Source organism: Acinonyx jubatus, chromosome B1 (assembly GCF_027475565.1).
Source record: "Acinonyx jubatus isolate Ajub_Pintada_27869175 chromosome B1, VMU_Ajub_asm_v1.0, whole genome shotgun sequence".
Lineage (NCBI taxonomy): Eukaryota > Metazoa > Chordata > Mammalia > Carnivora > Felidae > Acinonyx > Acinonyx jubatus.
In genome coordinates this window covers 196,376,598-196,517,799 of record NC_069382.1, presented here as the reverse complement: position 1 = coordinate 196,517,799, position 141,202 = coordinate 196,376,598, and the positions used below count along the sequence as shown (strand labels likewise).

General features: G+C 52.0%; 3 protein-coding genes across 11 annotated transcripts in view; 2 read left to right on the top strand and 1 right to left on the bottom strand.

Moving 5' to 3' along the window:
- Positions 1 to 14,340, top strand: part of CB1H4orf50 (chromosome B1 C4orf50 homolog) — a 109,954-nt gene extending 95,614 nt beyond the window's left edge. Inside the window, exon 14 of the mRNA XM_053216182.1 lies at positions 11,157 to 14,340. The gene's annotated coding sequence lies outside the window, so the exon portion shown is untranslated. The remainder of the gene's footprint in view (positions 1 to 11,156) is intronic.
- A 9,434-nt stretch (positions 14,341 to 23,774) lies between these two features.
- Positions 23,775 to 100,799, top strand: CRMP1 (collapsin response mediator protein 1). 2 transcript variants are annotated; one of them, XM_053217598.1, is made up of 14 exons: positions 23,775 to 24,171; positions 48,807 to 48,895; positions 54,465 to 54,649; positions 58,564 to 58,728; positions 73,079 to 73,140; positions 75,088 to 75,168; positions 80,267 to 80,335; positions 81,471 to 81,591; positions 84,099 to 84,255; positions 85,525 to 85,666; positions 86,340 to 86,510; positions 94,745 to 94,924; positions 96,964 to 97,129; positions 99,737 to 100,799. In XM_053217598.1, the coding sequence occupies exons 1-14, from the start codon at positions 23,791 to 23,793 to the stop codon at positions 99,826 to 99,828; spliced, it is 2,061 nt and encodes a 686-aa protein (XP_053073573.1). In that variant the 5' UTR covers positions 23,775 to 23,790; the 3' UTR covers positions 99,829 to 100,799. The 2 variants fall into 2 exon arrangements, with proteins under 2 accessions (XP_053073573.1, XP_026933683.1); XM_027077882.2 differs by lacking the exon at positions 23,775 to 24,171 and adding an exon at positions 28,267 to 28,505.
- A 5,324-nt stretch (positions 100,800 to 106,123) lies between these two features.
- The window catches only part of EVC (EvC ciliary complex subunit 1), a 73,466-nt gene continuing 38,387 nt past the window's right edge, over positions 106,124 to 141,202 (bottom strand). For 6 of the 8 annotated variants that reach the window (XM_053217591.1, XM_053217593.1, XM_053217594.1 and 3 more), the window contains 11 exons: positions 140,837 to 140,935; positions 132,312 to 132,524; positions 123,927 to 124,036; positions 120,281 to 120,491; positions 119,131 to 119,337; positions 116,327 to 116,471; positions 114,412 to 114,523; positions 109,583 to 109,709; positions 107,972 to 108,065; positions 107,199 to 107,310; positions 106,124 to 106,662 (listed from right to left, as the gene is read on the bottom strand). In XM_053217591.1, the coding sequence (XP_053073566.1) occupies positions 106,578 to 106,662; positions 107,199 to 107,310; positions 107,972 to 108,065; positions 109,583 to 109,709; positions 114,412 to 114,523; positions 116,327 to 116,471; positions 119,131 to 119,337; positions 120,281 to 120,491; positions 123,927 to 124,036; positions 132,312 to 132,524; positions 140,837 to 140,935 (1,515 nt within the window). In that variant the 3' untranslated portion in view covers positions 106,124 to 106,577. Of the gene's footprint in view, positions 106,663 to 107,198; positions 107,311 to 107,971; positions 108,066 to 109,582; positions 109,710 to 114,411; positions 114,524 to 116,326; positions 116,472 to 119,130; positions 119,338 to 120,280; positions 120,492 to 123,926; positions 124,037 to 132,311; positions 132,525 to 140,836; positions 140,936 to 141,202 lie in introns of those variants that run through there. The other 2 variants (XM_053217592.1, XR_008296428.1) reach the window with 2 other exon arrangements.

Genomic DNA, 141,202 nt, shown 5'->3' with positions numbered 1-141,202 from the left:
GTAGCGATAGAACCCCTCACCTTAACTTATCAGCCTCGAGGCTGGTCTGTCATTTCACTGATGACCATCAACCGCCCGGCTGTCCTCCATCGCTCAGCTCCACTGGCTTCCGCTTCTTTGTGTTTATTCCTGGTGATTATCGCCTTGAGGTCACAAGGGGGCTGCTGTGGCTTCAGACTTCACATCTGTGTCCCAAGAGGAAAAGGAGAGGAAAACCTTTCCCAGATGGCTCCAGCCAGCTTTGCTCTCTATCACATTGGCCAGATTCACCTATAAACGTGTCCCGTGACCATTTCTACTTGAAAGCCAGTTTTCACCTTCCCAACCTCTCGGGTGGGAGGTGACAAGGGAGAAAGGGATTGGGAATAGCTGTCGACTGGTCAGCAATGGTGTCTTTCCATAGCCTGAGCCCAGATAAGGGTCTGAAGAACATGCTGTGTCTGGGAAAGGTAGGATGGGCATGAGTGGACCTTGGGCTATGTGGGCTGCGTGGGGGAAAATCATGTCCACGGTCAAGGCCTGATGTGGTGGTGGGACCCATGGAAGGCTCTTCAGCCTGCTGGAGGAATGTCAGGACTATGTTTACATCCTAGAAAGACCACTCTGGCTATTATTTGGAGACAGGTTTGGGCTGGGATTTGACTGGAAGGTGGTGACAGGTGTTTGCAGTGCTCATCCTGTGAATTCGAGGTAATTTATGCAGGCGTAGAATTTAGAATAGGGGCGCCCGGGTGGCTCAGTTGGTTAAGCGTCCGACTTCGGCTCAGGTCATGATCTCACGGTCCATGAGTTTGAGCCCCATGTCGAGCTCCGTGCTGATGGCTCAGAGCCTGGAGCCTGCTTCAGATTCTGTGTCTCCCGTCTCTCGGCCCCTCCCCTGCTCACACTCTGTCTCTCTCTCTGTGTCTGTCAATAATAAATAAACATTTAAAAAAATTTTTAAAAAGAATTTAGAATAACTCAGCACCTTTCTGAGCTGCTCACTGGACCAAGGAAAGAAAGCGACCAGACAAACAAGTAAGACTAGATTAATACTCACAAGAAATATAGGAGAATCCATCCTCGTGGGAAAATACACGATGATGTGGCACTCATCTCCCACGTTCGATCTGATGGAAGGTGGCTTTTCTCCGCATTTTTGTGTGCATGGAAAATCCCAGGCCATACTGAGTTACTGACTCAGCCATGTAAAGCAAGCTCAAGGTTACATCCAAGGGAGAGAGAGTACATTTAACACTAGAGAAAAGGACGTTAGACTCTCTAAGTATTTCTAACAAGTGAGAAATGAGGAGTACCATTGTATGTGTTCTTTCCTGTAGATCTGCTAGCTTTGTAAGAGAGGCCATCATATGCTTGCATACCTACTGAAAAATTCAAATTACCAAAAGTAATTGCAGTTAAGAAGAAAACATTAAAGGGGCACCTGCATGGTTCAGTCAGTTAAGCGTATGACTCATGATTTCAGCTCAGGTAATGATCTCACAGTTTGTGAGTTCAAGCCCTGCATCAGGCTCTCTGCTGTCAGCACGGAGCCCCCTTTGGATCCTCTGTTTGCCTCTCTCTCTCTCTCTGCCCCTTCCTCTCTCTCAAAAATAAAAGCATTTTTAAAAATAATAAAATAATAATAATAATAGGAGAAACCATTAAAAACCATAGAAACCAAATCACCATTAACATTTGGGCACATGTCCCTTTTTATCCCAATGAGTATGTTTCCCCACAATATTCATAGTAGGAATCAATGTACAATTTTATCACCTCATCTTGTAGACTTTTCCCCCTGCTAACACAGTCTTCATAAACTTCACTGTCCATGGTTTATATGCCACAAAACTCTCTCGACCCCTGTTATTGAACATTTGACTGGCTTTCTTCTTTTTTTTTTTTTTCTGTAATAAATAACATGGTGATCACCATCGTGTATAAATTTTAGTCTTCACAGAAGACTATTTCCTCGGGATGATTCTCAGAAATGGAATGACTGTCTCAAAGGGAACAAGCATTTTTAAAGCCATTGATACTTATCAGCGATTCAGAAATCCACACTGGTGACAAAAGTTAAAGACAGACAATGTGTGAGAAAGCTCTGCTTTCTGGACTCTCTCCCTTGGCAGCCTGTGGGTTGGGTCATTATGTCTGTGGACGATTTATTGCCTTATTTCTAAATAGGATCGATACACCCAGGAGCCCTGGCATAATGAGATTCAGAGGGGCCTCCACTCATGAACGCATCCGTCAATTAGACCAGAACATTAAGAACAGTGAAAGTGAAAATGGCTTCTATGAATCTTGATATTGAAACACAGATTAGGGCATTTGGGGAGGGAAGTGTTTTATCTTTATCCGTATTTTCTGTATGCCATACAATGAGGAAGCTCATGGAAATTGAACAGCGGCTCACCTGTTCCTTAGTATGTGCTCTTTCCACATTACCCACTAAGCTCGCTGACCCCACTGCCCTTACTCAAATGCATTTCAAGAATAACCATTGGGGGCACCTGGTTGGCTCAGTCAGTTAAGCATCCTACTCTTGATTTCCGCTCAGTTTCACAATCTCGTGGTTTGTGGGATCAAGCCCCGCGTCAGCTCTGCTCAGACAGCCTGGAGTCTGCTTGGGATTCTCTCTCTCTCTCTCTCTCTCTCTCTCTTTATGCCCCTCCTCCTCTCTCTAAAAATAAATAAAGATTTTATTTTTTTTAATGTTTATTTTTTTTTTGAGAGAGAGAGAGAGCACGCGCGAGTTGGGGAGGGACAGAGAGAGAGAGAGAGGGAGACACAGAATCTGAAAATGAATAAATATTTTAAAGCAGAAAAAAAATAACCATGGCATGTGTGGGACACTGCAGGTGTTTCACCGGGCGCTGGGGACATGGCCACCCTCAAGGAACGGTAGTCTGGCGTCTCCATGATTTGCCAAGGCCCGGGTGCCGGCTCTCCCATTTGTTGAGGCCTCTGACTGCTGCCCTCTTCCCAGCAGCACTGTGAGGTGGGTGTTATCACCGCCCCCTATCCCCGTTGCCGGCGAGGAAACAGAGAGACTCAGTAGCATGCCCCGAGCCGCACAGGTAGGGAACTATGAGGCCGTGCCTTTCGCAGTCATTCCTCTTTATAAAAAGACAGAGGCATGACTCTGAAAGCAGTTTGAAGAAGCTGCTTAAAATGCTTTTTGCGCTGAGCCTGGCCTAGTCTACTTGTAAAGTTGTATCCACGGCAGTTAGAAACACGTTCTGCTCATTCTACTTCTCTCCCATTACTTTCACAACATTGGAATCCCTCTCTCACTCATTCATGCGTGCATCCAGTCTTCCCAAGCACACGCACACGCACACACACACACACGCACACACTGGTGTGATGGAGTGGCTCCTTCTGGCACACGAGAGCTGATCACGAGCACCTCTTACCAACTCTTCAGTGATGCCCCACTTGCAGCTTGAGACCAGCCACAGCTGAAGTATTTACACCCCAGCAATTGGCAGATGCTAAAAGAATCAGGGCTTCCCCCCACCCCCCCGAGTCCTGGTTTTTATTACCATTTACCAGCTCAGCACTGTGGTCGCCCTTCTCTGCGCCTGCCAGGGCCTGAGAGCAGCAAGTTGCCTCCCCTCTTCTGGGGTGTAGCAGACACCCTGGGGCAGGCCCCTCTGGCGGGTGAAGCCGGCAGAGCTGGGCCATCCTTCACTCCCAGGAAACGCGAGACAGCACAGGCTCCGCATGTCTGAAGAGAGGCCAGTCTCTGTGAGCAGACCCCGTGCTGGCTTGAAATGTGCATGGAACACTCCTTCAGTGGCTTCATTCACTTCTAGCAAGTGTCATTTTAACTCCATTCATGGGTGAGTTTCTGTAATATCGTGATTTACAATAAGGAGTATCTCCCTCCACCATTCTGGCATGTAGCTCCTCAAACTCTTGGAATTTCCTAAGTGTTGTGAGCGATAAAGATGTATTGGGTATGTTATGTTATGCTGGCGACTTTCGGGAAGCCCCTGGGTCACCTGAGGGCGGATGCTTGCTGTCAGGGGAAACCACCCGGTGATTAAAAGTTGGAACGTTCAGTCCCTCCCCAGAGCTTCTGGCCAGGGGAGAGGGTTGGAGATTCAGCTGAACTGCCAGCGGCCAATGATTTAACCCATCGTGCCTATGAAATCGAGCCTCCGTAAACCCCCGGAGGATGGGGGTCAGAGAGCTTCCAGGTTGGCGAACCAGAATGCATCCACCTACTGGGAAGGTCACACAGCCCCAACTCCATGGGGACAGCAGCTCCGGTGTTCAGGATGCTTCTGGACCTCAGTCTATGCCTCACCTCTTCATCTCCAGCTTTTACAATACTCTTTATGACAAACAGGTGAACTTATGTAAACATTCCTCTGAGTTCCGTGAGCCCCTCTAGGAAGTTAATGGAACCTGAGGAAGGGATCATAAGAACCTCCAATTTATAAGCAGCCAGCCAGAAACACAGGTGACAGCTGGAGGGACTTGGGGTTGGCATCCTAAGGGGGGACAGTCTTGTGGGACTGAGCCCTTACCCTGTGGGGTCTGACACTGTCTCCGGGAGATGGTGCCACAGTCAAGTTAAATTGTAGGACACCTGGCTAGTGTCCTCTGAGACGCGGAGAGTTGCTTGGTGGTGTTGGGAAAACACAGAATGGAGTTTCCCACCAGTCAGAGCTGCCCAGTGGAGCAGGTTTCCCTGGCATAGGTGGTGAGCTGCCCATAAGAGGACGCATCCAAGAAGAGTTTGAGCAAAATCCATCCCAGATGCTTGAGGAGGGGGACGGTTCTGGATTTGAGAAGGGCCAGAAAACCCCACATGTTCAGAAGGCATAGAGGGAGGGGTGCCCAGGTGTGGCTCAGTGTGCTAAGCATTCGACTTTGGCTCAGGTCGTGATCTCGTGGTCCGTGAGTTTGAGCCCCGCGTCAGGCTCTGTGCTGACAGCTCAGAGCCTGGAACCTGCTTTGGATTGTCTCTCTCTCTCTCTCTCTCTCTGCCCCTCCCCTACTTGTGCTCTGTCTCTGTCTCTCTCAAAAATGAATAAATGGTAAAAAATTTTTTTTTTAAAAAGGAGGCATAGAGTGAGAAGAAACCCATCAGCTCTGGTGAAACATCTGTTACGGGAATGGGGACATGGTCCCACTTTGGAGTTCATGAAGGAGTGGCCCTCCCAAAAATGTGAGCCGCTTGAAAGCAGGGAGCTCATCCCCATTTCGCCCGAACACCAAAACAGCTTTTTGCCCAGCGCGGGAAGAAGCTGGCAGGGGTGAAGCGGAGAGGGCATTGGTTGGAGGACTGGGGAGCGATTCCAAGCTCAGCCATTATCAAGCTGGGTGATTACCGTGGGGCCACTTTGTCTCTGGGGATCGGTTTTCTCAACTAATTATGTGAGGACTTATTTTAGATAGCTTCTTCGGAATAACTAATATTCTAATTAAAACACCGTGATTCACACCGAACCTGTTTATAGCATAATGTGGATCACAAACAGACATCATTTAAAACATAAAAATTAGCGGCCAGATGGAGCCAACGGAATAGATTCTTAAATTTTGAAGGCTTTTGTTTCACACACACACACACACACACACACACACACGATGAATTTTGCATTTGATTCCCTTTACCTGCAAGAAAATGCCGATTATTCCCTGAGGAAATATGTTGGAACTGGGTTGCATTCAATGAGAATCACATTAAGTTGATTTAGGCTTAATCTGTCCTTTGTCTGCACCCCACCCCCCCACCCCCCCCCCCCCCCCCGTTTCAAAAGCTGTTTCTCCTCTGCTTGGGGCCCTTTCCATGCGTGTTTTTCTGTGGGCCTTGGAGTCTGATGGGGTCTCCTTTAAAATCCCAGCTGCACCACTTACTGGCTGTGGGACCTAGGGGAAATTTCTTGCTAAGCCTCAATGAGTGTCCTCCTCTGTGAACAAGGAAAATGAAAACACACATCATGGGGGTCGTGAGGATTCAGTGTGGCAATACCTGTCAAGGGCTCAGGACACTGGCTGATACATGAGAGGTGTGGTCCAGGGCTGCTGTCCCTGTAATTCTTGGATTATCAGGTTTTGTCTCTGCTGATCTTCCCACCTGGAGCACTAGGTCCCCCTCGGGGCAGGAGCTCCCACATAACCCTCCTTGCCCCCCATTTACCCAAGTTCTCCTCCCCAGGGTCTCGATCGCCCCGTGGAGGCTACTGGTCCTTCGGTCCTGTCACGCGAGTTCCTGACGGCACAAACCTTGCGTTTGTGCAAATCCTGAGTGCTCAGTCCAGTGTTCAGCATGCAGGGAGCTGGGCATCTGCTTTACCGAGTGAGCTAGACTGCACGTTCAGACGAGGGACACATGAAAAGGGAAACCATTTCTGGCTCAGGAACCGCTCCTGATAAAGTGCTGATGGAAAGAAAGTCCTAACCCCAAACACTAAGAAGAGAATGAAAGTGGAGGGAACCCCACTGAATGTGCCCCTCAGTGCCAGGAGCACGTGCCACCAAGCACTCACTCACTCATTCCAACCTTAGACACCTAGCGCTGCTGTGTGACCGCAGTGAGCATGCTCAGTGTGCAAGGAGTTCATGTGGCCACTGCAGGAAGTGGAAGGGCTTGAATCTCAAGTGAAGAGATAAGAGACGTGGGCGGGGCTAGATGTTGCAGGTCCCCAGAAGTCTGTCTGCGGAACTTGGCTTTATCCTAAGGGCAGAGAAAGCCAGGGAGTGGAAGGGAGGGAGTGATACACTCAGCTTTCTAGTCATTCTGGCTGTTGTGTGGAGCGTGGATAAGGGCGGGGCTCCACCTGGAAGCAGGGAGCCTGGTTAGGATGCTGTCCTGGTGGTCCAGGTAATATATGGTGGTGGGCTGGCTGGAACTATGACAGTGCAGAGGACACAGAGGAATCAGAGAGAGAGAGGAATCTGAGCAGAGAACACTAGTTCTTTACTTTCTGGGCATTTTTAATCTATGAAGTAGGTCAGGTCGGCACTGCTTTGATTAATACATCAGAGTGAGAGAAAGGGCGGTGATGAAACGGTCCCCAAGTATGACCTTCTCATCTCCTGTATACATCCCCACTGAAGGCTGCCTGACCTTGGGGGTTAGGTGAATGGTGTCAAGGAGAGTCACATCTGTGTGGGCCCCTCCTGTCAGAGCACCTTCTCTCATAGAGGAGATCTTATCTTCACAAAGGTCTGAAACTAAGTAGGGCATGGACTAGTGTCCCCATTTTTGCCCTCATTTTCTGATACCCAAGGGCTTCCCCCCTCCCCATCATGTGGTTATCTCCCTGCCTGGGATCTCTGCTGTTATCTGCTCATGCATTTGCTTCCCCAGTTGGACCAGGAAGGGAGGCTGGAGCTTAGATCTCTCCAACTCTCTGAGGCTTGTGAACACCTGCCATGGCTATATAGAAACATCAAGTTACATGGTGGGAAGGGACCTTACAGTCCACTGGCTAAATTTTCCTCCAAATGCAGGAGTCCTCTTCAATATTCTCAATTTCCTCTTATATGTCTGGTATATAGTAGGTACTTGATAATGAGTAAATGAGTGAATGAATGAATAAATGAACGAGTGAGTTACTGAATGAATTAATGAATGAGTGAATGAGTGAATGAAAGAATGCATACATGAATGAGTTAGTGAGTGCATGAATGAGTGAGCGGATGAGCTAATGAATTAATGAGTGAATGAGTCAGTGAGTGAGTTAAGGAGTGAATGAGGGAGTAAATGAGAGAGTGAATTGAGTGAGTGAGTGAATGAGTTAATAAGTGAGTCAGTTGAGTGAATGGATGAAAGAGTGAATGAGTGAGAGAATGAATGAGGGAGTGAATGAGTGAGTGAGTGAGTGAATGATTTAATGAATGAAAGAGTGAGGGAGGGAAGGAGGGAGTGATGATTAGTTCTCATTGTTAAGAAGTTCTTTGCTCTTGGCTGACACTTGCCTCCTGCTAACCACCACTTCCTGAGCTAAGTCCACTCACTGACTCTACAGGGATTCACAGGATCACACTCTCCTCCTCCCCTGGTGTCTTCTCACATATTGGACTCACAGTGACCTGTTCTCTCGTCTTCAAACATGCCAACCGGGTCCTGCCAAGTTTGTTCCCATCTTGATCTTTTTGCCTGCCTGCCCCTTCTGCCTAGGGCTCTTGACTCAAATTTCTTTTCATGGCTGGATGCTCCTTGTTATTTCAGTCTCAACTCAAATATCACCTCCTCATAAAAGCAATTTGTAACCTGTAAGTCTAGAGTAACCTCCTCCGCCCCTTCCCCTCTCTGTGCTGAATCCTGGGTGATTTCTGCAGATCTGTCTTCCAGTTCACAAGGTCTTTCTTCATCAGTGTCTAGTCTACTGTTTAACCTGCCCATTGAGGTCTTCTATCAGTTACTCTATTTTATATCTATAGAATGTAGTTGTGAATGTTGTAATCATTCTTATTTTAAAGTCCTTTTTAGAGTCCCTGTTACATGAAATCCCCCAGAGCGATTTCTCCTATTTATTGTATCTGCTGGCTATCTCTCATGAGTTGTGTATCTTTGTATTGTAATAATTTTTTACGTGTAACTTTATCAGGAAGTATCATCTATGAGTGACCCACATGGTGTTGGAGGTGTGGAGGTGACCTTATGGTGTTTATTAATGGTAGAGGAGTTGTTATGTTAATTTCTTGATGAATGCAAGATCAGTGCAAGGATTTGGGCACCAACCTCATGCATGACGTAGGCAAGAGATGATTATTTCTTTTTTAAAACTTATTTATTTATTTGGTGGGGTGGGGCAGAGAGAGCAGGAGATAGAGAATTCCAAGCAGGTTCCACACTGACAGAGTGGGGCTCGATCTCATGAACAGTGAGATCATGACCTGAGCCGAAATCAAGAGTTGGACGCTTAACTGATTGAGCCACCCAGGTGCCCCAACAGGTGATGATTTCTTATGTTTGGTGTCACTCTCCTTATTCCAATAAAGAGGACTTTGCTCTGAAAGATTCATACACAAGCATCATGCAATGCATCAGTGCCCAAATGCCTGGTACCTGATGCATGAACATAATGCATGAAAATCACCCAGCTTGATGCATAAGCATGAAATTCACTGAAAATAGATTTCTGAGATTGCCTCCTCAATACTGACTCCCTAAGTCTGGGGTTGAGCCCAGGAATCTGAATTCCTGTAAAGTTCTCTAGGGGATTCTGATGCATAGTGAAGTTTGGGTACCAATGATCCTATAAGCTTTGAAGACTGGAATTGAAATTATTTTTGTCTTATTTACTTCAAGTGAAAAGAATTAAAGCACCTTATAAGATATATGAAAATACATTTTGAAAAGCAGACTTAGAAAACATCTACACAGGGTACCTGGGTGGCTCAGTCAGTTAAGCACCCGACTTTGGCTCAGGTCATGATCTCACGGTTTGTGAGTTTGAGCCCCATGTCAGGCTCTGTGCTGACAGCTCACAGCCTGGAGCCTGCTTTGGATTCTGTGTCTCCCTCTCTTTCTGCCCCTCCTCTGCTCACACTTTGTCTGTCTCTCTCTCTCTCTCTCTCTCAAAAATAAACATAATAAAATAAAATAAAAAAGCAAAGAAAACACCTACACAAACAGATAACAGATAACCTAAGTAAGTGTGATCTGACTTTATTTACTCCAATACTAGGGCACACAGGAGATGCTATGGTTGGCATCCTCACCAACATCCATATCATGGGTGTGGTTGTGGACCATGCATGACCCACCATTATCCATTTCTGGAGACCCTGGGCATTACTGCAAAGCCCACCCCAGTGAAGTCAGTTATGGGCAATTGTGGCATTCCAAATGGAGCTGCTCTCTGATATGGCTTTGCTGTTTCTGGGATCCCCTTCTGCAAACTGTCAGGCTGCCCAAATGCATTTACTGACTGTCATCCCCCTTTGTTTCCTGGACCACCCTCTCTGGGCAATGAAGACTCCTCTTCGCAAGCCGATGTGCCTTGCTGAGCTGTGTTCTTTTGGACCTCTAGGCTTCTGCCCCAGCTGTTTCCTCTGCCCAGAAAACTTAAGACTCCATTCAATTATCTCTGTCTCCAGGTAGGCTCTCTCCTCTGCTTCCTTCATTTCCTTCCTTCCTTTTATCTGTTATTAATTGACCCCTTACCATATCTCAGCCCCGCACTGGAGCTCCCCAACTTCCCTGCATCCCAGCATCTGCTCCACTGCAGACCCTCCCAGCCTCACATCTCGCCGTGCTGCCCCTCTCCTCTCTGCTCTCTCCACACCAGCTTCTTGTGCTCCCTCTCTCTCTCCATAGGACTTTTGCATAGGCTTCACCCTTCTCTGCCTGATGAGTCCCCCCCGCCACTCTCCTATTCTCCCCACAGTGATTGTCATCTCTTGGTTCCCTATGGCTGTCTCATTCTGCCTTTTTCACTTCTGCCCGTTTGTGATTCCTAGATTACCCTCTGTCTCCTCAACCACACTGGAGCCTCACAAGGGCAAGCCCTGTAACCTCAGCGCCTAGCACTAAGCCTGCCATATAGCAGGTACCCAGTCTTGAGCAGATGAAATGAAGACATCCTTGAGAACCTCAATCTGTCTCTTCCTTTGGACCAGTTCTTAACCTTCTATTGGCCATTGGCCCCTTTGAGAGTCTCATGAAAGCTAGAAACCCTCTCTGCACAAATACACATGAGCATTTATTCCATATTATTTCAAAATTGAAAACCACTCCAAATAAAGAGGCCGCTGTCTATTAATTCCAAGCTAAGATTCTTTTCCTGAGAGAGCAGCTGGTGAATTGTGTCCAGATATCATGATTGAAGGCCACCACATTAAAAATTTTTTTTCAGTTTTTTATTTATTTTTGAGAGACAGAGAGAGACAGAACACGAGCCGGGGAGGGGCAAAGAAAGAGAGAGACACAGAATCCGAAGCAGGGTCCAGGCTCCAAGCTGTCAGCACAGAACCCGATGCGGGGCTGGAACCCATGAACCATGAGATCATGAGCTGAGCCAAAGTCGGACGCTCAACCAGCTGAGCCACCCAGGCGCCCCCAAGCCCACCACATTTAGAGATAAAAATGGGCCTCCCAGCATCTTCAAAGGCTGGTGCTTTCAGATGGCATCATGGGGGTGCCATGCTGGCTGGTATGTCCCCTTTAAAAGCTCATCTCCCTACTTTTGTTGTTGCAGGAAAGAAGACAGCACAGAGGCACGCACATCCCACTGAGGAATATTTATATCCCTCCCGACTGACTAACAGAGCAGCAGTGGCCCCAGGATTTGTGGTTCCTTCCAGGGACCTGAGTTACAAGCCAGAGGACTGTCTTCCTATTCTAAGTCATTCATGGGAATGTCTCTCTTCTGTATAATACCAACCAGGGGACCAAAGGATGGCTGTTGACTATCAGAAGCTGTACGTATTGGCACGGGGTGGTGGGAAGAAGCTTGGGTCTGGAGTCCCAACGTCTTGGCTGGCTTTGCCCCTCCTAAGCTGTGTCACCTTGCCCAAATTACTTCGCACATCCACTTCTTTACCTGTCTGAGGGTCTAAACACCTACTTGACAGTTTTGTTCTGACAGCCAAATGAGCTCATGGCTACAAGAGTGTTCTGCACCCCGTACGATGCTTCCCACACGTCAGGGATCGTGGCTGTTTGTAAATGTGATTCTCTCACTCATGTGACTGACCACACCCTGCCACAGCTACTCATTACACTCACAGTTCTCTGTAGCTGCCACCCAAGGTGGGCGATGCGGTACCATGGCAGGATTATCGTTTTTGCAGTCTCAGTGGTCATCTTGATATTATAGAGCTCCTGCGGAAGCCTGAGCTAAGGTGAAGGTTCTAACCTGTGCGAAAAATTGTACACGTGAGCACTTCCCTGGGAAGAGGGGCCATGGGTTTCATTAGATTCTCAAATGAAACTGGAACCCTCAAAAGCCAAGCACCCGTAGCCTAGGGGGAAAGGACTCCACTGAGGAACCCAGAGACCCAGCTCTGCCTCTAACTGGCTGGTGACTTTGAGGCCTCAGTTCCTGATCTACAAAATGGGTGCAGCCACATGCCCTCCAGTAACCTTCGCAGCGGATGAGTCTGTGGCCTCTCCCTGCATGTGTCCTCCCCCAGAGAGGACACTTTTCCCGCTGCAGCAAACACTTGCTGGGTCCCTACTGTGCGGTGAGCTCTGGCCGGCTGGAAGCTCCTGTACCCAGTCTTCTTGCTTCCTGAGTAAGTAGAGAGTTCTTCTAGTCTAACCATATGTCACTTCATGCAACTGTGTCCACAGATTGTCCCCCAGATAACCACAGCACTTCAAAATTCTTAAAGCACTCAAAGCTCATTAAAGAGCATTATGGCCCAGCCACTGTGCAGACTGAGGGGTTTGCTGCCTCTGAAAATACCTCCCTGTAAATTACAGGTCTGTGACACCCTCTTCCTTGGGCAGCCGAAGGCTTAACAGGGACACTGAAGCCTAAGCATCCCCCAGGAAGGCAGAATGAAAAGCATGTTGCAATGTGGTACTACCTCCATGAGCTGAATTCTTTCCCACCCTGCTGCTACTGGCAGAGATTGACAGTAAGGAGACAGGCTGGTGGTCAGGATCGGCCCCAAAGTCCTTGGCCTCAGCAGAGCCTGGGCTGGCTCAGCGAGGGGTAAGTGACAGGCAGGCCCCACGACCCACGGGGCAGATCTCAGAGAGCTCTTAGTCTGTAGCGGGCACACGAACAGCCCTTGGGTCAGATCTGGCTCACAAACACATCCCATTTGGCTTAGGTTTGTTCAAAAAACAGCAGTAGAGTGCGTAAACATAAAATGTACCATCTTAACCCTTTTTAAATGCCCAGTTTAGGACATTCACATGTTGGGCAACCATCACCACCATCCATTTCCAGAACATTTCCATCTTCCCGAACTGAAACTCTGTCCCCATTAAACGCTAGCCCCCTCTTCTCCCCTGCCTCAGCCCCTGGAAACACCCATTGTGCTTTCCATCTTGACAGGTATGATTGCTCTGAAAACTTCATGTAAGTGGAGTCCTACCAGAGTTGTCCTTTGGGGACTATTTCACTAGCCATAATGGCCTCTAGGCTCATCCACATTGTTGCAGGTGTTAGAACTTCCTTCCTTTTTGAGGCTAAATGATATTCCAGTGGATGGACAGGTCACATCCTGTGTACCGTCTACCTGTCGACCGACACTTGAGTTGTTTCCGTCCTCTGCCACTTGTGAATAATGTGCTGTGAACACAGAAGTACAAATACCTGCCTTATATTTGTTACTGTTGGGGTAACCAATAGTAACCCCATTGAAAAACCAGAAGATTTCTCATAGAAATACGAATTTCTGGCTTCTCTCGGAAGACAGTGGAACTGGCAATTCAAGGTTTCTATGTTCATGGCCATGCTCAGATGAATGAGGCCAGCACACTCCTTTCCCAACGACAGGCACACTCAGCCTTGGGAGGGCTTCAGGCAACCACACCCTCCCAGGGTCTCTTCTGCTGACCACCTACCTTGCCCGGTCTGCCCAACCCTCTGATCAGATGGCTGAAGATACAGTGACCCCGAGAGGCACAGGGACCTGGGCCCGTGGTGTCACAGGTGGGATGGTGAGTGACTGCTGTCACCTGGGAAAGGCCTGGACTAGGTTCTGGTTCCAGCTCTGCTGCTTGCCTGCTTCAGTGACCTTCACCTTTCTGAGCCTAAGTTTCCTCCTTTGGAAGAAAAGATACCTTCTCCAGCAGATTCATGGAATTATTGTCAAGATAGAAGAAGAAGCTGTGTGGTGACTGGAACATGGCATTACTAACAGCACAGTCCAAGTCTGGCAGCCTAGAATTTGAGGGTCCATTTCCCCCTCTGCAAAATTGGAAAAGGGACCATGCCTCTTCACGGGAGTGTCCTGAGAACTGAGACAGGGAAGGTAAAGCATCCAGCAGAGCGCCTGGCACACAGCAGGTGCATCCCACATGTTACTTGGTAACAAGAGAGGGCTCTGTTGGAGGGCTCCAGATCCCCCTTGGCAGAGATCACAATCCAGGAAGACACCTGACGTCCTGATGTTGTGGGCACAGCCTGGCTGCAGATTCCATCAGCCTGATTTCAAAGCCCACCCTCCACCTTTTATCTGCCAGGGCCTGTCAGCAGCCTCCCTGAGCTGTAGACTGTCCCCTGTTGGAGGGCACACAATCACTGTCTTTGCCAGCACCAGGGGAGACGAGAAACATCAGGTGCCTGGTGCATACTAGATGCTCAACAACAAACGTAGTTCCCCTCCTCCCTTTCCCAAGCAGAAGTTGGCCTCTGAGTTTAAAAAGATGGCGTGTTTTCCAAATGAGTATTAAAGAAGAAGGGGAAGGAGAAGGGGAAGGGGAAGGGGAAGGGGAAGGGGAAGGAGAGGGAAAATATGGTTTTCAGCCCCCACTGGAGTGCCTCAGGGCTCTCATGTTCTTGGGGTTAAGGTTTGTTGCTCAATGGGATTCATTCATTCATTCAACAAGCACGCATTTATTGAGCACCACTAAATGCCAGGCACCAATGATGGGCCTACCTGGGGTAACAGGAGAAAACAAAACATACCAATCCCCTGCTCTTTGGGGTCAAATTATATCAGCCAATGGGTCAGTTGGTGGATACATGCTCATTAAGTGCCTCTTCTGAGCTGACTTTATGCGGGACCTTGGCATCACCTTCAAGGCTCATCTTTGTTGCTGGATGTGGGCTGCCTCCAAGCTGTACCCTGTGGATCCTGTGGCTCCTGTGGCAACCCCAGATGTCACCCTTGTCCTGGGTCCCTGATCACCCACCCCTGGTCTTTCTGTCCATTTGTGTTGCTTCATTGACTTGGTCCATTCCAGATTCCCCGAGGGAAGTCTCTGAGCCTCTTTGGGACCTGTGAGGCACCCCTGGGGGGAGCAGTCCATCCCAGGCCTGGTGTGGACCCTGGCAGAGCCCTGCCTCTCTACCTTTGGGCTTTGAGTGAGATGGAAATGTGACCAGAAAAAGCACTTTGCAGACCTCAGTGTTGTGCATATGCTTTCTTCATTTCATTAATTCAATACGTGTCTGCTGTGCACCTACTGTGTGCTGTCACGAACAAGGTGGTCTGTGTCATGACGATTGGAAAAGGTCCCTAAGCTAAGGAAGAGAAGCTTGCTTGTCAGATGGTTGTACTATGCATTCATAAATTATGATTAGCAACAGCCAGCGAGTTGGCATGGCAACGTTTCCCCACAAACTGCCAGGCAGTGTTCTTAAAATAGGTTCCCCGGAGGTGTGGCAGCGGTGGAAGCACACAGAGGCAGTGTGGTCTGATGGCTCTGTGGACCAAGGTAGACTCCACTGCCACCTGTGTGTTCAGAAAGGCCATGCCACCCCCTTCCTGAGCAGACCAGAGGCACGGTAATTAAGATAGACCCGGAAGCATCCATTGTTGGAACTGGCGACTTAATTTGTTATAAATACCCCTGCCTTTCCCCATTTAACAGGGGAGGTAAGGAAAGCAGAGCCCCGAGGGGTTAAGTGACCAACCCAGGGTCACACAGTCATCTGATTGCAGATGTGACTGAATCTGGTTCTGACGTCTTTATAGAGACTTCTCCAACTGTGCTTTTCTGCTTTGGAATTCTAGATCTGGGCCTGATGCAGTTCATTTTCTAATGGGTTACAGTCTGCATGGCATCACTTAGCAACATGCATTGGGTCAAGGAATCTTTCCTTTAGTATAGAATCTATGCCCGGTTTCTCCCTGCGGAAGCCCTGAATCCCAAGATGTCATGGAAACTCACCTGCTTCTTGGCCAGGCTGAGATGATTGTGGTTTAAGTTCATCTCTCCACAGCCTTCCCTACCCTAGTTTCCCAGTGTGGAAATCAGGTAGCAGAGCCTATCCAAAGTTTATGATCTGCTTTGCAATGAGATGACTGTGTGAGTTAGTGACCCCTCATTACAGAGGACGGGGAAGCCAAACCCTTTAAAAGATGAGTTCCCTTTCTTCTATTTGTGTTACTTAGCAATTTATTGCATACATTTTATCAACTTGAGAAGGTGTTTTGTCTCTGTTTTGTTTTTTTCTTTTTTTACCTTCAGGCTGGCGAGCTGCTTTTAAGAGATTCACAACTCTTGTTTAATCCAGGGTGAAATTCCAGGACCGGAATGTGAAACTTTGCTGAGCACTATCTACTTCTGAGAATAGGGTGCTAGACACGTGTGACGTATTTTAGAGACTCAACCTTTCTTTCTCTATGTAGATAGGGCCTTGCCGTGGAAAGGGCTCTGGGCTGGGAGCAGGGAGGTCTGCCAACTGAGCTTTGCCAAACCCCCTCTCTAGGCCATCGGTAGGCCATAAAGATTGCCCTAGGTAGTGATAATTCCTTACTGTGATTTCGTGTTGGACTCACCTGCAGAGCTTTTTAAAAACCCAACGCACATGCCCCTTTCCAGGCCTTGAAACCAGCCTATCTTGGGTGGGCCCCAAGCAGGGATCTTTAAAAAGGCCCCCAGTGATTCCAACGGGCAGCCAGGGGGAAAAGCATCAAATTGTCCCTTTCAGTTCTGCCATCTCCTGTGTTAATTAAATTCCAAGATGCCACTGGGGATTTCTTCTGTGTTAGACTCATTTATTTTTGCTCCTTGCTAGGAAAGAAATGTGTACTCAGAGTTGATAGGAGGAACCTTCTCATCTTTGGAATGTTTTTGACCATGAGTCAGCTTTGCAACTTCACCTTTAGAGGCCCTTTTAAGCAGCTAATGATCCTTAGGAAAACGAAATGCATGACACCGTAGCATTCATTTCTACAGTGGCAGAACCTGACGCTGAACTCCTTTTGGTGGCTGATCACAGCACGCTTACATGGGAGTTCGGATAACAACTGGGTGATGCAGTAGACATCAAGAATGAACTGCTTGTGTACGGCCGAATGCATCCTAAAATCTTCCGGAAATAGATACTCCAAATCCACCGCTATCTATAGCTTTATCAGTTTTGCAACCAAATAGAAGCTGATTTCTGTTCAGCATTTGTGCCAGTGGCCAACTGTGTCCTATCTGGCCTTGAAATAAATTCTTTGGGAATTCTTGATGCCTTAAGGAGGTGGACAAGGAAGACCCCTGGGACTTGTTCATGTATTTAGTCCTCTTCCCTGTTTTAGAAGAATTTCTAAAAAAAGATAGTGTGTGCCTTGGACCAAAACTTGTTTTTAAGAAGCTGGTAGGCTTAGGATGGAAGGATTGGCTTTCTTTATCCCATTGGATCTTCCCTAAATCCTACTCTGGTTTGAGAAAGCACAGCTCTCATCCCAATCTGACTTTTGCATCCATGGCACAAATGTATTACATGGAGTCATGGGAAGACTAATGGGAGAACTGGTACAAATCAAAGGAAGATTTGCTCCAACACCATTTTTTTTTTGTCTTTGAAAAGTATCATCAGGCTATGTCCACAGTGGGTTGATGCTGCATTTATATGATGGTGGAATAAGGGGAGGGGAAGACAAATGAATGAGATTGTTAAAAATGGCGGAAAGCTTGATATCAACTCTGTATCAATATATTCTTTTCTAAGGTAAAGTAATGTAATACCATGTTAATGGATATGACGTCAAAAGTGATGGGGGAATAAATATCTATGCAGTCACAGTATAACTATTAACTGAGACTTTTTCAATGAGGGTGAAGACAAGGTCTGACTCGAATGGAGATCATAGAAGGAGTTATGGGCCAGATACACTGGGTTTGGACTGTCCTCTGCCACCAACTGGTTGTGCAAGTTTGGATGGTGTGCTTACCTCTCTCAATCTCAACGTCCTCCATGGAAACGTCAGGGAAGGTGTGAGCCTTGATGAGATAGCACACGTTTTCTAAAGCACCTGCATATGTTGGCGCTCTGCAGATGTTGGGAACCTTTCCTCACCCCTTGGAAAATGCTCTGATGCATTTCAGTGCCATGGCTGGGCGTGTGTCACGAAGCTGAGTTGTGTGACTCCGTTGGTCTTCCAACTCAGATTGTTCAGGTTTGCACAATCCACTTTTGATGAGGAGGCAAGGAAGGGACCTGGGTGTCATTGGCAAAGATGATGAACACGGCTTGAGAATTCATCTTGGCAGAATGTCCCTGTTCTCTTCAGTCTTCCAGGGTGACTCCTGGGAGGATATCGTGTGAAAGCTGTGAAGCACAGACAATAGTTTGGAAATTGCAGACTTTCCCACTGGGTCCCAAATGTACAGTGATTCTACACCTTGCTACTGCTTGAGCATTAAAGGAATTTTATATTATATATGGCCATTCATAAACACAAGGGTCAGAATTTTGGCAGAGTTCTGGCCCTCCCCTCAGTTAGAAGTGTGGATTCGCATGGGAGTGGTCTGGCAAAAGGAGCAGAACCCCTTTCCTTCTGGATGCTTTTCAGCAGGAACCTCCCTTGGGTCCAGGAGAAGTGGCTGTCCCCCAGCTCCTGCCTTCAGCAAATGAACAGAGCGCTCAGTCCCTGGAGACACTCATTGGATTCCCGATCAGTTGTGAATCAGGCTCAAAACTCCCTTCTGGGTTTTCAAGATTTGTAATGATTGCTCAATCTTGTGTAAACCAGGCTGGCATTTTCTCTTGTTACCAAGATGTATTTTTCTATGTTAGTTAAATGTATAATTTGTGTAATTTTGTACATTAAAATGTATGCTTTTTCACAATTAAAGGTTTTTTTTTCCCTTTTGAATGTCTAACTTACTGATGGTTTGTTACAAAGAGTTGTAGACCTTGACACAATACAAAAAGGCAATGAATCCAAGAGTCCTGATTTTTGGTGGGGAATGGTGTCCTTCTCAGAAGTCACATCCACTTTGCACAAATAATGAAGTGACTTCCTTTATGGCCCTTTATATGGCTGTATTAGTTTGCTGTTGCTGTAACAAGTTACCACGAACGTAGGGGCTCCAAACAATACATGTATCTTACAGCTCTGGAGATTAGAAGTCTGCATTGGGTCTCACAGGGCTAAAATCAAGATCTCTGCAGGGCTGCGTTCCTTTGGGAAGCTCTGGGGAGAATTTGCTTCCTTGCCGTTTCCAGCTCCTAGAAGCTGCCTTCGGTCTTTGGCTTATGCTCTCTTCCTCCATCTTGAAAGGCAACAGCATATCTCTCTCTGACTCTGACACCTGCTTCTGTCATCAGGTCTTCTTCTCTGACTCTGATCATCCTTGCCTTCCTCTCTTGCTTATAAGGATGCTCGGATTACCTTAGGCCAAACTGGATAATCCAGGATAATCTCCCTTTCCCAAGATCCCAAACGTAACCACATCTGCAAGTTCCCTTTTGCCATGCAAGATAACATCTACACAGACTCTAGGGATTAGGAGATGGGGATCTTTGGGAGGGGGATATTATTCTGCCTACCATAATCCGTTATGAACTGATTTGGAGGTAGTGGGGGAAAAAAGCAGACATATTAGAATCAAACAGGCCTGAACTTGAACTGTATCTCTGCCACTCGGTGGCCACACAACTTTAGGCAGCTTGCTTAACTTCTCTGAACCTACACAAAGTGACTGAAATAATCCATTACTGGCCTCACAAATTCATACCTAACAATAAACTACATTTCCCTTTCCCTCATTTTTTTTTGGAAATCATTCTTTTTACAACTGATACTTAAAAATTTTTTTTTGATGTTTACTTATTTTTTAGAGACAGAGAGAGAGAGAGAGAGAGAGAGAGTGGGGAGGGGCAGAGAGAGAGGGAGACCCAGAATCCGAAGCAGGTTCCAGGCTCCGAGCTGTCAGCACAGAGCCTGACTCGGGGCTCAAACTCACGGACCGCGAGATCATGACCTGAGCCGAAGTCGGACGCTTAACCAACTGAGGCACCCAGGCGCCCCTACAACTGACACTTTTAAAAAATATCTTTTTGTGTGTTTGTTTGCCCAAGAGGGGCCCTGATGGAGAATATGCATTGGGACTGAGTGGCCTCTCCTGTTCTCTCCCTATGGCCATGTGATGACGTGACCCTTCCTGTTCTCTGCCATCACCCCGGAAGCCCTCATGGGCTGACAGGATGAGCTCCTTGCTTATCCTTCCCCCCAATGCCACAGTTTCATTCACTTGTGATCACTCCTTTCCTGGAGGACTGAGAGCAGTCAGAGAACAGGATGGGGAAGGTCACGACCATCCTCTGGCCCGAATGCAGTGTGCTCAGGTTTCCTGGGTTTTTTTCTGCCGGCCTCCGTCAGATACCATTCTCTTGGCTTCCCTGCAGACTGGTGGGTGCATTTCCTAACTTACACCCCCAGCTTGGTTTCTGGCCTCCCTTTCTTTGCTACGCTTGGGTTACTACCCTTGAATGAGGGGACATTGTAGGAAGCACTCAGACAAAGCTGAGCCAAACCCCGGCGTGATCACCTCCTGGCAGTTAACTGGAGTTGCGAGGGTAAGGTGTGTACCCCTCAGTGCTCCAGCCTGAAAATCGAGATGGTATTGTCTGCCACATAGGTCTGGGGAGAGAGCCGGTGCCGTGTAAAGCAGAGTGTAGTGTGTAGAGATGAACGGTGAGTGCACGGACCCTTATGTGTACATGGTAGGCACTCCATAAAAGTCAAACCCCCCACCTTGTCTGTAGGAGCACAGAGTCCTGAGGAGTAACATAAAGTAACATACAGTGGGTGCCCAAATGCATGTTGGATGCAGGATGAATGATTTTTTGCCCCAGGTTGTATGGAGGACAAGATTCTAACCCCCAAATCTGGACTATCCCAGGCCTGTTCTTTTGTTGTTGTTCCTTAATGTTTATTGTGTGTGAGCAGGAGAGGAGCAGAGAGAGAGAGAGAGTGAGAGGGAAAGGGAATGAGAGAGAATCCCAAGCAGGCTACACGCTGTTGGTGCTGAGCCCATCTTGGGGCTTGATCTCACAAACTGTGAGATCACGACCTGAGCTGAAATCAAGAGTCGGGTGTTTAACCAGCTGAGCCACCCAGGTGCCCCTGCCTCCCCGCCAAGGCTTATTCCTTTATCTCCCCTGTCCTAAAGGGACTTCTCCAGCCACACTTCTTGGGGAGGGTAAAGAGTACTCATTAAGATGCAGATTTTGGGACCAGACTACTGTGTTTAAGTCCTAAGCAGCATCATTTACCAGCTGTGACCCCAGCCAAGTCACTTATCTCTCTGAGCCTTAGTTTTCTTATCTGTAAAATGAGGCTACTTACATCAAAGATTGCTGTGAAGCTTAAAACAATGACTATATGTAAAGTGCCCACAATGGTTCTTGGCATGTGGTAAACTCTCTGTAAAGGGGAGCTATTGTTTTCCTTTCTTGCTTCTGTAAAAGGTGACTTCCCCTCCTTCTTCCTTGTCCCACTGCCTCCTAGTCTTGACAGCTGCCTCGCCCTTTCCTACGGCAGGAAGTGTTTTCTTGGAAAGCAGTGGGATCTCTGGCATGAGGGGTATTTAAGCAAGGAGAGACTGCCTTCTCAAAATGTTGAGAGCAGGCAAAATCATGGAAGATTGACCTCAAAAGTTCAGTCTAACTCATATTCTTGGATCCTCTGGTATTTCTATGGGTTTAGTGGCTATGAATATTTGTGAAGCTTTAGGAGAAGCTTCTAGGTGGGCTTCAATATGAGATTTCCTTGCCTGGGATATATTGGGAATAGTGTTTCCCAGGACAGTTGGAAGTTTTTACTGAAAACACTAGCAGTGAAGCCTAGAGTCCCCCAGACCTCAAGAGGATTATTTGTGACAGAAATCTGTCCAGGGTACTCAGGGACAAAGGAGTGAGGAAGGCAGCATGGAGGATGGGGTGGATAGAAGAGAGAGTGGGGGGGGGGTTGATATTCTCTGTTCTTATGCTTTTTATGGCCAGTACTCCCTGCACTGAAGTCATATCTGCTTCCTGAAGGCAAGGGCTTTATAAATACTCATTGTTATGTCCCCCGCATGGAAAAGGGACTTGCTACATGGCCACTGAGCTCCAGACCTGGCTGAGTAGCAGTACGATCCGAGGCACTAGACATCTGCTTCACTACTCCTCTCCTGTTTCCTCATCTTCCAAGTGGGCAATTTGTTACAGGGTTACAAGACAGCAAATGTGGGGAGGTGTCAGCTACTATGAAGCCAGTAGCCCTGGAGTGATCAGTCCATGGGTTCTGGGAGTCACAAGAATGAGAATGTGAGTCCGACTGTCTGGGACTCCAGAACTGGCCAGACCTGGTGCTGAAGGGACAGCTCCCAGAACAGGGAGGACCTGGGGTGTGGGGCCAAGCACTCTTGCTCCCTGCTACGGTCCCCACCCAGCCCCAGATGCCGCCTGTCGGGACTCGCCTGCAGAGGGTCGGCAGCTGGTGCTCCCATCCGTCCAGAAAGAGCAGCTGGGATCGCCAGGTCCCCCGAGACTCTCAGGCCCTTCTGCCTGATAATAATCATGGGAAAATGAGGGACAGTGTCTAGGGGAGGCACATGGAGCCTGGCCTCGAAGAAGGATTGAGGGGAGACACAGATGAATGACCCCCAAGACCCTATGCCTCCCACGTGGCCCAAGTCAGAGGAAGCCTGGGACCCTCTCTTGCAAGCTCCTGGCACATTAAGGATAGGCTGTACAAGGGGTCGTGGGAGGTGACCCTAGAGTGGGGAATATGTATCTGTCTGGGTGACAGGAGAATGTGTGTATGTACGTGTTCATCTATCTCTCTGTGTGTCTTTCTCCGGAGGGTTCCTATGTAAGCTTCCAACTTTCCTTATTTCTGGTGTGGATTTCTGTGTGGGCGTCCTGACCCGGTTTATGAGTGCATTTGTGTGGAGTCACCTTGTGAGTTTGCCTTGGGTATGAGTGTGTGACAATGTCTGTGCGGAGTGGGTGTTGTAGGAGTGAGCAACGTGTATGTGTGTGTCATTCGTTCCCGTGCAGGAACGTGGTTCTCTTGTCTGCCTGAGCGAATGGGGCCGTCGCATGGCCCTCTCGTCTTGCCGTATCATCTTTCCCAGCACTTAGCACCTCCTGGTACATTATGTGTGTTTGCTTCCTCCCTCCTTAGAACGTCCGCTCCCAGAGGGCAGGACTTGGTGTGTTTTGTCCACTGTCCCCAGCACCAAACACGTGCTAGGCACCAGCCGGCACTCACTAGAATAGCGAGGAGCGAATGAATGCTGGGTCCAACGTGTGAGTGCTTCTCAGGTTGCGCAGTTAATTTCGGCGTACTGCTGCTGGGTTGGCGGTGTTGGGTGACTAGGAGAATTTACGGCGAGGATGTGTGTAATTGGCTCGGAATATGTACAAGCTTGTACGTGTGTGCAAAAGTGTGTCTGGGGAGCTGAGTGGAATGGACTGTGGTGTGTGCGCTAGCGGATCTGTGCATCTCTCACGTGTTGTATGGCGTAATTGTCTGGTGTGCTAGTGCGAACCTGTGTGTGCCTGAAGAGCGTGTGTGTGCCCGCACGCGAGTGTGTGTGTGTGTGTGTGTGCATACTCGAGGCTCCCACCCCTCGCTCTCCTCGCGCCCTGCGCTCGGCCTGGGGGCGGGGAGTGGGGGTGTGGCGAGGGCACTGCGGTTCGGCGGCCCGCCCTCGGCGCTGCGGCTCCGGCGCGTCACTGTCCCTCCCCGCCCCCGCCGCGGGCCCCGCCCCCCGGTCCTTTGTAGCCGGCCGCCGCGCTCGCCTGCAGCCGCCCGGAGGCCCCGCCCCGGCCCCGCCCCGGCCCCGCCCCGCCGCGCGCCCCGCCCCGCCCCTCCCCGGGCCGCAGTCGCGCCTGGGCCGCCGCGGGCCCGCAGCGAGCGCGGAGCGCGGCGCACGGCGGTGGCCAGGGCCGCGGGCGGGCGGGAGCGCGGGCGGGCGGCCGGCCTTGGACCGGCATGGCGGACCGGCGGCGCGCGTGGAACACGGAGGACGACCTGCCCGTGTACCTGGCGCGGCCGGGCAGCGCGGCGCAGACCCCGCGCCAGAAGTACGGCGGCATGTTCGCCGCGGTGGAGGGCGCCTACGAGAACAAGACCATCGACTTCGACGCGTACAGCGTGGGCCGCCGCGGCTCGGCGCGCACGCCTCGCAGCGCCGGCCGGCCCGACGCCGTCGGCCTGCCGGGGCCCGGCGGCAGCGAGGACACGGCCAGCGACGTGAGCGAGCTCTCGGGCTCGGCAGTCAGCTCGCCGGGCGAGCGCGAAGAGCGACCACCCGCGCTGCGTATCCGATGCCCCGCGCCCCGCGACCTGCCGCTCGGCCGGGACAATGGCCAGGTACCCTCGGGGCGCGCGCGGACCGGACCGGGGGGGGGGGGGGGACGGGGCCCTCGGGGCAGTTGGGCGTGGAGCCGCCCGAGGGCAGCGCTGGAGCCGCTGCACCCAGGCTTGAGAGGGCTCCCGAAGGCCCCTCCCCCACTCCATCACCCCGGAGGGTCGGAGAGGTTGTGCGATTTGGTTGGGGTTGGCCAGCATAGCCCGTGAGACTCCAGAGGGTCCTTCGAGATCCAGTCCCCCGCTCCTCTTCTGCAGAAAGGAAGAGCAAGGTTCTGAGAAGGAGAAAGTAAGTTGGCCCAAGGTGCCATATGGACCCTTAAAATCCGAGGAGACCTCTAGGGTGAAGTTAACCCAGGGATCCCCGTTCTCTGCTTAGTGAAAAGGAGGGGAGCTCCTTTCCGCATTCGTCCATTCATTTTTTCACGCACTCATCAGTCATTATAGAGCACCTACTGTGTACCAGGCTCTGGGAGAGGTTCTGTGAAACGCCTGTGGTCACACAGGTTAAAGCTGAAAGAAACCTTTCCTGTGTGCTCCCTCTGTGCTTTCTAGGGCAAAGGTTTGGTTAAAGATTTAGCGGGATCGGGCAGATAGAACTAGAAACTGCTATCTCCAAGCACCGACATCTTCAGGGGACGCTCCCGAGTCCCACAGCACGACGCCAGTGTGCTCTCTTCACAGAGCAAGTTGGAGGCAGAGCGGAGGTTTGAACCCCAGTCTCTAGCTTCCTAGACTTGGAGGTTTTTACCCTCGGAAGTGGAGGCGCATTAGGACGAGGGAATGCCAGGCCGTGGGCCCTATAGCTCTTCTCCCTTAAGCTAGAGGTCGCCAGGGAACTGGAGGAAGATGGATGGATAGACAGCACACCTTTGGGATGTATGTGTGAGGGTCGGGGCCAGATGCCGGAGAACGGAAGTTGGAGCACCCGAGGGCCAGCGAGCTGTCAGCTTAGTGGGGAACTCGGAGTCTGAGCACTGCTCAGGCCCCAGACCCCTGGTGCTGGAGTCCTGGTTCAGCACGCTGGCCCCACCCCAGGCCAGGGTGGGCGATAGATTCATTGTGAGAATTACATCAGTTAATGCTGGTAGTCAGTGAGCATTCAATAAATGTTCGTTTTTGAATTTTACTATCATTTTTTATTAACCCTTCTCCCCTTAAATACTATGAAAGGAATAAAGCGAGAGGGAGGAAGCAGAGCTCCATCCAGACAAATCTGGGAGGGCTTCCTGGAGGAGTGGGGGCTGGGGCCAGCCCGGGGCTGCTGGGACGAAATACTGGGTCTCCTGCTGCTCCCATTCCCGATCGCCTTCCACCTGGTGTTCCCGCAGCTCGGGAACTCTCCGTGGTCCTGAATCCGGCGCCCTGAAAGGGGGAGGTCTACAATGATGGTGTGTGAGGTGAGGGGGTGGGGGGCAAGGGAGGGAGACATCAAGAGAGTCATCTTCTTTTCCCTGCCCCTTCTTATTCTTCCCTCACCACCTCCTAACCTGGTGGTTGACCTCACCTGGGATCCGGGCTTCTGAGACCTTGCCGGAGGTCTCAGGGCTGCGGGTCCAGAAGCTGGGGTCAGTACCGGGAAACACTGCTTTCCAAGCCAAGGAAGGCACTTCGCCCTTTGAACCTCAGCTTCTCCACCTGTGAAATGGGGATGGCCTTTTTCTCCCAGCCACCCATAAGGCGTGGTGGAATATCAGGACGGCGAGAGAGCTTTGTGCATGTCCTGAGCAGTCTGGAAGTGCGTCCCTGAAAGCTACGGTCAATGTCACCAGCGCCAACGTCGCCCCCAGGCTCTGCCTGGGCCGGCTCCGCAGCCGCGCCTAGGCACTTGGGGATGCTATGCTGGTCGCTTCACCTCTTCCACTCCTCCCTCTCCTCCTCTGGCCCTCTCTTCCCTTTCTCGGTGGCTTCTCGGGGACTGGACAAAAGGCGGCGCCTCCAGCGCGCCTAGGGCTCCAGAGCCCTCGAGGTTCGGGGCTGCGGAGCCAAGGGGCTCACGGTCTCCCTAGAGGATGCGTTTTACTTTCTGTGGACCAGGCGGCCACAGGGCTTGGGCTCCGGGGCGGGCTTCGCGGCTCCAGTGCTTTGCAGAGGGTATGGGGCCGGGAGTCCTCCTCCCCCCCCCCCGGACCCCTCCCCCGGCCCAGAAAACCCTCTCCTGGGGAGGGAGGAGGGGTTTCTGCAGCGCCGGCGCAGCGTTTGCGGAGGCCCAAGGCCCAACGACTGCGGCGCTTTGTACCAGAGAAGTCTGCTTGGGAGCAGAGATCTGTTTGGCCAATCGCGAACCAGTGCCCCTCCCCCGATACGCACGTGGTCTTGTCCCCAGCCCTGGAGCTTCCCTGCCCTGAGTGGCCCCTGGGGACGTCCCAGTACGTGGAACCTAGGACTTAACAACACTGAGGAAGAGAATGCAAGCGTCATGGGAATGGAGACCTGCAAATTCTGGTCACCAGCAAGGATTTAATCCACCGCTCGAGCCCAGAGGCCAGGCTGAATGGACGAATGTAGGAGAGTGAGCTCTAGAGAAGGTGTGCGGGAACCTGGCCTCCAGATAGTGTTCTGCTGTAGCTAAAATACTTTAAATAAATGAGATATCATTTTATTTCTGTAAGCCCTAACTTCCCACCTGTATAATGGGAAAATTATGGCCTAGCGTCCCTGGAATACTAAGATGCTTCTCTTTTGTGAACTTACAACCCCACCTCCATTTCAAGGCCAAGGCATCTCTGGCCTCCTGTCCTGGTCTGGGTGACTGGCCTCTAGGTGGCATGTGAAGGTAAGGGCCTCAGGCCTCAACCTGCTTAGTGGGGGCTTTACCACCCCTAGCACACCCTCCCTCTGGGTGGCAACTTGAAAGTAAAGAAGATGGGTTTTCTAAAAGATACTGCGGCTTAGAATGTTGCAGGCAGAAAGTGAATGGCAGAGAAGGTTGGCATTTTATTCTGTCTGGAGATTTGGGGCACCTGTCTAGGGTTGTGGGGGCTTGCTGGGACTCCTGCTTCCTTCGTCTTCTCTCTTTTCTCCTTTCCTGTTTATTAAGCTATGCACTGGCTTCCTGCCCACCTGTCCCCAGAGGAACATCTGGGTCAGGGGTGCTGGGGTTCTGGTACACTATACCCTGGGAGGCAGGACATCCTATTCCCCTCCTGTCTCCTAGCCTCTCCTGGGGTCTGTGGGGACCTTAGTGCCAGTGGTCTGGCCCTCCAGGCAACCACTGGTAGGCAAGACCATGGGGGTGACCTGGTGGCCCCAGGGCCAGGCTGCTGTGTGAGGAGAAGCTGCTGCAGAGGGTGCAGCCGGTCAGCCATTAATTGGGTTAGGGCCTTGTCTCATTCTGCTGCACTCCATCGGCCTGGCAGTGGGGCTCCTGGTCAGCCCTCAGGGAGGCTGATTCAATGATGTGAGTGGGGAGGGTGGCAGGAAAGGCTTTACGGAGAAGCCGTTGCCGAGGAGTCTGGGAGATGGGTAACCTTTGTCTGGGGTTAGATATTGAGGAAGAGGGTACAGCCTGAATAAAACGGCTTGCAGGCCTTGGAGATGGAAAAGTGCTTAATTTAACTCCTCTATTCAGGGAGTGTGCACGGCGCATGGACAAACGGAGGCTGCGGCACGAGAGGCAGGAGGGGGGCAGTCGTTGGGCCGGGTCCAGAGGGCCCTGAACGCCCCCAGCAGCTCGGGCGGGTCCTCCGCGCCCGCCCCGCACTCCCTCCCCCGCGCAGCTGTTCCCGGAGGCCCGCAGATGCGGTGCCGCACACCTGTGGCTCCGTCTGCACCGCCGAAGGCCTTCTCTGTCATTTAAAAGCACCCTGAAAACCAGACCTTTGCAATCGCGAGAGCGAGGCCGGGGCGCAGCCGAGGGCGTGTGCGCGGGGCGGGGGGCGGCGGGGCTGGGCGGCTGGCGGAGGGGGGGGGGATGGAGGGCGGAGTGGGGGGGGGGATCGGAAGGGAAGAGCTTCCTGGTTCGAGCCGAGAGGGGCGAATCGGGCTCGGCTCCGCGCCGCCGGGAGGAGCTGTCTGTCTGTAGCCCCCTCCTCCCGCCCTCGCCTCTCCCTCCTCCTCCCGCCCTCCTCACCGAGCCGGGCGGTGCTGGCAGCCGGAGCGGCGGCGGCGGCGGCGGCGGCGGCGGGCGGGCCGAGCAGCCGGGGCAGCGGGCGCGTGGGCAGCCGCGGGCGCCGAGCCTCCGTCCCTCTCTTCTGCCCTCCCGGGCCTTTGTCACCGCGCCCGCGGGGAGCGGGACCGGCTGAGCGAAAAGACAGCCCCACAGGTCCGCCGGCCGGGCCGAGGGCGCCAGCGGGGCCATGTCTTACCAGGGCAGGAAGAGCATCCCGCACATCACGGTAAGCCGGGCCCCCGCCCCCGCCCCGCCGTTCTTTGTGGGCTGGGGGTGGCCGCCACCAGGGTCGGGATCCGCGGGGGGACTGCAGGGGCGGCCCGCGAGGCTTCCTGCGTGGCGGCGGGTGGGGCGGGGCTGATCTCAGCCTTGCAGCCCCCTCCCCCCAGCCTCTGGGGACAATGGTGGTGGTGGGGGGAGCCCCGCAAGGCTAGGCGGGGCCGGAGTCTCCGGTGCCTCTCCCCGCGGGCTTGCCGGCCCCCCCCCCCCGCCCGCCACGGGAAGTGCCAGAGGGTGGCGTGGACCGGGTGGATGCGGCGCTGAACAAAAGAGGGAGGGGCGCGGGGGGCCGAACCCCTCCCTCCGGCCCTGGAGCGGGCTTAGGGCGGGGAGGGCCGATGGCCTGCGCCCGGCCTCTGCACGGTCCAGCTCTTGCGCCTCGCCGCCGAGTTCCTTCCATGCCGGAGGCAAGAAAAATGCCTCCCCCCCTTCCCCTGCCCGTACTGATGGAGTGGAAGTCTGGACCCAGAAACAGCGCCATGATGGAGGAGCCCCTCCCATTCCTCACCGCGGCTAAAAATAACCCTCTCGGGGCTGCGCTGGCAGCTGTGGCCCCATAAGGGTTAACACTGGGGGGTAGGAGAGCAGTGGGCCCGAGCCTACCGCCGCCGTCCCTGGGTGTGGCCGGAAACAAAGGATCCCTGCTTTGTCTTGGGTGGGGAGTTGAGGGCTGAGGACGCAGCGGTGGGGAGACCTGGCCTCCACCCCATTCCCTCCTTGGCACCAGAGGGGAGCCAAACCAGCCCGGAAGGATGCGCCCCACAGGCGCTGTGGAAGCCAGTGGGCCTTCGGTGGTGGGTGCAGGAGTAGCCAGGGGCTGGGAGGTGGGATTCCAGGTGTGATAGAAGCCTCTGGCGTGACACCTGAGGTTTGAGGACAGGAAACCCAGCCTACTCCTACTCCTTTACACAGAATCCTGCCTCTGGGAGCCCTAGGGCACCTACAGGAGGGCAGCCTTGGGTAGGGGGAGGGAGCGGACACTTCCCATTCACCTGCCCAGTCTATTGCGGACATTATTTTACGGAGTCTTCTCGATAAATCGTTTGAGGGCGGCATTGTCTACCTAAACCTCCCAGAGGCTGGAGCACTGGCTGGGGCACGGGTGAGAGGAAGGCTGGGTGAGAGCCCCCCATGCCTCCTGTCCAACTGTGGTCTGAGTCTTCCTCTAGAAAACCCCTCCTGGGCTCAGCTTCAGGTCTTGCCAGCAGGCCTTTGGTGAGTTTGTGTCCAGAGGTATGACCCCTGAGGGTAGAGACCGTCTCTAACCCATCCATGATCCCTGCCTTCTGAGATATGAAGGTGTAAGTGGCCAGTCCTTTAACACTCTAGTTGCCTGTGAGTCGCTGGAAGGGGTCTGGTTGACCCCAGGCGAGGCAAGTGGGAGGAAACTGGAAGGGGGGGGGGGTGTTTGACCAGGTCCCTGCCTTGGGACTCTCTCGCCCTACCCCCTGAGGGGAACTAGGGCAAGTGATGGCGGTGCAGGTGATGGATGCAGTGACAGATGAGTCTGGAGCCTTGGGTCCCATTGTGGCTGTGGCCCATGGAAGGTCTGTCTACCCCCCACCCCCAGGAACCCGGTTTCTAAAAAGGCAGTTTGGCCGGATGATCTTTGAGGCAGGTCTGTAAGGTGCCCCAGACTCAAATAGTTCTCAGTCTGCAGGGACACAGCAACCACCCTGCCCTCCTGCTGTGACCCGCTGAGCGGAGGTGACTTGGCCAGGCTTCCGTACCAGACAGATCTGGCTGCTCATCCTTGCTCTGCCAGCTCTCTTGGCCTCCGTGCTCCGATACGCTGGCCACTTCCCAGGACCGATGAGCATCCAGGAGAACTCTGGCAAAGCGCTGAGTGTGTGTCAGGCACATAGTAGGTGCAACTGGGACTGCTGGCTGATTCTGCTGCTTTAGTGTTTGTGTGAAGCTAGTAGTCAGCCTGTGTGTCAAAGAGAACCCAGTGGAGTGGTTCCAACAGCTTCAATAGCTTGGAGAAGTGGGAAGGAGATGCTGAGAATTATACTTAGTTCCTGGGAAGGAGGCTCTTGATGAACACTTGTGTTTTATTTGGTCCACATAAGCCCACTCCATCCAGGAAGATCTATGGTTTAAAGGAAGAGCAAACCAGAGAGGATGGACTTGACTGGAGCCCCTTTGCAGGACCCTCGGCTTCCTGAGGGTCTCTTGCTGATAATGTCCATGTTGTGACAGGAACCAGAATGCCGTTAAGTGGGTGGGAGGGCACCGTGGCTTTCCTGATGCTGCACCCCCGGCTTGTGCAGTCATACTCACTCGGTAAACTAAATTAGCGCTGGTCTGTGCTGGGCACTGTGCGGGGTGTGAGGCCAAATAGGAAGGAGGTGGGCTTTTTGCTCTTATCTGCCCAGAGTTTGGCAAAGACTGACATTTCCGCCTGAAGTTTGCACCAAGGTGTGGGGGCTGTCGTAAGGGGACACCGAGGGGCCTGGTGGAAACCACAGCAGAGAAACTCACCCTAGTCCTGGGATGGGGGACAGGAAGGATGGGGGAGGGGGTTGTTTCTGCCTGAGTGGAGGGAGGCCCAGAGGCAGAGGAGTGTGGCATGCTGGAGAAACTGAAGGAAAGTCCGCATTGTGGGAACCCAACCTCTGCTTCCAAGTCTTCTCTGTGCATCGGGAACAAATCCTGGATGTTTCCGGCAGCCATGGTGGGCGTGGCCCGTGGAGGGGCCTTGGGGGTTGGAAAAAGACCAAGGGAAACTCTCAGCTCGTCCCCAAGGACCCCACCTGCTTCATGTTTGGCCACTCTGTGCTCCCGTGAGCCTCAGCGTGGTCATCTGGCCAATCGGGATAAGGTTCCAGCTTACGCAGAGAATCCAGAGGTAGGGGAGAGGGTACCTCGAGCAGAGGAGAAAGGGACATCCCAGGCAGGGCAGGGCTGAATCAGGAAGATGTTCTACCCACCTTGATGGTGAGCGGGCATCTTCCCCTCTGGTTCCCACCTCAGCCTTTTCCTGAGAGAATAGAGCACCCGACAGAGAGGAGGGAAAAAACAGAAACGCTTCGCTTCACCCTCCAAGGTTGTTTAAAATATTTACAAGGCGCTCCTTCATGTGTAGCTTTGTAAAAAATTAATGGCACAGCCAGGGATTAACTTAGCTAGAGCTGTTTCTGGAGCCCACTGCGGTGGTTAAGTGTTAGAACATCCTGGGCGTGGCTATCAGCAAACAAAGGCACATGGTTTCCTGGCCCCGCACATGCTCTCGTCTCCCAGCTGAGCCACTAAGGAGTGGGGGGCCTGCTCCGCTGTGGGGGGAGACCAGCGTGTCCACACAGCGGTTATGAATTATTACTATTGCAAGTAGGACCTCACGAGTCCTGGTCATTTGTGGTTTTGCAGGCTGTTATTATTACAGCATTCACCATGACCTCCGTGATCTGACTCGGTGTCCAGAGCGCCCCCATGAGGGAGGCAGGTTACTTGGATCATCCCTGTTTCCCAAAGAGAAAACGAAGGTTCACAGAGGCTTAGTGGCACGGAGGAGTTCTTGCAGCGGCCTGCGGAGGAATGAACAGCCGGATTCAAGCAGAAGGGGGAGATGGGCTGGTCTGCCTGCCCTGAAAATCACTCTCTGGTTGAAATCTGTACGAGTCTGTGTGTGTGCCTGCGTTCGATCGAACGGTGATGAGGAGAGAAAGAAGGAGTTAGGAAACCATCAGACTCAGTTAGTGACTCTCATGTGCAAGCGTGCAAACCCCATGTGAGCCCAGTCCTGCTTCTTCCCGAGGATGCCGCTCAATGTATCGATAGGTATTCAGTTTATTTGCTCCCCTTTCTTTTCATGCAAAGGATTTGCGATGCCCACAGTGATTTGTCATGCGTATAGTGAAATCCTGAGGATCCCGAGGAAATTCCTGAGGATCGAAGTAGAGCAGGGAACAAACCTGCCAGTACCTCAGGCCACTGGAGGTGTGCAGCTGGACATCTGATGGTGATTCGGAGCTTCCGGCATCCAGGGTAGAGAAGCAAATGCTCAGCGACATCAAGTTCGTGACCAGAGAGAGGGAAGTGGGCCATTTTCTCGGGGGGGAAATTATTTTAAGTGAAATTCTTAAAAAAATTTTTTTTAATGTTTATTTTTAAGACAGAGACAGACAGAGCATGAGCAGGGGAGGGGCAGGGAGAGAGGGAGACACAGAATCCGAAGCAGGTTCCAGGCTGCGAGCTGTCAGCACGGAGCCCGACATGGGGCTCGAACTCACGAACCGTGAGATCATGACCTGAGCTGAAATCAAGAGTCAGATGCTCAACTAACTGAGCCACCCAGGCATCCCACCTTAATTCCCTTTTTTAAATCTTTCTTTTTTTAATGTTTATTTATCTTGAGGGAGAGAGAGAGAGACAGAGCATGAGCAGGGGAGGGGCAGAGAGAGAGAGAGAGACATAGAATCCAAAGCAGGCTCCAGGCTCTGAGCCGTCAGCACGGAGCCTGACGTGGGGCTTGAACTCACGAACCATGAGATCATCACCTGAACTGAAGTTGGATGCTTAACAGACTGAGCCACCCAGGTGCCCCTCAATTAAATTCTTAAAAGGTGTTTCAGAGAGGGTAACCATGATATTGTTAGCTTCGTTGGTAACCTAGCTATGCCAACTTAGCCCTGCATGTCTGTGTCTCGTGATAGACTTGGCCCAGACTGAATACATGGGACACACGTGATGTAGCATATGTGAATGTGCCTGGCACGCTGTGAGTGGCTGACAGATGATCGTCTCCCTCTCCAAACTTGGGCTGTCTCTTTGAGGAAACAAAAACTCAGGGTGGCAGGTGAACGGCAAGGGTTGGCCACATGTCTGTTCTGTTGTTTGAACTGTGCGAGGTGCGATGGGCGGTGAAAAAATTCCCCGTCTCGTGATCCATAACCTTAACGAGCTTACTGCCTAGGTGACAGAGTGCACACGTGAGCAACCGAGAATGACAGAGCACAGGTGTTAGAGGGCCTCGGGGAGGGGGAGACTCTCGGGGAGGCTGTGGGAGGTGACTGCCTGAGGCTTGGGGGGGACAACACGAGCTAGACGTTCAAGGATTTGATTGGTGGAGACAAGGGAAGAGTGTGTAAGGCACGTGGAACAGCATGTGTAAGACTTGGACTGGGGAATGAATATGGTCAGAAGAGAGTGAGGGGTTAGTCATCGATAGACTGGGGGGTGAGGAACGTGAAAGAAATGTGAATTCTACAATTCTTTGGAGGTCAGGTAGACTGTACCCAACATGATAGGGGGGAGCAGATTAGATTCCAAGTCCGGCTCCAAGGGAAGTGGGGTATTTGACTTTGGGCAAATCACCTCCTTTCCCTGAGCCTCAGATTCCTTTTCTCTATAGAGTTGGATTAGAGGATCCAGTTCTGCATTTTGGATACTCTGATTTTATGTTGTGGGTAACGGGAAGCCACCAGAACTTCAAGGAAGTTCTTGAACTGGGAAGATGGTGTCATAAAGGCAGTGTATGTGAGAGTGTGGGTTCTGAAAGCAGACAATTTGGGCTTGACTTCTATACTAGCTGCGTAACTTGGGCGCGTTGTTTCTTTCTGAGAATTGAACGAGTTAATATAATACATGGAAGATGCTGAGAGTAGTGCCTGCACATGGTGTAGCGTCTGTAGGTTAGCTGCTGTTCCTACCGTGGGAAGGCGTGTTAGTCGGCGTTGTTCCATAGCAAGCAGCTGCCAGGTCTGGTTTTCAGCAACAGACATTGAATTCTTGTTCACGCTGTGCGAGGGCCTCGGATTGGCTGTGACTCGGCCCCCGGATGCCGGTGAACAGCGGTCTGTTCCCTGTGTCTCCTCACTTTGAGACTCAGGCTGAAGGAACAGAGGAGGGAAGCATGGGAGTCTGGTGGCAACTTGAAATGCCTGTGAGGACTTGGGCTCAACTGTGGCTCATAGTCACGTGGCCAAAGCCAGTCCCACGGTCCAGACCCAAATCAGTGGAGAGAAGCCCGATGTTAGACTTTCTTAAGGAGATATGAGGGTTAAGTGTGAAAATTAGGGCACATAGAAGGTGGTAATCAACACCCGTTGGAGCTGATGATGAGGTGGTCAGGACGCATGAGGGGTGAGTTTGGAAGAAAAGGCACTCGAATTGAGTGGGGGATAGAGCGCCAAGCCGAGGGGTCTCAGTGGACAATTGGAAATCTAGATTGGAAGGGGGGGTCAGAGCCAAAGGGCCAGTTACGGAGATCGGAGACCCAAGAAGATAGGAAATGTGAGATATTCTAGCAACCAGTGGTTCTCAGCCCATGTGCTGTGAGCAGAGGGACACATCCAAAAAACAAAACAAAAAAAATCCTGTGTAGATGCACCGCTAAATTTTGATCGGCATTTAAAATTCGTATTTGTTGCAACTAAGTCGACACGTTGTTCCAGTGACATGTATCAGGTGGCATTCTGCACGCTCACAAGCTGGGAGGTATCCAATGAGTGTCAGTTTTTGTGAATCAAAGGCACCCCCTGGCCTGGAAGGAAGCGTCAGAGGACTTTGCCCTTGAGCATATCAAAAGGACACAGGGCAGTGCATAGTGCCAGGGTGCTGAAGAGTAAGCACGGGCAGTGACGAGCAATTAAAGGCCCCCGAAGACGGGTGGTGACACCAGTAGGGAGGGCACGCCGATGAATGCCAACCGACTTGGCGGTGTGTATGTCTTTCATTACTTTAAGAATGCTGCCATTTTTTTATGCTGTTTGTACATCTTCTTTTTTTTTTTTAAGTTTGTTTTGAGAGAGAGAGAGAGAGAGAGCACAAGCGTGAGAGGGGCAGAGAGAGAGGGAGAGAGAGAGTCCGAAGCAGGCTCCATGCTGTCAGCACCAAGCCCCACATGAGGCTCGAACTCACGAACCGTGAGATCGTGACCAGAGCCAAAATCAAGAGTCGGACTCTTAACTGACCGAGCCACCCAGGCGCTCCTGGACGCGTCTTCTGAACACAGGTTGAGACTCACGGTCCTGGAGAGATGCAATGATGAAATCGTAACTTTGCTCTGCAAAAGGGACTCTGAGTCAGTGTTGGTGGTGTGGGAGAAGGAGTGGGGTCTAAGTAAGGTGTTTCCGGAAGGGGCTGGTCTAGAAAACGAGAGCAGGCAGTAAATGGAGGGAAGTGATGGCTGTGAGCCTAGGAGGTTGCGCTCGCCCACCTCCTTCCTCGGGCCTGCGCCCCAGGCACCTGGAACATTCTCCTGGCGGGGCTTACCCTCTCTGGCCCTTTGCACTTGTGTTAAGTTGTGCCCATTCTCCATGGAGGATCCTTCCCCTGGGGGCCGGGAGCCACGAGCACTGGCATGTCCGTAACTGTGGTTTGTCCAACCTCATCAAACACTCTGGAGGGCTGGGGCAGCTTTTCTGGCATCTCTCGGGGGTGCTGCAGCTCGCTGGTGACTCACAGAGGGACTCCAGACTGCGTGGGTGGCTGGATGAATGAAGCCAGGTTGTAAATGGTGCTGCTTTGCTGAGCGAGGTTTTAGCCACTGCTGCGTTTGACTTTCCTTAACATTTAACTAATCCTATCCGTGGATTTCGTGTTCAGGTGGCTTACGGTCCAGAAGAACGTGAGGGGGGCATGAAGGGTTGTTGGAGCTCAAAGAGGGCCGCCCAGGTGGTACTTTGGCGGCGGGGAGAGGGCAGGTCTGATCTTTGAAGGTGCTTCATCGAATTTCCCACCGACAAGCACGATTTTACAATAGGGGCCTCCCATTTAAGTGGGTGCAGATCCTGGCACACGTGTCCCCTAGGCCTTGACTGAATAATGACTTGGGGTCAGTCCCACAGGAAGACTCAATGGCTCTGATGCAGAACTGCATAGAGCACACGGGGAGCTGTTCGAGATTTTGTACCTGTCCCCAAATTATGCTGCCCTGTCTTTTGTATCCTGCCATATTCATAGGCCCTTAGGGCTGAAGCCCTAATGATATTTTATTTATACAGTCTTAAAGTCGAAAGGAGCCTTTTAAGTTATGTAAACTTGTCAGCGTTTGTGTGGTTAGGAAGGCAGGAAGTAGTGTCTGTTGCTTCTCCCCCAGCCCCCTATCCCTCCTCTAGTGTAGGAATTCCAAATACCCTCTCCTTGCATACCTCTAGTGACAGGGAGATCACTACTTTACTCAGCAGCCTGCTTTATCCTTGGGAAGCTCTGTCGTTGAAAAGCTCTTAGGTATGTGGACTGAGAATCTGCTTCTTGTCATACTTTTGCCCTCTGGATAGTCACAGCCCTCCTCCTCTTCTACGCCGATATTCCTGGAGGCTCTGGAAGGCATTTCTCAGCCATTTCTCCCTATCCAGGACCTTCTCTTTTCCAAAATGGCCCCAGTTCTTTATTCCTCACGGAGCATACTTTCCAGGTGCAATCTTTTTCTTTCCTCCCCCACCCCCGGCCTTTCATTTTCTCCTTTTTCTTTTGGTATCCTCTATTTCTGGGCATGCAGAACAAAACAGACTCAAAATAAAACTTTAATCATTGGGCATGGTTTTTTTTTTTTAATGTTTATTTATTTTTGAGAGAGACAGAGCATGAGTGGGGGAGGGGCAGAGAGAGACACAGAATCCCAAGCAGGCTCCAGGCTCTGAGCTGTCCTCAGAGAGCCCGACATGGGGCTCAAACCCACGAACTGCGAGATCATGACCTGGGCCGAAGTCGGATGCTTGACGGACTGAGCCACCCAGGTGCCCCATTGGGCATGTTTTCATACCTAGGCCAGTATTCCGTGTATGAGGTGCGCAAAGTGCTTTTACACATTATCTCTAGAAATCCTATGAGTTGCTACTTTGATTCGTTCTGTTGGCAGAGCAGGAGGCTGAAGCACACGGAGGTTAAGTATCTGGCCCCAGGTCACCAAGCTAAGAAGCTGTGTGGGAACAGGCTGTGGTCTCTGGTGTGAAGGATCTCCCAGTCTCACGGGAGAGAGAGACAAGAGACGAGCTGAATATAACACATCATGAAGCAATGCTAACCGTAAGGCACAGGCCTCGCACTGTGGGGACTGCAAGGGTGACCACGTGTTCCTGGGGTCAGGACCTTGAGCTGGAGATCACTGGGGAGAGCAGGTTCGGCAAGAAGGCCAGAGGAAGGCACGGGGATGTGACGTTGCAGTTTTAGGGCATGACATGGTTGCCTTTGTGTTTCAGAAAGGTCACTGGCTGTCATGAGGAAGGGACGAGATGGGCAGCAGGGGGAGAGGTGGCGAGGGCGGATGGGGGGCAGGTGCCGCTGGAAGTGGGAATCAGCAGGTGTATGCCAGGACTTTCTGGACCAGATGCAACACGATCTGGAAGACTTGGGTGTGAAATGAGAATTTAGAAGTCGAAGATGGAACTGAGCATCTGTATGCGATCTGACTCCCTAGCTTGCAAAGACTTAAACAAACAAACAAACCAACAGGCTCAGTTCTAAGTGCTTGTCCACGTGTTAATTCATTTAACTTTCAAAGGAGCTCTCTGCATTACAGATGGGAAACTGAGGCTGGGAGAGAGCTTGCCTAGGACACAGGGCTAGTAAGGGCGGGGCCAGATCTGAGCCCAGGCAGTCTGCCTTGGCACCCACGTGCTGAACCATCAGGCCACTCTGCCTCTTTGTCACATGAGATAATGAGTGTGAAAGCATCTGGCCCACAGGAGGCATTGCCAATGCTTATTAGGCGAATAGGTCTCTGCCTTTAATATCTCCCCTCCCTGGAGCCCTTTGCAACTTCCAGAGCCCTGGAATCTGCCTTACTCCCTTTCGGCTATAATGGCAGCAACCCCATTAGGAGGTCAGGTGAGTGCATGGCATTGGGAATGTGCTTGGATAAATAGCGGAATGTGTATACGTGTCCAGCTCTTGCTTATCCCCATTTGGCAGAGGAAGGAACTGAGGCTCAAACACGTTAACCAGGTACAATGAGGAGAACAGGGGAGAACTACCTGGGGGTAATGGGGCTGTCACTTTGTAGGTACCGACGGAGCTAGGTTCAAATCGGGCAGCACCATCTGGCTGTGTGACTTTGAGAAATTACCTCACTTCTCTTATTTCCTCATTTGTAGCAACCATACCCACTTTTTTTTTTTTAAGTTTATTTATTTATTTATTTTGAGAGACCACATGAGAGGGGGAAGGGCAGGGGCAGAGAGACAGGGAGACAGAGAATCCCAAACAGGCTCCACACTGTGAGTGCAGAGCCTGACACAGGGCTCAAACCCACAAACGGCGAGATCATGACCCAAGCCAAAACCAAGAGTGGGCCGCTTAACTGACTGAGCCACCCAGGCGGCCCAGTCGTACCCACTTCTTAAAGCAACTTAAGAATTAAAATGAATGCAGAACTGGCACTTAGTATGCCCTCAGGAATGTGATTTCCTTAAAGAGAAAGGATTTGTGCTCAGATTGCTTTATGGAAGGTAAAAAGCAGAGACAAGGAGACACAAAGTGGGTCCCAACGTAGATACGGAGATAGCTGGCATCATTGTCCTTTGGGGCAGCCTGAAGGCCCTGCCCACTCCTGGTGTGTTATTTTAAAACCAGATATTCAGTCCATCAGGGAGTATTTTCCTGAATGTCTGCTGGTATCATGGGACCTGAGACCTTGCTGTTAAAACTGCAGTTGTCATGGAAACGGGCCCAAGCTTCCAGAGAAGGTCTGCAATCCATGGGGACCACCTGTATTTCTAATTCATGAAAGAGGAAAATGCCACTGTGCTCTCTGCCCATGCGAGGGGAGAGCAAATGTGTGTTAATTAGATTGGGTCTCAGGCCTGTTGCCCTTTCCAGAGCTGCCTTCCCGGAAAGTGCTGCGAAGCAAAGGGCTGCAGGCTGATGGGCTGTCCCCTGAGGCAAAAATCAAAGGCAAATGGGCTAGTTTTCTGTGAATGAGTAAGAGTGCGCAGCTGCACCTTTTGGGAGACCTGCAAGGGGGGCCTGGGAGGAAGGGGGCTCTGGTTATTAAAGGTAGGGACTGAGTCTTGAGCTGTGAAGTATTTGAGCTGGAAAATCCCACAGGCAGCTCTCAGCACGTGATCTTTTTTCCTTTTTCTTTTTCTTTTCTTTTTTTTTAGAGAGAGGAAGAGAGTGGGGGCAGATCAGAGGGGGAGAGAGAGAGAGAGAGAAAGACTCTTGAGCAGCCTCCACAGTCAGTGCAGGGCCCAATGTGGGGCTCAATCCCACGACCCTGGGATCATGACCTAAGCCGAAATTAAGAGTGGGATGCTCGGGGCGCCTGGGTGAGTCAGTTGGTTAAGTAGCCCAACTTTTGATTTGCGCTCAGGTCATGATCTCACAGTTTATGTGAGTTTCCAGCTCTGTGCTGACAGCATCCAGCTCTCTGGGATTCTCTCTCTCTCTTTCCCTCTCTCTTTCTGCCCCTCCCCCACTTGCACTGTCTCTCTGTGTGTCTCTCAAAATAAATAAACTGGAAAAAAAAAAAAAGAATGGGTTGCTCAACTGACTGAACCACCCAGGCTCCCCTCAGCACAGAATCTTGATGGTGTATCAATTTGCTTTGACACCATAATGCCACGTAAACAAACAACCTTGTAATTCTGTGACTTACAACTTGAAATATTTCTTGCTCTTAGGTCTGTGGGTGGTAGGACGTATTAGCAGAGCTTGGCCAGATTTGTCATCAGGCTTCTGTTTGGGTCAACTTTTCTCCTCATATCATCTCCTTCTGGGACTCTGAATGAAGGAGGCTCCATCCTTGGCCATGCGGTTTTCGTGACAGAGGACGGACTGTCAAGAGATTGAGCTGAATCCCGTCTGCCTCTTGAAGCTTGTACTCAGACTGGTGCACTCACATCTACTCTCATTGTGTTGGTCAAAGCAAGGCACATGGGTGTGCCATCAGCTGGTGGGGCAGGAGAGCACCGCACCCACATTGACGCATGCCAAGGGTGAGAGAACAGAGAGAATTGTAAAACAAATAGCACAATCCACCCCAGAGGGTCTACATCAAGATTACCTGGGGGTGTTGGTTAGTAACATAAATTCCTGGCCCGTAAGTTGCATCTGGTAAACGAAATTCTTGGCAAAAGCCCCCGGGTTGGAGTTTTTAGCAGGCGATCCCAATGGATTTTGAGGATCGTCTAGGCTCAGGCGCCATGTTGTAAGTTGTACTTGCATGAATGACATGTGTCTACCTGTCCTGTTGAATGTTTGAGTTGTAAACATTAGCCTCAGCATTAGTGGCTTGTAGAGTTTGAAGGCCTGGTAACTTTTAGAACTCACCTTGACATTTCTTTTGTCTTAAGAGAATGCAGTTCAATGCATGAGCAAAGCACATTTCTATTAAAATGGGGCTTCCCTGATCTTCTTGAGACTCATTTCCATGCCAGCCCCTTGGAGGAAGGAATTCTTCCTTTTGCCAAGGAGTGATGGGTCATTTAGTTACTCTGAGCCTCTTCCCACTGATGAACCAGGCAGCCTCATCAGAATCTGTATGCACCCACACATCCCCGGTGGAATTGCCTTCTCAGTGTGAAGAACATTCCTCTGACCCTAACCTTAATCCTCTGAGATCCTTTTTTGATACACATTGTTCATTGGCTTCAGATTCCAATGTCTACATCGTAGGAGAGGGGGTCTGGAGGTTTTCATGACAGAGGATGGACTGTCAAGAGATTGAGCTGAATCCCATCTGCCTCTTGAAGCTTGTGCTCAGACTGGTGCACTCACATCTACTCTCATTCTGTTGTTGGTCAAAGCAGACCAACTTCCCTCCCCCCAACTTCTTGGGAGAATTAAAGTCTTGTACTAGGAGTTAAAAGTACTTGGAACCAGTTGCATACATTGCGAAGCATAAGGCACAACTGTTTGTGTTCTCTGGAAATGTAAAGATTACAAAATGCCAGTGAGCTGAGAAAGGAGAGCAGTGAAGAACTACAAGGCTGGAGGAGGGAGAGGGATCTTCAACAGCCCAGGGTTGGGAGAAACCTTGCTATCCGAGTGACCAATGATGTGTCAGGACCACGGACAGCACACAGCTTGCCCTTTCCATTCCTTGTTCATCCCGTGGAACCTGGAACTTTGGGAACATCGTGTCTGTGTATATACTATTCATTTTGCTGGAATGCTCCCCTTCTCCCCCCTTTTTGGCTTCATGAACTTCTCACATTTCAGAACCCAGCTTAAATGTCCCCTCCTTGATGACATAGTCGCTGTCTTTCCCTGTCTCTGTAATAACAGCTTTGGTTTTCTGCTGTTTTCCAGTTCATAAACGAGTGATTGGGGGGTTGATTAGATGAGAACTGCACCTCTCTTTTCTTCCAAGGCTCCCTTAATGGATCTTCCAGTCTTATGACTTTGCGGTGGAGATGATAGGTTTTATTCCCACCAAGCAGGAGAGAGGACCGAATGCAGGGAGGCTTAATGCTTCATTCATTCAGGGGTGGACAATGATGCAAACGTTTCGCTGTGACCCAGACCTCGCATTCTGGCTGAGGCTGCCTGCTGTTTACTTTGCTGTTGTATGGGTAAGAATGTCTGAAGCTTTAAGAGCTAATTTTTGTAAGCAGCACTCAACATAGTACTTAGTGTTTGTGAAGAGAATGAAGGCGTCCTGCCAACACCAGCTCCCTCCCAGTTGAGGCTGGATGCAAGATAATAGTGGGTTTGAAGACAAGCCCTCCCCTTCTCTGAGCTTCTCCTCTGACTCACAGGACCTTTGGCAGAGATGTGATTCCTGCCCAGAACCAAGGTTTAGGTGGCCCTTCGGGAGAGCTCTTTCAGCATCATCTGCATTGTACAGGCTTTGCACTAAGCCAGCTTCTATTCCCAGGCAGTAGGCTTAAGCTTTCAGGGAATTTTAAAAGCAGAAAAAGGGATTTCTGATGTATCAGTCTTCTCTTTTTTCCTGTGCTGTGTTTCTTCCCCCACCCCTTTTTCCTCCCTTCCTTTCTTCCCTCTCTCGTCCATTCCTCCCCTCTTTATCTTATTCCTTTCCTCCCCTTTTCACTTCCTCCTTCTCTCTTTTCAAACATTCGGTTCTTCTTTCTCCCTTTCTCCTTGCCTCCTCTCTGTCTCCCTCTCTCCTCCTGCTCAGCAAACGTTTGCTAAATACCTCTGGTTGGTCCCTGGGATCCAGAGATGAATCGCCCCAGGCAAGGCTGGCCAAGAAGGGGTGTCCAGCCCTGCGGGAGATGGACACATGAGCCATGACCATGCCAGATGCTCAGTCTTGTAGCAGAGGGGTGTGCAAGGGGCAGTGGGACACGGGGGCACCCCATAGTCTCTGCTGGGGGGAGTCTGTTACTATTAGAAAGATTTGCTCTCCCCCCTGAATTACTACCATATAGAGAGTTTGGTATTTTGCTTTTTCAGCTAAGATTTTATTGTCTAGCATTTTTGTCTGTCGTTAAAAATTCCTGGGAAATATTTTAGCAGCTGAAGGATACCCCATTAGTGGTGTGGTTATACGAGTGCAATTAATTCTGGATCACGCTTTTGTGTACAATCCTTTGACCTGTTCGGGGATATTTTCCTGAGGACACATTCCCAGCACTGAATTTTTATATCAAAGGTCATCAGCAATTTTAAGGCCCATGATACATTTTGCAAAATTGTCTAGTGCTGATTCTTCCTGAGAAACCCCTGCTTTGAGGAAACTATAATCAGTTTCCCTTTTTGTACTTCTGCCCAGTATTTGTGTGATGTCTCAGCTCAGGAGCTTTTGTATGTTTGAGTTCTTCTTTGAAGAAAACCCTTTCATTATCATGGGGACCCGCCCAGACTCCATTCCTCATGGCGTTAGGGTCCCCTTGAGCTGGCATCTGAACCCCTCTCCAGGTCCCCACCCTGAGGTCCTACTTCAGCCAGATAAAACCACATATAGATCCCCCAGCACACCCTGTCCCTCTGTGCCTGTCCCCATGTCATACCTCTTTCTGGAGTCTCTTTTGTCCTTTGCCGCATGGCTAATTCCCATTCATGCTTCCAGCTTAAGTAAGCATTTTTCCCCTGGAAGAGCTGGAACGGGGGCACCTCTGTGCTCCTGGCAATCTCTGCTCTTTTCTCTGTCCCAGCCCTTCCCAGTCTCCCCCACAGGCCTGAAAATTCCTTAAGGGCAAGTGCTATTTCTTTTAGCTGCACATACTCCTCCCTTAGTTATTTATTGAGGGTGGCTCCTGCTATAGAAAATGGCAAAGAATAAACAATGCGTGACTCTACTGAGTAGTTACACATGCCAGACGTGTGCTAAGTGCTTTATGTATATACCCCATGGACTTTTCCCAACAGCCTTATGAGGCAGGGACAGTTGTCCCCATTTGCAGATGAGGAAACTGAGGCTAGGAGAGGTTAAGTCACATGGATAGTAAGCAGACAGAGACTGGACCTTGCATCTGACTCTGGACAGTCTGTTCTGATGTAATGCTGATCCAAGCCATACTGAGCATAATTCCCTTTAGGTCACAGCTGTCATCATGGAATGAATGGCAGTCTCTGGCACACTCTAGCTGTTGGACTTTTGTTGAATTTTTAGTCAGATATTTCATTTCCTTCAAAGAATCAAAAGGGTGATTGTGACACAGAACAATTGTCCTTGTTCACATGTGTGTCTGTGAGAGGCAGGAAATTATTAATTTTCTCTTAAATATGTGACTGTTATTTTGTTACATTCTTAACAATTATTTACCGTCAGCTTCACTCCTCTTGGTGTGAGATTTTACACTCAGATTTCCTGCGTGAAAAAAGGGAGCCCTAGAATGCTAGGTCCTTGGGTCACAGACATCTGGTATTTTCTAAATTGTATCTGATTATGGGTGTCATGGATTCTAGAGTGTGAAAATGCTTCTCTTTTTTTAACGTGCTTTTTTAATGTTTATTTTTGAGAGACAGAGAGCTCATGGGGGAGGGGCAGAAAGATGAGACAGAAGATCTGAAGCGGGCTCTGAGCTGTCAGCGTAGAGCCCGATGTGGGGCTCAAACTCACGAACCGTGAGATCATGACCTGAGCCGAAGTCAGACGCTTAACTGACTGAGCCACCCAGGCGCCCCTCGTGTGTGAAAATATTTTAAGATGTGACAGAAGAAATATTTAAGATGTGTTTGGTGCAGTGGATGCCAGGCCGGAAGTTAGGGAACCTTGGGTCTAACCCGTACCCCCGTTAGTTGTGTGAATACAGGAGGTCACCCGGTCTCTAAGCCCCGTTTCCATCTGAGGTCAGATCAGACCCAACACTCCATAAGAACAACTCGGCGCAAACAGGCTTGGAGAGCAGAACTGTCATAAAGCACAATTCCCAAGGTGTCATCTGGGGAAAGTTCCCTTGTCAGAACTTTCCACACAACAAAAGGATCTGTGTTTGGAAAAGATGTTAAGTGCGGTCCCCTGCTCGCGTATTCACGTTACACGTCAGCAGAGTAAAGGATCTGGGTTCTTGTCATATCGACCATCTTTTGTTTCTGCTTAACCCAGAATTTTCTAAACTCACTACCTCCGGGACTCACCTTGTGGAATAGCCTCTACTTAAACCCCTCTGAGCTAGAGTGCCACAGGACATGATTCTGAACATGCCAATTAAGAGGCAAAGGCACTGCTAATTTCAAGGAAGAAAAGCAGGGAGTACATTGGCTGTTGCCTTATCATACATGGACTTACTGTTTTAGAACTACGCTTGCACCCGACTACGTCGGAGCTCGGACCGGTGCAGTAGCTGCACACAGAATCGGCTGGTAGTTGGGGAGGAGGTGGACTTGAACACAAGCTGCACCACCTGATTCTAGAAAGAGCAGGGTGGGGCTGATCTTCTGGTGTGCAGTGTATTAAATACTACCTTTCAGGCTGAGCCTGAAAAGCCCTCTATTAAATGTGGCAGAGCAGACAGCTGCCTGCGGGAGGCCGTGTTCTGGAAGCCACGCACCAGCTGCTGCTGCTGCTGCCTCACATTCCCCTGCTTTCCGGTGCCCGGGAAACCTGGACACAAGCTTGTCTCTGCTTCTGGGTGTGCAGAGCCCATGCCTCCCCTTTCCCCTGGTACCGGAGTATCCTCCCCGGGAATGTGCACATCGTGGCTGGCTTCTGTCTTAGGGCTAAGAGGCAGGTTGTAGGGCCTGGGAGCGGTTGAGCTTGAAGACAGAGACTCTCCTGCTGGGGGGTAAGATGTGCTGGTTCCTACTTGTCTCCCTTGCCTCGTGGCTCGTAGTTCTTTGTCTCCTGGCGCTGATACCCTTTCTCTCCATCTTAATCCATTTGTCCTTTAAGAATCAGTCAGGGATCCGTCTGTGTGTCCGTTCATCCATCTGGCCATCCATCCATCCATCCGGCCAGGTTGTGTCCAATACTGGAGATGCAACACTGAAGAAAACAGGTGAAATCTCTCCCCTGGTGAAGCTACCAGTCTTGTAAGGACATTTGCAGGGCACAGCTATAGGTGGCCCGTCCACCTACATCAGCATATATGCAGGTGTCCCCTGTGAGTTGTGTCTGCCACAGCCAGTGGGTGACCACCACAGCTCTGAGGTCAGCGGGCAAGTCACATTTTAGACAAACATGTGGATACATAGCGTGTAGGGGCTGTGAAACAAAGTGGGGGCGGGGTGTGGGTTTTGCTGGCAGGGCACAGGTGTATGATGTTCCAAACAGGGCAGGCGGCGGGAGGGCTCTCAGGTAAGTGACACCGAACAGACACCTGAAGCAAGTGGGAGAGTGAACTTTGCCTGGGTGGTGGGATTCCAGATTACGCAGGGTCTCACTGACCTTGCCTTTCACTCTGAAGGAAGTTCGGTGCCGATGCCAGATGCAGGCAGAGGGTTCTGAGCAGCAGGCTGTGGGCTCTGTTTCTGTGCAGCAAGCCTTCCCTGAGTCTTTAGTTTGGGTTAACCCTTCTTCTCTGGGCTTGTACAGCGTCCTCTGCCTTCTCCTGGTTCATGCCTTGTGGATTCTGTACGGTTCCTCAGAGGGTCCGGGTGGGATCAAGCCCCAGTTAACCCCAGTGTTACCCAGATCAGCAAACACCCTGCATTGGATTTCTGTGCCTAACCCCACTTCTTCGTGACCGTTCTTGTGGTCACCTCCCGTATACACGATCTGCCTCAATCCTTGTCTCAGGCTCTGCATTCAGGGAAGCCCATGGAGGATGCTCCCCCAGAAGTGACTACCCTGAGTTGTTAATGTCTGTTTACTCTCTGTCTCCCTACCCCAGGGCTGGGGCTTACGGACAGAGACGCTGTGATTTATTTATTCATTGCCGCATCCCCAGCTAGGAGATGGTACAAGTGGAAAGCAGCACGCGGCGAAAAGAATTCTCTGCCTCCAAGAAATGCAAAGGAACAATTATTGAGAACCAAGGGTGCTTGGTGATTTTACGCAAGGCAAATAGGGGCAATACTTTTGGGAAGCTATCTGGTCCTGTTTATCAAGGGCCATAAATGAGGTTTATACTGTGTGACCCAGTTGTTACGCCTCTGAGGACCGAGCCTACCGCGTCAAGCCGAGGGAGACACTTTGTGTGGAGAGACGCTCACTGGCGCTCATTGCAGCAACGTCACCCGTGCGAACACTCAAAAATAACTCCGATGCCCAACAGTAGGGAGATAGTGAGACAATTTATGGTGTATCCACAAGGTGAAATGCTTTGTGGACACTTACTTATGGCTGTGAAGAACATGTGATAACTTGGGATACCCTTATGGCAAAATGCAGAAAAGGACACAGTTGTGGTTTTGGGGTTCTAGAATTTGCTGTGTGTGTGTGTTGTTGTTGTGGTTGTTTTTTACTGTCTCTGGGCCTTGGCTACCAGTTCTCTGTCCCCAGACACTGAATGTTTGCCCTACCTGGACGAACTTTGTTTGTTTGGAACAACTTATCTCGACTTATTTTCTAGGGGTGAGCTGGTCTTGCCTGGCCCCCCTTAAGGGGGACAGCTCCTTAACTTTGCTCCCATGATGGGCACCCTCCCCTTTTCCTCTTGTAACCAGCCCCCAGAACCCAAGGCTTGTAAAGCCTCTGCCTCTCCCTCTGCCATCTCCACTAGGACACATTCCCCTCTGTCCCTGGTTCCTCCTGGCTCCTCAGGGCTTGGCCCTGGGCTGGGAGCCGAGGCAAAGTGCAGCATCTGATGGGACACAGATGAGTGGATGGATGCGTGCATTACGATCGCCACCATGGGGATTCACGGAAAACGGTAGAGAGAAACATCAGAACATTGACTGGAGGTCATTCCGGGGCAGTTGTGTTTTTTTTTTAATAGTCTTTCTGCTAGTTTTTAAGATGTCTCTGAATTGAGTTTTATTATACTCAATAATGATGCCTTAAGAAACTCCTGTTCTACGAATGACCCAGTTTTCTGAAACAAATGAATGGCATCAGAGAGGGAGGAGGGCGGGACAGACCCCTGCAGACTTCACAGAGCCAGATGCAGGGTGGGGGCTGTGGACCGGACCACTGAAACCGCCCACGGTCAAAGGACATTTCTGAGACAGCCAAGCAAAATTGAGCATGGTCCATTAACCGATATGAAGGAATTCATGTCAGTCGGGTCCACTGAGATGATGGTTTGTGGCTATGTTTATTTCAAAACTTCTTGGGGCGCCTGGGTGGCTCGGTTGGTTAAGTGTCCGAATCTTGGTTTCAGCTGAGGTCATGATATCGCAGTTTTGTGAGTTCCTGTCCCACGTCGGGTTCTGTGCTGGCAGCGCTGAGCCTGCTTGGGATTCTCTCTCCCTCTCTCCCTCTCTCTCTCTCTCCCTCTCTCACTCCCTCTCTCTCTCTCTCCCCCCCCCCGTTCTCTCTCTCTCTCTCCCCCTCTCCCTCTCTCCCTCTCTCTCCCTCTCTCCCTCTCTCTCTCTCTCCCTCTCCCTCTCTCCCTCTCCCCCCCTCCCTCTCTCCCTCTCTCCCTCTCTCTCTCTCCCTCTCTCTCTCCCTCTCTCCCTCTCTCCCTCTCTCTCTCTCTCCCTCTCTCTTTGTCCCTCCCCCACTCATGCTGTCTCTGTCTCTCTCAAAATAAATAAACTTAAAAAAATTTTTTTTAACTCCTTCATGGTAAGAGATACACACTGAAGTATTTACAGGTGACATGATACAGTGTTTGGGATTTTATTGGAAAATACCGCAGCAAAAACAAAACAGAAGTGTCGGTGGGGGCACAGAATAGGTGGAACGTGAATGGCGAAGTGTGGAAGGTTTTGAGTCCGGGTGATGGACGTGAGGGGGCTTTTTTATGGCGTTTCTTTACTTTTGAAAATATTTGGATAATTTTATATTAAAAGTTCAAAAAACGTCTCGGCTTTTCCCTAGTAACACTGAATACTTTGCTTGGCTTTTCAGAGTGACCGACTCCTCATCAAAGGTGGACGAATCATCAATGATGACCAGTCCTTCTATGCTGACGTCTACCTGGAAGATGGACTTATAAAGTGGGTTGACCAAAAACTTTTTTTTAAAAAAGAAAAAGATTTTATTTTTTAAGTAATCTCTACACCCGACGTGGGTCTCGAACTTACAACCTTGAAATCAAGAGCCACACGCTCCACTGAATGAGCCAGGCAGGTGCCCCCAAAACGCGTCTTTGAAGAAGCCAGTCTCCCCGGGCTGCCTGGCCCTTAGGGGACACAGACAGCTGGCGTTCTGTCCCCAAAGGACTGTGCTGTGTCCTGTGAATGTCAGGGAGGGAGAGGTTCGAGGAGGGAGGAGCTCCAAACTAGTGGTGGGTCGGGGACTAGCCGTTATTGAGTGCCCCTGCCGTGTGAGCCTTCTGTAGGGCCTCAGATGCACAGGGAGCTGTGATGTGCACCTGCTGGCCTCCTGTCCTATTGCAGGAAGTGGTGGGCTAGTGAGGCAAAACACCTGCCCCACACTGCAGTGTCCGTTAGGGACAAGGCACAGGTGTCAACCTGGTACATAGGCCTGAACTCACAGCTCTTTCTTCCACCTGCCCAGAATTTCTGGATTAGGTTGAAGGGGGCAGGGGAGAAGGGAAGAATGTTAGGACAGGGCCGTGGTGCTTAAATAAAAGACATCCGTCGGGACTGAAGTCTCCTCCACTTTCTCCCTATCGGCGTCCTCTCTAGCTGTGACATCCCAGTGTGCTCGTTCACTCGGTCACTGTAATGGAGAACCCGTGGCTGGGCGGCTTCAACAATAGGAATTCACTTGTCACAGATCTGGAGGCTGCCAGTCCTGGGTCAAGGTGCCGGCAGGGATGGTTCCTTCTGAGATCTCTCTCCTTGGCTTGCGGATGGCTGTCTTCTGGCTGTCCTCCCGTGGTCGTCCCTCTCTGTGCCTGCACTCCTGGGGTCTTTTCTCTTCCTCTTCTTACAAGGACATCAGTCCTATTGGGGGTTCAGGGCCCCTCCCTAATGCCTCATTCTAATTTACTCACCTCTTTAAAGGCCCCCTCTCCAAAAACAGTCACATTCTCAGATGCTGGGGGTCAGGGCTTCAACATACAAGTTTGGGGGAGCACAGTTCACAGATAGTGGTTTGGATGTGGCCTCCACATTTCACCGGCTCGTAATGGAGAGATTCAGCTCTTTTTCTTATGCATGACGAATGCCCTGGATTCGCTCAGCATCTTTCCCTGGAGTCTGGGAGAGTAGGAGATGGAAACTCTCAGTATCCAGCTCCGGCTGCTGGCACAGCAAAGAAGGGCAGAGGGGAACATGCGTGAGATGAAGGTCAGGACTGTCTGGTGCCCATGTAGGCTTTGATGAAGAGGAGGAGGAGGAGGAAGGGGAAGAGGAGGAGGAAGAGGAGGAAGGGGAGGGGAGGAGGAAGGGGAAGAGGAGGAAGGGGAGGAGGATGAGGGGGAAGAAGGGGAGGAGGAGGAGAAGGAGGAAGGGGAGAAGGAGGAAGGGGAAGAGAAGGAGGAGAAAGAGGAGGAAGGGGAGGAGGAGGAGGGCGGAGGAAGAGGGTCAGGAGGAGCCCTACTCTGCCCCTTTCTGCCAACCCCAACTCCAGCCCCAGACTCCAAGCATTTCAAGTCCAGCCCAAGCCCCTGCTTTTCCAGGTGATTCTCTCCTCTCAGCTGTTCCCAGCCACACTGAAAACATGGTACCCCCAGAGCGAGCCCAGCAGCCCTCGCCTGGAACCTCGCACCCATAAATCCTCTGCCTGGAACACCTTGCCCCTTCCCTCATTCTCCTTTTCTCCCCCCATTCCCCAACCCCTGTTTGTCCTTGGGTCCTGGTTGTGTGGCTCCTCCTCCAGGAAGCCTTCCCTGACCCCCGTGTTGGAAGCATTCTCTTGCTGGCCAGCCTGCGTGCCAGTCCCACGCTCCTCACGCTGCACGCGACCCTGACTTAGGGACCTCACCTTAGGACCTCCCCCCCGGGGCCTGGCACAGTGCTGGGGACAGACAGGTACCAGGAGCATTGGCTGGAAGAACCCTGGCCCGTCAGCGCAGGACCTTGGTCTCGGCCGCAGTACAGCCTGGAACCAGAGGGAGGAAGGCACACGTGGGGGGGGGGGGGTGGGTAGTGAGGTTCCTAGGTCACCCCCCCTGCTTAGATAAGGAGACAGCCATTCCAGGGCAGACCCTGGTTTGTGGGGGCTGGGGGCTTCTGGGGCGTGAGGGGTAAAGGATGCTGACAACTGTTGCGGGACCACCTTCCCACCAGCCTCACCCCTGGGGGGTTTGAAGTTAACCCCCCAGGAGCCTTGCAGTCCAGGGTGTATGCATGGAACAAGAGCTCACTGGCTGAGCTGCATTTATGAAGTGCTTGCTGCATATGCGAACACCTGGAGTCTTCGGACCTTGGTGGGCCGTGTTGTTCAGGAACTACGCGGTTTCCACAAGTTCAGTATCTGTCGGCCCCTCTCAGTCTGAAACGCCTTTGTATTTGACTCTGCTGGCCCTCCCCTTCCGCCGTTAAGCAGACGAGTCTCCGGATGGTCATGTGGGGCGCAGGTCCCTGCTGGCTGGGAAGCAGGTGTGGCAGGGCTGAGACCCTGGGGGAACCAGCTGCGCTGACCCCAGGCACCACCCGGCATGAGGAGGCTCAGTTATTTCCCTTTACTTTGATGGAACCCCAAGAACCCTTTTATTTGGCAGCCGTTCACCAAGCTTTCCTGACAGCTGTTCGTCTGTCTTTGTGCAGAATCTGTTATGATTCATTGAAGGTTCCGTTCAGTTTGCTCAGCGCCGGTGACTCAAACGCCGGCCGCCCAAGACTCCTGAGCGTGGTGTCGAGCGTCTGTCTCATTCTCAGAGCCTCCTTTCTCCTCGCCCCTTTTCCACACCCATTGCTATCGAGAACCTTTTAGGTTTTTCCTCCGAATGCACTGAGGGCTCCATTTGGCTCAATCCCGGTTTGGGGAGAATCTGCTTCTATCTAAGGGAAGCAGGAAGGCAGTTGAGGCTGGTGGGCAGAGCCAAGATTTGAGATTTGGGGGGACCTGGCTTGAGTCCAGACCCACCACTGACTTGCTGTGTGGCCTCAGACATGTCACGTGCCTCTCTTGAGTTCTGTTTTCTTCTTCCACTTCCTGTAAAGAGAGGCGACTGTCATGCCTTTAAGATGGACCCCGAACAGCAGTACTTGCTGGCCGTGTGGCATGGTGACTGAGTCACATTCCCGATCAGACTCCACGGATACCCCCCTGTAGGGCCCATGCCCAGTCTGGGACATGCCCAAGCCGTTGCCAGCATGAAACAGTTGAACATGACCCCATCTTCTTTAGAAGCCAGTTGGAGCGTTAAATGAGATGATCCCTGAAGTGCATAGAAGGCCAGTGCTCAGCAGCGACCTGCCCCTGCTGTAAGGCTTGGGGGTGTCTCCTCCCGGACCCCTGACATCACGCCCTGTGTTTGGAGCTGGACAGCAGGAGGATCGGGCAGGGCAGGAGTCTGCACATCGAGATGGAAATTACAGAGGGGAAGAGGTTGGCGTTGGGAGCAGCAGTGGCCGTGGCTGCAGGAGTGGTAGCGGTGATGGTCCCCGGCACCGTCCTTCCGCTAGACCTACTTTCGGCTTCGGGACAGATAGTGTGTGATGCCCCAACTCTGTGGAAGACCCCCAAGGGGAGCCCCGTGGCCTCTGTCCCTCCCCACCCCACTTGCCTGGACCGGCCCCGCCCAGGGGTCCAAGGGGAGCCAGGGGATTCTGTGCCTGCCACCTGGGGGTGGATTCTTTTTGGGGGCCTGGCATGGTGGTCACCAGAGCAACACTTTCCTGTACCTTCATTACTGATGTTTTCACGTGACTCAGGATGTTGTTGCCTAAGCTGATGAGCTCAGAACAACTGTATTTAAAAAAAAATTGTTTTTTAATGTTTATTTATTTTTTATTTATTTTTTTTTTATTAAATTTTTTTTTCAACGTTTTTTATTTATTTTTGGGACAGAGAGAGACAGAGCATGAACGGGGGAGGGGCAGAGAGAGAGGGAGACGCAGAATCGGAAGCAGGCTCCAGGCTCCGAGCCATCAGCCCAGAGCCTGACGCGGGGCTCGAACTCACGGACCGCGAGATCGTGACCTGGCTGAAGTCGGACGCTTAACCGACTGCGCCACCCAGGCGCCCCTTAATGTTTATTTATTTTTGAGAGAGAGAGAGAGAGAGAGAGAGTATGAGTGGGGGAGGGGCAGAGAGAGAGGGAGCCACAGAATCCGAAGCAGGCGCCAGGCTCTCAGCAGTCAGCACAGAGCCCGACGCGGGGCTCAAACCCACCAACCGCGAGATCATGACCTGAGTTGAAGTCGGATGCTCAACCAACTGAGCCACCCAGGCACCCCTGTATTTTTTTTTTAATAAAAATCGCTCATGTTCAGATCTAGTGGTCTTCACCAGGCATTGACCTTGGAGGCTATTGTATCTATCCTGGTGCTGGCTGAGCCTCCCCTCTGCCCCCCATGTCTCCTGACTCTGGTTCCAGCAGGTGAAACACAGCTGCCACCACAGGGGCAAGGCTTCGAATATCTTGGGCTCTTCTCTCTTCTTCCAGCCTTTGGAATTTTCTTTCTTTCTGGAGGGAGTTTGCAGGCACCTGGTGCATTTGGGAGCAGAGGTGATGGTCAGCGTGTGCAGAGAAACCCTGCCATCCCCAGTGTGATTCCCTCCAGGCAGGTTTTACCCTGTTAGTGGATTTTTCTTGTGGGTACTGGGGAGTCCAGCAGCTTCCCTGAGGTCAGTGCTCCTGAGAGTGAAAATGAAAATCCTGGTTGCTTGTCTGTATTAGCTAGCCACAGGTGCCATAACAAAGCCCCCCATACTGGGCAGTTTAAACAGCAGACATCTATTTTTTCATGGGTCTGGAGGCTGGAAGTCTGAGGTCAGAATGTCAGCAGGTGGGTTTCTTTGAGGCCTTTCTCCGTGGCGTGTAGACGGCTGTCTTCTCCCCGTGTTCTCACATGATCAATCCTCTGTATGGGTCTATGTCCTGATCTTGATCTTGTCTTCTAACAATGACACCAACCAATCTTACAAAGACACTGTTGGATTGGGGCCCACCCTAATAGCCTCATTTCACCTTAATTGCCTTTGTGAAGGCCCAGTCTTCAAATACTGTTACATTCTGAGGTCCTTGGGTAGGGCTTCAACATCCAGCTTTTGGGAGGGTCACACTTCAGCCCATAGCACTGTCAAAGTTTGCAGAGCTAAGGGGACTTACTCCTGCAGTCACTGTCCTCTGTTTCCCTGAAGTGGTTGACAAAGAGTGGGAAGTACTCTGGAGGGACAGGCTGTTCTGAGAACCCTTTGACACCAACCCCCGTAAGCCTCCCCAGATACCCGGGCTGGTGAAGCAGCCCACCTTATACCCTCCACCCCTCTGCTGTCCTAGATTGTAACCACCTGCCCACATGCCTCTCCCCTTCCTCAGGCCATGAGCCCCTCGGGAGCAGGAACCCTGCCCGAGCTTTCGCTGTCTACCCAGTGCCCTGCATAGGACCTGGCTCAGAAATGTTTACCCAGTGGAACTGACACCACACAGTTGACTGCCATCTTGTTTTTCTCTTAAGAACCCAAGGCCGTTTCTGTTGTTTCCAGACAAATAGGAGAGAACTTAATAGTTCCTGGTGGAGTGAAGACCATTGAGGCCAATGGGCGGATGGTGATTCCCGGAGGTATTGATGTCAACACGTACCTGCAGAAGCCCTCCCGGGGGATGACAACTGCTGATGACTTCTTCCAAGGGACCAAGGCAGCACTGGCAGGCGGGACCACCATGATCAGTGAGTTGCACCCCTGCCCTGGGCACATGTGACTTCTGTTCTATGTCACCAGCAGCATCAGCAACACCACAACACTCAATATAGATACAGGCACTTTGCTCAGGGGACCATTTAATATAACTCAGCACAACCCTTCCCATAAAGGCCAATATATTATGTGTGCCGCTGGTAATACACTGATAATTTTCTAGGCAATAGGCATTTAAAAGTTTAAAGTATGTTAATGCATTCGAAATGAGATGACTGGCACATTGTGGGTACGATTAGCCATTGTGCGATTAAAATGAACGTTTAAATTTCTAGGAACTGTGGACTGATTTAAAGAAAAGTATCAAGGGAAGAATGATACGGATTATAGGCAGACAAAGCCAAACGTTCCTGAACCTGGTGTGCACATGGCTAAAGTTTGGGAACCAGTCATGTAGGTGTTACTATGAAGGATGGAGAACTGAAGGCTCACAAAGATGAAATAAGTTGCTGGACGTTACACAGTGGGGAGCGGGTTGTACTAGTCAGTATCGACGCTGTAATGCTGTGATAATGCTGCATAACAAACAGTCCCAAACTTCAAGCATCACTTGTTTTTCTTGGTCAAGGATCTGAGGGCCCAGGGAGAGGACTGGAGTGGGTCTGCTTCAGGCTGTGGGTTGGGTTCTCAGGGACACCATGGATCCCCCATCCTGGAACCAATGGCCACCTCAACTGTGCCCTTCTCCTGGTAGATGGCAGAAGTGCAAGAAGGGTCTGGCAGGAACTTGTCACTCCTCTTACCACCTTATGTCTTCACTTACACACAGAAGTTCTGTTGGCCAAAGCAAGTCACACGGCCAAGCCCAAAGTCACTGGGATCGCACTCTGCCCACCACGAGCCATGGGGAAGGTGGGGAGCAGAGGAAGAATTGTGCACAAATAATGCCATGTACCTCAGTGGTTTCTTTGGAGGCTAGATTCTTCCTCTACTGCACTTTTCAGTCCCCTATATTTTTTTAAGTAGCTTTTGTTTCTTGGATTCCATTTTAATAAATGGTTTTTAAAAATATTTATTTATTTTGAGAGGGGGGGCGGAAAGTGAGCATGAGTTGGGGAGGGACGGAGAGAAAGAGAGAGAGAGAATCCCAAGCAGGCTCCGTGCTGTCAGCACAGAGCCTGACATAGGGCTCAGTCTCACGAATCGTTAGATCATGACCTGAGCTGAAATCAGGAGCCAGTCGTTTAACCTACTGAGCTACCCAGGCGCCCCTTAGTAAATGATCTGAATTAAGCATTAGCTGATTTTCAGTGTTCTTTCAACTGGTAGGCTCTCTGTATCCAAGCAGCTCATCCCCAAACTGGCCACAACCCTGCCCATCTCTCTTCCTCCAACAAACCCCTTTGGAAGTACATTGTGGGCTAGAGCTGGCTATCGTGGGTGGGGCTCGAACCCACGAGCAGCGAGATCATGACCTGAGCCAAAGTCGGACGCCTAACTGACTGAGCCACCCAGGTGCCCTATAGGATGAGCTGTATAATAGGAGCCTCCCCACCCCCCCACCCCCCACCATAGTATTGCTGGGAGACATACATGAGGTTACTGAGCGTAGTGCATGGCACATGATAAGTACTTGGAAATATGAGCTCGGATGGTTCTGAGAGGTGGAGATGGAAGTTCCAGGCTCAGGTGACCTGTGTGGAGTAGAGGACAGAGCCCCAGATGAGGAGTCAGGATCTCCAGAGTCCCCCTTTGCTCTTTTCCCATCATGAGCTTTGAGACTCTTGGGAAGGCCCCTGGCCCATTCTTTGGGTCTCCTCCTCCCCGTCTATAATAGGGTGGTTTTCACAGTGTGTTTTATGGAACTCCAAGAACCTGTGACAATACCAGGAGGACCATAGTAAGAGGAGTGTGAGGGGCAGCGAGGTTCTGAGTCCCCACCCCATTTTTTCATTCAACTGATCCTTATTGAGGGTTGCTCTGTGCCAGGCACGGTGCTAGGTGTTGAGGGAGAGGATGGAAAAAGCAGGCATGGTGCTAGTTCTCCAGCGGTTGCAGGCTCGGGGCGGGTTACAAATCATATATGACTATATATCCATGTCTATAGTCTGTGACTCGGGCTACAACAGAAAGGTGCACAGAACTCTGAACTGAGGGGCAAAGCATTCAAGGAAGGCTTCCCTGAAGAAGTGGCATTCATGCAGGGATCTGAAGGGTGAGTATGAATTAACTGGGTGAAGAAGGTGGAGGGGACCAGAGCCCCAGGAAGAGAGAACGACATGTGCAAACACCCCGTGATGGGAGAACACAGTTTGCATTTAAGAGACCCATGAGGCATGAATGCAGAGACTTAGGGGTAGAGTCCTGTGAGATAAGACTGGAAGGTGAGGGTGGTGCTGAGCCTCGACGGCTGAGGTAAGAATGTTGGACTTTTTCATATGGGCAATGAGCAGCTGTCGAAGGATTTTAAGCAAAGAGTGATGTGATCTGCTGATCTGCTTTGGGTTTTAAAGAGACCATAATAGAGTGGCCTAGATCAGATGTGGCTAGACCGGTGGGATCACAGTAGCTCACTGAGAGAAGAGGGTGGCTAGGACTAGGGGTGTGGCCATGGAGTGGACAGAGGTGGACAGCTCCAGGGATACATAAGAGGGAAATCTACGCACTTGGTGATGGGTCGGACGTGGGGGTATCTGAGAGAAAGGAAGTGTCAAGAATGACCCCTTCGATCCTAGGTATGGAACTAAGGTGGTATCTGTACAGCTAAGGAGGTGGTGGGGGACCAGATGTGCAAGTGGTAACGATGTTGCATAAGGTTTGGGACATTTGAACCTGGAGGAGCTTTTGAGTTTTGCTGGTGGAGAGGTCGGGGAAACAGCTGGTTTCAGACTTCTGCAGCTAAGCTGGAGTGGTACATTTTAATGATTAGCTACATTGAAGGAAACATTCCAGGACCAAGCCATGAGGAATTCGACCATTTAATGGCCAAGGAGAGGCAGAAAATTCTACAAGGAGCCTGAGGAAAAATGGCCACAGAAGTAGAATAAAAGCCAGCAAGCCATGTTGTCATGGAAACCAAGAGGAGGGAGTGATTCACTGTGCCCTGAGAGGGCCAGTGGAGTCAGGATTGGATGTTTCCATTAAATCCAGAGACATGGAGATTGAATTAGCAAAGGCCAGTGCTTTAGATGGGTGGAGGAGTGAGTGGGAGGAGAATAGGGACCTCTCTTTATAGGTGTCTGGCTGTAAAGGGTGGATGTTAGGGAGATAGGGCAGTAGCTAGAGGGATATACGAAGCCAAGTGAGGCTTAAAAGTTGGGCGTCTCCCCTTTCATTTGCTTTACATTTAAGATTTTATTTGAAAAAGGGTGATGAAATTAACATTCTTTTAGTCTCTAAAGTCTTTTTCACTTTTCATCTATGGCAGCATGGGGTAGGGGAAAGGTTCAGACTGCAGCAGGCGAGACTCTGGGGATCTTCCTGCTGCTTAACTAGTTGTGTGATGTTAGACAAGTTCCTTGCCCTCTTTGAGCCTCAGTTTCTTCATCTGCAATGGAGATGCTAATATTCACTTCGTGGGGTGGTTGAGAGGATTAAATGTGATAATTTTAAGCCTTGTGGCAGTATCTGAGGCATCGTAAGCATTCAACAAATAGTTGTGATACTGTTGCTGCTGCCGAAGATGACAATGACAATGGTGGTGACCATGCCGCTGCTGATGGTTATGGTAGTCATGGTGACACTGATGGCAATGTTGACGATGATGATGAAGAGGGTTGTGATGATGAGGATGTTGATCTTGGTGATGGAAATAGGGGTGATGATTAAGGTGGTGGTGGTGATGATGGTGATGGTGGTGATGGGGTGAAGAGGCTATTAGAGCCTACCATTGGGACATCTTGGGTCCTAAACATCTTGGAATGTGACAAGTGCCGTTCTTTCACAGTTGACCATGTTGTCCCTGAACCTGGGTCTAGCCTGCTGACCTCCTTCGAGAAATGGCACGAAGCAGCTGACACCAAGTCCTGCTGCGACTATTCCCTCCATGTGGACATCACGAGCTGGTACGATGGCGTCCGGGAGGAGTTGGAGGTGCTGGTGCAGGACAAAGGTCAGTTAAAGTCTCAGAATGGGGGCGCAGTTCTGGAATTTCTGGTTCTTTGGCGGGTCTGATTATGTGAAGTGAAAAATCCCTTTATCTGCGTCTGCGGGGAGCCCAGCTGTGTGCTGCACACTGTCGCATAAACAGTGCAAAAACGGGATCCTCTATAAGGGGTCTGTCCTCTTCTCCTTCGAGTCCTTGGGAGGTATCCCCCTGTTCACAGAAGCAAGCCTCGTTTCCTTAGCCTGGCACGCAGGGCCCTCGCTGATCTAGTCCCCTTTCTCTTTCTCTGCCTAAACGTATCTGGGGTACTTGTTATCCTGGATGCCGTCCCCCGAAACCTGCTTGACCACTGGACCTGTGCTCGCACTGAACCCCCTACCAGGATGGCCCTTGCTTCTACTCTGCTTCCCGAGCTCAACTAGCACCTTCTCCAGTTTCCCCTTTTTTGGCTCTCCCCTCTCCATCGTACTTGGACTATGGGACACTGGTTCTTTGGCTCGTCTGTTACACCCTGAGCTCTATGAGTGGGGGGATCGTCTCTATCCAACTCTGTATCCCAGGCCGTTTCCCTTCTGTTTGGACTCACTCACACCGGGTGGCCCTGCGCAGTGTAGACACTACAGTGTGCATCATGTTGAGATGACTTAAATTGCAGATACATGAAGCAAAACAAGAGAACAGAATGAACCAGGACAGGAGTGGTCTGTCTGGAGAGGAACTGTTCTGGATGCTCTCTGAAGAGGCACCCTCAAATGAATGAGATGCTTCAAGGAGACCTAGAGGGTGTTTTCAATTTTTAAGATAGAGATGCTGTGTTTTCTCATTACAAGAGTATATTCTCCACAATACAAAAGAGTCAGGAAATAAAGAGAAGGAAAAAATGTTTTTCTTCTGGCCATACCCCCCCGCCCCCACCACCTACATTAACGTTAAGGAGTATTGCTTTCCATTCCCTGTCTATTTAGACGATTTCCTCCTTATATAGTTATACGACGGCAGTTATTCGAGATCCTTCTATTTTCACTCAACATTTTATGAGTAATCATTAGTTTTCATTAATAACTTTTTAATGGCTTGTAATGTAGCACGTAATGGTTAATTTGTTTATTTTCTTTTTATCGGGCACTTAGGTTTTCTGTCTGCTTTACTGTAAATGGTGTTACGGTGAACATCTTTGTCTACGAACATTTGTTTGCATTTCTTATTGCTTCCTGCGATTTCCAGAGGTGGAATTACAAGGTCAAGGTGTTAACGTTTTTCAAGATTGTGACACTTGCAGCCAAATTGCTTTCCTGGAGGATGCACACACTTGCATGCCCACGATCCCCGTGTCTCTGGCTCCTTGCACGTGTGCACCGTGGGGCGTTACTTCTACAAAATCCTTGTAGATTTGATGAGGCAAATCCAGTCTATCAGCATACGCTGCAGTTTTTTTTATCATTAATTATGTCAGACATTTTGCATCCTCGTTGTGAATGTCCGACTGTATTCTTTGCCTACTTCCAGGTTTGGGTTTTCTGTGTCTGAGTTCTCCACATCAAGAAGGCGATATCCCTCCCTTGCGGTGGCTGTGAATCACACGCTTGTTTTGGGCATCGCCATCCAAGGGAATTTACAATTCTGTACCTTGCCTTCCTCACCTCGTGTTAAGTGCTGAGCAATTTTCCACTCTCCCCATGGGGCTCATCGTATCAATTTTGGCAGAGCCTGACCCTATGGGGATGTGTAGAGGGGACAGGGGGGACACGGAGATCACAAAGCTGTCACAAGAGAATGCCACAGCTCTGTCAGGGAGGGGACTTTGTGGGGTCGTATTTATCGCATTGTCCTGGAGGAGGGCAGAGAATTTTCTCCCCTTGACCGGACACTTGTAAGGAAATGGCTTGTGGAGGTTTTTCGGTGCATTCCTGGTTTTAAGTGTCTAACTCGTATTGTGTAATGTTTTTTTATTGATTTAAGTTTAAGAGCTAGTGCACGTAGGGTGCCTGGGTGGCTCAGTCGGTTGAGCGTCCGATTTCGGCTCAGGTCATGATCTCACGGTTCGTGGGTTTGAGCCCCGCGTCGGGCTCTGTGCTGACAGCTCAGAGCCTGGAGCCTGCTTTGGATTCTGTGTCTTCCTCTCTCTCTGGCCCTGCCCCGCTCATGCTCTGTCTCTCTCTGTCTCAGAAATAAATAAACATTAAAAAAACAAAACAGGGAGGGGCGTCTGGGCGGCTCAGTCGGTTAAGCGTCCGACTTCGGCTCAGGTCGTGATCTCATGGTTTGTGGGTTCGAGCCCCCCGTCGGGCTCTGTGCTGGCAGCTCAGAGCCTGGAGCCTGCTTCGGATTCTGTGTCTCCCTCTGTCTCTGCCCTTCCCCTGCTTGTGCTCTGTCTCTGTCTCAAAAATAAATAAACATTAAATAAATGAAAACAAAAGAACTAATGTGCATTTATTGAGAAACAGTATGGAAGTGTCTAACATAAAAAGTGATGCATTTTTCCTATTTGTATATTTGTGAGGTACATGCTCACATAGCCATAATTTTTACTTAAGTGGAACTGTAATATGCATAATCTGCAGGATGCTTTTAAAATTTTTTTTTAAATGTTTATTTATTTTTGAGAGAGAGAGAGCAGGGCTGAGCTGTCAGCACAGAGCCCGACGCGGGGCTCGAACCTGTGAACCGTGAGATCATGACCTGAGCTGAAGTCGCACGCTCAACTGACTGAGCCACCCAGGCGCCCCTGCAGTATGCTCTTTTAAAGAATATTTTTCATTCTTTTAAGTTTTTATTTATTTAATTTGAGAGAGAGAGAGAGACAGAGAGAGACGGAGACAGAGAATCCCAAGCAGGCCCTGCACCGTCCGCATGGAGCCCGGCTAGGGGCTTGAATCCACAAACCACGAGATCATGACCTGAGCCAATATCAAGAGTCAGACACTTAACTGACTGAGCCACCCAGGTGCCCCTGCAGTATGCTTTTTTCCTCAATAAGTGTCATGGACAACCAGGCCCCTCCGCTTAGCGGCTGTGTGACCTTAGGCCAATCCTTCAACCTCTCTGTGCCTCAGTTTCCCCGTCTGGAGAATAGAGGTAACAACGAGGTTGTTTTGAAAGTCCAACGAGAAGCTATATATAAAGTACTTAGAAGAGTGCTGGCCCCTGGTTTGATTCTGTATTATTAGTTATTTCTTTTATCATCATTCCATCGTTTCTCCTAAGAGTGTTCCATTTTATGGAGGTACTGGGTTAATCTACTCCCTAGTGGAGAATTTTAAAAAATCGTGTTGTCAGGGCTCACAGGGAGCCGACTCTGAGGCAGAGGATGGCCTGTAGGAAGCGAGTGTGGATTAGTTTCATGTTGCTGTTATAACAAACTCTAGCAACCTGTGGTTTAAAACAACCCAGATGGCACCTCTGGAGGCCGGAAATCTGAAGTAGGCTTTAAGGTTCAAGACAAGGTACTGGCAGGGTGGGCTCCTTCTGGAGGCCCGGGGAGAACACTTCCTTGCCCTTTTTTAGAAAAATATTTCTTAATGTTTATTTATTTATTTGTGAGACAGAGAGAGAGAGAGAATGCGAGCAGGAGAGGGGCAGAGAGAGAGGGAGACACAGAATCTGAAGCAGCCTCCAGGCTCCGAGCTGTCAGCACAGAGCCCAACGCGGGGCTCGAGCTCACGGACCGCGAGATCATGACCTGAGCAGAAGTTGGACACAACCGACTGAGCCACCCAGGCGCCCCTTCCTTACCTTTTCCAGCCCCTACAGGCTGCCCAAGTGCCTTGGCCCCTGGCCCTGCATCTTTCCAGCCACTGCCTCCTTCCCCCCTCATTGACTCCAACCTCTCCCTTCCTTCTTTCACTAAAAAGGACCCTGGTGATCATACTGGGCCCACTCAGGTGATACAGGATGATCTTTTATCTCAAGGTCCTTAATTTAATCTTACCTGCAGATTCCCTTTGTTGGGAAGGGAACACAGTCATAGTTCCTGAGGATTAGGGTGTGGACGTCCAGTCTTTGGGGGGGCCGTTATTTTGCCTCCCACAGGGCGAATCCAGGATCCACCCCTGTGAGCGAAGCCCAGGAAACAGGATTGGCTGCAGGGAGCTCTGAGACCTGACGCCCTTCAGATGGATCCCGAGGACGCCAAGGGCGTGGGGACTTCACACCTCCCACCAGCCCGGCATTGGGTGTGGCCCCTCTGGGATGGGGCATGACCTTGAGCTAGGCTGCTCTGTGCATGGAGGGTGGTGCAAACAGGACTGACAGCTGAGGGCCATCTGCCGGCAGCTCGCCCAGCAGCCGGGGCTGGGGAGCGGGCAAGAAGTCCTTCGTTCCGAAGAGGGCTCTTGGGGCTCCTGACGGCACCTGCTGCTGCCTGTTTGCAATTGTTCGGTGTTTCAGTGTTCTGGGAAAACATGTTTGTGAAGATACCCATGCTTACCTGTGTAGATATTTTACAGGGCGAGGAGCTGGAAGCGGACACTGGGTGCTCTCCACCCTGTGTCTGTGCGGGGCTGTTGGTGTTGGGGTGGGAGACGATGGTGGAGGCGGTGGTTTCCGGGACCGAGCTGGGCCACCTGCAGCAGGTGGGCAGGTCACTGGCTCTGTCCCTAACTTTGTTTCGTTTTCTAACACTGGGCAGCGTTAGGACTCTCCCTCCCACGAGCGCCCGTGGAAATGGCTTGTAAGTGTCACGTGCCTTATAGGAAGCAGCAGGTGTGGGACGGTCCCAGCAGGTGGGCCGCCCGGGTTCAAATCCTGCCCTTCCGCCTCCTGGCTGCGTGATGCTGGACAAGTCCCCCAGCGGAGCTCTCTGCGGTTGCTCGGCGGCCCCTCATCCAGGGCCCTGGTACCTGGCACCACAACCTGAGCTCGGTGTTAATTCTCCACCCTGATGGAGGTCTTGGTTGTCGTAGCAACCTCAGAGGTAGGCAGTGCGTGGTAGGGATTGCTTTGCTTGAGGTACCACGGATGGTGAGCTCGTCAGTCCACCCAGAAGCCAGGCATCAGGCATCGAACCCGGCATGTCTCTTGATGGTCCCCATGGGGTGCTCTCTGTGGAGAGACGTCCTACCCCAGTCTGCCCTAGTGAAGGAGGAGGAAGCGCTGCCAGAGCCAGGGGCCCGTGTCCACACTTGACAGGCTCTGCCAGAGCAGCGGATGCAGTGACAAGGGCTGGTGTCTGTGCAGCCACCCACAGAGGCAGTGACCTCAGTGGAAGGGCTTTGGGCAAGAAGTAGCATGTTGTCTCTGGGGCTTTACCCCCACCACCCATCTCCCCCTCCCCGGGAACCTGGGGCACTGTGGTCCCTCAGGCAGGATCCTGGATGCTTACCCAATGCCCCGGGGGCCTTCAGCCTCATTCATCATTTGGTGGCCCCCCGGGCTGCCTAATCTTGGTGCAACTGAGGCATGCAGGGAGGTCCCACACCAGTGTTCAGTGGTGAACACTCATCTTCCTGGAGGGGCTCAAGCACCCACACCTCCTAGAAGCCTTTCCTGCTTGCTCTGCACTCCAGGATGGGGTCCCCTTGGAGCCCCCACAGCCCCAGAGGGGGCTTCTCCAGCAAGGCTGTGGGGCTCAGGGCTCTCACTGCCCTCTGGACCGTGATGACTCAGGAAGAGGTTGGTTTTTCTCATCTCTGTTCCCAGGCCAAGGCTGGCACACAGTGGCCCCCTGCTCGGTTGTCTCATCGGGAGCTGGAGGCACTTGGATTAAATCACCAGTTCTTCTCCTGGGCTGCTGGAGCCCGGCCCCAGGCCCCGCTGAACCTGAATTCCCAGAGGGAGGGTTTGCAAAGCTCAGGTATTCTGATGCAAAGCAGGGCTGGGGCCACTGGCTGGATGACTGCCCAGGGCCTGCCCTGCGTCCACCCTGTGTCAAGGTTTTAGGAATCACCCAAAGGACCATCAGCCCCCTAAGACCCCTGGGCCCTCAGACAGGTCACAGGCTGCACCTCACATCCCCTGAAGGAGACCCAGGACTGGAACCCTCTGCTCGAGGATGGGTGAGCCAGTGAAGATGCCCTCCTTTGGGGCCCAGAGGGTTAACCACAGACAGGCTGTAGGGGTTGCTAGGACCAAAGGGCCTGGAGGGAAACAAGAATTCCCAGGTCCTCTGTAGAAGCTGGCCCCTGCCAGGGGCAATTATTCTTGCTTTTTCCTTCCTGTTGGCCAGTCCTGTGTCTGAGATTGGGTAGATGGGTTATGAAGGATATCGCTATCAGGGCTCCTAAGTGCACAGATTCCTTCTTATCCCCAAGGCAAGCAGCACCATCAGGGGCCTTGGCTGAAGCCCTCCCGCCTCCTCTGTGCACCTGCAGCCCCATCAAAACACAGGTGGGATCCTCTCTAAGCCCTGCCCAGCCCCGCCTGGTCTTCCTTCTCCTTCCCAAGGTGCTCAGTGAATGGTGGTGACCTCAGGGCTCCAGTCCAGGCCCCCCTGCCTGAGGGGCCCCTCAGCTTCCATAGTGTCTTATGGCCAGGGTCACCCATCCGCCGTGACCCTGGCCCAGACTCACACAGAACATAGCTCTCTAGACGCCCACATGGGGCTCGACTTACCAGGTTCTCCCAAACCCATCAGGGGTTCCGGTGAACCCTACTGCCTGTCAGTCGGGGCCTCACAAGGGGACCCCTGTCCAGCCATTCACTCAGGGCAGAAACCTGGAGACCCCTGTCAACGATCATTCCCGATGTGCCCTTCGCTCTTCCTTCCCCATCCGTCACTGGATCCAGGGCTTTGCCTGTGCAGTAGCTCAGATCTGACTGTGGGTCTCCACCCCCGGTCCCTTCCCTGATACGGGGCTCACTGTGTCTCCAGATATTCCTCCTCGGTCTCTGTCCCCAGTCCTACCCTCCAGTGCATTCTTCCCCCAGCCATACAAGTGGGATTTAAAAAAGTAATTAGTGTGGATGCCTGCAGTGGCTCCACAGTGTCCCCAGGATAAGTTCCAAGGTGCTCCCGTGGCTTTGAAGGGCTTTTCCTCAGGTGCCTGCATATCAGAGAGGTGCAGCAAATATTGGGGAGCTGACAGAGTTCCTGAGAGACGCTCTGGCGAACTTCTGTACCCCAAGTGTTTAGCACACATCTGCATAGAGTAAGTTCTCAGTCCATACTTACTGCATGAATGAATGAGTTAGGGGAGGAGGAGAGGGAGGGAGGGAAGGGAGGGAGGGAGGAACATGCCTGGCGTCCTTTCCTACAGCATTTTAGCACCTTGCTCTCTAAGTCAGAGGGCTTGCTCAGGAATCTCGAGGGTCATCATCACTGGACTGCAGAATCAAGCACAGGAAATTTTCAGGATGGGAGATCAATTTAGAGCTCCTGCAGTTCCGTCTGCCTGTTTTTAGAAATGGAACCTGAGCTCAGAGAGGTGTAGTCGCCTCCCGAGTGTCACACAGCAGCTAGCGCTTGGACTCGGTTGTCTCTGACAGAGCTCTGCTGGCGCTTCTGGTGTCTTTGGCACCCTCTTGGGGTGGTCCACTGGGAGAACGTGCCCTTGGCTCAAGGCACAGGCTTGGCAGCTGGGGCTCAGGCTGGAGTCAGCCCCCTTGGGTGCTCCCTTTGCTGGGAGCCCTTGTCCGGGGCACAGGTGCAACTCCTCACAGCTGCTGCCCAGCCCCTGACCTCCTTCTTGCCAAGTGCTTTTTTCACTCTATTCAGGCTGCCAAGAGAACAGGTTCACCATGCGTCTCCCAAGGACAGGCTCAGCCCGTGGGACATGAAGGTCGTGGTTCAGCACTTGAATCCATCTTTCGATAAAGCAACTTACGGCTCATTTTAGAAATCTCAAAATACAAGAAGTTATTCTAGAAAACGGTGGTGCCAGCATGCTGTGTAGACTTGGCAAGGGAGAATGGCTTCCCTTGGGATGGAATTTTTTATAAACCACTGACAGGGAAGTCCTGCCTGTGTTTTCTAAGCCACAGACCCCTCTTAATAGCACTTACTGGCTTTGTTGGATGTCAGCAGCATTTCAGTCTCAAAATAGAAACTTTAATGCAGAAACCATTGAAAAGAAGAGGAAAAAAAAATCGAGCCCAGTAAAGAAGAGAGGAACTCATATTGGCTAGGTGCTATGCTGTGTCACTTAGGTCAGGTGTTTAGCCTGTGTCACTTGGTTATTTTCTAGAACAGCAGTGCACGGGCAGTGGTGTCATTCCACTATTGGTATGAACCTCCTGGATCTTTCTGCGAGCACTTCCATTGTCTCTTTGTCACATTGCCCTGTGTATCAGCTAGCTTTTGCTGTGTAACAAACCACTCCAAACCTAAGACTTAAAACAACAATCATTAATTACCTTCTGATTCTGTTGGTTGACAACCACAGCTGGGCTCGGTTGAACAGTTTCTCTACTGATCCTGTCTGGGCTCATTCAGACATTTGGGCCTCAGCTGGAATGGCTGTGGGAAGGGGGGTGGGGGAGTGCTCCACGCATGATCCCTTGTCCTCTCATGGGCTCTCTGGGACCTCTTCACTTGGTGGCAGTGTTCCAACAGGTGAACGTAGAAGCTGGAAGCCTTCCTGAGGATTAAGCTTAGAACTCACCCAACATTATGTCCATTGCATCCTGTTGGTCAAGTTGAGTCACAAGAGGGTCCCAGATTCAAGGGATGGGAAAAAAAGACTACTCCACTGATGAGATGAACTTGGAACAATCCGTGGCCATTTTAATCTAAGTTGTGTCTCATCTGGCCATAATTAGTACAGTTCTCCTTCATTCGTTCAAAATACTCTCAACTCCATCCAGCCACCTCAAAATTTCCCTCCAGTTATGGCATCAGGCTCAGAGTCCAGTATCTCATTATGAGCATGTATGTAGGATGTGGATGAGGTTCCTTGGGTATGACTTCTCTTGATCCAAAGACCTGTGAGCCTAAGAGGTAAGTTCTGTGCCTCCCCTCCCCGTACACCTCACATCCAATGGTGGGGCACAGACAGGACAACCACGATAAACAGTCCATTGGAAAAGAGACAAGACGAGTGGCACATGGTCATAACTCCACAGGACTGGAATCCAGCCGGACACATTGCTGGGAAGACCTTTTCTGGGGGTAGAGATCATTCCTTCATCCAGGCCAGTCCTTCTCCTTGGGAGTGGTGCCCAAGTTCAGGGGCTGGCAGACTCTACAATCTGTGGGCCAAATATGGCCCGTGGCCTGTTTCTAGGTTTCTATGCAGCCTATCAACTAGGAATTTCACATTCTTAAGGGTTTTTCAAAACAAAATCCAAACAGCAACAAGGAAACAAAGAAGGATTTGTGGCAGAGACTATATATGACCCACAAAACCTAAAACATTTACTATCTGACCCTTTACGGAAAAGCTTCCTGTCCCCTGCCCTAGGCCATTGCTTGCATAGCTCAGGCTCTACCCTCTGGACTCTTGGCCAGACCCTTAGAGATAATAGTTTGCTTTCCATAAAAGTGACCCATGTTTGCAGCAAAGTACCTTTCTCATCCTTTTCCCTACCCATGGAAAGTTCATTTTGAACAGGCTCAGTCTCTTTTAGTCACAGAGGGTATACTTTTCTTAAAAACATTGTGGGTTTCCAATGGTCACATTGTAGTTCACTCCATTGGACAAATGGACACTCCAATGGACAAATTTTTTTTAATGTATGTATTTTGAGAGAGCGCCCCCATACATGTGTGCAGATGTGAGTAGAGGAGGGGCAGAGACAAAGGAGAGAAAGAATCCCATGCAGGCTCTGCACTGTCAGCACAGAGCCTGACGTGGGGCTCAAACCCACGAACTGTGAGATCGCGACCTGGGCTGAAATCAAGAGTCGGATGCTCAGTCAACTGAGCCACCCAGGCACCCCACGGACAAATCTTTTTTTGAGACAGGCTTCTTTCTACTTTAGGTGACTGTCAGTGTGCTATGTGATGATACTTATAAGATTCTTAGAAGCCCTGGGGCACCTGGGTGGCTCAGTCGGTTAAATGTTCAACTCCTGGTTTCGACTCAGGTCATGATCTCACAGTTCATGAGTTTGAGTCCCACGTCGGGCTCTGTGTTGATGGTGCAGAGCCTGGTTGGGATTTTCTCTTTCCCTCTCTCTGCCCCTCCTCTGCTCATGCCCTCTCCCTCCCTCTCTCTGTCTCTCTCTCTCACCTTCTCTAAATAAATAAATAAAACTTAAATTTTTTTTTCAAAAAAAAATTTTTTTGAAGCCCTTTGTCTGGCCAAAGAAGTCTACTGGGCACCACCTTAGGTTTCTATGAGGACTTAACAAAGAGTTCTGGGTATACCCTTGATTGAATCTTACACTTGAGGTCATTTTTCACTTTGAGAACTATTTGCAGATTGGCAAGAGTAGAGAGGAGAAGTCGTCCTGTGTGTTCACTGAATTTCGCTTGCAAACTAACCTGATCCTTGTCCCTCAGGTCCATTTTGATGTGTGTCTTCTGGTGCTTCATCACATGTAGCTTAGAGAAACCAACTGGCACTTAATGTGTTCTTCATGGAAATCATTTTAGGCAGACCCGCAAGTTCTCTGGGTACATTTTCCTCCAAGTTACTCGTCATGGTTTTACCATCGTGTTGCCAGTACCTAGGATGAAGGGCCCCTTTCCCACCCTCCACCAACAGTTTGTTGGGTATTTTCCCCCAGCCTTTGCCTACAGTTTCCTCGGGACTATTCTGACCTCCACTCACTCCCCAGTCCCAAGGCCAAGGCCACATGTTTTAGGTTTTGGCCACTGCAGCACCCGACCTCCAGGCACTGATTTCTGTATCAGGTAGCCTTTGTTTTTAGAACAAACCACTCCAACATCTAATGGGTTAAAACGGCAACTGTTAAAACCACAATGAGATACCACCTTACACCCCATGGAAGGGGTGTTATCAAAATATCCGAAAAGAACAAGTGTTGACAAGGCTGTGGGGAGATGGGAGCCCTTGGGTACCATCGGTGGGAATGCAAAATGGTGCAGCCACTTTAGAAAGCAGTATGGAGGTTCCTCAAGAAATTAAGCATAGAGCCACCCTACAGTCTAGCAGCTCTAGTTCTGGGTATTTATCGGGAAGAATTGAAGGCAGGGATTTGAAGAGTTAGTTGTACAGCATTGTGCACAATAGGCGAAAGGTGGAAGCAAACCAAATGTCCATCGATGGGTGAATGGATAAGCAACGCATACATCTCCATGACCTGTCCTCCCACAGGCTCTCCCGACACCCTTCACATGAGGCTCCAAAGTGAGCCGGAAGCCCCAAGGCGAGGCTTGGAGCCAATATGGCGTCACTTCTGCTTCAGACCATTGGTCGGCACACGTCTCCAGACCAGCCCGCATTCAAGGAGTGGGGAGAGGCAGAGTCACTGCAGAACTTTGTGAAACTTTAAAAAATTTATCAGCCTGTTTAATTTCTTCCTAGCACCCATCTCTGCATGAAACGCCCTTGCTTATTTATTCACTTATTGCTTATTCCAAGTAGAAGGTAGGCAGGCATCCTTCTTCCTTCCTGGGTCACAGCTGTATCTCTAACTTCTAGGATGGTGTTCATGCATAGTAAGGACTCAGTAAATATTTGATGAGTGAGAAAATAAATATTCCATGAAAAAGGGCTTCTGGGGTCCAATAAGTTTGGGAAATGCTCTCTGTTTATTCTGTTCTTGAATATTCTTAATGCACATTATCATGTTAAAATCCGGGGGAAGCCCTGCAGTAAAGAAACCTGTTTGTTGCTGATGAATCAGGTTTTCTTTACCAATATGGATATCAACATCCCCGTGTTTGATTGCAAACAACAGAATCCCTCCAGATTTTGGCTTAAGTTGAATGGAGCAGATGTGCCTTAGGATAATGATGTGTATCCAAGCATCCTTTGCAAGGGCGTCTTGCTTCCTGTTCTTCTGTGCTTTTCTCTCTGAGCCAGCTCTGTTCCCCCTCACCCTTGACCTGCATCCTCTACTTCTGTCTCACCATGATGGAATGCAGCGGCCCGCCCTTTGGGTGTGCATCTCTGTTTCAGAGACCAGCAGGTGTTTGGGGTTTTAACTGGACTCTGTCCTTCCTCCTGGCTCAGCTCACCCTCTGCCAGGTGCCCAGTCCTAGGCTACCATCTGTGGTCTGTGGTCACGTGGTATGGATATGGCTGCCTCCAAGGTTATGAGGTGGGGAGAGTAAGAGTGGGGTTGCCAAGAACTGGAAGGGATTATGAATGGGTTGACAGTCCAGTAAGTGTTCAGTGCAGTCCTTGAGAACTGGTGTTTCATGCAGCCTCCTTGGAGAAAAACTTAATGATGGCATCTGTGAATTTGGGAGGTTTTGTGAATACCAGGACCCACTGTGTTTCCTTAGGCTCATTGCTAGTACTGGCAGCATCCAGCCGAATATTCTGGAACGTTTACTACTCTTGATATGCATGGCTTAATTGGTTTTTTAAGCAGGTGCAAATTGGTATGTAAGAGGGACTCATTTCGATGCACATTCACTAGCTCTGGGCACCATATGTTAAGATGTGGTGCGGTGCTGAGGTTTTAGTTTGAATTACTTTGATTACAAATAAAATCAATTTTTTTTGTCTTTATTAGTTAGCCATTTTTTTTTTCTTAAATTGTCTGAAAGTACTGTTTTCCCTTTGGGGTTTTTGGCTTCTTTGCTTTTATTTGAATATTTTGAACCTAAAGTAAAGCAGAAAGTAGAAAAACCACACAAATAAAAACAATGTGGCTTCATGAATTATGATGAGGCTCCCCTACTCAGGCAAGAAATAGAGCTTTGCCAGTTGCCCCCCAATAGAAGATCCGTGGGCTGTGTTGCCGTCATAATACCCTTCTCCCCCCCAAAATAACTGTGTCTGCTGTTCTTATTTTTTATTTAAAAAATATTTTTAGGTTTATTTATTTACTCTGAGAGAGAGAGGAAGGGGCAGAGAGAGAGGGAGAGAGAGAATCCCAAGCAGACTCTACACTGTCCGCCCAGAGCCCAACACGGGGCTTGAACGCATGACCCTTGGATCGTGACCTGAGCTGAGATCTAGACTCGGATGCTTAGCCACCTGAGTCACTCAGGCACCCCAGAAACGGATACTTTTAATGTTGCTTTCCGAATATTACTTTTTCTTTAAATTTTTCCTAATAATTTGACAAGGAATTTTTGTTGCCAGGGGTTTCTACACAAGGAAAGATTTTTGGTGTGTCTTCACCATTATTTAGTATAAAGGAATTCTAAATCCCATTTCATGGTTTGCCTTCAACTCATATTATCCAGACACCTCTGGATTCCATGAACAAGCGGTAATTGCACAGCACCTATCATGGGTGTGCAAATTAAAATAGTATTTAAGAGGTGCCTGGGTGGCTCAGTCTGTTAAGCGTCCGGCTTGGGTTCAGGTCGTGATCTCATGCTTTGTGAGTTTGAGCCCCACATCCGGCTCTGTGCTGACAGCTCAAGCCTGGAGCCTGTCTTCGGATTCTGTGTCTACCTCTCTCTCTGCCCCTGTCCCGCTCATGCTCTCTCTCTCAAAAATAAACATTAAAAAAAGTATTAAAAAATAAATAAACGTTAAAAAATAATAAAGTCGTATTTAAGACATGGTGCCTGTCCTCAAGAAACTGGAAGGTGTGTTAGGGAAGAGTCCCCTACGTCCCGTGTTCCCTGCTGGCCTGTCAACACAGCATGTGAAAGCCTGCCGTTTCCACCTTTTCGAATCCTCCCCCGACCCTGCAGCTCCTGTCCAGGCTCAGAGTCTCTGCGCACCTGTCCCATTCGCTCTCACCATCACCCTACGAGCTGCCATTTCTCTCTGCTGTTCTGCAGACCCACCCCCCATCCTCCACACCGCTTCCAGCATGGTCTTTCTGAGACAAAAAAAAAGCCTGATCATGTCACTTCTTGCTTTAGAAACACACGCTCTGGTAGATCGTGGTGAATGGTTGCACAACCTGTTGAATGCACTCAACGCCACTGAAATGCACACTTCACAATGGCGGTGATGGTGAATTCCGTTCTATTGATTTCAACATAAAAAATAAGGGATTAAAAAAACCCCTCGTGGTCCCTTGGATCCCGCTGTAGGACACTTCTAGTACCTTCACATCGTGTGTCTTTTCATCCTCCCTACTGTCCTCACCCATGCACACCCCCTCTCAATCCAAATGGTTCCCCCACCTCTCCCCCTCCTCCCCCTCCTTCCCTCCCACGCCCCCTTCTTCTCCTTCAGATTCAGCCTGTGTGACTTTCCTAGAAGCCTCCTTTGACCCTCCTCCCCTTACCCCCAGGCTGGGTTTGGTGTCCCCACTGTGAATCCCAGCGGCAGCCCTCTATCCTAGGGGTCAGCACTCTGTACTGTGATCATTGACTGGAGTCACCCTTCTTTTTTCTTAATGCATTTTTCTGTACTCTTTTTTCATCTTGAAACAGGTGTCAATTCCTTCCAAGTCTACATGGCGTACAAGGATCTCTACCAGATGTCTGATAGCCAGGTAGGTCCTCCTACACACCTCCTCTCCTGGGCAGGAATAGGCCACCGTGTCGGGCAAGACAGCACAGGGCAAGGGAGCTGTGAGAAGGGGCAGGGGAGAGGTCTGGGTTCAAGTCCCGGTCTGTCCTCTAAATCGCCGAGTGACCTGTGTCAGTCCCCATGCCTGCTGGGCCTGCATTCCTTTCTGGCTCCTAGAGTAGGGTGGAGTGGGGGGGTCCCTTGCACGGTGGTTCCCAAACCCAGCTCATCCTTAGCATCCTCTAAAACGCTCATTGAAAAGACAGACTCAGATCCTATCACAGACTTTCCAAAAGCTGTGCAGTTCATCCTGGGGCTCTAGCAAGTTTGGGGACCATGCCATTAGCTCTGACCCAGAGGAGTGGGGACCATGCCGTTAGCTCTGACCCAGAGGAGTGGGGACCATGCCGTTAGCTCTGACCCAGAGGAGTGGGGACCATGCCGTTAGCTCTGACTCAGAGGAGAGTCCTGGCTGTCTCTCCGGCCAGTTGAGTGACTGGGGCCACTCCCTCCCTGAGTTTTCTCACCTGTGCAAGGCGGTCATCTCTGGCCGTGCCGGCTTCAAACAATTGTCGTGTGGGGACAGCCGCTATACAGAAGGTGCGGCTCGATGGTACAGGTGACGCAGTGACTGCCTGCCGGGCGCTTGGCCTTCTGACGCCACTGGGGCTCCTGGTTTGTTTTGTTATCAGTGCCCTGCCCTCTGCTGGTTAAAAAGGCAGGGTGGTGCACTGGTAAAGGGCAGGGATGCAACAGCCAGACTGCTTGGCCGCAAGCTTTGGCCTTGCTGGGCAGCCTGAGGCAGCTTTCTCAACCTCTCTGCTTTAGACTCCTAAGAGCCTCATGAAGGTTGTCAGAGGATTGGATGAGTTCACACGAGGCTCCAGGACAGTGCCTGGCACATATGGATGCCAGTAAGCTGTAATGCCTTCGATGTGTGATGGGAAATGCTTCCGTGTCTTGCCTTTCAAAATAAACACGCGCAGTTATAGAGAATCACTTACCCCCAGATGCCCTGGAGGCCTCTGCTGTGTCACCAAAAGGCTAAAACTGGCTCAGTCTCATGACAAAGTAGCATGAGTCTGTCTAGCATAACTGAACTTTTCACCTGTTCTATTCTAACCGCCAACCCCCACGGACAGGTGGAGTTGAGCGATGGGGGTCCTGGAAGGTGCTTCCTGCCCCTATGTATCCTCCCCGCCTGCCATCTCCATAGAAAAGTACACATCCCAGGGTGGGGTGCTGCCTTGCACACTTGGAGAACGAAGGTAAAATTCGAGAGGCCCCGGAGAAGGAACGTGGGGGCTTTGGGCCTCACCGCGTGCAAATGTCTGAGTGCTGATCCTTTGCAGGCGGGAAGAGGGCAGGGGCGGTGGGCGGGACCTGTACTGCCTACATAAGGGGTTGCCTGGCAGGGTGCATATGACCTGAGTGTTAAGAGTTCTTGTAGACTCCGACCCCCGCCCCACCGTGGTCTAGAAAATGACGCGCGTTCAAGTTCTCGTAGAGCTGTACAACCCCCCCGGGTGCCGCAGGACAGGCTGAGCGCATTCAGTTACACAGTCTCAGTAAAACGAAAACCAGCTTCGCACCCTCGTTGTCCCCGGCGGCAGCTGAAGGCACGTCAATGGAGCAGGGCCGCAGCGAACGCGAAAGGCGCGGGTGGGCACCAAGACGGAAGGCATATTGTGCCACGGTGCGGCTTTGATCGGTTCTGCCCTACCCGCAGCCTCCTGCTTTAGCGTCCAGGGGGCGCCAGGGTCAAAGGGAGATCCTCTCCAAGGCTTAACTTTCCATCCGCGTGAACAGAACGGTCGTGCCGCGGCCGCCGGCGGGTGGGTGACTGTGCGTGAGCAGAACACTCTTCGCAGCTGTTCAGGCTGTGATATTTTTTTTAAATCTCCCCCAACCCCTGTTTGTTCTTCCCCAGCTCTATGAAGCCTTCACCTTCCTTAAGGGGCTGGGAGCTGTGATCTTGGTCCACGCGGAAAATGGAGACTTGATAGCTCAGGTGAGCGGTGTGGAGGGAGGTCCGCCCTTCCCACTCCAGTCGGCGGCCGTGTGCAGAAGGTCTGATCGAAGGGGTGGGGGCATCGGTCAGTGAGGTGGCCAGGCAGCGAAGGGGCAGGCCGGGAACTGGATGATGCCTCAGACGCTCCAGGTGGGCGTCACACACGCACCGTCTGCAGGGGGCCTTCGGCAGGCCACTGAGGACCTCAAAGGGTTTGTGTGAGAGACAGATAAGGATTGAATGGAGATGCTTTGCAGACTTGGGGGACACCAGAGGTGAGGCACGTGGGAGCTGGGGTTGATCATCGTCTTATGGGACTTGGGAGGGGGGTGTGATGGCTAAAGCCCGGCCCCCTCCACCTCCCAGCCCTCCTACCTCGGGCAGGGAACTCTACCCCACGAACATTCTTGTTCTTCATCCAGAAGCACCTACCTTGTGAGGATTAAATTCTATCGCGTATGTGAAGGGCAGTGTCTGACGCATTATAATAGGCTGCAGCGATGCAGAAGCTTTGGGCAAAGGGAGACATTAGCCCAATGTGATCATTCTGGCTGTAGAATGAACTTGGCAGGAAAGGATGGACGCGGGGTGACCAGCTAGGTTCTACTTCATTTCTTAGAAGGAATGAAGACGGGAGATAGAGGAGGTGGAAGAAGCGAAGTGTGTGAAGGAAGGAGCACCTTCTTCAGATTTCATCGAGTGACCAGATGGAGGAGAAGAGGAGGAAGGCAGGGATGGCCACTTGGCCTTGCAGGGGTGGGGGGGTGGGTTGTGGGTTGGTCATGACGTCCCCGAGCAAGGTCAGGCATACAGGAGACTTGGATGCATCTAGTCAAGGGAGTTAATACCAGGCACGATGCCGTGTATATGGCGATGCTCACAACTACTCCATGGCATAGAGATGGCATAGACGTCCCCACTTTATAGATAGGGAAACTGAGGCTCAGACAGGAACATCTTGCTCGCTGTTACATGGGGCACAGAGCCAGGACGGTAAGGCAGTTGCATAGCGCAGCAGGACTGTGCCGCGATGGTGAAATGCGTGAGATCTGAAGATTCGCTGTGAACGTTAGCTACTGGCTTTACTTGTTATTATTTGCATCCTTGTAGTTTTTCTGTGAAATCAAAATTCTTTCAAATTCAGAGTAAAAAGCAAACACGTTGTATCACGCAGCAGAATTCTGTTCATTGGCAACAAGTCACTAAGGCTAGCCCACAGCCAGAAAGTTGGGGTTGTACAAGGGTGTGAATGCCAGGGAGGGAGTATCGCGGGGGGCCCTCTCCGAGACTGTCTGCCAGTCTGTCCTCTGACCCCCAGTGACTGATATCCCTCTCACATGCAGAACACATCCGTCCCCTTCCAGGGTCCTCCCGACTCCCCGTCACAGCCCCGTCACGGCCCCAAAGTCTGGAAGTGTCTAGGTCAGATCTAGGTGTAGGTGAGGCGCCTTGGGGACAGTCCCTATAATCTGTAGGTCTCTGGAGCCACAGAGGTGAGTTATCTGCCTCCCCCCGACACACACTCAACATACAGCATCAACGGTGGGTGGACATTCCTTTTCAAGAGGGAAAACAGAAAGCTTCAGGATTGGTCCATAGCCGTTCTGAAATCCGGTCGGACACATGGTGGCAGTTCCTTGAGTGGTCTTGGCGCCTGAGAATAGTTCTGCGTGGTTCCTGGCTCCGCCTTCCGGGCTCTTGGCTCTATCCCCCCCGCTTCCCATCATCGATCCGTCCCATGGCAGGCAGCACGTGCCTGCAGCTGAGCCTGCTTCCTGCCCCGTAGACTTTGAAGGTGCAACTGCCCCCTTTCCTTTCGAGGAGTTTTCATTCCATTCAGCCCAGACTGCCAGTGTTTTGCTAGAGTGATTCTCCCCAAACCTTTGTTGGCCTCCCGTGAATCCCTCTGTGGCTCACCCCATCAGACAAAAGGCACCCACAGATTTCTTCCAGATAAGTCTACCCTACCCTGGTCGCACCCGGAGCTCCGTAGAGGCCCTCTTGTCGGAGAGGCTCTGGGGACATACCCTCAATCTCTTCACAGGCCTTTTGTGACTGATTCACCCTGTGGACAACCACCCTCCATCTTTCCAGATCTTCACCAAGGTTGTGGGGTCACTGGACTACTGTCTGCTGCTTATGCCCTGCATTTGATATTTGCTCAGAAGACATTTCTTCATCGCACTATCCTCTACTCTTTGGAGAAGTGGAGAATTTTCAAAACTATCACGTCCTGGTTCCTTTTTAACACCCCTTGCTTCTTTACGCCCCCTCTTTCATTTTACTCCAAGCAGCGGGAAGAAACCAGACAGACTCTCCCAACAGCTCGTTGGGCAGTCTCCTGCGTGGGGCCCCGGCTCATTCGGCCCGTTTCTGCCCTCCATGTCGCCACGGAGGGCAGCGCGCTAAGCCTTCTGCTAAGACACAGCGGGCTCTAGCTTCCAAAAATGTCCTCATTTCCTCCTGAGGTCTTACTGCCAAGGTCCCCCAAGGTCCGTCTTTCCACAGGCGGTCCATTCCGGGCTACTTTGGGCTTTCTTCAACACGTGCCTTGAAATTCTTGCAGCCTCTGTGCACGGCCTGGCCCCAAAGCCACTCCCACAGCTTCAGGTGGTTGTTACGGTAACACCCTACCTCTGGTCACCAACCTCTAGGTTAGTTCTCTGTGGCTGCGTGACAAAGCACCCTGGCACTTAGCATCTTAAAGCAGTAAACATTTCTTATCTTCCTGTCCATTGGGTCAGGAGTCCAGGTGTGGCTCAGCTGGGACTGTCACAGGCTACGGTGAAGGTGGCAGTCCGAGGCTGGACTAGGACGGGTCTTCCAACCCCACTCAGGTGGTGCTTTTCAGGATTTCATTCTTTGCAGGCTGTCAGACCGATGGCCTCTGTTCTTTGCTGGCCGTTACGAAAGGCCAGCTCGGTTCCTTGCCAGCGGGGAGACTGGCTTCCTCCCAAGAGAGCAAGGGAGAGAGCAAGGTGGAGGCCAGAACCCATTTGTAGCCTCACCTCTGCAGGGACATCCCATCTCTTTTGTCCGTGTGATGCTCATTAGAAGCATGCTGCTAGGGCCGGCCAGGCCACATGCCAAGAGGGGATCGGTTACCCAGGGCACGGAAGCCAGGAGGCGGGCTCGCTGGGGACCTCTCAGAAATCGTCGACCCCACACATCTCCGTTTTGCCTAGTTTTGAACTTCATAAAAATGGAACCACGTGGTATGTGTTCTTTTACGTCTGTCGTCTTTTGCTCAAAACGCAGTCCGTGAGATTCCTCCCCGTTGTCCACAAAACCGTAATTTTTTCTGTTTCCATCACTTGTGGAAGTCTGATGCAGGAATATGGCAGAAATTATTCTCTCACTGCTGGATGTTTGGATGGTTTCAAATGTAGGACTGCCATGTACAAAGCTTCTGTGCACATTCTTGCTCAGTCTTTTGTTAAACCTGTGTTCCCATTTCAGGGGCGCCGGGGTGGCTCAGTCAGTTAAGCGTCTGACTTTTCATTTCAGCTCTGGTCACGATCTCACGGTTTGTGGGTTCGAGCCCAGCATTGGACTCTGCGCTGATGGTGTGGAACCTGCTTGGGATTCTCTCTCTCCCTTTTTTCTTCCCCTCCCCTGCTTATGCTTGCTCATTCTCTCTCTCTCTCTCTCTCTCTCAAAAAGCAATAAGAACATTAAACAGATTTTTTAAACCTGTGCTTGCTTTTCTGTTAGTCTATACCTAGGAGTGAAATTGCTGGCTGGTGGGTGCATGTATATTCAGCTTTGGTTGTTACTGCTAAACCATTTTCCAGAATGAACAAACCCACATACCCACAGGCAGCGTGCGAGACGTTTAACCGCGCGTGCTCGGCCTGCGATCTCTGCCTGGAAACCCTGTTCCGGTTTTCTGTGATCTGTGCTTTCCTCCGTCGTAGTGTCTTGGGTCCTTCCTCCCTCCTCCCTTCTTCCCTTCCTGCCTTCTCTCCAACAGAAACGGTAACAGACAATTAAACAATCTTGCACAGGGCTCTCTCCATATCATAAAATCATTTTGTAGACTGTGTACAGAAATGCTTTCTAAACACCATCTGTAATAGCTGAAATTGTTCCATGCCTTACTCAAATCCACCCCAACTCTTAGACCTTGACCTTGTTTCCTGTTTACATTTCTGTAGTAAGCTCAAGCTTCATAACCAGAGATGCAGTTGAAATTAGGTTTTTTTTTTTTTCATGGCTGATAGGGCTCAGGGGCCCGTGGTAGGGATGTGCCTGAGAATGATACAGAAATGCAGAAGTGAAAATTAGCAGCAGCACAGCTGACATCTGGGCAATATAAAACAATTTTTTTTTTTTTTAGAAATTATAGTATTCCTGCAGCAAGGAAACCTTGAAGCAAATGGGTTTGGATCTAGGGCATTAGCTCAGGGAACCATTTCAAGGCTACATGACAAGCTTGAGGTAGAGGCTTTTCGCTAGAATGACAGGCGCCAGGAAGAGGGGGCCGATAATGAGAACCCGCTGCCGATTACTGATTTCCGCTACACGCCGGGTGCCATGCAGCCATCTCACAGATGCCCCCTCCCTGACTCATTGTGGGAGCTGCAAGATAGAAGCACTGATGTCCCCAGTGTAAAGAAGAGAAGGCTGAGGCCAGAGAGCTTGACCAACTTGCCCAAAGTCACAGAGGCGGCCAGTTCTGTGGCCGGACTCACAGTGTGGGGCTCTGTGGTTTGTTTCCACGTTCATGCAACACCCACACACCACCTTTCTTGCCCAAGGAGAGCCCTGCAGCAGAGAGTCGGGGATGGGAAAGGTGGGTAGGTGGTCTTTAGAGCCCGTTTCCTACCCGCCCCCTCACTGGTGTCGGGGCACTGAATAGAGAGCAGGTGTAGATGCAGACAGAGGTCCTGGGTTGCAAAGGCAGAAGGAGGCAGGGGGAGCAGAGGGAGCAAAGAAGCTGGATCACCCCAGAGCCCATGTTAGGCTCCCATAAACCACTCACCCCCCCCCCCCCCCGCCCAGGTCTCAGCAGCCCACCTACCTAACCAGGGGCTGGAGAATCGGCCTCTCCCCATTGACTTTCTACAATCCCTGACTCTTTGCTCTTATCTTGCAGGAACAGAAGCGGATCTTGGAGATGGGCATCACAGGTCCTGAGGGCCATGCTCTGAGCAGACCTGAAGAGGTAATGGGGCCTCCCCCTGGGTGTGAGTCTGACGTGGCCGAGGGCTCGCCCTGATGCTGTTCCAGCTGGAACAGCCCAGCCAGAGCTCCCGCCTCCATCACATTCCCCTGACGTGGACACCCCAGCGTACATGGCCTTCCCTGGGCTCTGCCCTCTGACTCGGGAGCCCCGGGGGATGGAGATCAATCAGAGGAGCCAGGGAAAGGCTCTGCTTGTCTCAGGGCCCCCAAGCTTCACACCAAGGCCCCACAAACACTCCAGTGACCTAACCATGTCCAGGATCCTCACCGAGGATCTGTGTCTCTGGTGATAGAAAGTGGAGCCGCATGTTTGCGACCTGGAACCTACCAGCTTCTCCTGGACATTGCCCACTGTGTTCTAAGACTCCAGCATGGATGAGTTTCCATGGCAGGCAGTTTGTGTGTGTGTGCGTGTGTGTGTCTGCTGAGGGCCTGGCCTTGTGCCCAATCCTGGGGACACAAATACCCGAGTAGAAAGACGTTTTACCCCGAGGGGCTCTTGGTCTAGGACAGTACTCTGCACCCGAGCCCCGTGCCCCACGAGCTGTGTTCCTGGTCCCTGGTGAGATCAGGGAGACTGTGTTTATAAACATTTATAGCACATGGACTTGACTCCACATCTAGGCATGTGACCAGTTGGTCCAGCCGGGAGAGCAGGGTGGGGACCCTCTTGGGTGTGCATGGGTGGGACCATGTTTGGGGCATCAGCAGACTGGAAATTAAAAACAAAGCCGTTCAAAACATATCTGGTCCTTTTATTCAAGATGCACTGGTCTACAGGAGGGCAAGGTGGTTTTTTATGGGCTTTTTGATGCTTTATTCTGCCTGGTCTGTTCCCTTCTAACAGAACCTGCAGCATACTTCCAAGCAAGCATAATGACACAATCCTGTCTCCCAGCCCTCTAACCAAATACGTTTTGACTCGATATTTCCTTTCTTTTTAGAAATCTAGTGTTCTTCTCTTTTGATGTGGTAGATTTGCCTCTGGCCACACTTAATTGAAGAACACTGAAGGGCTCTGATTCAGGGAGAGCCCTGGGGACTTGGCGGGGGGCGGGGGGGTCGTACTGCCTCTCTCCCTCCCTCCTGTGACCCGTGTATTGCCGTGTCCTCAGCTAGAGGCCGAGGCTGTGTTTCGGGCCATCACCATCGCTGGCCGGATCAATTGCCCGGTGTACATCACGAAGGTCATGAGCAAGAGTGCAGCGGACATCATCACTCTGGCCAGGAAGAAAGGTACGCAGCCCAATGCCTGGGCCTCCTGCGGGGCAGCTGGGCCATAAGGAAGGGGGTCGTCCAGTGGGGTCAAGTTCACTGGTGGGGCCACTGCCCAGAGACACCCTGCCAGCAGTCTAAGCCTCAGGCAGGTTATTATCCCACCTTGTGGGATCAGATAATGAGCTCTGCATTGTTCCAGCTCCATCCTGGATGGCACCTCGAGTCAGTGATGGGGCCGGGCTGCGTCAGCTGTGGGATCTTGCCTACCGTCTTTCTGGTCCCCTCTGGCCCTTCATCCTGAGTCCCCTGTCTAGGGCCGCATGGTCAGTGTCTGCATCCAGGGTCAGTCGTGGGGCCCACAGAGTCTCAGCTGCGGGTTGGGAAGGAAGAAGATGGTTTTCCAGAGCCAGGGGGTCTGTGTTGGACATCAGGTGGTCCAGGAAGCCAGCCGCCCAGCTCAAAGATGGACGTGCTACGTGACTGCTTTGAGCGTCTGCTGCCTTGTCTCTGAATGGCCCCAGGGGCTCATAGACTGGAAGCCCGTGGCGGGTCCCCAGGGCTCCATAGGTGTTGGTTGATGCTGTTCTCGGCTCCATGTTGGCCATTCACTTCCTGCCTTGGTATCCTCACCTCCCGAGTGGGGCCCCAGTATCAGGCCGCCTGCCGCGCTGGGGACCATCGGGTGAAGGCCGCAGTGGGTGCATTCTAACCACAGGAGACTCAGAGCAAGGGCCCGCGTACCGTCCCCAGGCCTTCTCGAGAGTGAGGTCCAACAGTCTCCAGCAGTCACCAGACCAAGAAGGAAGAAGGGTGCCCAGAACATCTGCCTATCCAAACTTAGGGAGAGAGAATGACAGACAGATGGACAGATGAGGGCTAGTGCCCATTGCACAGAGACAGTGGCCGGAACCCTTTTGTCGTGGAGGACATTCGCCAGGGACATTCGCCACCGGGACGAGGTCCGCCCGTTCCCGCTGCTTCATGTGAGGCCGACCGGGGAGTTGTGGGTCTGTGGGGAGGGCCAGGTGGAAATCAACAACACAACAACCGTGATGGAACATCCACTGTGTACATTATGTTCCTTACTTCTCATAGGAGCCCCGAGTGGGAAGTACTACCAACTGTATTTAAGAAAAATCTTCAGTACTGTATTTTAACTTAAATATATCCAACATATTCTTTCAACACGTAATTATATGAAAAGATCTTAATGATCAATCGGTCTTATTTTTTTCTGTGCTGTCTTTGGAGTCCAGTGTGTCTGTCGCTGTTACAGCACATCTCAGTTCAGACCAACCCCAGTGGCAAGTGCTTGACAACCACGTGGTGGCCACCATATTGGACAGAGCACCTTTGAACCCATCATAGCCTGGTTTTAGTGTCGTTAAGGGAAAGCTGACAAGCAGAGGCATTCAAAGAGGGTGCTCTAGTATGACACAGCTTGCTTAGGACTGGCTCCATTTTAAGGATAAGGAAACTGAGGCTCAGAGAGGTAACAGGAATCTGGAAGCAGTCCTAGAGCTGCATGGAGAGATGTGGTGACCTCCAGTCACGCATGGCTGTGGCAATTTAAATTAAGTAGAATTAAATACAATTTTAAATGCGTTCCTTGGTTGTGATAGCCACATTTCACATGCTCAGAAGCCACGCGGGGCTAGCGGCTGCTGTCCTGGGCACCACAGATGTAGAACCTTCCCATCACTGTAGAATATGCTCTCGGACATGCCAGACTGCTGGAGCTCAAAGCCTGCCACCCCACCAGGCCAGCAGCGTGGCTCTGGGCAAATTCGGTGGTGTTACTGGCCCGCATCCCAGCAGCGTCTGTCTCTGTGAGCAGACCTGTAGCTGTGCCTATGGGCTTTGTTGTGGCAGAAGCACATCTGGCCTGCTCCCCAGAAGGCAGGCTGGAATTTCTGGAAAGTGAATGTTCTGGAAGCAGCTCTCAAGTGGTGGGGGGGTGGACACACAGCTCAGCTCCCACACCCTGGGGGTGGGACAGCCCTGAGGTGCCAACAGCCGTCAGTATCCCAGAGGCCCCCGCGGCACCGAGCTGCAGGTGCCCATGGCCGTGGCTTGGTGACAACTCACCTGTTCCTGATGTCTTTCTCTGCCTTATGTCACTTCCTCAATCTCTAGCCAGTGCTGCCTGGAATCACCTCCCAAATAAAACACTTGAACTTGCCTCCTTCATTTGAAGATCTGCTTCTGGAAGAATCCATACTGGGAGAGCAAATCCCGTCCCTGTGCCTCGAGGGACAAATCTGCCAAAGGGGATAATGGTCATATCCAAATATTAAAAGCACGACTAGTCCGGGAAGTTGCTGGGTGGGTCAGCAGGTGCTGAGTGAGTACCTGGGCAGCCGGGGGTCACTGGGCTGCGTGGTGAAGCCAAGAAGAAGGACAGACAACGTGTTGCCCCTCAGAGCCTCCTTTTCCCGTCTCTGAGACCCTCCACTTCTATTACACCAGCATCCCACACAAGACCATCTGCCCTTAACCATGTGTGTTCGTGTCTGTCTCCAAAGGTCCCCTCGTGTTTGGCGAGCCCATCGCTGCCAGCCTGGGGACCGATGGCACCCACTACTGGAGCAAGAACTGGGCCAAGGCAGCGGCATTCGTGACCTCTCCTCCTCTGAGCCCGGACCCCACGACACCTGACTACTTGACCTCCCTGCTGGCCTGGTGAGAGCCCAGGGGGTGGGGGGTATATTGGGTATACTGAGGTCTATCGGGAAGCACTCAGGATTAGGAATGAGAGTCCAGGATTCACCTTGGGCTTGTCACATAACCTGGAATGGCTTTCTGCCTCGGTTTCCTTATTGGCAACGTGGGGGGGAACATAGTATCTATTGCAGAGCTGGGTATGATGCAGTGTAGGAAAATGGCCTGGGATGTAGGGTTCACTAAGTGGCTCCTATTATTTGCAAAGCACCTCCTGGCCACGTGCACACAGTAGGAGCACAGCCACTTTTGTCCCTTCCCTGCTATTGGCCAGCATGAGGGAAGAACACAGGCCATAGAGAAGGGTAAGTGGTGAGGTACCCAGGCTGCTCTGGGAGTAGAGATACGTGCTCACAACCAGGAGACTTGCAGAAGGCTTCGTGGGCAAGGTGACATCGGGCCTGGAGCTAGAGGGGGAGTAGGAGTTTGCCAGATAGGGGATAAACCAGGGCTTCTGGTCAGGAGGGGCCCCAAGGGGGTGAGGGTGTGTGCCTGTCATGGAAGTCTCTCCCAAATGATGCAAAAACCCTTGACTCGCATATCCACGGGCTTACTCATCATCTGCAGCCTGCTGTCTGGCGGGCAGCTCCAAGTCCAAATGGACTCCCCGTCGTCCCCCACAAAGTGAATGCTCCCACAGTCTTGCCCATCTCTGAAGATGGCAGGACACAGGGCCCCAGAGGCCCCGGGATCTGACCACTTCTCACCCATTGGCTGTGGCCATCCTGGCTCATCTCCGACAGGCCCCTGTTTCTGTGCTGCCCCTTCTACACCCCCAGCACATCACAGTCTATTCCCAACCAGCACCCAGATTTTAAAACCCAACTCAGACCAAACCACTCCTCTGCCTGGAGACTCCCAGGGTCCTCTTCTGTCAACATGGAATCCAAGTCCCACAATGTCCCCCAAGGCCGAGGCTGATCTGGCCTCGCTCCCTCCTGAACCCTGCCTGGCACCTCTTTTGGGCGAATGCCCACTCTTCCAGGTGAGGAAGAGGAAGGCCAGCTAGAGAGCCCTACCCGGAGAGCCTGAAGCCCACACTGACCGAACCTTCTCCCAACAAGATACATGGCCCCCAGAGGGCCTTCTGATGTCACTCACCGATTCCTGGGATGTGCCCCAAATCCTCTCCTTAGAATCTCTGGGGGTTTTCGTTTCACAGCCTGCAATGGGTGCCTGAAATTCAACCTGAACTCAGGTCTGACCCCCACCTTGTTTTTGTCCTTGCAGTGGAGACCTGCAGGTCACAGGCAGTGGCCACTGTCCCTATAGCACTGCCCAGAAGGCGGTGGGCAAGGATAACTTCACTCTGATCCCTGAGGGCGTCAATGGTATAGAGGAGCGGATGACCGTCGTCTGGGACAAGGCAGTGGTAAGGAACCCCCCGGGGAGGTTCCTTTCCCCAGGAACATTCTAGAAGCACCCTTCCTGGCCCATCAAAAGCTAGGGCATTGTGCCCTGCTGGCTCTTAAAGCTCCCTTCCTTGCTTTGGGGCAGAAGCAGAATATACCAGGAGAGCACACGAAGAAATGCGTGACTCTTCAGAGAGCAGCACAGGTCCCATGGGGTCCTCTGTATTTGCAGACGTGACAGCTGCCCTTTACTCTTTAAGGATGCAAAATGTTTTCTTTAGCTTTGTTTTGACCACATCTCAGTTCCTGTGAAGATGGTTTTGTAAACCGTGTGTTTGTGTCTGGGGTTGACAGTGGGTAGAGAGAGTGCTTGTTGCACAAGTCAGCCCCTGTTCCCTGACTTGAAACCCCAAATTTTTATTTTCTATTAAACTTGGACCCAATGGGACCGACAAGATGGCACAGTGGCTGTTGAGCAAATGCCAACAACATACCCTTGAGCGGTCAATTACATTTCCACTCTGATGGGGCCACGCCCTTGGGCTCTTTCAGGATGGCTGGTTTTCGGTGGGGGAGGAGAAAATTTCAGACTTCTGTTGGGGACTCCTGTCGGCAGTTTCATATTTTTGCCTGTCTGCCCTTCCCCTGGCCCTGTTACGGGGCATTCTTCTCATGAACGGATCTTGCCTTTAGGCTACTGGCAAAATGGATGAGAACCAGTTTGTTGCCATCACCAGCACCAACGCAGCCAAGATCTTTAACCTGTACCCCAGGAAAGGGCGGATTGCCGTGGGCTCAGACGCCGATGTGGTCATCTGGGACCCCGACAAGGTGAAGACCATAACAGCCAAGAGTCACAAGTCGGTAAGTCCTGGCTCATCTGAGACCTTTCCAGTTTGGGTAAGTGATTCTTCCTTTGCAGCCACTTTAGCAGTCTCGGTTAAAAATGATGTGTGAGGTTTTCAACGAGGATGCTATCTGATCATCGGCATGACTCGTTCACATTTCTCTTCCAGTTGGAGAGACTGAGTTTGATCAGGCTCGACTAAGCTGCTGCCGTTCTATTAGATGTGTTTTCTCTCCACCTCTCTCTGATTCCGTGTCTGTCTTTCTCTCTCGGTGGCCCGTGCCCTAGACGCATGCATTCTCAGGCTCAGAGGAGAAGTATTAGGTCCAAGATTCTTTTTCCAATTTCATTATCAAGCTAGGAAGGGTTTGATCTCCTATCTCAGAAACCTCCTACTTCATTTTGTGGTCACTGCTAACAGTCCACAAAGGAAAGGTTTGGACCTAAAGTCTGCCGTGTGTGAACACACCCCCACGCGTGCACGCTCTTCCAAGCTCCAGGCCCCAAGCCTATGGCTGTGGGTTATCTCTGCACTTTGTATCTTACATGCCCTTGACTTCTTTACTCAGCCAGCAAACCTAAGGATGCAGAGAGACTTAAAACCTCTTCCCCTCCCTCACTGCTTGCTGCAAGGCCACTCTGTGAGGCCAGCAGTGATCTCGGGTCCAGATTAACGTCCACACTCACAAGACGCAGGAGGCCACAGCCTGGCCTCCGGCCCGATAAGTCTGCTACAGGACATGGGCCAGGAGGCAGGGTGTGTGCATGCTGTATCCCCCTGTGACAGGGTCCTCACTGTCACACAGAGGCAGATTCCCAGCCTCCCGGGGGTTACCTGCTGGTAGAGGTGAGGCCACATGCATGAGGACAGGACCCCAGGCATAAGGAAATCTCATAAGAAAGTGACAGGAATCATTTTTAGCAGTCCGTGAGCTTGGGCCCTGGAACCCTGCTTGGCCGCAGGGGTCATGGCCTGGGGCCATAGAGGTCTTGTCCAGTCCATGACCATCCATGACTGTCCCCAACAGGCAGTCATGCTTACAATAACTGTCGTAGACTCTGGGTCTGGAGTTCTTTCTTGTCCAGCAAGAAAGCGGGATGCAGCATTAAAAATGTGAGAGAGACTAATGTCCAGGAAAAGACAAGAGCCAAGAGCCCCGAGTAAGGGCCCTTGTTCCATTTTTATTAGGATCAGAAGGCTTACAAACGTGCTGTTGGGTGTGCACAAAGAGACAGTGAAATCGTAAACATTAACTCGTGGTCGTGAGGGCAAGGGGGTTTTCAAGATACGCAGTGTTAGGGGTTTGGGTTAACACAAAACAAAATCCTGGTGCTGGGTGGAAGGCAGTTTACAGCAGACGTGAGACCCCGCCTCTGTTTACCTAAACTGGTCTAGGGGACAAGAAAGACAGAGCATGCCACCTCAGGGTCAACAAGGCACCTTTCTTTTGCCAATTAGCTCTACTTTGGGCAACTTCACCCTGCAGCGATCTGTAGCCCTATTTACCTAATTTGGTCCTTCCTTCCTGTGAAAGCAGCTTTCTGCTATAGTACTCAGTTGGGAGAGGGGGTTGCTTCTGCCCTGAATACCTAATCTTGCTTACACATCTTGGATGTTTTCATCCTGAGATTCCCCTATTCCTATACCTTTGTCCTATACTGGGACCTTTGCCCCACTTTACCTATTCTTATTTACCAAATCTTGTTTACCCAAACTTGGGTGCGTACATCCAATGGGTTTCTAATTCTTTATGCCTTGTTAGCCCATCAGTGCAGGCTTGGGAAATTCCTAAGCTTATTCCCCACAAATAACCAGTGCTTCCTAGTGACATGCTGGCTTCCCTCACCCCCCCCCATTCCCGGGGACAGGGTCAGGGGGAAACAAGCCTGAGGTCGCCCCCCCCCCGGAGAAAAGCGTACCCCATTCTTCACGCTTACCACCTAGCAGGCACGCAGTCCCATTTTAATCACTGTGAATGCAGTGATGTGTGTGTGCACGGTGGGGTCTGGTAATGCGGGACAGGCACACGTTCCCCGTGGTGTCAGGAAGGTGTCACATCAAGTGAACATTTGAGAAGGTCTTGCGGGTGAGAGGGTGTGCACCACCCTGCCACCCGCCGGCTGGGGCCGCCCCTAAGCCCACACGATGGTCAAGGTCCAGCAGAAGATGAAGCCCAGATCACTCACTGTTCAAGCCCTCCTGCTGGGGGCCCAGCAGGGACACGGACAGGTGGGAAGGAGGCTGAGCTGCACAGGTGCAGACCTCTCATTTTTCATTATTTCAGTGCGTGTTCAGTGGATGTGCAGGCTCCGTGCTCAGGAGCAGGGTTTCCAATTACTGTCACAGTCCAGCCAGATACGATCTTGTAGTTACTCTGTGCCTAGCATTTCCCATGTGTCCTGTCACTTAATGACCCGTACTTAAATGACTTAGTGGTCATCTCAGGTAGGCCGGGATTAATAAATACAGAAGTGGACAGAGAGAGGATACGTGTATGAGTTCCCGTGGCTGCTGTAACAAAGCATCACAAACTAGTGGCTTCAAACAGAAATGTGTTCTCTTACCATTCCGGAAGCCGTGGTCTTGAATCAAGATGTCTGCGAGGCTGTGCTCCCTTGAAGGTCTGGGGGAGAACCTGTCCTGTGCCTCTGTCCTGGCTTCTGATGTCACTGGGCATCCTTGCCATCCCTTGGCTTGTGGATGGGTCCCTATGATCTCTGGCATCTCCCTGCGTCTTACCGTCTTCCACTAAGGACACCAGCCATTGGATCAGGGCCCGCCTCCTCCAGTGTGACCTCATCGTAACAAATCCCATGTGCAAAGACCCTATTTCCAAATAAGGTCATGTTCTGAGGTGCTGGGGGTTTGGACTAAAGCGTATCTTTAGGGGGACGTGATCCAACCCATAATAAGTCATGTGCCGGAGGTCACCCATTAGGGAAGTGACTGTTTTAGGTTAATCTTGGGGAAGCATCCTCCCCCCATGCCAGGCCAGATTTGAATTCTTGTCATAGCAAGAGGAGGACTACTCAGGATGCTGTAAGATTTTTGTCTGTTGCATTGTCTCTGTGCAAAAGCAGGGCCATTCACACAGTGCGGGACATCAATGTTTTTTTTTTCAGACCATGGATTGAAAAATGCCTTGTTAGAGGTTTGTTTGGCTTTCTTGAGTGTAAAAAAATACTACTTTTCTTTTAAGAATTAAAAAGGGATCATGTTATATGTTGATCAGTGATTAATGTTTGAAGTCTACTCTTTTGTAAAAAGAATGCAGCTTCTTTCCTCTTAGTGGAAAAGCATTTGCTTCAAAGTGCCACACCACAGGTGTATCTGTTTGTGTATCTACCTGTTTGTGTATCCATAGACCACTTAGTTTTTCTAACTCTTCACATTGAGATGTAATTCACTTACCACGATTTCATCATTTAAAAATGTACCATGCAGTGGTTTTTAAAAAACATGTGTATTTGTTTACTTTTGAGAGAGAGAGAGAGAATGAGCAGGGGAGGGGCAGAGAGAGAGAGGGAGAGAGAGAGAGCCCGATGTGGGGCTTGAACCCACGAACTGTGAGATCATGACCTGAGCCGAAATCAAGAGTGGGACAGTTAACTGACTGAGCCACCCAGGCGCCCCTAATGCAGCAGTTGTTCTATTCAGAAGATTCCCCATCCTCCCCAGAAAGAAACCCCAGACCCACTAGCAGGCACTTCCCATCTCCCCTCTCACAGTCTCTGTCAGCCAGGAATCTCTTTCTTGTCGGATGTGCCTTTCTGGACTGCCGCAGACTATGAGTCTGGAGTTCTCTCTTGTCCAGCAAGAGAGCAGATGCAGAATTGAATACGAGAGAGGCTAATATCTGGGAGGAGACAAGAGCCCTGAACAGGGGTTTTGTCTCTGTATTTATTGAGCTCACAAGATATTACCCACATGGTGAGTGTGAAGAAAGATCTCACACACGTGAACATGGAGAAAACAGACAGTACTCATCAACTTGTGTGTGTAAGAAGCAAAGGGTCTGGCGGGCAAGTGGAGTTTGTGATCAAGGTGCATTGGCGCCGGATGGAAAGTAACTTCCTGCAGGTGAGATAACAAGTTACTCATGATCCCATTACAATATCTCGCTAGCTAACCTGGGGTGGGTGGTTCTCGCTAGCTAACCTCCGGTGTTTTCACCCCGTGGCAGTTTTCCATGCTAAGCTTTCTTCCAACCCTTTTATGTAAGTAGAATCTCTATCCCCACACTGGACATACCATAGAAAAAGAATCACACCATATGTGGCCTGTTCTGTCCGGCTGCTTTCACTTTAGCTTCATGTTTTTGAGGCTTGTCTATGCTGTGGTCCATATCAATACTTGGTTCCTTTTCATGGCTGCAGAACATTCCCTCGCCCGGAGAGAGCACATTACTCATCTCTTTGAGGACCTAAGCATATGCCCTGCTCTCCGTTCGTCAGTGTCAGGCTGTCTTTTACAGGACACAGAGGGACCGAGGAGCAGGAACTGCCCCCTGGGGTGGGGTCTAGGGACCCGGGGCTCACAGATGGAAAACAATGGTTGTGTGTTTTCATTGTGGTCCTTTGTACTCGTTTGGATTATTAGATCGTTCACCTGTCACCTTTGGGAAACAAAACAACTTTTGAAACTCCATGTGGTTGCGAGACCTAGAACCTGGCGCCACGTGGAATCCATGGGGAGTTGTCACATGGCGCACGTCATGTCCTTCCCCTCCGAGGAACAGTGGGCCATGCAGGGCCGAGTGAGCTGGGAGGCCGGCCGGCTTCGACTGGTAGGGAAGTGCTTGCTTCCTCAGTGTCTTTTGGTTGGACGCGCTCATTTGGGCTTCAGCAAGACTGTGAGGCACCACACGGCTGGTCGCCGCAGGGTGACTCGAGAAGGCTTAGATGCAAATGTTACCACGGAGAGCAGCCCGTCTGCCCGGGTCCTGGGAGGCAGCCGCAAACCGAGGGTGAGGCTCAGTGTTAGCAGCTGTGTGTGGCTCTGTCTCCCCGAAACCCTGAGCGTGCTCCTAAAACCCATCGGAAATGATAAGAGAATCCTTTGGCTGATTACAAATCAATATAAAGAATCGCTAGCTTTTCTATGAAGTAATTCAAAAGCACTTTAAAAAATGGAATGGAGAGGGGGGCACCTGAGTGGCTCAGTCGGCAAACTCTTGGTTTCGGCTCAGGTCCTCATCTCCCAGTTCGTGAGTTCGAGCCCCGCATCAGGCTCTGCAATCACGGTGCGGAGCCTGCTTCTTGGGATTCTCCCTCTCTCCTTCTCTCTCTGCCCCTTCCCTGCTTGCTCTGTATCTCTCTCTCAAATAAATAAACATAAAGGAATAAAGGAATGAAAATCAAAATCCTGTTTCTAATAACAATAAAAACTAAAGACTTACATAAATACAAGTTCTTTTAGGCTAAAACGAATCATTAGACGGAGCATACCAATTCTTGCGAACTTAATCTCTGCATTCGAAGTAATCCCGTCAGAACATTCAAGGGAATAGTTTTTGAGCTAGAAAAGCAGAGGTCTTAGGTCCTAAATGTGAGAGTAGGTAAACAGTTGTGGGAAGCTGAGGGACAAGGCCCGCTCATCCCTGTTATTAACACGGGTCGTACCGTTGCAGGCGTGGGGGGCGGTTTGCTGTTGGCCCGACAGAGGAGACAGCCAGGCGGCAGACCAGCCGCACAGAAGGATTTGGTGTCCGATGCAGGACACAATTCGGATTAGCCGGACAGCGGTGCTCATTGGCCTGTGGGTCTCAACAGCCGGCCTGTAAGGCCAGACTTCTCTGTGCTCCTTATCTCAAAACACACTCAGGAGGGATCGGAGGTTGAAGTGAAAGTTATCAAGGGTCTATAATAAAGCATGTTGTTTTAAAAATGATGGTTTGGGGGCGCCTGGGTGGCTCAAACGTCGAACTTCAGCTCAGGTCTCGATCTCGTGGTTTGCAAGTTCGAGCCCCACGTCGGGCTCTGTGCTGACAACTCAGAGCCTGGAGCCTGCTTCGGATTCTGTCTCCCTCTCTGCCCCTCCCCCACACTCACTCACTCTGTCTCTCTCTCTCTCTCTCTCTCTCTCAAAAACAAACCTTAAAAAAAATTTTTTTAAGTGGTAGTTTTGAAAAATAAATAAATAAAAGCAAACTAAGTAAAAATGATAGTTGGGAAGGGGAGAAGATCTTTCTAAGCAAGACACAAAACTTAGAACGTGTAAAGGGGAAGATTGGCCTGTTTGAGCATCGACTGTATACAAATTAAACAAATACCCCCTCTGTATGGCATGAAAATGATAATTATTATTACCTCATATGAGATCAGGAGGCAGAGGACAGACAGCAGAATGATACTCAGGACAAACAATGGATTAACTCCTTAACATCAAAAGTGTCCCCGAGGGCCGCCTGGGTGGCTCAGTCGGTGAACCACCCGACTCTTCATTTCAGCTCAGGTCACGATCTCACGGTTCGTGAATCAGAGCCCATCCATGCTGACAGCGTAGAGCCTGCGTGGGATTCTCTCTCTCTCTCTCTCTCTCTCTCTCTCTCTGCTCCTCCCCTGCTTGCTCTCTCTCTCTCTCTCTCTCTCTCAGAATAAATAAACTAACTTTAAAAAAAGCGTCCTTAGAAACCAGTAAGAAAAATACCAAGAGCCTAATGAATAGAATGCTGTGCAAAAACACAATTATGCAAGAAGAAATACACAGACGACTTCTAGGTCTTTAATAACAGACCCAGCCCCACAGTTAACCAAATGCAAACCTCAAGAGTAAGATGCTGTTTCTGACCCGTGCAGTGACAGAGACCCTGGCGGCTGAGGGGACGCAGGTGGGGTCAGACCGCGGGAGGCAGGCGAGCTCACAGAGTTTTGTTGGGAGTGGAGACTGGTGCTACCTTTTGGGAGGACGGATCTATCAAAGTGAAAATCCATTGACTCCTTGGCCCCAAACTCCACCTCTGGAAAGGTTCACACATGCCGGTGTGGACCCCACAGAAGGGTGGTTCAGTAGGGGTTTTAGCAAAATGCAGGGAAACAACCCAGTGTTCCATCCCTGGGAATCGGATGAATAAACGATAATACACCCCTGCGAGGGGACACGGTGCAGCAGTTTAAAGAGTGTTGAACACATTTTTAAAGCACGTACCTTTGCTGATAGGCAACAGTCCCTGAGCTCCAGAGAAAAATTCAGGTGAAAGCCAGCTGCACAGAGAGTGCTCTTGCCGTGTCGAGACAGAAAACATCTGTGACACAGAAGAATCTCTTTAGGGCAGATGTCTCAGTCGGAGGTAGAAGAAAGACCTACTTTTTAAAATCAAATATCGTTTGCACCTTTTGAGTTTTCTCTCACCCTATATAATGACCTACTTTTTAAATAATAAAAAGCAGTCGGCCAGAGGTGGTTACATTCCCTTTCGGAGTTACGAAAACGGTGTGTATTTTTGAGAACACGTTTTGTCTTTCAAATTAAAGAAAGGGAGAAAGGAATTAAAAATAAAAATGACCGTGGGGCGCCCGGGGAGCTCCGTCGGATAAACGTCCGACTTCGGCTTAGGTCATGATCTTAATGGTTGGTGAGTTCGAGCCCCGCATCAGGCTCTGCACTGGCAGCATGGAGCCTGCTTGGGATTCTCTCTCTTCCTCTCTCTGCCCCTCCCCTGCCCAAGCTCTCTCTCTCTCTCTCAAAATAAATAAAAATAAAAAATTTTAAAGATTTTTTTTTAATTTTTTTTAACGTTTATTTATTTTTGAGACAGAGAGAGACAGAGCATGAACGGGGGAGGGTCAGAGAGAGAGGGAGACACAGAATCTGAAACAGGCTCCAGGCTCTGAGCCATCAGCACAGACCCCGACGCGGGGCTCGAACTCATGGACCGCGAGATCATGACCTGAGCCGAAATCGGCCGCTTAACCGACTGAGCCACCCAGGCGCCCCAAGGAGACATTTTTTAAAAAGACACAAAAATGTCTTGTTTGTAGTCTGAGCAGCCACAGTGCCTGACATCAGGGGTCCCCGTTCACATTCGTGATGCCCCAGACTTCAGTTGGGTTGTACAAAGCCACCCGCGATCTAAACGCCCATGGCGAGGGCTGGTTATACCGGCACAAGCCCGCGGAGTGGAATGCCACACAGCCCCAAAGAGGAGGTTTTCAGAGGGTAAGGGCTGCGAGGTGCCCCTGTGGGGACGTGAGGGATGTCCTGGCCCGGGCGGAGAGCCGGAAGGGCCCGGTCACGTCTCTTGCCGTGCAGGCCGTGGAGTACAACATCTTCGAGGGCATGGAGTGCCACGGCTCCCCGCTGGTGGTCATCAGCCAGGGCAAGATCGTCTTCGAGGACGGCAACATCAACGTCAACAAGGGCATGGGCCGCTTCATCCCTCGGAAGCCTTTCCCCGAGTATCTCTACCAGCGTGTCAGGATCAGGAGCAAGGTCAGTGGGTCTGGGGTCTGGCGCGCGCCGCGTTCACGAGTCACAGCCGCGGGGGCCTCCCTTTCCTCTCATGTCAGGTGGGCTCTCCCCCCACCCCCCCGCCTGTGTCTCGGGGCCGGAGGGGAGGTCTCGGGGTTTTGCAGACTGTGAAGGGGCGTGCGCCCATGGGGTGGGGAGGAGGGGGCGGGAATAACACGGACCGTGCCGCTTTGGGGTACGCATCCCACGTCTTCTTGGGGCCCTCGCCACCGGCTCTTTGAGGTGTCGAGACCTCCCGGTGCTCGAGCATCGGACAGGCCAGCGTCACACAGCTGGGAAAGCCGAAACCCTTAGGCATTGCCATTCTGGTAAAAGTCGACAACTCCCCCCCCCCCCCCCGCCCCCAGCATACTCGGGGGACGGCAGAACTGTGTCTGGACACTCTTCAGGTCTTCCCTCTGTTCTCCTTGTTTCCCCGCCCTTCCGTTCTGTGTCCCCCTGTCCCTCTCTCCTTGAAGAGTCGTGGCAGGGATGCGGGAGGCCCTGTCGGAGGTGTGGAGCGGCCCCATCCCTTCTCTGGTCCAGCTCGGAGGAGGGAGCCGCTCACACTTTGGCTAAACTGCCACTGTGGCCCATCGTCTTCCCTAATCAGGTCCCTCCTGTCACCGTGACCACCTGCTTGGTGGCTGATGTTTGCTGGAAAGGCCAGCTTGTGTGTATGTGTGTATATATGTGCACGTGTGTGTGCGTAGATATACTTGCATGAATGTGTGTATATGTGTGTGCACGCACGTGTGTGCGTAGATGTACGTGTATGCGTGTGTGTGTGTGTGCCCACCTGTGGGTGGTCCCACTCTTCTTGTGCTTTACAAACGGCACCGCCACCGCCCCCAGTGTTAATGGAAAAGCCCAGAAACCTCCTGGCCCCCCTAGACCCCCAGGCCTGCATTACAATGCTCGAGGTCTTTCCATGTCACGTAGGGTGTGGCACCCCGGGTCTGAGATTCCAAATGACACAGACATTGCGTGTCCAGTGGGGAAAGAATGGGCGTGGAGAGGAAGCCAGTCAGATCTGAGAAATGGCTGTGGAAAGCCGCAGTGGCCAAGTGACCACAGCAGGCTGTTAGGGATGAGGAGACTTGTGTAAACTCCCGGCTGGACACCCACGGAGGGGCGCAGATACACCTTGGCCAGATGCATTCCCTCTAAACTGGTTTGGACCGATGTCTGTGCTTAGTGGCCACGTCTGCAAGAGCAGGTGCCTGGGATCTATGCCAGGCCATCATCCGCAGTGGCCAGAAGTCCGGGCCCCCTCACATGCTGGGGCAGAGGACAGGAGCCACAGCAGGTGAGGGACAGAACCTGTCCCAGAACATGTCTCTGGCTGAGCTGACCTGGGGGGGGCGGTCACTGAAGGGCTTGGGGGGGGGCAGGGAGGCAGGCCTGGAGCCAGCTGGAACTGAGAGAAGTCCCCGAGGTGCAGGAAGCAGGTACAGTGAAGAGTAGAACAGAACAGTGGCCAGACCCGGTAGTCAGGGACATAGGGCTCTCCCGGGGGCAGCACTCAGCCCGCGGGGATGGAGACCGTGGCCCATGCTTGGCCCCCCAGAGGGTCAGTGAACGTGTTCACTTCTCAGCCTCCCTGAGCCGGCTGCCCTCAGAGGTGGCCCCATCACCCCACCTTTCTCTCCTCCTCCTCCTTTCTGGAATCCCGTCCCCGATAAACTAGCTGCCCCCAATCCTTGTCTTGGGCTCAGGACCACAGATGATTCACTGGCCCTTGAGGGGGACAGTGGGGTGTGTCAGGGAAAGTGTTTTCCTCTTGAAAATGGGCTTGGGGTCCTGCATGAGGCTGTGTGTGTGCACGTGTGTATGTGGAGTAAGTGGGTGCATGCTTATGGAGTGTGTGTGCACACGTGTACATGTGTGTGTGTATGTGTGTGTGTGTGTTTCCCCGAGGCGACCTCAGGTCAGTGTCCAGCTGCAGGGCTCCAGCCTGCCTGAATGGGAAGTGGCAGGTGAATCCTGCCCACCAACCCCCCTCGCCTCCCTCCGTTTAGGTTTCTGGGTTGCAAGGTGTTCCCAGGGGCATGTATGACGGTCCTGTGTATGAGGTGCCAGCCACGCCCAAATATGCAACCCCTGCCCCGTCTGCCAAGTCCTCGCCCTCCAAACACCAGCCCCCGCCTATCAGAAACCTCCACCAGTCCAACTTCAGTTTATCAGGTAAGAGGCTCCCCGCTTTCCAGGGGCCCACACTCCTGCTGAAACAGCCCTGTCGGGGGCTAGATGAGGAAGCAGGGAGCGGGCGAGGGAACCTTTCCCCTTCCCTCCCGGGGTTCCAGAGCGGGCTGGGGGAGGTCAGAAAGCAGAGGGGGTCTGCCCCCAAATTGGCCCTGAGCTCAGAGCTCATCCTGAAGCACAAGCTTACCCTGGAAGCTGAACGCGTCCCTCAGACCCAGTAGACGCTACAATGTCATCAGCTCGCCACGTGAGGGCAGACACGCACACGCTGGGAACATCGAACTGGAACCTTGTCCCCCAGAGTATCTGAGGCATTAGCGTGTGTTACACACGGGGCTGCATCCTAGGAGTATGGTGAGGAGTTGGGCACAGCTGGGCAGCCCCCAGTCTGGTCCAGGGGTCAGCAGACTTCTTCTTAAAGGACCAGACAGTAAACATTCAAGGTTTTGTGAGCCGAGGGGCAATGTTTAGGATATTCTATTAAGCAGCCATTTCAAATGCAACCATTGAACAGTGTAAAAAAAATAAATAAATAAAACAACCGTACAAAACTGTTCTTCACTCCTGAACAATACAAAAGCAGGTGGTGGCCGTTTGTCCATGGTCTGTAGTTGGCAGACTGTGGTCTAACAGGAGGGAAGGACAGTTAAACAGAAAAGCTGATATGCTCAGCAAGCGAGTCGAAGGGGCCGAAAGACGAACATCGGTTTCAACCGTGGGGGTGACAACCTGCCATCCATCCAGGGAGTGTCTGTCTCAGCGATTACGCAGTGGGGGACAGAAGTTGGGCAGGGTCCCTAGTCCAACTCATCTCACTTTCTGTGAGCCTTCATGCAAGAGCTTCTCACACGCTGAGTGCGGTTCTGGTCTTTAAAGACAACTAGTATTGTTTCCACAAATGAACCGGAGACACAGCTCAAATAGCTTCTCTGATGCTCAGTCAACAGAATTAGGGAGTGGACGCAATGCCAGGACAAGCCACTGGGTGGGGCTACATGGAGTCTGCAAACCGGACCTCTCTTCGAAAGTCGTGCAATTCACAATTGCTGCCGAATGCAGAGGGAAAATCCCTCCCTTTCAGAACAACGAAACGAAAAGTCTGCTGGAAGGGCCCCACGGCCACCAGTGCCCTGGGTCGGCAGAGTCCTCTCCGAGACCTGCAGAACTGCCCCGGCCGGCCTCGTGGCAGGTCGACGTGTGATTTCATTTGCTATCAACACCATAGGTGCTCTCGGACATCAGGAATGACTTCGCAGATGCCTTTTAAATAATCTGCGTGATGCTACTTTGTAGAGATGTGGCATGATTTCCTGCACGAGTGTCCTTTTGTCCAACAGGTGTTTTTGAAGTAGCTGACAGGTAACCAGCAGGGTGGAGATGATTATGAGGGAAACTGGTGTTGAGCACTCCATCCGATTTCTGAATCTGGGACAAAAGGAAGTGAGGCCAAGGGAGGTTGGGTCTGATTCCAAATTACCTGGGTTCCAGACATGACTTGTACTGGAACCTGTCTCCTGACTGGACCCCAGGGCCCTCTCATGCCATCCCTCCTTTCAGCATTGTCTGTCCGTCACTAGTAATTCACTGAATACGTATTTATTGAGCATCAGGCACTGGGCTTGGTGCTGGAATGTTAAATCTTTAACTGCAAGGGAATGCATAAAATTGGAACGGTCGGCTTTGCAGATTTAAAACAAAACCTGATGCCCCTTCTCCATGAAGGTCTGCCCATTGCAAATCAGGTGAATAAATCCAGCTGTAAGTAGTTCACACACATAAATGCACATGCATCCAGGGGCGCCTGGGTGGCTCAGTTGGTTAAGCGTCCGACTCCGGCTCAGGTCATGATCTCCCAGCTTGTGGGTTCAAGCCCCGCGTCGGGCTCCGTGCTGACAGCTCGGAGCCTGGAGCCTGCTTCGGATTCTCTGTCTCCCTCTCTCTGCCCCTCCCCCACTCATGCTCTGTCTCTCTCACTCTCAAAAATGAATAACTGTTAAAAAAATTTCTTTTGAAAATGCACATGCATCCACTCCCATGCATGTCGTACATAAAATGCGTTTGACGCATCGGGCACTGCTGTGTGCTGCTCTGACTCCTGTAGAAGCTGGAGCTTTGGGGACCAACCAGTTGGGGCTGGAATCCCGGCTTACCTGTCCTCCAACTTTGCCCCCCAAGATACATGACCTGAGCCTCAAATTCCTCATCTAGAAAGTTGGGGTAGCCACCCCCCCCCACTTCACAGTATCGTTGTATACCCTAAGTGCAAGCACATATGTTAAAGCACCAAGTGTGTGCCTGCACACAGTAGGCACTCAGTAAGTGCTTGCCCACCTGTCTCAAGAGCACGAAGCCAGGCAAGAAATAGCACAAGGTGCTCAGAGGGTGCAAGAGGGTGACCCTAGGGCCGGAGGGGGCACAGAAGAGAGGGCAGTGAACCCCGTGGAGGTTGGGAGCCTTCCCAGAGATGAGCCTGGACTGAGTCCCAGAGGGTCGAGCGGATGGAGGGATGTCACGACGAGGGCTCAGCATCCCAGCTCTCAGGAGCGGCCCTGGGAACCGGTCTGGAGCGGTTGGCTCTGTCTCTTTCAGGTGCCCAGATAGATGACAACAACCCCAGGCGCACCGGCCACCGCATCGTGGCGCCTCCTGGTGGCCGCTCCAACATCACCAGCCTCGGTTGAAGGCAGACGAGTGGATGAGCCAGTGAAGCGTTCCAGGAATACTGTCAATCCCTTTCCCCGCCAGGGGTTGGGAAACCCGCGGTTTTATTTGGTACTGATGGGGGGAAAATTGAATGACGTTCTTTCCTCTTTTGTTTAGGAAGAAGTGGTATTAGTGTGGTGTGTTTGCTCGGAAACTCCTTGCCCCACAGTTGTGTGTTCATGCTGACTCCACCTCAGATCATGGGTCTCCATTGCCCTCCTTAGTGAACCCAGGTTCTAGCATCGTCTTGTACCGTCCCTTCCGCTTCTGACTCCACGGGCTCCATGATTCTCTGGGTGGTTCCTTTGCACCCTCATAGCTGTTCTAGGATAGTTGATGCATGTTACTAAATTATGTATGCAAGTCTGTGAGTGCGTCTGACGGAACATCACCGAGGACCGATGTAGACACAATGCCCAGACCTCAGGCCCCCAGGGGCCCTTCCAAACTCTTCACACGGAGATGCTTACTCATTGTCCCCACCCCAAGTCCGCACTAGAAAGAAGCCTGCCCCACCCCTCCCCCACCCCATCCCCATTGAGACCTTCTGTGAATTCTCAGAGGGGCAGGGGAACCTTCCAGTGCTTTCAGAGAAACATCATCCACGTCCTGTGTCAGAAACTCCGGTCTCCGTGGCACTTGTGACTCGCCATGACGTCTTTCTGGTCTGTGTGTGTCCTTCCAGCCAGCTCCGACTTCAGGCCTAGCCAGGTTCACACTCAGAAAGGGGTCTCCCCACCCCCATCAGGGCTGATGACGGTGGGGCGACGGCTGCTCCCGGTTGCCCCGGTCCTGGTCCCTTCGAGGTGGTTGACGGGGCAGTCAGATTTTTAAAGTTTTGTACAAAGTTTTCCTTTGTAATCACCCCCATTTTTACTTAACAACTGACTTATTGTGGCTCTTATTTCTGAATTCAAAGCTTGTGAAAAAATAAAGAAAATAAACAGCCCGTTGGCCACACTGGTGTGTTTTCATTGAGGGGTGACTGTTCAGTTGGGTGCAAATGCCCCAGTGGTCCCTCCTCGTGATGACTGGAGTGTGTGTTGCTTCCCAGGACTCGCTCCTGTAGACACCGAGGGAGCAGAGGAGGGAAGAGAGGGAGCCAGTCACGAGGTGTGGAGGGTCGGGCTCAGATCCTGAGGCCGTGGTGGGTGGCTTCTGTGACACGGGCTGAGAGCACACGTCCGTTGTCTCCAAGCCTCCTTGGTGCCCTCTCTTCATATAGGTTGTGGGTCTGCCTCAGACTGGGAGTTCCAACCTCGTAAACATCACGTTTCTTCACTCCAGGTCCCATGAGTGGATGCACATTCTTGAGAAGGAAACACTCAGGCAAATTGCTTGTTCCAATTTGCCTTTAGTCGTAGTGACAGTGGTGGTGACAATTGATGACAGTGATGGTGGTGGTGACGATGCAGACAGTATCTGTGTGGTGCTATGCCCAGAATTCGTGATCCCCAAAGACCACCAGGGAGCCAAGTCCGATGCAAAAGCAAAAGAGCCTTTATTCGAGCTAGCTCGAGCTCAATCCCCTACCTGCACCGATGCAGCGGTGAGATGCCGGGGAGAGAGAGCGAGTTTCAAAAGCACAAAGGTTTTATAGGGATCATGGCCTCAGCCGATTGGCTGGGGAAGGGTCGTGGCCTCAGCCGATTGGCTGGGGAAGGGTCGTGGCCTCAGCCGATTGGCTGGGGAAGGGTCGTGGCCTCAGCCGATTGGCTGGGGAAGGCTAGAACAACGGCTGCCGAGGTGTGGTCCCACATCAGCAATTATCAGCGTCACCTGGAACTTGTTAAAAATGCAAATGTTGGGCCTGGTGGTCACAGACCCACTGAGTCAGAAACTCTGGGGGTGGGGCTCAGCAACCGGTGTTTGAACAAGTCTTCCAGGAGATTCTGATGCACCTGAAGTTTAAGAACCACTGGGTCTGAGGGTCTCTAACATGTTTGGCCTCAGTGTATACAGAACGTTTCTCACTGGTCACCTATTAACCATTGGCTGTCAGCCTTGCCGTGCTATATAAATACCCAGCATCTAACACCATCCCCAGAGACTCTGATTTAATTGGTTTGGGGAGGGGTAAAATGCTCCCAGGTCATTCTAAGCCTGGACAGGGTTGAGGGCTCCTGCCTCTGGCCCCTACCTAAAAAGCCCTCCCTCTTCTACTCACGCTTCCCACGCCTCTCACACTCCCCTTGCTCCCACCTCAGACTTCGGAAGAATGCATCAATCGGTAAGTTACTTAAGGGGAGGAGGCGTGTTCTGAGGTTTGAGCAGGAACCTCTTTCTGCGGCCATGTCGGGGACATAGTCTCTAGTCGGCCGGCCTAGGTCTGCTCTTTCGTGTGGCACTGGCCACATGTTGGGTACTCTGTGAGGTAGGCTCTATTACTATCCCCCTTTCACAGATGAGTCCCAGAGCATTCAGTGACATGTCCAAGGTCACACGGGGAGGAAGAGGCAGAGCCAGGATTCAAATCCAGGACCCACGCGGTTTGGCTCAAAGTACAAAGCTCCTTGCTCCTAACCTCTAACCCTTATTACCGTTCAAGGCAGGATGCCTTTGATGGTCCTGCATCTACTTACTGGTTTTAGTGTATTCTCCCTCTGCCCCCAAGGTCTGTTGGACCTTGGTTAAGGTCCCACATGGTGTTGGCTCGCAGCCTGCCGTGGACTTTCTTGAAACAAGGCTACATAACGGAAGGTCAAGAATGGAGGGTAAGGCCTTTTGACGTTTGGCCTCAGCTCATTCAGACTATTAAAGGGCAGCAAAGAAACTTCCAGATAAGTAAAGCTACTCGTCCCACTCTCCGGAGAGCGCTTCGTCTCCGGCATCCATCACCCCCCGCCCCAGCTCACCCAGAAACGCAAGCAGAAGTCTTCTCTCTAAGGCCGACCCTGGAGGGGCTGCTGTCCAGCTGCGTAACCGGCTGAGGTTCCCCACCACCCACTGTCCCACACAACGTTCCCCAGCACGTCCGAGCGGCAGTCACGGGTCCGGGCGGTGCGAGACAGACGAGCCTTAAGTCTTGGAGGCTGTGCTGGAACATTCCTTGTGAGGCACATGCTTCCCTTTCGTGCTCCCCTTTGCCACGTCATCGCCTAGCCCCGGGCTCCGGGAATTAGGATGCGGACATCTTGGAGGGGGGATTATTCTGCTGTCCTGTCTTCTAAGTCTCTTTCCAGAAATTTTGTTTTATCTTGCCACGTTCAGGTATACAGTCCATCGTTCGCTAATCCTTGTGTCTAAGGAAAAGGAGGGCCCAAGACTCACATTTTCCCATATGATATCCCATTGAGCCGGCACCATTAATGGAAAAGACTATCCCTTCTCTCATTAAGCTGCAGCGGTGGCTTTCTTGTGAATCAGGTGACCGTAGTGTGTGGGTCTTCTGACGCAGTGGTCCCGAGGTGGCACGGCTAAATGTGGAGCACGGGGCTGGGCTGGGCTGGGAGCCCCAGTCTGCAGTGCTTGCTAATTTCCACTGTAGCCAGTTTCAAAGTACCAACGTAAAGCCAGCAAGCTGGCAACTCCTGAAATTTAAGCGGGCTCTGGGTCCCATAAGGGCTGGCCTAGCCCCGCTACCTCGGCTGGTCTATTTTTGCACCCACGCTGCACACGGACTGTAAAAAGTGAGACAGAACGGCGAAGGTCTCCTCATACCCATTTGCCCCCTGCCCGTTAAGCCCCAGCCATTTTCCGACATCCCCAGCACTGCCTAACGCGTTCTGGCCCCCGAGTTTGCTTGGCCGCTTTGGTTAGTGAGCGCGGACCGGAGAAGGCTGCTCCCCCCAGCCCGAGTGTCAGATCTCCGCACCCCCCCGGGGGCTGGTCTCTGGACCAAAGTGCATGTGGTCGTGACTCTCTGTGGCACAAAGCGTGAGCCCTGATGATGCGCATTTGCAGGGACAGATCTGCATCTGACTGCTTTGCCTGTATCTCAACTGGTTCCAAATGTGGATGGGAAAGAAAGGGATGCTATTTATTACCCTCCCCATCCCAGCAGTAAAATACACAGTGCTAAGGGCCCCAGAGGAGCGTCCAGTCTCATCAGACGGGTGCAGGGGAGGCTCGCTCTTGAAGACATAAGTCCTGCTGTTGGGATGTGGATGATGATTACAGACTCGGGAGGCAAAGGGGGTTGGGAGGTGGGTAGAACTGTTCCAGGCGGCAGCAGCAAAGTCCTGTGCAAAAGCCCAGTGGCAGGCAGGGGCGGGCACGTATGAGTCCATGAGAGGAGACAGGCTGCGTGGCTGAGACCGGACCTCGCGGGGTTCCGTGGTCCTTGTTAAAGATTTCCTTTTTCTCCTTAGAGCAAAGAATACCGCGGAAGCTCGTGAGTCAGATGTGCGTTTTTGGAACGTGTGGACCAGGAGGCTGGGGCAGGGCAGTTAGGAGTCATCTGTGGCAGCGTCTAGGTCAGCAGCCAAGATAAGGACAGGACAGACACCAGGCTGGCCAGAGAGGTGCTCGGAGCATCTACGGCCTTTCTCCTCGCAGCTGAGCTCAGACCAGAGGGTAGATGTGTGTCAAAGAAGGAATCTACGGTCTTCTCATTGGATCGTCACTCATCGTCCCCACCAGCGCCACCTCCTATCTCTGTAACAACCCACAGCCCATAATGCACGTGGGGACTGGAACCCAGTGGAGGAGGGGGATCGCGGTGTGTCCTCGGTCTTCCCTGCACGGAGCGTGTGCTGTGTGTTTGCACAGCCTGGCCCCGGGCGTCCCCAGAGCTGGAGCTGGCAGAGTCGGTCTGCGATGGGATGAAAACAGAGAGTCCACAGCCTTTCCAGAATCACGGGCCCCTAACTGCGCCAAGCACAGTAGTGGGGCAGCAGGGCCGAGGAAGAGCCCAGAAGCACTGGCATGTGACACAGTCCCTTGGGCCGAGGAGGCTACGCTCGTGAAGCAGAATAACTTTCACGCAAGGTCTGCGGAAGCTGAGATGGCCTTTGATCTTTCAGAGATCCCGGTGCTGCTGGGGGAGGGGGGGGGTCTGTATTTACCAAAATCAAGTTACCAAAGCAGACACTCCCAACTCCAGAATGCCTCTGTGCAGAGGGCCCACAGGACAAAAGTGGTTTCTATGTAAACCGGGTTCTCAAAACGCGGCAAGAAGGAAACCACCGCCTGTTACGGGAGTCAGCAGAATAATGAAATGCTTTATTCAGCCACAAGAGGGAGCTGGCGGTTAACTCTGGAAATCCCGCCAGCCGACCAGTCGCTCTGATGGGGAACATCCTTAACCAACCAGGCAACTGCCGTGGGAGACCTCTTCTGTCTCAGAGCTCCTCCTTCCTAACAGAATCTAATTTAGATTTTAAGAAATAAAAATTCAGCCCACACACGGTTCAGAAATCTCCCGAAGCCCACTATGTTCTGGGCTCACCAGGTACTGGCACACTTTGACTCAGGGGACATCTGGCCACGTCTGAACACATCCGGTTGTCACAACTGGGGAGGGCTCCTGGCATCTGGTCGGTGGAGGCCAGGGATGTCCCTAAACATCCCGCAAGGCACAGGACGGCCCCCAACCCCAGACAGAGGATTAGCTCACCCAAAATGGCCACAGTGCCGGGTTTGAGAATCCCTGATTTCGATGAGAAGAGTAATTTCCATTCCCAGTGGGAAAGACCTCTCCTGGCAGTGGTTTAAGTGTGGCCAGTCTGGAAGCTCCTGGATACTGTCCCTGCCCACCGGGAGCAGCAGTGCCCCTGGGGAACACGTCTCCTGAGGCAGAATTGCCATCTGGCAGAGCGGCTTGTCCCCTCCCAGGGGAAGTCCGAGGGCTGAGTGTGGGGCCGCCCACAGAAGACACTGCTGTAGGTGTCATTAGGTACCAGTCAGGCCTCAGGTCCCCAGGGTGGGTGACGTAGGCCTGCAGGTCAGGGATTCCGTGGTCTGTGTCAGGGTCCTGGGGCCCTGAGACAACCTCCAAGGTGACCAGGCACTAGCTGCTGGTTGAGCCAAACACGGGAATCAGTCCAGATGAGAACCCTGCGGCCAGATGCATGGGACACGGTGCGTGGGACACGTCTCATGGGACATGAGAACAAGGATGACAGAACTGGAGCAAAAGACGTGCCTGGGTGGCTCAGCTGAGTACGCGTCTGACTTCAGCTCAGGTCATGATCTCATGGTTCGTGGGTTCCAGCCCCGTGTCGGGCTCTCTGCTGACAGCCCGGAGCCTGGAGCCTGCTTCGGATTCTGTGTCTCCCTCTCTCTCTGCCTCTCCCCTGCTCACGCTCTGTCTCTGTCTCTCTCAGAAATGAATAAACATTAAAAACAGTTTTTATAAAGAGACGGAGAAAAGGCTTCAGGCCAGGAAACGCCAGCCCCGCCTGGAGACCCCCGCATTCCCAGCAGAACTCCATGGAGAGTCTGGGGAGCAGGGGGGCCCCGAGGCTGGAGGCAGCCTCACGCTGGGCAGGCAGGGTGGGGGTGGGGGGTGGGGTTCAGAGATCCAGGGCCGAAGAGGTCCCTGAGGAAGGGAGCCACGTCTCCAAGCCAAAGAGAACGAGAAAACTGCAGGCAGGGTTCCGACACGGGGTTTTCATTCCACAGGCGGCAGGGTCTGCCATGCTCACTCAGGCCTTCTAGGCACTCCTCTGCCTGTCCGTCTGTCCATCCGGCCCCCCGGTGGCCCTCCCCGTCCCAGCCGGCTGGGGCGGGCAGGTGGCATTATTCGGGCTGGATCTTCCACATCGGCCCCGACCCAAACCGTAACCTACGGATGGCTTCTTTCCTTCAGCGTCTTCTTGGGGCTCTCGCCGTCACCAGCTTCATTCTCCTGCTGGTTCAGCCTTTTGCTGCTTAAAACAAGGAAGCAATGCAGTGGTCACAACGTGAGTCCAGATCTGTCCAGAGGCAAGAACTCATCCGATCTAATCAGACGAAAAGGCAGTGACAGGCCTTCCAAACAGCCCCGCCCCCTTTAACTGGGGTTGTCCAGAGACAAACACGGCCTCCGGTTTCCCTCTGTTGGGTGGGGGGAGGGGGTGATCACCTGAGGGCCACGGGGTAAAGGCAACCCCCCACTCAGATGACTGGGCGCACCGGGATGCACTGACCCTACTACAGACCCCAAAGTGTCTGCAGCCAGTGGGGGTCTGGCAAGAAGGGGACCGTTCAGGCCGGGTGCTGGCGGGACGCGGAACTAGGTCATGGCCGGCCCGGCCAAACTGGACACGAATAGTAGCAGTGACAGGCATATCAACAGTTCCCGCCATCGTCCATCATTTCTGGGAGCCTGTGGCTAACACCTCCGAGAAAGGCGCCTGTTTTCCTGCCCGGACTGTAAGCGGTCAATACGCATCCACTGGCAATAAGCCGGCCCCTGCCCCCGTACCGGAGTGATCCCGAGGGGTGGCCCCCTGCTGCAGGGTCATCGTCGGTGGGGCCCCCCGGGTTCCCTTTCTCCCGGGGTGGGGGCTTCTTCCTTCTCGTCCTTACAGGCTTCTCTGCAGAAGACACATAAACCCAGACATTGGGTGACGTCAAGCACATGACAGCTTCCCTCGGCCTCACCCCGACCCAGCCGGGCATCTGCTGAGGACATCCACGGCCAAGGAGACACTCTGTGCTTTCTGCGATTACACCCATTTAACTTGTAGGGAAACTGAGGCCCGGGGAGGTGATGTGCTTTCCCAAGCTCACACAGCCGTTACGTGCCGGAGCTGGGATTCGAACCCAGGGCTGCCAGGCTCCCGCTGGGTTTCTGCCACGCCCAGCTGACCCCAGCTTCCGAAGCAGAAGGACCCTGACAGAGCAGCGTTGTTTTAAGAGACCCCTGTGTTCTCACACACCTCCCTGTCTCTATCTGGCTACACCACCTGTGAGGTCACAGTAGTTGCCGCCGGCAGGGGGCCAAGGGCTAATCACCCCCGTCTGTAAGTTGGGGACACAGAGGACCGGGTGGTGAGCTGCAGACCTCAGAATCGAAAGTACTGAACGCTGGAGAGCAAGGCGGCCCTGGGGCTAAGTGAGTCCGCTTGTTGACGGGCAAGGACACAAAAGCCCGGAGAGGGTAAGCACGGTGCCCGAGGCCACACAGATGGTTAGTGGCGGACACGGGACTGGAGCCCATACTCCCGCTGCTGTGCACCGCCTTCCACGACTTACCTGACGAGCCGCGCTTGCTTGAAAACGGTCTGCTTTCGGCGAGGGGCACCCGGGCCAATGCCGCCAGCTCTGAGACAAAGCTCTGCTCGGCCTCCTGGATGCAAGGACGGAGGGTCATCTGGGTCCCCCTCTGCCCCGTCCCGCCTCTGCACCACAGTGAGGCTGATGCCCTCTCCAGGGTGGCTGATGGCCCCGCATCCCTGGTGGCAGACGGGTCTCCAAGAAGAACCCAGAGACGGCAGGAGCAGGGCAGACGCGTGTGTGAGCACAGGAACCAGCACTTTCCGGCTCCTGCCAGGGAACTGTCCGTCCTCACTCACGCCAGCCAGGGAGCCCCATTTTACAGAGAAGCGTGCAGAGGTGAGGGCTCAGAGAGGGACACGGCACCCGCTTCCACCCGACTTCAGAGTCTGAGCTCTTAGCTGCCGACGCTGTGGCTTAACCACCGACCTGGATTCCGTAACTTATTAGCTGTGTGACACTAGACGGTGACTTCAGCTCTCAGAGCTGCGGCGTCCCCACCTGTACCTGGAGTACGACAGTGACCCTGTCCTCAGTTATGGGACGACGAGGTCAGATGGCGTGTGTAACGCTCTTGGTTCCGTGTCAGGACAGACGCTCAGGGAACGAACATTAACCACCTTGGCTCTCACCTGTCGCTGCCACACCGGTGGGGACTACTCTGACCGGGCCAACACTCTGTTAAGTGCTTCCATTCTGGAATATCTGATTTTTTTTTAAGGCACCCACTTTGCTTTAAAAAAAATTTTTTTTTAATATTTCTTTATTTTTTGAGAGAGACAGAGACAGAATGAGAGTGGGTTAGGGGCAGAGAGGAGGGAGACACAGAATCCGAAGCAGGCTCCAGGCTCCGAGCTGTCAGTACACAGCCCGATGCGGGGCTTGAAGTCACGAACCACGAGATCATGACCTGAGCCGAAGCTGGACGCTCAACCGACTGAGCCACCCAGACGCCCCTATTTTCGTTTTTAATGTTTATTTATTTTTGATAGAGACAGAGCGTGAGCAGGGGAGGAGCAGAGAGAGAGGGAGACACAGAATCCAAAGCAGCTCCAGGCTCCGAGCTGTCAGCACAGGGCCCGACAAGGGGCTCGAACCCACGAACCGTGAGATCGTGACCTGAGCCAAAGTCGGACGCTCAACCGACTGAGCCACCCAGGCGCCCTGCCACTGTTTTCATAACCGCACTTTATGAGACTTCCCGTGATGAGCTACCCACTTCATTTCACAAGGGCCGAGCCGCCCGTGTGTCCCAGGGAAAGTGCAGGCCTCGGTCACCAGCTGCACGGCCTTCGTGACCCTGAGAGGCCCACGTGATGGCGAGCCACGTGCAGGGAAGAGCTCACTTCTCCTCCGGCTCAACGGCGGGGAGGTGATCGGAGCACAGGGCCTGGCCCCCCGAAGCTGCTCGGGAATCAGCACAGCTGCTGCCCGCCCCCAAGGCTCACGGCCAAGCCGTCAGCCAGCGAGACTCAGCCAGGGCCAAGGTCTTTTTGCCGCGACCTGTGGTCACGAGAGTGGCCTTTTGCTGCTCCTCTTCCTCCCTAAACCCCGGCCCGCTCCGTGAAGGCGCTTTTCCGACACTCGTACCTGTAGCTGGGTCTCAAGCTGGGCTTCCAGATGATCCATAGCCCTTGCCTTCTGCTTCCAAGCATCCAGGCGGATCCGCTGGTGCACGGTGAACTGGGCCAGAAACTTTTTCTGCTGTGCCGCCATCCTGGCAGAAGGAACGAAGGCCATCAGCGCCGCCCCAGCCGGCGGCGGGTTAATCAGACACCCAGCACAGACGTGCCCCCGGAGGCTGCTGAGTCGTGGGAACTGGGGAGCGGAAGCCGTCCTTGGGCCCGTGGAGCCCAGAGAGAGGAATGGCCTTGGCCGGCAGGATTTACGGTGGCTGCACGGCCTGTGACAGCGGCCACAGCTGGAGTCCCTCCACCTGCGGGGGGGGGGGGGGGCTGACTCATCATAAACGTGAGTCACCCTCACGACTTTGCAGAATCCCGCGTGCGCGTTTTTTGTTCGGTCCCGCTGGGTCTTCAGCGATATGAGCAGGACAAAGGGTAGAACACTCAGGGCAGGAGGTGCTCAGAGGGGGCGGGGGCATCCCTGGGGTCCCGCAGCTGCCCAGTGACTGAACGGCATGAAAATCATCTCAACCCAGGGGTGGGGGCGCATTCCCCTGAAAGGGCCAGAGACCCACCAGCCACCCATCCTTACGGAAAATGTGCAACGGGATGCTCATCTCCTAGCCTGCAGCATCCGAGCCACGTGCAGGGAAGAGCTCACTTCTCTTCTGGCTCAATGGCAGGGAGACGATTGGGGCTCCCCTGAAGACGGGGGCCCGTTACTCTGGGTGGCACAGCTCCGAGCGGGGGCGGCAGCAGGGTCCCTGACCGGGAGATGGCCCCCGCTTGCTTTCACCTTGCCTCCCCTCTACCCTGAATCCCCTCCTTCCTTGGCTGACCTTCCTCAGATCCTCAGCAAACAGGAACATCCCATCCCATCCACCTTGTTTTCCTAACGGCCCTCTGCCTCTTTCTTTCCAATCTTCTGTGAGTTCCTACATCTGCAGAAGCCACGTTTAGTGTCAACAGGGAGCTGTTCACGGAGTTTACCTGCAGGCACAGAATTGCACCTTGCTTTTGCTTCATGTTCCTCTGTCTGCCAGTCATAGCTTTCCCCTCTTCTTTGTAGTTGCCTGGCAAACTCCTATTCGTCCTCCAAAACCCCATCACTCATCCATCCATCCGTGTACAACTTCATTTATACATAAGAACATCTCTGGCCTGCCAGGTGCTGTCCTGTGTTTTGAAGATACAGGTGCGAACAAGAGACTCACAGTCCCTGACTTCACAAAGCTCCACTTTGAACTCGGGTAGAGGATAGATGCGGAACAAATAATTGATACAGATGAGGTCAGTGCTCTACAGTACAGCCTCCCCCACACCCTCGAGGAGGCTGCATTGGTTTCCTGGAGCTGCTCTAACAAAGGACCACAAGCTGAGGCGGGGGAGGGGGCGCTTAAGACAACAGAAATCTATTCTCTCACGGCTCTGGAGGCCAGAAGGCTTCGATCAAGGGGTCAGCGGGGTTTGCTTCCCTCTTCTAGAGGAGAGCCCACTCCCTGCCTGTCCCAGCTCCGGGCGGCTCCCGGTGATCCCTGGCATACGTCCACACCGTTCCCATTCCTGCTTCTGTCTTCACGTGGGCATCTCTGTGTGTGACCAAATCTCCCTCCACCCCACCTGCCCTTGGATTTGGGGCCCGCTGGAATAATCCAGCATGATCTCTTCTCAAGATCTTTCACTTAATGACATCTGCAGAGATCTTTCCTCTACATAGGTCACGCGCACGGGCTCCAGGGATTAGGACACGCACACACAGGTCACACGCACAGGCTCCAGGCATGAGGACATGCACAAATCTCCTAAGGGCCCCCATTCAGCGGCCAGGCGGCTTCTTGCTGTGAGCAGCCTGTCCTGTACCCGTTCTGCCAACAGTCCTGGTCACTCTCGGCTGCCACCCTGACTGCCTGTCCGCTCCCCACCATGGACTTGGCTAATGGGCCTGCCAGGCAGTGAGAACTCTATCCGGGGGTGGGGTTGGAGTGGGGCTTCCCCCTGCACGGCCCGGAGATCCACGAAAGGGTCCAGGGGGGACTGAGACACAGCCGCCTGTGTTTACGCGATGCCCTGGCTACATGTAGACACAGGACAAGACGGGAGGCCAGAGGCCACAGCTGTAAGCCGGGAGGGGCCGTACAAGGACCTGGGACTAGAGAGCGGCTGAGAGGCAGACAATCCTGCCTGCGGAGGGACAGCCATGTGGTGCTCTGGCCCGAGCATGACCCGCTTCGGCACTGCTGATCCTCTGGACCTTCCTGAAGGAGAGGATGCCCTACTGTAGGATCTGAGTCACCTGGACGGGTCATAAACCCCTTCCTTTTGGACTCCTATTTGATTATGGAAGTGGGTGTTTAAAAAAAAATCCCTCCTGAAAGAGTCCCGACTGCACAACTGTTTCAAGCCGTACTGCGCACCGTGCAGAAGGAACAGCAGTGACAATTGTGCTGGTGGTGAAGGACATCAGGCGTGGGGCGCTGGCCGTGGGCCGGCCCTGCCGTGGGCGCCGCACTCTCTGTGGGTCCTGACGGTAACGCCCTGTGAGCCAGGAGCTACCGTCCCCCCACTTCACAGATGGGGAGCCTGAGGCTTGGGGCGTGAAGGGACCTAGCCCGCGTGTGGCCAGTCCACCGCCGCGTCACCTGGCACCCCTCAGCCGGGCTCTCCCACAATCCCACTGCTCCCCGGGGATGCAGTGTGGAGTTCGCCCTTGGACAGAGAATTGCTTTCATGCGCTTAGTCTCGTAACGTTCTTTTAAATCAACGATCCGTTCTCGCTACATGGCTCTGTCCCCAGGAGCCCTGGCGGACTTTCACCAGAAACTGCGAGCGGACGGGCACGGAGGAAAGGGCACCAACAGCCACGTATGAGCCTCTAAGTCACAGCGAGAGTCGGTCACGCACCCGCACCCCCACAGGGCTTTGCTTCCATCTCCCGTAAACCTGGCGGGGATGTCGGACTGGGGGCGGCTGAGGCCCCTCCTCTTGGGTCACTGGGGTCCAGGTGAAGCCCTTGGGCTCCATCCATCAGAATCCCTGGAGAGGAGGAGTGGGATAACGGCTCAGATTCCTGGGTCCCCCCGCACAGCCCCTGAGCCTGAGTGTCCAGGTGTGGGGCCTGGCATCTGCACGTTCGGCAGGAGAACCAAGTGAGATGATGCCCCCCACGTCTGAGAGCTGCCGGGCCCAAGTCAGGTGGATAGCTGACCATCAGGGCCAGGTGGCACCTAGGCGCGTGATGGCAAGACGTTTCCTGACCACTGCCAACGGCCGTCGGAGGATTTATGGACAGCGTGTGCGGGACTCAGTCCGACCCAGGGGACCCTGTGGTTCTTGTTTCCAGCCGTCCGATGAGGGGCTGGAATCTACTCGGAGGCCGCGCACGGAGCCCACGCCTCCATCCTGCAGGGCCGTGGCTGTCTGCTGCTTCCAGCCGCCGGGACGCCTCTGCCTAGACAAGGGACCGTCACCTGTCGTCCTTCAGCGCCCCTCCCCTCCCCCATGAGAGCACCCGCACAGATTTATTGCTGTTCCGCTGTCCGTCTCTCCCTCCAGGCTGTGAGCTCTGGGGTGACAGGCACTGTCCCCAGTGGCTAGCTCGGGGCCCAGCCAAGAGTCGGTACTTACAGGGGCGTGCCGGGCGGCTGTCCACACTTGGGTGGACGGTTTCCACACAGGCCAGTGGCTTCTTCCGCCAAACACCTGTGTCTGTGTCTGTGTCTCAGTGCCTTCTCTGGCCACGGGGGTGTGTCTGGCCAGCTCAGGGGCCAGAAGTGTTGGTGACATAACACCCCCAGGGCAGACCCGCAACCCGTGCGGAACAGGGCTTGGCAGACAAATCCCCTATCTTTTGCACCCCTTGTTGACATAATTGGAAGTTGAATTTTATACCATCTCCCAGAAGGTCCAGAGCGGGACTGGGCCTCAGTTGCCGTGGGCAGGCTGCACGGCCACAGGGTTGGTTTGCTTCTTCTCCATTGCGGTAGGCCACACAGTGCCCCTACAGGTGGCCTTGCCCTAATCCCTGGACCCGTGAAGACGTTACAGTACGTGGCAGCCGGGTCTCTGCAGGCTGGGTTAGGGTTATCGACTTTAGGATCTGGAGATTCTCCTGGACTATCCAGTGGGTCTCAATCACCACAACGCTTACAAGCAGAGAAGTTTCTCCAAATGGAGTCAGAGAGATGAGGCGGAAGAGGAAGGCAGAGGACTTCAAGCATCGAGATGCAGGGACCACGAGTGAGGACCAAAGAGAGGCCTCTAGAGTCCGGGTGGTCCCCAGCCGACAGCCACAAAGCAAGGGGACCTGAGTTCTACAGAGACCCGCGTTGTGCCGGCGACCTGGGCAAACCTGGGAAGATTCTCCCCAGAGCCTTGTCAAGAGCCCACCGGGCCGACACCCTGAGCTGGGCCGTGGGAGACCCACAAAACCAGCACCCGCCGCGGGGACCTCAGGCCCGCAGAAGCGTGGGCCACGTAGCTGGCTGTTGTCATGCCAGCAGCGGGAAGCAGCTGGGGGCCTCACCTCCCTGCTCCCTCACGGTGCTTTCTGGGGTCACTTCCAGGGTGAACAGCCTGCTCCCAGCCCCCGTGCACGGGGGGATCCCACCCCACCCGGACTCGCTCGTTCCCGTGTGCCAGGCCCCGTCCTGGGGATCGCGTGTCGAGCAGGGAGCCCGACCGAGGCACAGGGGCCTCCACTCTGGCAGCCACGTGCACGCACCATCGGACGCCGAGTGCACGGAGCAGACGTGTGGGAGGAGAGGAGGGCACACAGGACAGAGGGGGCGAGCTCACCTCTGGTGGACGGCCGTGCAGGCTTCGCCAGATCCATTCACCGCCTTGCTCCCCGGCGAAGGGTCTCCGAATCCCTGCTTTGTCCGCAGCTTGTAATTCTCCGTTCTCTCACCTAGACCGTTTAGCACACAAGGTCAAGGGGCATGCTTGGGGCTGGCCTCTGAGCCAGGTCTGGGGTGGGGCCGGGCACAGAGATCGGCAGGAGACGCGCTCTCAAATCGTGGGCCACTTACGCAGCACCTGCACTGCCCCTGGGAAAGGCTCCGCGTGCGTGAGAAAGCGAGGCTTCCGTCACGGACCCTGCGCCCCCGGAGGAAGGTGACCCCTGCTCTCCCTGCAACTGCTCAGACCCCACTTTCTTGAGAGTGCCAGGAGCAAGGGTGGAGAAGAAGAAAGGTTCCACTGCAGAGAGGCCGTCACGGGTAAAAATTCAGAGCAGAAGGAACAAAGCGTTCGACAGGCGGTGCTGTGGGTGTGCAGCCGGCCGCTCCCATGTGGGTGCTTTCCAGGCAGCCGGGAAGTCCGGTTGGGCCGGAACTTTCTAGAACACACAGGTTTAACCTGGATGGTCTCTAACCTGGGTGATCTCTGGGGATGTGGCATTCTAGGACTCTTTAAAAAAAACAAAAAGAGCACTGAACGAAGCAGAAGGAGCTTATGTGGTCAGCTAAGGTGCATCATTTATTTCAATGTATTTCCTGGGAAATCCTCGCATGAGAGCCAGGGTGTCAGGGAAATAGGAAATCCGAGCTGAGAGGATGCGTGGAGGGTGAGCCCAACCCTAGCCTCACAGATGGGGAAACCAAGGCCTAGAGAGGGAAGGGAAGGCCCGGGCTCCCGAACACCCTGCGGTGACCATCTGTCTGTCTCCTGCTGACGGAGACCATCTGGAGTCATTGGGGCAGATTTCCAGGCAGGTGTCCAGATTTTACTTTGAGTCTGGGATTCAAAGTCCCCAGGACAGGGGAAGAAAAGGCACCTGCTGTGCTTACTGAGGGGACTGATATTCCCAGAAGACTGCGCCCAGGACCTGCTGCCCATTGTTGGTCGAGGAATCGGTTCCAGCTCTGGGCAATCCAGGCAAAACCCGTCTGAGAACGTGGGGTTCTATGCTGTTCTGAAGTCCCGGATGCAGGGAGGGACGTTACAAGCAGAGGCCTCGAGGAAACTGGCTTTTGTCTATTATTATACACGTATTGTTGCTGGCTTTGTGGATGTTGTCCATTCTGTCACCCGGGTGGCCTCTTGTGAGGGCACATGGGGGAAACTCTCTGGGTCTTAGGAACATCAGGGCCACTGACCTGTTCTCACTCGCTGTCACTGCACAGCTGTAACTGACGAAGTTCCCATCCCTTTGGCAACTAGGAAGCCCAGAGTCAAAACCGTGTCACCATTAGGTAGGGATCTGATGGCATATGTCCCAGATCATGACCTCACCTGAACCCCATCTCACTGTCCTATCCTTGTCCTGATTCATCTACTTTTTAAAAAAAAAATTTTTTTAACGTTTTTTATTTATTTTTGAGAGAGAGACAGAGCACAAGCAGGGGAGGGGCAGAGAGAGAGGGAGACACAGGATCCGAAGCAGGCTCCAGGCTCTGAGCTGTCAGCAGAGAGCCCAATGCGGGGCTCAAACCCATGAATCGTGAGATCATGACCCGACTCAAAGCTGGACGCTTAACCGACTGAGCCCCACAGGCGCCCCCTGATTCATCTACTTTTTAAAAATCCTCTTATACCGTATGGTTGTCTAGGTGGCTTTTTAAAAGCCTATTTTAGGGGGAGGGAGCAGGCAATCAATCAATCAACCAAACCGCCCCAGTAACGTTCGGAAGGTCTGACGTGCCATTGCGTCCCAAAGCAGGAGCACGTCTGGCCTGCTGTGTGCGGGGCTTCCCTGAGGAGGGGGCGTTACCCTGCAGGGTCTTCAGGAGTTGCAGCCTTCTCTCCTCGTGGTCCTGCATGACCCTCCCGATGTGCTGGTAATATGCCCGCACGAGCCGGCTGACGCCGGCACTGGTCACGTAGACGCTCTCCACGGCCGCCTCCGTCAGCACTCTCTGCGGCAGGAGGGGGAAGACACAGCAAAGTCACACGCGGTCCCCCACCCACGTCCTGGTTCTTAGCTTATACCACGCCCGACCTTGACTGGTGGGGCAGCGGGCAGAGCATGGGTGGGTGGGTGGCTTACGCCTGTCCCGGTGATCTTATGTCCTTGGTCAGGGGTGCTCTGGGGACGGCCGTATGACCGGTTCTGGCCAGCGAGACCCAGTGTTAGGGAAAATCTGTCGGGGGGGAGCACCTGGGTGGCTCGGTTGGCTGAGCGTCCGACTTCGGCTCAGGTCATGATCTCACGGTTCATGGGTTCCAGCCCTGGTCGGGGTCTGTGCTGACAGCTCGGAGCCTGGAGCCTGCTTCGGATCCTGTGTGTGTCTCCCTCTTTCTCAGCCCCTCCCCCTCTCTCTCTCTCTCTCTCTCTCTCTCTCTCTCTCTCTCTCTCTCCAAAATAAAATAAAAACATAAAAAAAAAATCTGTTGGGAGACCTTCCCTTTACAAACATTAAGGCAAAGCTTAGGATATGGGTGAAAGATTTTGCTGTCTTCTTTTTTCTGCCTGGAATGCAGATCTGACGTCTGGAAAAGCAGTGGCCATTTTGAGACTACGAGGGAGCGAACTAACGTCAAGAATGGTGGATCAGGAAGAAAGAGCCCGGTCCTTGCTTGCAGCCTCTGTGCCAGCCTGGAACCACCTACTTGCACATTTCTTGTTATGTGGGCTGAACAACGTCCATTTATTTGCCATTTGAGTATGTCTTTTTGTTACCTGCAGAAACAGGCAATCTTAAGCGATACACCTTCAGACCCAAAGCAGAGGCTGAGATGCCCCACCATCAGGCACGTGCTGGCCGTGCCCTGGCAAAGTCACCGCCCTTCACTTCCCAAGATGATGGGCAAAAGGTCAGAGAAGTCAGACGCCAGAGGCCCCCGTCTCAACAAACATCTATCAGATGGTTCCAGGCTTTGGGCAAGAAAAAATACCCACTTATTGCTGAGCAGTTACTGCTGCGCGGTTGGTTACGTTACGTTCCTGGAGCTGCACTATGTCATGGCACCGTGGGAGACGTGCAGGGGTGTGTGGAGGCGGGGGAGGCGGAGCAGGTGGCGGAGCAGGTGGCGGAGCCGGTCTGAACCGCCTGGAGCTCCCACGACCCCGCTCATCGCTCACAGAGCCGGTGCCCTCTTCCCCTCCCCTCTGCTGACCTCAGCACCCCCACGGAGGGGTTCCGACTCCATGCCTCCAAGGCCCCCGGACCTGGCCTCGAACTTTCTGCAGGAACTGCCTCCGATGGCTGCGCCCTTCCTTCGCTTTCATTTAGCTCACGGAGCCGGAGCCCGGAGACAGGAAGCCCCTCTTCTCCACCTCCCTCCCAAGTCAGCCGAGCCAGGGGCACCATCAGGCCTCTGTCCTCCTGTCTTCCTGCCACAGGGTGGCGCTGTTCACTCCCCTCTGTGTCCGGGCGATGCAAGTCCCACGGAGAGCGCTTGCCTGCCTGGCTCGCCAGCCCAGCACCTGCCACGGGGCTTGGCACCAAGAAGCCCCGCGACTGGGACATTCTTCCAGAAACCGAACACCTGTTCTTTCTCGTAGCGGTGTGTGTGGGGAGCACTCCTCCCCTATCCTGACTCAGGCTCCCTTTGGGAAGGGACGCCACGTTCACGTTTCACTGCAATTTCGTGCCCCGAGCATCTATCGGGGAGGAGCTGTAGACTTTTAGGGAAAGGAGGTGACCCTTCCCAACACCACAAACCAGGCCCGGCCCCAATGTCTGGATGGCGGGCAGCAGACATGAGCTATCTGGAACGAGGGGGGGTGTCTCAGCAACGTGGGTCCCCTCTCTTTGCTGTGCATATAAGTACGGTGTCTGTAGCAAGCGGAGGTTTCTTGCCTTTCCTTATGGTCTGAGCCCGGGAGGCAGCCCGGGGGAGGCAGAATGTGTCCACGCTGTGCGGGGAAGACTGGGGTCCAGTCCCACTCGGCCACTTCCTAAGCCTGGGAGTCTTTAACCATGTCCTTTGCCCGTGATAAACCTCAGTTTTCCCATCTGAACAAAGGGAAGGAAAGGATCCTTTCTGGGCAAGGTTGTGGGCAGAGCCTGCTGAGACGCGGCCGGCGAGGCACTCAGGTAGACTTACGAGCACACCGCTGTCATCTTTCTCCCTAGGGCTCGTGGTCGGGGTCGGTTCAAGCAGGACCCCCCAGCCCACCCAAGCCGAGCTGGTTTTAGCTGCACTCAGCTGTCAGGGTCAACTCTGCAAGGCCTCGTGTCCACCGAGGCAGCCAGAGGCAGGAGAGGCTCACGCCTGTCTCTCTCTGGCAGAGGCTGTCTCTGGATCCTGTGTCCACCACTGACCGGCCAGGCAGCTCTGGCTGAGCCCACGTCCCTCTCAGAGCTACTGGAAGGGCCGGGCCAGTGCTCAGAATAACGTTACAGGCGGGAAACCCCGCCGTCCCGTGGGGGAGGCGATTCCTGCTCGTGGAGGAGGAAGAGGGGGCTCGGAGAAGCCAGGTGCTTTCTGCCAGGCCCGAGGCTGCTGGAGAGGGCACTGCGGGGCCGGTGTCCCAGGCTGCTGCCCCGTCCACACCCTTCCCCCTGCCTGCCCAGCCCACCCCAGTCCCTCTTGCCTCCCGGGGCCCCGGGGCCGGGGGTTGGCTCCCACCTTGAAGTCGTCCCAGTCCTTGGCCCGGCTCTTGGTGGCCGCATTCCGCGCGTGGGCCAGCAGGGCCTGCCCGATGGCTCTCTCCGTGTGCTCCTGCAGGAGCTGCCCCACCTCCTGGGCCTCGGCCAGGAGCTGCTGCTGGAGCTGCAGCCGCATCTGCTGCGCCTCGTCCTCCAGCCTGCTGGCCTCCTCCACGACTCGCGCCTCCTGGAAGGGACAGGAGAGGGAGGAGCCCACGCTGCACAGAAGCCGCGGCCAGGGCCAGGACTGGGATGTGGGCTGGCCCAGCCCAGGGCCCCAGGAGGGGTGGGGGAGGGACTGAGAAGGGGCAGAAAGTGGGGACTTCTGGGCTCGCAAAGCCAACAATGGGTGAGCCGGGGCGTCTGTTCAAGAATCCCCCAAGCATTTATTGAGCACCAACGGTGTGCCCAGTGCCCCCTTGTGGCCCCTCACACGTACAAGAACTTCCTCATTCTTCCAAAATACTGTGAGGCCTGAACGCTAGGAGTGACGGGGACACAGAGGCTCACAGACACTAAGTAACTTTGTAAAAGTCACACAGCAGACCTACGTTCTGAAGCTAGACCTGAGTCTGAGCACAGTCCGGGACATCATGGAAGCCAGGGCAGGGTCCTGGGACTGCCCTTCGTTATGGGAATCGGAATTAGAGAAGGAGGGGAGGGGAGTCAGAAGGAGGAGGGCCAGTCCTGCCTGCTTCCCGCTGCACGCTCCTGGGGAGAGTGAAAGTCACTGTGAGCTCGTCCCCCACTAATGGTCAAAACGCCAGCTGCTCCAATAGCTCGGGTGACTCCATGAGCCCTGCAGTCAGCCTGCTTGGGTTGAGATCCCAGCCCGGCAATTTCCAAATCCTTTCTTCCCATTTGTTGAAACAGAGAAGCCCCTTTCTCCCAGCACCCTGATGGCGACCGTACGTATCTGTTTTGTGATTCCATCTGCATGTTTAGCCCAATTCTCGATATGGCATGCACTAAAGCCCTTGGGCACACGGGGTGCCCCCACGGGAGGCTGCCATCATCCCACCCCCCCTGCAATAAGAGGCGTGGCGGGATTTGGGCTCCGGCAAACACGGCCGAACCCAGACCCGGCACGGCCTGGTTGGGATGGGTAGGGCCCGACATGCCGATCTTACCAAGGCTCTGAGCAGCTGCCACTGATGCTCGTCCAGACACTGGGAGGAGCCCTGCTCAAGGGCGTGCTGCTCACGCAGTTCCTGGAGAAGACTCTTCTTCCCGGCAAGTCTCATGTGGGTCAAGGTGGTGATGGCGCTGCCCCGGAGAGCCAGCCTCCGCAGGGCTGAGCGCAGCAGCAGGTCGTGTCCCTGTAGGATGTACCACGTGGACCTTTGAGGAAAGCAGGCAGGGGGCTGGGAGTCAGTGCTGTTGGCTTCACTGAGGGTGACGGTTAATTTTGCCAGCTGGAATGTTCACAAGGCGCCTGGACATCTAACCAAACATTATTCTGGGTGTTTCTGGATAAGATGAACATTTGGATCAGTGGGCTGTGTAAAGCAGACCACCCTTTCTAATGTGGGTGAGCCTCATCCAATCAGTGGAAATCCTGAAGATCAGAAAAGGCTGACCCTTCTGTGGGTTGCATTGGCCTAGAACATGGGTTTGGTTTTTTTTTTTTTCCTGCCTTTGGACTTGAACTGAGATACCAGCTCTTCTGGGGTGTCAAGCCTTCAGACTCAGGAGTGAAAATATACCATGGTCTCTCCTGGTTCTGGAGCTTGCCAACAGCAGATCGGGGGACCTCTCGGTCTACATATATTTCTCTGGTTGGTTCTGTGTCTCTGGATGACCCTAATACATTGAACTACCAAGAAATGCCTCAAGTAATCATGCTCCACAGGGAGCCCCTCCAGAAGGAGGGAGGTTGGAATTATCCGATCTCATGTTGCCTATTCTCCATTTGACATGGGTATTCTCACCTATATTCAGTCATTTGTTCTTTGATTCGTGTTTTCAACTTTATCACATCCTGCCCCAAGTTTCTGATGCATTTATGCAGCTTTCTTCAGTACACATCCACATGAATTTCTTATATTAACTTTCCAAGCCAACACATCCCAAACTGAAATTGTGGGCTGTTTCTGAGTTCCCATCTCAATGACTCAAGTGAAAAATGATGGTTTACCAGACAGGCCCAGCGTTTGGTATTTTCTGACAGCCTGAAAAGCTGAACAGAGTGGGGGCAGTCAGCCTACCAAGGAGGAGAGACCAGGCAAACACTCCAGGCTTTTCAGCTGGGGGCTCTTGTCCTAAGAGTAAGGAATCATCCCTCACAGAGGCTTAATTTTGATTCCGCTAAGTTCAAAACTGGGGTAGCAGACCTGCCACTATGGGAAATCCCTGCTAGAAGTAAGATAAATCCTCTCTGGAGGAAGATCCCATCATTCAAAATCTTAAATTATCTCTTATCAAAATTATCTTAAATTGTCAAAATGTTAAATTTTGAGCAACAGCGTCTAGCATCCGATGAAAATAATCAGACTTGCAAACAGATATGAACTGACCAAAAATAAAGAGAAAAAACAGACAATAGAAACATACCCAAAAGACAGTGGCTGTTGGGCTAATCAGACAAAACCTTCACAACAATTATGATGAATATGTGTAATAAATTAAATAAGTGAAGAGTTTCAAGAAACAACTGAAAGCTGTGAAAAGAATCAAATGGAAATTCTAGAACTGAAAAACAGTAGATGGACTTAACAGCAGATAAGACATTGTTCAAGAGACCGTGGATGGGATAGTAGCTCAAAATATGTGTCTAGAACTGAACCACAGAGAACAAAAGAATGATAAATAAAGGACACTCTGTAAGATGTATGTGAGATAAGGCAAAAAGTTCTAATAAAATGTAGAAGCGGAGCCCCAGAAAAGTAGGGAAAGAACAGGCAAAAGGAATATTTAAAGATATAATGGCTGAGAATGTTCAAAAACTGATGAAAGACTGCAAATCAGAGAAGGCTTAAGAAGCACTATGGATTTATTACACAAACAAGAAATGCCCAGAAAACCACATGCATGGTTAGATGTATCATAATACACCAATGAAAACCAAAGAACAAAAGGAAATCTTAAAAGCAGCCAGAAATTACTGAAATCAGAAGACAAAAGATTATCTTTAAAAGTATTTAGAAAAAGAAAAACCAAATTAGGATTCTATACCCACTGAAAACATTCCTCAAAAATGAAGATGAGATAGACCTTTTCAGACAAACAAAACCTAAGAGAATTTGTCACCAGCAGATCTGAAATAAAGACACAGGAAACAATCAAGAGCAACTGAAATGGTAAATATGTGAGCAAATCTAAAGAAATACTGACTGCTGGGGTGCCTGGGTGGCTCAGTTGGTTGGGTGACCAAGTTTGGCTCAGGTCATGATCTCGCAGTTTGTGAGTTCGAGCCCCACGTCAGGCTCTGTGCTGATAGCTTGGAGCCTGGAGCCTGCTTCGGATTCTGGGTCTCCCTCTCTCTCTGCCCCTCCCCTGCTCATGCTCTGTCTCTCTCTGTCTCAAAAATAAATAAATCATTAAAAAAAAAAAGAAATACTGACTGCATAAAACAATAATTATAATATCTCACAGGCTTGAAAATAGAGAAGTAAAATACCCACTAAGAAAAGCATAATCTATGAGGGAGGAATAAATGGAATTAAGGTGTTCTAAGGTGTCACACTGCCCAGAAGAAGGAATATATTAATGTACATCAGATTTTGGCAAAAATCTAAAAATGTTTAACCATTAAAAGCACAGTAAAAGAATACATAACTAACATGCCAAAAGAGAGATAAATTAAAATGATTAATAATAACAATAATAATAATAATAACACCTAATCCAAAGGAAGGCAAGAAAGGAGAGAGAAAGGAACATAGAGCAGGGAGAACAAACAACATAAATAGTAAGGTGACAGATTAAAAATCCAAATATATCAGCATTAAGATTTACATTAAATATAAATGGACCAAATACTAGTATACTTAAAAGACACAGGTTTTCAGGCTAGGCAAATCTTGCAGTTGCTCCCTATTATCTTAGCAGGGCTCACAGAATTTTCCCGTGTGTTGTCATCTCCTTCCCCTGTATTATCCAATAAGACAGTTATCCCCCTACTTCTGGATGTATACACAAACTAGTTTCCTGGAAAAGGCTGGCAACTAGAAAAAATAGTTTTATCAGAATAATTATTCTCATAGAAAACAAGGAAAAATAAATATTTTAGAGTAAGATGAAAATATGGTATTACACTAATAGCTACAGAAAAAACAGACTAGGATATACATTTATTAATAAATTGAAAGTGATGGAAAGTGGGCACAAAGAGTTTTTTTGGTTTTTTTTGTTTTTTTTTAAGTGATGGAAACGTTCTAAATTTTGATCATGGTCATAGGTGCAGAACTCTTGTCAATTTACCAAAAATCACTGAATTGTACACTTCAAATAATGTATGTGAATTATACCTCCAAAGAAAGTGTTTAAAATGTTCCTATCAAAGACAGCTCTACAAAGTAGGTGTGATTAGCCCATTTTATAGGTGAGGAAATTGAGGCAAGAAACGGTAAGTCATTAGCCCAGAACATTTCTGACTCCACGCCTTTATCCGTGGCACCCTGTCACTCTCTTCCACGTTTACATTTACAGATTGGCTGGTGTCCAAACCACACGGTAAGAATGGCAGGGGACGGTTAACTTGTCCACTTTGCAGATGAGAACACTGAAGCTAGCATGGATCACACAGGTCCCCACCCTGCAGAAAGCTGTACTCACTCTTCACTGAGGCCACCAAATCGGCCCAAGACTTGGTGGACGATGCTCTCATGGCCATCTCGCAGGTGCATCTGCAGCACTGTGGACAGGGTCCACTCCTCCATCCACACCTAGGCCCAGCACAGAGAAACAGGGGTCAACTCACGGCCACTTCACCCATCACTGCTTTGTTGGAACATGCCTTTTGTTTCTTGTCTCAAAGATCCTTTTCTCCCCTGATTTCATTAAAAATTCCCCTCACCGTTCCTTCTAGAGATTTTTAAAGTTTCTTATTTGCATGTGAATCTTAAAGCCAATTTCACATTCATTTTCTGTGGTTTGAAGAAGGGATCCAATTTTTTTTTCTGCATAAATGGATACTAATTGTGCCAGCACCATTTATTACCTAATTTGTCTTTTTATGAGTGGTCTGTGCCACCTCCATACACACACAAATGTCATTCTAGGCTCTCTGTTTTGTTATGAGTCTGTCTTTATTTCTGCACCAATACCACACTGCTTTAATCGCTGTTGCTTACAGCAAGACTTCATAGCCAGGCAAGTCCTCCCAAATTCTTACACAAAACTGTCTTAACTATTCCCGGTTGTTTTTCCTCTCCTATGAATTTTAGCATCAGTTTATCAAGTTTGGGGAGAAAAGATTTTGGATTTTCTTGTAGTTGAACTGAATTTATAGATTAATTTGGAGTGGATGACCGTCTTCCCAAGATCGAGTTTTCCCATTCAAGAACACGGCATTTCTTCTCAGTCTTACTTTAAGCCTCCAATGACATTTTATAAACTTCTCCATTAAGCTTTTATACACATTGGTCAGATATATTTTTAGGGACCCTACGGCTTTTATTTGGAAGGGATCCTTATTTATGTTATCACTGGGTGCTGCTGCTATGTGAGAAACGTACTGGTTTGGGATGCTGGTTTTGTATCTGGTAAGTTTACTGAGCAATCTGAATAGTTGTAATTGTTTGCAGATTCTTTGGGCTTCTCAGTGGAGACAGTCACGGGGTGCCTGAGTGGCCCAGTCAGTTAGGCATCGAACTTCAGCTCAGGTCATCATCTCACAGTTTGTGAGTTTGAGCCCTGCATTGGGCTCTCCGCTATTAGCACAGATCCCACTTCGAATCCTCTATCCCCCTCTCCCTCTGCCCCTTTCTCTCCCTCCCTCTCTCTCAAATACACATTTTAAAAAACTTCAATGGAGACAGTCATATCATCCACAAAAACCTACATAGGAGCCACACAGGTCATCGATTGTGTTGTTTAGATCTTATTTTTATGGCCTGATTTGTCATCTGAACAGTCTATCATGTTCTGTGAGATGAGGTGTTAGAATATTCCATCATGATTTCCATCTGTTCATTTTTCCTTTTAATTCAGCCAAATTTTGCCTAATGCATTTTCCTGAGGAATTGTTTCTTTTACATTATATAATGACCCTCTCTTATCCCTCAAGAATGCTTTGTGCCTAACGTAGTTTGTCAACTTTCTCTTGGTTGGTATTTGCCTGGTATATAACTTTTGGTGTCATGATGCTGTAGGTGAATCTCATAATGTCATGTAGCGTGGGGAAGGTTTCTCTGCAACTTACATGAATTTGTTACTATTCATTGTGACTGATGGTATACTTGGACTTACTTCTACCATCTTGTGGTTTCTGGTTGCCATGAATTTCCTTTGCACTGTTCAACCCCTCCCCTTCTATTTGCCTTTTAATGGGACTGACTGAGCAGTCTCCAGGAGCACAGCTGTGGTTAACGAGCTGGGTTATGGCTCAGTGCAGGGAGGGAGAAGGTGCACCACGGGGACATGGGAGACATCTCAGGTAGAGGGTGTTAGGCCTGACTGTAGGATTTAGGCTTTGGAGGGTTCAAGGTAGTGGAGCCTTGCTCTGGATTGGGTGCTGTTGAAAGGGGTCATGCAGTGATGGGGCATCTCTGTAAGTCCTTCCTAGAAGGAGGGCAATCTGGGGTCCCTGGTTGGCTCAGTGGGTTAAGCATCCGACTTTGGCTCAGGTCATGATCTCACGGTTCATGGGTTGGAGCCCCGCATCGGGCTCTGTGCTGACAGCTCAGAGCCTGGAGCCTGCTTCAGATTCTGTGTCTCCCTTTCTCTCTGCCCTCCCCTGCTCACACTCTGTCTCTGTCTCTCTCAAAAATGAATAAACATTAAAAACAATTTTTTTAGAAGGAGGACAAGGCTGTCATTGCGGAAGAAGCAGCCCTCAGTCATCTCAGCCAGGATAGGGGCACGGTTGGTCATTTCTGTGGCTCTGGCAATGTTCACGTGTTACCTGCGTTCAGACACGCTTACGAGCTGGTCTCACTTTGTCCCCATCCTTCCCGGTCACAGAGTGGCCTTGTCCAATGTTGATGTTCTGTGACGTGGCTCAACAGGAGACCCAGGCCCGTGGGTCCCAGGCGGCTCCTGTGTGTGAGGGGCTAGTCCTGTCTCTCTCACGCGGGGAGACTTCATCCCGAACTTACACACTTAACCTGTCAGTACAAAGCTCAACTTCCCTTCCTCCAGAATAGGACAAATGCAATTCCGCTGTTCCGTCCTATTTTCTAAACTCCTTGTTTTTGAACCATTGATGTTCCTTTTGTCGATATTCTTATTTCCTTTTCTCTACTGCTTTCAAAGTTGTGTATTGTATACCTATTCCTTTTGTGGATTTAGTTTTTTTAACAAACATTCCTGACTCCACAAACCTAAGCAGTATTTTCTTGACCTTAGAATTCATGTCTGCCACCAGTTCTAGAAGTCTCCTATCCACTATCGCTTTGAGCACTTCCTCTCCTTCATCCTCTCCATCCTCTCTTTCTAGGATCCCATGAGAAAGCTCCTATGGGACATTATCCTTCTGGTGCCCACGCCCCTCAGTCCCTGTCCTATGTCCCCTGTCTGCCCTGCATTCTGGACCTCATTCTCACATCTGTCTTCTAACATCTCACACCCTGCCCCGTCAGCCGTGTTCAATCTGCCATTTAACTGACTCATCCGTTAAATATCTGCTTCCATCACTAGAATTTTCATTCATAAAAGTTTATGCTTTTTTTTAATCTGTTGTCTTTTTTCCCTGCGTCCTGTTTTAACAGCTAATAATTCCTTCTGCTAAGGTTTTTTATTGTTTTAAACATACATCCTTTATAAGAGCTCCTTTTTTATAAAATTATTTTAATGTTTCTTTTTGAGAGACAGAATGCGAGCAGGGGAGGGGCAGAGGGGAAGAGGGAGAGAGGGAGAGAGAGAGAGAGAGAGAGAGAGAGAGAGAGAGAGAGAGAATCTGAAGCAGGCTCTAGCCTCCGTGAGCTAGAGTGCTGACCCTCGTCACTGCTACAGGTAATTTTGTGGCTTTGGACAAGTTTACTCTCTGTTTCAAACGTTTATTTACTAAGGAGAGAAAGGGGAAAGGAGCCAGAAGTCAGGACATGCCCGGTACATGCTAAGGGTTTTGTAGTGCCCTCCCACAAACAGGGTGGGCTTCCAGGCAGGGGGGTTCTAAAGCTAGCACCTCAGGCAAATGATGTAGTGCAGAGGGAGGGGAGCACCACCGTTTTAAAAAACACAGTCGGGGTAGGTCTCATTGTGAGGGTGGCCTCGTGTGAGGGTGACATGGGAACAAAGACTTCCCACAGACACAGCAAGGCAAGAGCAGGCCCGTCAGCTGGAGGAGGAGAAGGCCAGTGTGGCCAGAGCAAAATGAGCCGGGGGTGGGGTGGGGTGGGGTGGGGAAATGAGCAGGTCACAGGGAAGCCAGGTCCTGACATGCAGGGCCTCGTGGGGCACTGTGAGGACACCGGCTTTACACACGAAATGAGAAGCCACTGGGGGGTTTGGAGCACAGAAGTGACACAACGTGACAGTGTCTTTTAGCAAACCTGACGTGCTGGAGATTGTAAGATGCACAATCATTTTAAGTATCGCTAAGGGAAAAAAAAATCGCTGCGAATTAAATTATGATGCATCGCAACTTCCAGGTTGGGAAAGCACGTTTAAAATGTGCATCTTAAAAATTAGTGTCATGTGGTATGTTTTTAAAGTATCACTCTGGCCGGGGGTTGAGACTAGATCACAGCGGGGGAAGGCGGTTTCAGGGGGACCAGGGGGCTGGCCGTCTTGGTGATCTGACGAGAGGGGTGGTGGCTACGACCAAGCGTGAGACCAGGGGTGGCCAAAGTGGCTCCGCTCTGGACTAGACGGAAGGCAGAGTCAGTTGGATGTGGGGTGTGCTAAAGAAGGGTGAGTCGTGGGGCGCCTGGGTGGCTCAGTCGGTTGAGCATCTGACTTCGGCTCAGGTCACGATCTCACAGTCCGTGAGTTCGAGCCCCACGTCGGGTTCTGGGCTGATGGCTCAGAGCCTGGAGCCTGCTTCGGATTCTGTATCTCCCTCTCTCTCTGCCCCTCCCCCATTCATGCTCTGTCTCTCTCTGTGTCAAAAATAAATAAACGTTAAAAAAATTTAAAAAAAAAAAAAAAGAAGGGTGAGTCGAGGCAACCCCAAGGGTCTTGGTCCGGTTGACTGGAAGGATAGAGGAAGGACAGAGAAGAGTGTGGATGGAGAGGGTTCGCAGGAAGACGGGGGGCAGTTCTGTTTCGGGCATGCGACATTGTACATGCCTACGAATCACACGCACAGAGATCTCAGGGAGAGAGCTGGGCTGGGACACATTGCGAGCTGGAGACATAAATGAGCGAGTTGCCGACCTCAGCCCCACCACCACGAGGAACAGAATCCTGCTGAGGACTGTGTAAGTGAGCTTGGATGCGATCCCCTCCCAGCCGAGCCCCTGGAGGAGACTCAGCCACAGCCTTGATTGCAGCCGTGAGACCCCAGGCAGGGGACTCCGTGTCCGGACTCCACCACTGAGGCGGCAGAAGTGAGAGAGCCAAGCAGCGGTTTCAAGGAGGAGGGGAGGGCCCAACTCCAGAGAACAGGAGCTCTCGATATGGAAAGCGGGAGACAGCGCGGACGGAGCCCAGGTGCTGTGGCTGAGCGCGGCAGGACAGGCCGGGAGCTCAGCACAGGCGGGGGCAGGTGTGGTGGCCAGGTGATGGAAACCCGCCAGGGGTGGGGTGGAGAGGGTGCGGGCAGAGTGGGAGGTGGCACCAGACTCAAAGCCTGCTGGACCGACTGCAACGCGGTGTCCCTTACAGCGAGCGGTAAGTGCTACGGGGCGCGCGACTGCCACATTCCTTGTCAAAGGTGCGAACTCCGTGGTGGCCTATTATTCTCCAACTTCTGCTGTTTGCGCTGCAAACTTCGTAGCTTGAAACAACACAAACTCATGATCTTATACTTCTGGAGGCCAGAAGTCCAAAATGGGGCTCAAGGGGCTAAAATCAAGGTGTCAGCAGGCTTCCACACCTTCTGGAAGCTCCAGGGCAATATCCATTTCCCTGCCCTTTCCAGCTGCTGGAGGCCACCTGCATTCCTTGGCAAGTAGCTGCTTCTTCAATCCTCAATCTGGTGATGGCTGGCTGAGACTTTCTCTAACCAACCACATCACTCTGACTCTCCTGCACCCCCCCCCCCCGCCACTCCCTTGTAAGGACCCTGGATAGTCCATAATTGCCCTATCTCAAGATCCAAAACTTAATCATTTTTGCCAAGTCCCTCTTGCCATGTGAAGTCACATGATCACAGCTGTTGGGAATTAGGATGGGGGTTCCTCTGGGGGGGGGACCTAACCCAGCGGACTGGGGAGAAGCCCAGAAACCGACATTAGAACACATTACTTTTTGAGAACCACTATGCTACAACCTGTTCCAATTGGGTAATCGACAGATTCCATACTGTTTAACAACTTCCTGGAGTCCTAAGACACGAAATCACCAAAGCCCTTTGGGTAGAAGACAATTTCACAGCCTGGGTGTGCGTTTCATTTTCCACGAATAGTTTGTTGGTGCTTTTCTTCTTACCACTAAATATTCACCTGAGTCACAGAAAGCTCATCTGTCACTTTGATCGTCAAGGAGGAAATATAGCAAGCGGAAGTGCACACGGACCTCTAAGTATCTTGTGGAAATTGACTGCAATTAAACGACCAATCAGTCAGTTAACTGTGACATATACACATGGAGAAAACGGTCTTGGGTCATACTTATCCAATCAGCTGATGAGGTCAGTAACTATCCTGCTTGCTTCTTGCATGCAAAACTCCTGAAACACTGCTACACAAGCCAAGGAAAATTCACATGCACGCGAATACTCCCAGAGCAAATAAATAGGAATTAATAACCAGATGTTATGCGCTGTCTACGATTTGCTTCAAATAACTTAAGACTCATAACCAGAGGGTTTCCGATGCATCGTGGATGTGGGTGTTAATAATTTATCGGAAATGAAATTCTGGATCTTTTTCGATGTCAATATCATTAAGTAATGAAACGGACGCTGTGTGAAAGGTCTTATCTTGCATTATCTCACAGCAGCCCTATTGGGTATTTGATCCCAATTTTTCACACCGAAGCAGAGATTCTGGGACATTTAGCAAGTTGTGCAAAATCCCAGAGCCGTGAGGAGTCAGCTAACCGGCCAAGGTCACCCAGCCCATTAACGGGTTGCGCTGACTCAAACCCAGGCATCCAGCTTCCAAGGTTAGGAGCCCGTCTGCATTTAGGGAGCCTTCATCAGGGGCACGTTAGACTCACCTGGCGATCTTGTCCCCGTCCCTCCCCAGAGACTGTAAATGAAGCGTCCTGGGCCCAGAATCGCTATGAATCCACAGATTCAGCTTCACGTACATCCCTAAGGTGAGCCTGTGATAATTTCCAAGGCCGCACTGTTGTTGTTGGTAATGCAGCAAACTTTTCCTGAGCCCTTGCTGTGTCCCAGCCCCTGGGCTTTCCATAAGGGAATGTAAAAGTGAAAAGCAGCGGTGCTGTCCTTCCGGAGCTTAGAGCCAAAGGCAGGAGACAGTAACCAATGAAAGGAAAGCGTGATGCAGCTGACAGAGGACTGAGATAAACCAGAAGGAAGTCCAACAGGAAACTAGGTCTTGTGCTGCCCTGCGGCTCTGAGTGGCCATGTGTTTGCATGATGCTTCCTCTTACTTACTTGGTACTTTGGACAGCTCCAGTCAGCTGCTTTGGAAAACCTGCGTTCCTTTCATCAGCCCAGTGCTCTTTGGTAATGATGGGTGTACTTGGACTTGGGAGACCCATTGTAAAGAGATGGTGGGGGGGGTTGTTTCTTAAAACAAGCACGGGGTGGCGGGCAGTCCGAGGCTGGGACAGTGACGCACACTCTCTGTCCTTACCATCCTGAGCAGCCTCCATTCTCCTGCCTCTGAGTCAAAGGAAGGCTGGGCCACCCCAGGCCTGCTGCACATGCTCTGGGCAGGAAGAATGGGGAGTCCTGAAGAAGGCGATTTCTCCAAGCAACACTTGGCTTTTGTATTAGGTATTGGGAAAGGGAAGCTCTTTGCAGGAACCACACTTTGAGGCCAAGACTATCGGCCACTGCTAGATACCCGGATATTGAACACATTAGTTTCAGAGCCTCTAGCGTGCAGGAAGGCCAGGGAGAGAAAGGACACGCAGGTGTCTGTCACGCTTGGAAATTCCCCCTTTGTTGGACACATTTTAGTTGTTCTTTAATAAAATTAATGTCTATTCCCTTCCTATTGCGGCTGTCACACGTTCCCACAAATTCTGTGGTTTAAAACAACACAAAATCGTGACCTTACAGTTCTGGAGGCTCCGGGGTTGGGTGGCGGGGGGATCCACACCCAGCCTTTTCCAGCCTCCAGAGGCAACTGCATCGCTGGGTGCGTGGCCACATCATGCCGACCTCTGCTCAGGTCACTACTTTTCATTCTCCGTCTCTGACCCTCCTCCTTCCCTCTTACAAGGACCCTGTGATTACACTGGGGCCACCTGGTGACTCCACCTGGAGAATCTCCCCATTTCAACACCCTTAATAGAATCACTTCGGCAAGGTCCCTTCTGCCGTGTTAAGTGACGCGTTCACGGGTTCTGGGATTAGGATGTGGACGTCTTCGAGGGCCATTATTCTATCTACCACATTTATACGTGGTTTTAATATTGAAACAGACTTGCACTGAAAAGCGGGAATTCTATGTGTGTAGCAGCCTCCCCCCCATGACCAAGTCCACTCCCTTATAAGCCACTTTCCGGCCTCCCGTCGTTCTAGAGAACAGGCATTGCTGCCCCTTCCTGATGGATCAGCCGGAGACATTATCTAGTGACTTCTCAGCCTCTGCTCTCCTCTCCGGCCCACCCTGGCGGCCAGGGGCTGGCAAGCACAATCTCGGTACCGTGCCCAACACGGGCACTAGGGGACGCTCCATGGACGAAATCTCTCATTATTCTTCCTAAGTGCAAAACATGCGGATCCCAGACCTGGTTTTACAAAATACCCACCTGCTTGTCTTGCTCCAGGAGATCTTGGAAAAGTTCCCACTGCTGTTTCCGGAAGCGATCGGACTTCCCCAGCTGCCAGGCTGTATTCTCCTGGACCTCCTGCCTCAAGTTCTCACAGTCTGCCTGGGACAGGCCAGTCATTCCTGGGAGCGTCTGAAGGAACAGGACGTCCACAAACTTCTGGAACGTTTCCATGGTGCTGCGGTACAGCTCCTAAAGCCGAGAGCCACATGATGGAGTTATAAGTCGTGGTCTCACTCTGGGCAGGGCCGTGGGCTTCCCACAAGACAGAGAGCAAACCCAGCGGAGGGAGCTCTCAAGCCACAGACACACACACACACACACACACACACACACACACACACACACAGGAAACACCTGCTGCCTTCCAGCCCGTTCACCCCGACCCAGTCCTGCCCTCTGCTCCACAGGCCCTGACTCTCTGGTGACCCCTCTGAACCTCCCTCCAGATTATTTTTACCACCCCTGGCCTCTCAGCCTCCCTCCACCCCCCACACTTAGGCCGGTTATTTGCATAAACCACAGATCTTATTATAATTCCAGCTCAAATAACCTGGAACCCCTCTCTTCCAGTCGCTATCAGGGTCACCTGGCAGGGCTGCTGGGAGGTCCTGCCCCACTTTCCACCCTTGTGTTCCCTTCAGCCCACCTCACCCACTCCAGTCTTTTCCCGAAAATGTATTTCTTTAAATTGAGGCAAACCAAAAAACACATGTATGATAATATATTAAACACCTGTGATTCCACCACTCAGATCTTTTATTTTTTGTAGATTAAAAATACTAAAGTTTACAGGTGAAATTGGAATCCTTTATGTTCCTCCTGTCGTTCTTTTCCCCCTCCCTCCCAGCATCCTCAGAGACATCCATCCCCATGACCTCAACATCTCTCTTTCCAGCTTGGATTTCTACACCCTCACTACATATTATGTTCATAAATGTGGCTTTCATGTGAGTTATCCACATAAATGGCATCTTGTGGCATGTTTCACGACACAGAGGCTTTTTCAAGCCACTCCCCTTGTCCCAAATCCAGACACTTTCATTCCTGGAGTGGACTCCTCTTCATCCTGCAAAACCCCTGCAAAATAACCCCTTCTCTGTGAAGCACTCCCTGGGTGGCTCAGACTAACGTGGCTATCTCTGACCCTGGCTTCCCACAGCTCTTTGGTCAGCTGCCCAGGGCATTGAAACTACAATTTATGTGTCACCCCTCCCCCAAACCACAGTTCTCTGAAAGCGGGGGCCACATGATACTCAGATCGCACCAACATCTTGTGTCCTCCTGGACCAAACACCTGGGTTCAGTACCTGAATGTATCACGCACGGACGTGATGTCCAATGCCCATTCCGCAATCTCTGCCTAGGAACTCCCCACACATGTCCCAAAACTCAAGTTGCGGTCTCCTCTTTGGGGAAGGCCTTCCTGACTGCAGGGTTTGATTGGACTCAGTGTGATTTAGGCTGAACACCTCCTTCCTTCTGGGGTTCTGGAACCTTGGTGGAGACCAGGTAAACAGCACCCATGTGACTGACCCCCCCTCAAAATCCTTGGACTCCTAAGCTCAGGAGAGCTTCCCTGGTGACACCACTCCACACAGGTTATCACACTGCAGGGGTGGAATTATGCACAGCTCCGCTGGGAGAGGATTCTGGAAGCCTGCTCTTGGTTCCTTCTGGACTTGGCTCGCCCCGTGCACCTGTTCCCTTCGCTGATTCTGCTTTGAATGTCTTCACTGAAATTTAGCATAAGTGGGTTCTGTGCTGAGTCCTACAAGTCCCCCCACCAAATGATCAAACCTGAGCATGGTTTGGGGGGCACCAAAGAGGAACCCTTCCTTTGCTGCCCCTCTGGCACCTGCCTCCCTTTGTGGTCACTGGCTGTGTCATTGTCCTTCTCAAGGACGACACCAGGAAGTTTCTTAACAGTCTTGTCTTACTACCTAAGCATCTGTAGGGCCTGACATAGCGCCTGGCACACAGCAGGTAAGACGCTATAACTGGTAATAATTATGAATTCCTACCATATACCAGGGGATGCCATGAACACTCTTCTTGTATAATCTCTTTCAATCCTTGTAACAGTGCAATGATGATGTTCTATTATAACTACCATTATTTCAGATGAGGAAACTAAGGCACTGATCAGGAAGGTAACCGGACATGGTTTGTAGAGATTGGGTCCTGGCAACTGGACGGTCGGACTCGTGCTCATAACCAGTATGCTACAAGGAGAGCACATTCTTTTTTTGAAAGAAAAATAAACATATTCTCAGCACCTGGAATGGTGTACCTAGGTCATACCTGGTGTGTTCAATGAATAGAAATTAAATTGAATTGAAGTCGGTGTTAATTAAACCCAATGAATGTCCTGCTTTAAGGAGCTCATAGCCAAGCTGGAGTTTGTTCAGAATACAGTGATCACGACGGGGGCATAAGTGACCCACAGCCTTTCGAAGGTTTAGAGAGCCTACTGATAATGGACAAACAGCTCATTTGGACAAATCCTCCCCCTGAGAATGAATGAAAAACAAAGCTGGACAAAAGGCTTATTAAACGATCATGAAAGTCCCAAGAGCCAACAAGACAGCGAGGAGAACACGAGCAGAGGTCATGAAGAAGGCACAGTCAGAGAAGCGTGCCCAGCTCTGGGGCTGTGCTTAGCCATGGGGAGCGGGTCCATCCAGGGGAGACAGCTGAGCACCTGATAGGACTTCTGATGGCCACCAGCTCAAAAGGGAGCTCATGGCTCCCCAGGGGTGGGTCCTGGTAAGTCATTCCATGCTTAGCGTCAGAACCCAAAGAGCTCCACCATGAATGCAATGGAAGGGAACAGGCTCTGACTAGTTTAAACAGCTGCAGCCCAGAGTCAGTTCATGGGGGTGGCCTAGGACATTTTAGGCCCTGACCTCAAATTAAGGTCACCTTGAACCCTAGAGGCCCAGTCATCTGGCAGAAGCAAAGGCAAATCCTCTTTGGAGGACATGACTGTATGCCTGAAAATACTTTCACAAATAAATGTACACATTTGGAATAAGGCATATGATAAAAAAACAAAGAGGCACACAAGGAGATAAGACAACATCACCAAAGACCCCACAGACAACAGACATCAAAATCAAGCCCTCAGGTACCCCCGGGGGCGTAATTATAGGACGCGGACTTTAAAGTACTGATGCTCGCTATAGCACAAAATTAAAAGCCACTCCTGAGCCTCGAAGCAGAGCTGGCCGTGTGGCATCAGCACATCCTCCGGCGGGGCTGGGGCTCGAGGTCAGGCAGGTCCGCGTGGCTGAGCACCGGTAAACTGCGGACCACGGCTCAGGCGGGCTTCCGTGGCCGGCCACATGCAGTGCGTGATGCCGCGAGGGTCAGTGCCGTCCACACTCGGTGGGAAAGGACACCTGAAAGGGTTGGGATGGGAGCCCTGGATTCTGCCCCACGCGCTGACTGTGCTCTGCATGCTTGTGCTGGAATAAACCATAACCGTGGGCAGAACAGCTTTCCGTGGAGTCCTTCTCGAGGACTTGGGGACCCCCAAACTTGCATTTGGTGTCAGGCTTGAGGGTGTCTGGGGATTCCTCCCAAACGCTCCCCCCTGGGCGCCTAGAATGATCACTGCTGCCTTCTTTGAGGACAGTTTCATTTTTGCTTTTATTTTCTTCAGCCCGGACTCTTGGGGGGAGACTCGGAAGCTGAGAGAGGGCTCAGGCTGGGCAGGCTGCCGTCCCACTGCACTTCTCAGCAGACCCAGCACGGGTGGGACAGCCCGGAGTGAGATCCAAATCAACAAGTAGGTTGACGCGGCACCCTGGAAGGGGACGGTGACAGCCCAGCCGTGTGCCCATCACTACCAGGACGACTCTGGGCTCGTTCCAGCCGTCTCTTCACGAAGCACCGAGACGTGTTCTTCAGCGGCCACTGTCTCAGTCTCACCGAGAATGTGCCATTTGTTTAAAGGCCAAGCGATGGTGAGAATTTAGAAACATGCGCTTTTCTCTGCAGCCTGAGAACCTTCAGGTGGTCATCGAATTTATCGCACAGCCTCCGTGCCCGTGACATCATGATCGACGTCCTGCCCAGAGAGGGGAGATGACGACTCCCGGTGCCTGGGTCTGCGGAAGAGCCAGCCAGACCGCAAGGCGCATCATGTCCTGCGTATGTTCTGTGCTCACACAGCCTCCCGGGCAGGCAGTGATGACGACCGCGGTCGCGATAATATATTTTGAATGCTCACCACGGGCCTGACGAATGTGCGAGCTTGTTTAAGCCTCTGAATAGCTAGTCCTGTGGAGAAAGCTTATTATTCCCATCGGAACAAAGGAGATGAGATGCTGACCATCAAAACAGAGCCCGACGCAGACTTCTCGCCGCCCCCACCCGCGCCATCCCAGTGCAGGCCCCCACGGTCTCCTGCCCGGACCGCCGCAATGCGTCCCCAGGTCCCCGCCTCCACCTCTGCCCCCCCCACAGTGCCTTCCCTGCACAGAAGCCAGAGGGATCCTCGCAAAACATGAGCCAAGTCACTTCCCTACTCGAAACACGCCAGTGGCTTCCCGTGCTGCTCCGATGTCAGTGCAGATGTCTTCAGATGGATTGCAGGGCCCTGCGGGTGGAGGCTGTCCGACCTCGGCCCTAACCCTGCCCTCCCGCGGCGGCCGCATTGGCCCCCGTGCTGCTGCTGGATCCCCGAGCTTGTCGCTGGCCCCGGAGCTTTGCAAAGATGAGCACTTTATTTATTTGGTTTGCAGCTGACTAGGTTGCACAAAACAGGGCTCAGTAATACTGAACGAAAAGGAATGAACAAACTCCCCCACGAGTCAGCAAGGAAGCCAGATTCACACTCTGCGGCAAGAGCTGTGCTCCTCAGCCTGGGGCCTGAGACCCCCTGCTCAGTGTGCTCAGCAGTCGGGTAGCCAGGGAGGTATTTACTGAGCACCTACTGTGTGCTGGGCCCTAGGCCCCAGCCCTGCTCTCCTGCTGCCATAACGGTCGATAACGTTCTCCGTCTCTGTTCTGCAGACGAGGAGGTGAGCTCAGAGAGGTTAAGGCTCTTGCCCGAGGTCACCCAGCGAGGAATGGCTCTGCCAGCATTTAACCGGCTCATTCAGCTTCTCTCTACCCCACCTGAGGGCTTCAACCTCTCCTTCCGGAAATACCAGGAAAGCAGGTCCCAATAACCAAAGGCAACGATTTCCACAATGAAGGAACATAAAAGAAACCAAAGTTATCTGGAACCAAAGGGTTCAACATGAGCTGATAAAAAGAGTCTGAGGGGGCACCCGGGTGGCTCAGTCAGTTAACCGTCTGACTCTTGATTTCGGCTCAGGTCATGATGTCACAGTTCCGGAGACGGAGCCCCGCGTCGGGCTCTGTGCTGAGAGCACGGAGCCTGCTTGGGATTCTCAATCTGTCTCTCTCTCTCTGCCCCTCCCCCACTCACTCTCGCTCACTCTCTCTCAAAATGAATAAATAAATAAACATTAAAAACAATGGATCCGAGGAAACACGGCTGGACTAACTCTGGGAGACAAGCTGGCACAGGACTTTGGTTACGTCCTTTACAAGCAGCTACGCAGATGCACGGAGTCAAGTGCCTTCTTGTGCCGTGCGTCTCCAAGGACTGCCTCACGAGGCACAGAGTCCAGCAGGTGTCACGCCTGGTTCGCACCGGACAGCCTCTCCTGATGCTAGAATAAAGGGGGTCTTTAATCTCAGCCCGAGCTCTCACAGGCCCGGCAACCAGACCCAAGCGCAGGAAAACCAAATGCATAACATCGTAAGGACGCCACTGGAGGGATGGGGCTGTGGTCACTTCGGTGTCACCACAGACCTTTATTGAAGCGAATGTAATTCTGGCAGCCACGGAGACTGGCCAGGCACTTCCGTACGCGCTGCCCGATCCTCCGGCAGCAACGACCGGCGGGCGTTTTGTCCTTGCTTTTATGGAGAAGGAAAGTGGGTTCAGTTGAAAGATCTTCGCCTCCAATCCCAGCTCAAGAGAGGGAGTGTCAGCCTGCCGGAGGGGGGGTCGGGGGCCGTGGGGCGGGGCATTCAGAGCAGCTGCCCCACGAGTGTTAGCTCACTGGACCACCCCACCCCCTCCAAGACAGCGGTTCTCAAACTCTGCCGCATCAGAATGTCGTTGGGATGGAGGAAACCGAGGCACAAGTCAGACAAGCTGTTCCTGATCACGTAACTGGCGAACAGCCTGGCTGGGATTAGAACCCAGGCCGTCGGGCTCCACAGCCAGGATGTCACTACTACACGGCCCCCACACTAAGCAACATGCTTCGTGGCAAGAACATCAGCACCGAAGGTAGAAGGACGTCTTTTAAATCCCGTCTTCACTACTCGTTGACTCTAGAACTTGAGCAGGACGGTGGGGCCAGCACAGGGAGGCTGTGTAACCAACGCAAGTCACACAGCATTGTTCGCATCCAGGGCGGGCCTGGGACTCAGCTTTCTCACTCCCCACCCAGGAATCTGAGTCCTGACAAGGTTGTTCGTTTCCTGCCTGGGGTGTCTGGGACTTTGACTAATTGAATCCCACCCTGCACATTTCTCGAGAAAACTCTTCCCAGCTCCACATCTGCATAGGAAGGAAAATGCAGTTTTCACCACACAGGTTTCTCATTTGGATTAAGTGATCAAATACTCAGACAGCACTTAAGACAGTAGCCTGCCTGGAACAAAGATCGGCTTCTGTATCAGTTTCCTGTGGCCGCCATAGCAAAATCCCATAAACCATGTGACTTTAAACAACAGAAATGGATTCTCTCACGGCTGTGAAGGCAGAAGGCAGAGACCAAGGTGTCGGGCAGCACTTGGAGGGCAGCACTCCCTCCAAAGGCTCTACAGGAGGGTCCTTGCCACCTCCTCCAGCTCTGGTGGCCCCCGGTGCTGGAGTCACCAGCACCAGTCATTGGATCCAGGGCCCCTCTCAGTCACTATGGTCTCATCTCAACCAATTACATCTTCAAAGACCCTATTTCCAAACAAGGTCACATTCGGAGATTCCAGGGGAACTTGAAATTTGGGGGGGATGCCATTTTGAATAGGATTGTTTCCCCCAAATTCAAATACAGAAGCCCTAACCCCAATGTGACTGCACCTGGAGATGGCCCTCAAGGAGATACCGCAGGTTAAGTGGGGTTATTAGAGATGCCCTCAGCTCACAGGGCTGATGTCCTAACACGAGGAAGACACCAGAGTACTCTTTCTCGCCATGAGCACAGAGGAAAGGCCAAGTGAGGACACAGCGAGAAGGCGGCCATCTGCAAACCAGGAAGAGGGTCCTCAACAGAACCCAACCACGCCTCCACCTTGATCTTGGACTTCTGGCCCCCAGAACGGTATATACGATGATATATACATCCTCTGTTTAAGCTCCCCTGTCTGGGGCACTTTGTTACGGCAGCTGAACTGACTCATACAGACCCTATTCACCCAGTATAGCTGCCACGACGGTGAGGGTTTGCACTTCCCGCCTTCACACGTTTTTCTGGGCCTGGGATGTCCCCCCAACTCCTCGTCCACAGGGCCTGTCTCCTCCCTTAAGGCTTGGCTCAGGCATCACTTCCCACAGACAGTTGTCTTGGACCTGGCCCGAACCCCAGGGCATCCCTCATGCCCCCTCCCTGTACACGAAAGCGGGATGTTACAAGGGGAGCCAGCCCCGAGGGGGTGTGTCCCAGATGCCCGCGGCTGCCTCAGGGCCCTCCCCAACCCCCCGTGTATTCGGTGTTCATGCCACTCCCAAGAAGAAGGGCTGTCATTGTCCCCATAGCCCAGGCGGGGAAACAGGGAACCAGAGAGGCCCAGGGAAGTCTGGAGGCCACACAGTGAGGAAGGGGAAGAGCCAGGACGCCGACCCAGGCACTTTGGGTCTGGCGTCGACCCTTCACGCGCTACCCATCACGATGGCACTTGTCAACTTCCTTTGTGACGACACGTCTGCATTTCTGCCTTTCCAGCAGCTCAGGGTGTGTACCCGAGGCAGGTGCTCTGTGTCTCAGTGATCACCATATCCCCGGGAGCCCCTGTCACTCCGGAGGGCGTGTGCGCACACCTATTCTCCCAAAGCCAGCCTTCCAGGCAAGCGGGGATCCCCCCACCCCCGCTCCTCCGGAACTGCATGAGGTTGTCCAGTGAGAAAGGGGGGGGTGCCGGCACTCCGAGCCAGGCCTCACGCTCCCTCCTCATCACGGCTCTACCCTGACGACACCCACAAAAGCCGGCCTACTTTCCATCCTGGGTGAACTCACTTCCAAAGGCCGTTGCCTCTAGGGACACTTGGAGGAAAGAGCCCTGAGCTCCACAGAAAACGGAAGGTTTTCTGGTATATGAGGTGGGGAGGGACCCATGGCGGGCGTGTGCCCAGCCAGAGGGCCAGGGCTGGACCCAAACCTGCATCTCTGGGGCCCCTGGCTGGAGGATGTGAGATTCCCACGCACACGCAGATCCTGAGGGTTCTCTGGAGGTCCCCCCGTGATGCCACATACCTGGCACAGCACAGCCATGGCCTCGGTGGTTGTGACGTCCTCCTGTTCCTCCAGGTAACTCTGGGCCAACCTCTGTCTCTCCAGGACTTCATGAAAAGCCTGTGAGTAAAACAGGGGCTGAAGCAATCCCACGAGACAATGCTGATTTTTTTTTTCTAGAAAAAAGGACCCCTGCCTCTCAGATCTGAAGGATGTCCATCCCTGATTTATATACAAGGAGGGGCACCTGGGGGGCTCAGTCAGTTAAGCGTCTGACTTCAGCTCAGGTCATGATCTCGAGGTTCGTGAATTCGAGCCCCACATTGGGCTCTCCGTTGTCGGCACAGAGCCGGCTTGGGATTCTCTCTCTCCCTCTCTGTCTTCCCC

Excerpts from the sequence above, each read along its gene's own strand:
- CRMP1 (XM_053217598.1), top strand. The coding sequence starts at position 23,791 with ATGGCGGACCGGCGGCGCGCGTGGAACACGGAGGACGACCTGCCCGTG. Across the intron at positions 58,729-73,078 it reads GGTGCTGGTGCAGGACAAAG|GTGTCAATTCCTTCCAAGTC; the intron begins GTCAGTTAAAGT and ends ATCTTGAAACAG. Across the intron at positions 73,141-75,087 it reads ACCAGATGTCTGATAGCCAG|CTCTATGAAGCCTTCACCTT; the intron begins GTAGGTCCTCCT and ends GTTCTTCCCCAG.